Raw genomic sequence first — 117,063 nt, forward strand, 5'->3', positions numbered from 1 at the left:
ACAAAATATCATTGCGACATCCAGTAGAATCCTCTCACAAGATCATGATACAAGGGGTAAAGGGAGTTGACAGGACAAAGTGGTGGAAACACAATGTGTGACAGTATCCGTTTCAGATCTTCTGGATGAAGCGTGGTATGGTATGTAGTTATCTATGATGCAGGTTGGAAATGCCAGACTTCACCAACTAAAATGAACATGTCATTGCTCACAAGGATCCTACACAAGACATCCATACACTGCTTGTTCGTTAATTTTTAAATATTTTTAAATAGCAAATACAGTCATATAAATCAAATAAAATAAATAAATCACACAACACATTGCGCATTGTCCGAGAGTTGTCTTTAAGTATTGGGCAGAGAGGCTTTGGAAAGTCCATAGCATAGAGCCCCGCCCTCTTCCTTCTTCTGCCATCACATGACCACCGAAGAGCTTGGTGACTGACTGACTGAGGAGAGACGGACATGATCTTGTAGTTACAACCACATAAATCTGCCACACAGATTGATTTTGAAATGGGAACACCGACTTATTGGAGGACCTCCTGAACAAATCAGGTTCATGTTAAAGAGGTATAACTTTTTTTTGTTTTGTAGCTGTCCATGTATTATTTTATATATAAAAATAAACTGCTTATTGTATATAGTTATATATTTAGAAACACACTTATAACAAACACACGATTGTACTTACAATCATACTACAATCACATAGTATACTACAAAATCTTAATGTATATTATTCAATAAACACCATACACAGAAGGTTTTAATTCATTTTCCAAATGAGTGGATCTTTTTCCATCCAATTTAAAAAAAGCACCAAGGACCCTGGGAATGATGCATTGCACAGTGTAACATCATTACATCACAGTCTGCTCTTCAGTAAGTATCGGGACGTCAGCTTTCCATGTCTTATAATGTTTAGTTAACCTATAAGAAGCCACATAAATTTGGGTGCTTTATAGAGTCACTTGGCAAGACATCTATTTAACAAATACTTGGATTGGAACGTTTAAACTGCATTCTGAAAGTACAAGTCAAATACTATCATCTCCAAAATCATAAATGTAATCTCCATGTGAACATTGCCACCAAATCTTAACGATGTAGCTCGTGGAAGTCCAATCAGCAGGTTCTGCAAGAAATTAAAATTTAGAAGATAATAGGATGGATACAACCACTTAGAAGAAGCTACGTAAAACATACACAGAATAGCAAAAATGTAGGTACAAATTTCATACCATTTAGTGGGAAGATCTTCCATTGAACGGTAAAGGACTGGAAATTGTGTCCTTAATACATCTTCCATCGTAAAGATCAGCTCAGATTACCATAACTGCAGCTAATTGGTAGAGTAGCCGGCCAAAAAGTTCACTATAATAAGTCACATAAATGTAAAGTTATCTACATGTCAGAGTAAACGGAGGGCTCTTTGTGTACTCACATGCCAGGCTTGGTGACAGCACTCACTTGGTGCATTAGTGTCAGGTTATTTACATGTACACATTAAGGACACAATTTCCAGTCCTTTACCGTTCAATGGAAGATCTTCCCACTAAATGTTATGAAATTTGTACCTACATTTTTGCTATTCTGTGTATGTTCCACGTAGCTTCTTGTAAGTGGCTGTATCCATCCTGTTACCTTCTACATTTTAATTTCTTGCAGAACCTGCTGATTGGACTTCCACGAGCTACATCGTTAAGATTTGGTGGCAATGTTCACATTGAGATTACATTTATGATTTTGGAGATGAAAGTACTTGACTTGTAATTTCAAAATTCAGTTTAATGTTCCAATCCAAGTATTTGTTAAATAGATGTCTTGCCAAATGACCCTATAAAGCACCCAAATTTATGTGGCTTCTTATAGGTTATCTAAACATTATAAGACATGGAAAGCTGACGTCCTGATACTTACTGAAGAGCAGACTGTGATGTAATGATGTTACACTGTGCAATGTATCATTCCCAGGGCCCTTGGTGCTTTTTTTTAAATTGGATGGATAAAGATCCTTTCGTTTGGAAAATGAATTAAAACCTACTGTGTATGGTGTTTATTGAATAATATACATTAAGATTTTACAGTAGACTGTGATTGTAGTATGATTGTAAGTACAATCGTTTGTTTGTTATAAGTGTGTTTCTAAATATATAACTATATACAATAAGCAGTTTATTTTATATAAAAAAATACATGGATAGTTACAAAACAAAAAAAAGTTTGTACCTCTTTAACATGAACCTGATTTGTTCAGGGCGTTCTTCTATAAGTCGGTGTTCTCATTTCAAAATCAATCTGTGCGGCAGTTTCATGTGGTTGGAACTACAAGATCATTTTCGTCTCTCCTCAGTCAGTCACCAAGCTCTTTGGGGGTCATGTGATGGCAGAGGAAGGAAGAGGGCGGGGCTCTATGCTATGGACTTTCCAAAACCTCTCTGCCCATTTCATTTTTGCTTTGCTACTTTTGGATATACCCCATGCCCCTTCTGAAAGAAGAGTGACAATGAGCAATGTGTTGTGGGATTTATTTATTTTGTTTGATTTCTATGATTATTTAAAAAAAAATAACGAACAAGCAGTGTATGGATGATAACTGCATACCATGCCATGGCCAGGAATCGAACTCATGACCCCAGTGCTGTGAGGCAGAAGTGCTAACCATTAAGCCAACGTGCTGCTCATCTATAGAAAAACTAGCACATTTTAAATCATGCATAACTATAAATGATGAGTTAATTACATTACACGCAACAAGTTATTGCTTATCCAGGAAACAAGTAAAGGTAAATCAGTGTTTCATCCATTAAAAATAACAGAATAATAGTATCCAGTGTGTTATATTTAAACCCAAGATGTCATCATTGCTTCCTCTTTCACACACTAGATGGATCTTTTCTACAAAGCGTAGAGCAATTGGGCCTCCATTTGTCTGCAGTTTATTCCTGGCCAAACAAAAGATTGATATATACTAAAAACAAACATTAAATGGTCTATTAGTTTTCCCACAAAAATAAACCGTTCCCGCCTCGCTCTGTTTTCCCTGCTGCTTCTCACCCCACCATTGACATGACTTAGTTTGCTCCAAAGACCTAGGAATCACCCAGCTTGCTCTGAAATTTTTGTGAGGACTGTTCCCAGATCTCATAGCAGTAACCAAAATTCACTCGGCATGAACTACCTGCATTGCTTGCATTGGAGAAGTCCCTGCCCTTACTTATTTAGAGGTCTGCGTTTCTGTGCTGCTAAAGTGGGCCAAAGATGTGGAAATATACATCCGCAAATAATGTTTTTCATATCAACTTGCGTTTCCATAATGCCTGGAGAGGTGGAAGAGGGTCGGGTAAACGTAATCTAAGAATAGTAATGGTGTATTCACGTAATTGCGTCACAATCAGACAGATACATCAGCAGATACAGCTTGTGAGCTCTTGCGGGTGCTGGAGAGCTGGTAAAACGAAATGCAATGATGAGATGACCCTAGGAGTACAGATTGACTGTTGACCCCACCAGCTGATAGTACTTAAATAATTAACCTTATGCTTAAGTTATATCAAGTCACAGACGTCTATTCACATTACTTGATATTTCCATTTGGAATACTGGGGTTGGGAACTTCTTTCTGAAGCTTCTAACCCCTACAATAGTTACCGCCACATCTTCACTCCAAATCCTGAGGAGCCCGATATATTGTGTATTGATTTAATAGTGTCGGCGTACAACCCAATGTCATTCTGTGCTGCCGGGCTCTTAAAGGATCGCATTTAGTTCAAGTCATTGTTCTGAACAGTCCAGATGAAGAATATATCGGGCTTCTCAGGATTCTGAGTGAAGATGTTGCGGTAACTGTTGTCGGAGTTGGAAGCTTCGGGAAAAAGATTACCACCGGAATACTGCAGGAAAGAAGATTCCCATTTCATTTCTGAAGGGGTAAACACCAAAGGGTTATATTAAATTTGTGTTTAATTACATTTCATATTGAAAAATATGATTTTCACCTTTAACATTTAACTGACCAGAGAATTCTATCTGCTGTTTGTCACTTCATTACATTATTGTACTGTATAATGCGACTCCATTTTCCACTCACGCTGTCAACCCGCATTTCTACGCTATCGTGGGGAGTAAGAATACACAGTTGTCATTTCTGACGTTCGTCTGGTACAAAGGCAATTATTGTTTTAGAGCTAGGCACATCTTAAGATGAGTCTGAACACATATATGCCCGTAAAGATGCTTATCTTGCATGTAGCTTTTCCTATATATGTTCAGGACGCAAATGCCTCCTTCTCTATATGACAACCTAAATATTTAGGGAAACTGACTAATCCAAATGTCCAATGGCTGGATTAACCAATCACTGGGGTAGGGCTGAGCAAGAAACAGGTGTCCAGTGAGGTGTTACATTTCCAAACTGACTCCAGTAGAACTTGAAAAATGCTCAAATGCTCAAACACCTACAATGATTTCAGCAAAATCTGAAGTTGTAGCACCGGCCTCAGACTATAATTTAAATATTTTATGAGGTTGTAAAGTATCGTTGTTTCTATCTACCTTCTACCCCACTTGTGTGCAGGGATCAGACAACTTCTTAGTATGTGTCAAACTTTTGGAAAGTATGGCAGAAACATAAAAAAGTTGGAAAGTGATGTGTGTATGTTGGAGTTAACTCATTACAATATCTGTCTCCATTCCAAGTAAGAACAGTGCATCTCTGGGGCTCTTGTGATAAAGACTTTCTGGGATTGGGTGTTTCCCGGAGCCCTGTTTCTATATTTAAAGGATATAATAGTCCAATATAGAATCCATTATTCTTGTCCTGTTCCCCACAGCTCACCAAAGCGTGCCAGCAACTCAGGCTATAGCCAACCCAACTCAAGGCGTTTTACACACCATAAAGATCTGAAGACAACAGGGATAGGACAGATACCAATAATAAAATGAGGCAGAGACAGTTATAAACACCTGTGTAAACAAGAAACATTTTGAATGTTCAATTTGGGTTCTCAGCCTAAATGAAGCAATTGAATAACATTATATAAATATATAAAGTTCACAACCTGTACAAGATACAGTTTATTACATGTAGAATAATAAAGCTCACGTGGTCACTTTTGATAGAGGGTAATACAAAGAATTAGACCTCTTTATCACATCGTTAACAGAATGGATTTGATTGTCTCTTCTATCTAGCTTGGTGTTAGTAACAAAACCTAATGTCTGCAAAGAGGACGTTATATATTTTGTACCCTGTCATTGTTTTTTTGCTTTGGGGTATGACATCATTGGAGACATGGTGAAATAATACATGACAGATCAACAGCTAGCATGCTATTAGCTCTTTATTTGCTGTTCTACAGATTATGTGTACTTTAGTGGTAATTTAGATGACAAAGTGGCTTATATATCCATATGTCTGCATGGTTTTGTAGGGTTTTTTGTCTTCGTAGTGGCTTTGATGTGGAAGGCAGCCTATTTGACAGGGTAGTGACTATGGTTAATATTGTATAAAACTAAGCAATGCATTATACTTATTTGTTAGTGAGGTAAATAAGTGTGTCTAACTGGAAGGGTTGTAATAGAGGGTAATACAAAGAATTAGACCTCTTTATCACATCGTTAACAGAATGGATTTGATTGTCTCTTCTATCTAGCTTGGTGTTAGTAACAAAACCTAATGTCTGCAAAGAGGACGTTATATATTTTGTACCCTGTCATTGTTTTTTTGCTTTGGGGTATGACATCATTGGAGACATGGTGAAATAATACATGACAGATCAACAGCTAGCATGCTATTAGCTCTTTATTTGCTGTTCTACAGATTATGTGTACTTTAGTGGTAATTTAGATGACAAAGTGGCTTATATATCCATATGTCTGCATGGTTTTGTAGGGTTTTTTGTCTTCGTAGTGGCTTTGATGTGGAAGGCAGCCTATTTGACAGGGTAGTGACTATGGTTAATATTGTATAAAACTAAGCAATGCATTATACTTATTTGTTAGTGAGGTAAATAAGTGTGTCTAACTGGAAGGGTTGTATTTTTAGGGATAACTGGACAAATGTCTGTAAGTTTCTGTCTGTGAAACTTATGATGTCACCACATTTAAACCATAGTTGCCAACATTGGCAACTTGGGGTCCGGGAGGCAGGTGGGTGTGTGGGGGCAGAGCTCAAAGAATTGTGTTGTGAGCCCCGCCCCCAAAGCAGTCATCACGTTTTTTGGCCAATAAAAATAGGGGGCCGAGCCACAATAACGCGTACGCGGCACCACTAAGCCCCGCCTCCTCCGTTTAATTTGCAAAGTCGGCTGGGAATCTGGAGAATTGCCTGGTCTCCCGGGAGTCTGACCTGAATTTTGGCAGTCTCCCGGACATTCCGGGAGAGTTGGCAGGTATGATTTAAGCAATGTTAATGCATGTACTGTTTTTTTTTATTGTAAGATAGCCAATGAGCATTAGAAACCTGTTAATCATATAGGGCAGAGGTGCCTAAACTACGTCCTCAGGAGCTACCAATAATTCATGTTTTCAGCATTTCTTTAATCATGCACGGGTGAGGTAATCTATTTAGCTGGGTTAGCAATTATCCCACCTGTTTCTACATACAGAAATCATGACCTGTTTGTAGATATTCAGGACTCAGTTTGAACGCCTCTGATATAAATTAAAATGAACAGTAAAGGTCATTACACTGTGTAATATGTGTTTGGTAGAAGGTATATCAGCTTGTGCTTGTCTGTCCAAGAACACATTATTCGTGTGTATGAGAAACGTCCTCATCAGATGTGAACGAAACAAACAACTTCAGAAGACGTTCTGCCTTGTCATCCTATATACTGTTTATTACCACTGTACTGCAGCAAATATATTAGAAATATTAGATTTACTCAATGTTATTTCAGTAGCTCTGTTTCTAGCATGTTTACAGGTAAGGTAAGACGTTCTGCCACTCTTAAAAAACCCTCGAAGTTTAACTGGTAACCACTTTGTTTCTGAGGTTTATTCTTTTGTTAAATGTGGATTGTCTGGAAGGTAAGTTTTGAGAATGGTATTGTTTTAATATGCCATCATTTTTTATAATCATTGTCAGGAACAGCGTTCACCTGAGCCTGCGTGACGCATGTGTGGCACAGGGTTAACCATAAAACAACCACCTGGTCTGTCTAAAATGATTAAATCCTTCCCTATCTATGCCACACACTAACTTTGCGGTACCAATTATGCCACCACCACCAAGGTTGTTTCTATGAAGAGCTGACACTCTTATTTAGGAAGCCTTCAGTTCTCCCTAGAATTAATCTAGCACAATTTACTTTAATCAGAGTTAACATAAACCACAAATGTTCGTCTGGACCAAACTGTAGCGTGAATTCGTAAGAACACAGAGACTTGAACTTATTAAATGTAATTTAATATGGAAAATACATCCACAATGCTTAAGATAAAACAGCTAATAAAAGGCATACAAATATAACGCTATTGTTTCTTATAGAATAAAAAGGATAAAACACAGAATTGATAACTCACTTATAATCAAGTTTTTGGTGCTGGGAGAAGCAGGGGAAATGGGACACTCTTCAATCAAATTGACTCCCAAAAGTGATAAATTTCTAACAGTCACAGTGCAGTTTTAACACCAGGCTGCAGTGCCCACAGCCCCCCTTCCTGTGATGTTAGAACAAAAAGGTCTGTGAGAATGCAAATTAGGTTTTTATGACTCGGCTGGAGAAACACCTTCTATGTTAAATTTTTGTTACCCTGTCCTAACATTTCACCAGTATGACTTACAAACATGATTTTACCTCCACACAACAAGTCATAAGTTCCCCTTCATCTGCATACCACACATGCCTCTGGTAAGTATGATATTGGAGAAAATTATATGATATTTTCCTGTGACCCTATTCAGCTTGAATTTGTCATTAACATATAACCCTGTCTCTGCAGTCAGCATGTCTGGGGCTCCCCAAACATGTGTTAGATTTCATTGTCTTGAAAGAAATATTTTCAAAGGCTTTCACATTTGTGACCTGCCATAAATGATACAAGGTGCTACGTAAACAAAACACGTGGATTTAAACAGCTCCTCTGAGCCATTTCATGCTATTTCTAGGAAGTAATTCACAAATACATATTTCCAGAGTTATATACCTAAAAATTAGCTTGCACATGACAATCATCTTTTTGATAAAATGTGATGAATTATTGTATATAGAAATGAAAGCTTGATGTCCAAGTTACTATCCATTTCCTGTCTATCCAACTGTGTCTATACGACTCAACTCTTTGTAGGCCTTATCGAGGAGGATGTTCAATGGATAATCTCTGGCACTAAATTGTTCGATCATATCTACCGCTTGTTGATCAAAAGTCTCTCTAGAGGGGTTCTCTTGATGCACCTGAGCTGCCCCTTCAGGATATTTGTCTTCCAAAACCTATGGTGGGCACTGATAAAGTGTAGATTGGCATTCAGCCTTTCTTAGAAGTGACACATATCTTGCCGGGAGAACGGAGATTGCTTTTAGACATCCACATACTTGGAATTGCCTGTACCTATACATTGGGATAAAACTAAACTTACTGGTTTCTATGTTGTGGTCAGACCCGATTATGGAATAGATCCTCTTTACATTTAGGCTTGAACAATAGAGACCTGTGATTACCAACTACCAGGTGTGTAGTTATTTTTCTGTTTTGATATGTTGTGAATGCACTGCTAAACGATTATCTACATCCTGGTTTATTTCACGATACATCTGTATACATATTTACAAGAGTTCCCATTGATCCTTTTTAAACTATTTTCAATACATATTCTGGTGCCTAGGGTTCTCTAGACCATTATTGAGCTATTCACATTTCCCTATATGGCATCCTTTACCATAGCCCTAGAGGGAGCGATACCCACCCTTTTTCATTTGTTTTAAAAAAAATACCTGAATTGTCTGACATCGGGATTCTGCAGTTATCTTCTAGGCTGAAGGTCTAACAGTCCCAATGGTCTCACAAGACAGCCACTTATCTTAAATGACTGCTTTATATATAGATTTTTCAGAGTCAAATCACACCATCACAGATATAGAACATGCTTTTAACACAATGTAAGCAAGTTTGCATTAAACAGCGGAATATTTATATCATACACAAAGCAAGCACACTTGCAAAACACAAAGTTAAAAGTTATGACAAGAGAATATGACTTATGTTGTTAGTTCAGTACGTATGGTGGCGGTATTACAGCCACTAAAAGGGGGCAGCTACTACAGGGCCTGGGGCTCAGTAATGCTGGGTCACAAACCTTTGGAGCCCCCCACTTTGCTCTCATAAGAGCAGAACAAGGGCCTTTTCTAATCCATGTCACATCCATTTTGTGACATTTAACGTTTGATTTCTAAGTAAAACCTGAATCCACATTCAAGACTTGACCTTGGGTTTGTGTGTTTTTAGATGATTCGCAATACCTGTTTTCACAGCAAAGCGTTTCCCACACTCGGGGCACGAATGTGGCTTATCTTTTTTGTGACTCTTCTGATGCACTGCAAGTTGTGACCTATAAATAAAACTTTTCCCACATTCAGAGCAACTATACGGCTTCACTCCTTTGTGGATTCTCTGATGAGTAAAAAGACCACTTTTGACAGCAAAATATTTCCCACATTCAGGGCACGGATATGGTTTTTCTCCAGTGTGCCTTTTCAGATGTGCGACGAGTGAAGATTTGTCAGTAAAGCATTTACCACACTGAGAACAAGTATGTGGCCTTTCCCCTTTGTGACTTTTTTCATGTCGGGAATAATTTGATCTACTAAGAAAACATTTCCCACATTCGAGACAGGAAAATGGTTTTTCCCCTGTGTGAATTCTCTGATGTTTTCGACTCTCTGATTTAGTGATAAAACATTTCCCACATTCATTGCACGCATGTGGCTTTTCACCAGTGTGACTTTTCTGATGTGCAATAAGGTTTGATTTTCCCACAAAACACTTTCCACATTCAGCACAACAAAACGGCCGCTCCCCTGTGTGAAGTCTCTGATGGTCATATAAGCTTGACTTCTGTGAAAAACATTTCCCACACTCAGTACACGCATGTGGCTTTTCACCAGTGTGGCTTCTCTGATGTGCGATAAGGTTTGTTTTTCCGCCAAAACACTTTCCGCATTCGGGACAACAAAACGGGCGCTCCCCCGTGTGAAGTTTCTGATGTCCATATAAGCTCGACTTCAGTGTAAAACATTTCCCACACTCAGTGCATGAAAACGGTTTGGCTCCTGTGTGAGTGATTTGATGTATAATGTGACTAGTTTTCTCAGGTAAACTCTTACCACATACAGTACTTACAAACTGTTCCTCTCTTGTGTGCTTTACTTTATGTTGGACAAGTGTGGATTTAGCAGTGAAACTCTTCCCACATTCAGAGCAAGAGAATGGCTTCTCTCCTCTGTGAATTCGCTCATGAACTATTAGATTTCTTTTAGTAATAAAGCATTTACCACAATCAGAACAAGAAAACGGTTTTTCGCCTGTGTGAGTTCTCTCGTGTGCAGTAAGCACTGATTTGTAAGGGAAACATTTCTCACACTCAGAGCAAGTAAACTTACTGCTGGTATTCTCACATGAGCCGGATTGCTTTTTACTAGTATAAGTGTCAGTGTCTGCGAGGTTTCCTCCATCACATGGGACCAGTTCCTCCTTAATATCAGTAGATGTATATTGTGTATGATCTGTGGGTGTATAAATGTCAGTGTCTGTGAGGTTTCCTCCATCACATGAGACTGATTCCTCCTTAATATCAGTAGATGTATATTGTGTATAATCTGTGGGTGTATAAATGTCAGTGTCTGTGAGGTTTCCTCCATCACATGAGACTGATTCATTCTTAATATGAGTAGATGTATATTGGGTATGATCCGTGAGTGTATAAATGTCAGTGTCTGTGAGGTTTCCTCCTTCACATGAGGCTGATTCCTCCTTAATATGAGTAGATGTATATTGTGTATGATCTGTGGGTGTATAAATGTCACGGTCTGTGAGGTTTCCTCCTTCACATGAGGCCGATTCCTCCTTAATATGAGTAGATGTATATTGTGTATGATCTGTGGGTGTATAAATGTCACGGTCTGTGAGGTTTCCTCCTTCACATGAGGCCGATTCCTCCTTAATATGAGTAGATGTATATTGTGTATGATCTGTGGGTATATAAATGTCACTGTCTGTGAGGTTTCCTCCTTCACATGAGGCCGATTCCTCCTTAATATGAGTAGATGTATATTGTGTATGATCTGTGGGTGTATAAATGTCACTGTCTGTGAGGTTTCCTCCTTCACATGAGGCTGATTCCTCCTTAATATGAGTAGATGTATATTGTGTATGATCTGTGGGTGTATAAATGTCAGTGTCTGTGAGGTTTCTTCCATCACATGATACTGATTCCTCCTTAATGTCAGTAGATGTATATTGTGTATGATCTGTGGGTGTATAAATGTCAGTGTCTGTGAGGTTTCCTCCTTCACATGAGACTGATTCCTCCTTAATATGAGTAGATGTATATTGTGTATGATCTGTGGGTGTATAAATGTCAGTGTCTGTGAGGTTTCCTCCATCACAAGAGACTGATTCCTCCTTAATATCAGTAGATGTATATTGTGTATGATCGGTGGGTGTATAAATGTCAGTGTCCATAAGATTTCCTTTTTCACATGAGCCTGATTCTTCCTTAAAAGAAGTAGACTTGTGTTGTGTCTCTGTATGTTCAGGAGAGGCAGAGTCTGTGATGTTTCCTACGTCACATGACACAGATTCTGCCTTGATATGCACAGACGTGTATTTATCCTCCTGTTTAGTGGATAGGCAGGCCGTGAGATTCGCCCCTTTATATGAGACCAATTCCTCCTTGATAGTAGTGTCTGTAAGTTCAGTGCATGTACGATATCTGTGGTTTCCTTCATCAGACACATTTTTTCTACAGATGGATAAATCTGTTGAGGAGAAATTGAAGTTTAATCATGACATATTTCATATAGACACTCGAGCAGAATATCTGTACAGTGGCGTCTAATTTCACCACTAAAATCTCAAGTTTATACCTTTATATATGCTACTGGGACTGCAAACATGCAGTCTTTGATTAAATTGAATAAAATTGTTTTGGACTGTCTGAAGAGTCCCACAGCAAATGGTGCAGACCCACTGGGGACAATAGCCAGGCAATAGAGGTTTTGTGATTGTTTCAGAAATATGACCAAGATAAAGTTGAAATCCGGTCTCATTTCAAAAGCAGAGAAATGCACTGAGAGTCTGGGTCCAGGAAGATATCTTCTTCACTCAACAAGGGGAACAGGACACATCTCCATATGGGCCTTGGATACAGGCTCATTCTACTGCATCTAATATTCGATATGTTCAACATGACTCTGCTGACCACCCCATACACATCTTCACTATTTATGGTAACCTCCTAAAGTCTCTACCAAAGATTCTCACAAGGAAAAATGGAATTGAACTTCTCTCAGTTGTTGGCTAATGAGGAACGGGTGGAAATTTGGAATAATCTAGTAAGTAGTTGGAAAATGAAAGAAAATGGTGGACTAGAGTTCATAAAAAGTTTCCCTTCTTTCCTTTCTCTCTCCATTACCTCTGTTCCCTCACCCCTGGTATCCTATAGTACTACCTTCTTCCTACTATCACCTCTGCCACGCTCTCATCTGTCTCCTCCACACCATACCATACCTGCATTTGACATTTCCTCTGTCACTTTCCATGTCCTCCATACTCCCAAACTCCTTTGCCCCACCATTCCTTCCTACTCTCAGCCATATACTCTCTTCCCTGTATCCAGACTCCAAACTCCTTACACCCCCACCTATCACTACTGATTCCTCCAATACACCCTCCCAGTCACCGCTCTTACCCAATATCTCACCTTCCGCCCCGGCTGCCTACCCCATCACTGGGTCCTGCCCTATTCCCACCATCCACTCTCTGCCTCTACCCTACCCTCCTTCTATAGTCTTCCAACATCCCTCCTCTTAAGTTCCTCTCTTTTACCTAAGCACTCTGGAATGCCAGATCAGTCTATAACAAGCTTGCTCCCATCCATGACCTTTTCTTCTTAAGCTCCTTCAACCTACTTGCCCTCTATGAAACCTGGATTCCACCATCTGACAATGTCTCCCTTGCTGCCTTCTCTTGCGGGCTATCCTTTAAACACATTCCCCAACCTGACAACCGCCAGCATTGTCCACCCTTTGTCCTCCCTTCACTTCTCTTCCTTCGATACTCAAACCATACATCTCTTCTACCTTTTCCACCATGATGTTGCAGTTATCTATCTCCCCATGCACCAACTCTCACTTTCTCAACAATGTTGCCGCCTGGCTCTTCCACTTCCTTTGCTCCAATCTACACACCCTGATCCTTGGGGACTTCTCCAACACTCCAGTTGATAACACTAATGGTACTTCTACCTCCAAACACCTCTCCATTAGCTCTGGCCATTGTCTTAACCAGTAGACCTTTTTTCCCACATACCATTATGGTCATTACCATGTCTTTGTGTCACCTGTCACTGCACTTCGCCTCTGTCATTCTAAGCCCATATCTTGGCACTCCAAGCTCACTTGTTACCATCAGAGGTGCTGTCGTCTTACTGAGCACATCTATAGAAAGTCCCACTCAGACTTTATCCATTTAAAAATAATCCTATCCCCTTTTACACTGCCCTCTCTTGCAAAACAGTCCTACTTCAAAACACTCTTCTCCCAGTTCAACAACCCCAGTCACCTCTTTTTCCACCCCATCAACTCCCTTCTCTGCCCTCAACTCCCCTCCTTCACCACCCATGACTTTGCTTCTTACTTGAAGGGGAAAAAAAAATCAACTCCATCAACCATGAAATCTCATCTTTATGGCTCTCCATTCCCCACCCCAGCCCATTTCAGATCCCCTATGCCACTCTCACCAGTTACCGCTCCATATCCCTACTCTCACTCCTTTCCAAACTTACGAAAAGTTAATTTCTAGTTTAACTGTTGAACACACTTTCTTACTGTTCACTTCCTCCTTGACACCTTACAATCAGGCTTCCACTTTCCACTTCACCGAGACTGTCCTAACCAAGGTGACTAGTGATCTTCTCTTGGCTAAATCGAAAGGCCATTTCTCCCTGATCTTGCTCCTTGAGCTCTCTGCCACTTTTGACATAGATGACCACCCTCTCCTCCTTGACACCCCCTCACTTCCTTGGCCTACGCTGCACTGTCTTTTCCTGGTTTACCTCCTACCTTGGTCCTTCAGTGTCTCTTCATCTAGGGCATACTTCCCTACTCTCCCTCTATCTATCAGGGTCGCCCAAGGCTCTGTTCTTGGCCCATTACTTTTCCCTCTTTGCACCTCCTGTCTTTGTGAACTCAGCTGCTCCTTCAGTCTCCAATATCACCTATATTCCCATGTAACCTACCTTTCCTCTCCTGTGTGTCCGACTGAATCTCTGCCATCTCCACTTGATGGCTGAACTCAACCTCAAGTTCAACATATCCAGTGTCACATCCCCCTCATCCTCCTATTTCCCTTAAGGTTAATGATGTGGTCCTCTCCCTCATTCACCATATTCGCTCCCTGGGAGTCATCATCGACTCTGCTTCTCTCTGGCCCGCCTGTCACAGGTCTGTCACCATTGCAAACTGTCTGGACAGCTTTAAGACTTATCTTCCTCCTCCCATGTTTTAATGCCTCCCACTTCTACATCGCAACACTGTCAAGAGGTACGACCCTACTCACTCATTCCATTCTGTCAATGACCTTTGACTCTCCGCCTCTATCGCTACTTCCCATTCCCACCTTCAGGAATTCATATGCGCTGCTCCCCACTTTGGAAACTCCCTGCCCAGACTCGTCTCCAGGCGAGTCTTAGGAAATTTAGACTGCAAGCTCCAATGGGGCAGGGACTGATGTAAGTGACTTCTCTGTACAGCGCTGCAGAATTAGTGGTGCTATACAAATAAATGGTGATGGTGATGATAGGATGAGGGAACATAAGCAATCAAAATTTATGACCGGTTTTCCAAAAAGGAACTGAGACAGCAAATTTCAGAATCTTTGGCAAAGGGCTGCAGGAGCAGTAAACTACTTTTGAATATCCCGCTCACAACCTTGACCTGTATTATTAGCCTCAGAATATAACAATACATGGTTGTAGCTGTTATTTTATCCTTGTGCCCGTTTTAAAAAGACATCTACATGGTGATGACATCTGCATATACCCGTCACTTACCCACTAAGTCAGGAACCTGGTGATTCTCCATTGTCATGTCCTTATGTCACTCCATGTACTCTCCTTCCTGGGTAGAGAAATAAAGTGACAACCGGATTCAGAAACCACATATCCTTTTACTACCATCTACTCAGTGTATATTTTATTATATGCCAAATTAATGTGGTTGAAGGTTTCAGTTATAAGACAATCATGTAAAGTTAACACCCCACCTGTATAACACAATACCACATCCATTAAGTCTTGGAAACATGGTCCAGTGGTAGATGGTATGGTTTAATGTTAATATGATAAAGCCTGGGGTCTAATGTCACTTAGGGCCTAGTCACATCAGAAGAAACAGAGGGATAGAGAGTGGGCAATTACAGCTCTCTAAGTATCTCATACTGTATGTAGGGAGATAATAGAACATTCCTCAGTCATAATTACAGGAAAATGTCTGCGGCTAGAGGGCCTCTCAGATTTGGTGAACTGGTAACGTGTCAATTGGATAACGTTGGGCCTCACCCTACTGAATTATGGTTAGATTATGCAGACATTTAGATCAAGGTTCTGGTTCTGTGTCAACCCTTTACTAAGACATGTATTAATCTGACATCATGGAGACGCACATGGCCAATCAAGACGACCAGCGTAAATAGGCATGTGGGCTGATGATATATATATAATCATAGAAACCACCACTTAGTTGCTGATGGAAAACATAAAACAGACACTAAAAAGATATATACTTGCAATATATACAGCTATACGAGATCTATAATATAGAGGATAAATAGAATATTATATGGATATATAACATGAGATAATAAAATATAACATACAGGAGATAAATAATATTACTATTTAAAAGCCCATCAAAATGATAAGTAAGATCATGTTGGACCCTTTTGCGCCCAATGTGACTTTACCCCTGTGTCAGCATTGATTGAATAGTTTGTTAGATGGCTGCTCAGCCGCACAATGCTTAGTGGGGCAAAATCACAAATACTGTTCATGGGACCACAGTTATGAACATAAATATTAATTTCATCAAAGATACTGACATTAAGAATAACGTGGCATCTTGTTCGCTGACTTTGTAGGTGCTGACGTGATGTTACCTCTGTCCTTGTTGCTCTTTGATTGTTTTCTCTGTGACGGCAATTTGCTGATGTGTCAGATTTGCATGGTGATGACGTTCACGTTCTCTTTGGTCATCAGTCATAGTTTGTCATCGGGCTTTATCCTGCTCCGACCTTCATCTTTTAGCTGTGAAGTTACTCCCATAGCAGACATTTGCTTTTCAGGTGACATCGCAGTTACACTTTGTTACTTAAAGTAATTAGTATATACCTATAAATTTCTCAAAAATTGCAAATAAAACAAATGGATAGAAAATAGAGTCAATTTTGAATAGCAAAGGTATACATGGTCAGTGCCACACAAAAACCGAAATAAACCAAACAAAACAAGGCCAAGAAATGAGGAAAATCTAGTCAGTAGCAATAGTCAAGTGCACAAGAGCGTCATTTACAAACATTTTAACAAATTTGTATGTGTTTTGTGTGTGTATTTATAAAGGTGAGGAGCAGTGTTTAACCATATATATATATATATATATATATATATATATATATATAATATAAATGCTTAGTGGCGTCTGTCTGTCTATGTGTGTGTGAAAAAAAAAAAAACAAGTTGCAGCGCCACCTGCTGGGCGGAGTTATACACTGACCTACTAAATTCTTAGTGTGTGTGGGAAAAAAAATTCAAAAAGGGCTGAAATTTGGTAGGGCTCAAACTCATTTTCGTGAGGTAATTTTACCTCATGAACACACATGTGTAGAGGCGTGCGTTAGTGTGTGTGTGTGTGTGTGTAAAAAACTATTTTCTCAGAAAGGGCTCATCCAATTGACCTGAAATTTGGTATACTGACATTATTTGACAAAAAAATTAGAATAGTCAAGTCAGTTAACTTCCATCATCCCCCCTTCCCCCCGTGGGAGGGGTAGTAAAGGCTAAATTTACGAGTTGAGGGGTCAAACTCATTTTCGTGAGGTAATTTTACCTCATGAACACACATTAAAAAGGCTGCTTGCGTCGGGAAGTAACGCTCTTCCCCTGAGGAGGCCTGGGCTAGGCCCAAATGCATGACAAGAACCTTTTTAAGACCTTAAGTAGCTTGATTTGACTAGAATGCATGAGTATCATGCACGGGTTAACTTGTATATATATATATATATATATATATATATATATATATATATATATAGATAGTAAAATAAGTTACATCAAATACATTTCAGTTATCTGTTGAATTATAGCTCTTTACTGACACCTAGTGGTTCACCACACACATATAAAGGTGAGGAGCAGCGGGGGGGGGGGGGGGGAGGGGCGTGGGTTAGCCTTTTATGGCTCTATATATATATATATATATATATATATATAAATATATTATGGAATAATGATATATAATATACAGGAAAGATATAATAGTATAAGGAGCGATATATAGCATGGAATAATGACATATAATATACAGGAGAGATATAATAGTATATGGAGAGATATATAACATGGGATAATGATATATAATATACAGGAGAGAGATATATAACATGGGATAATGATATATAATATACAGGAGATATATAATAGTATATGGAGAGATATATAACATGGGATAATGATATATAATATACAGGAGAGATATATAACATGGGATAATGATATATAATATACAGGAGATATATAATAGTATATGGAGAGATATATAACATGGGATAATGATATATAATATACAGGAGAGATATATAACATGGGATAATGATATATAATATACAGGAGATATATAATAGTATATGGAGATATATATAACATGGGATAATGATATATAATGTACAGGAGATATATATAACATGGGATAATGATATATAATGTACAGGAGATATATATAACATGGGATAATGATATATAATGTACAGGAGATATATATAACATGGGATAATGATATATAATGTACAGGAGATATATATATAACAGTACATGAACCTACAGCTGAGTCTTCCCCACAATAATTCGGTAACAGCTAAATCCCCTTCATCGAAAGGACCTGCTGACATCACCGGGTCATGTGACTGCTGTGGTCACATGGTACACTGTGGAGAGGACGTTCTACTAGGTCATGTGACTGCTGTGGTCACATGGTACACTGTGGAGAGGACGTTCTACCAGGTCATGTGACTGCTGTGGTCACATGTTTACACTGTGGAGAGGACGTTCTACTAGGTCATGTGACTGCTGTGGTCACATGGTACACTGTGGAGAGGACGTTCTACCAGGTCATGTGACTGCTGTGGTCACATGGTACACTGTGGAGAGGACGTTCTACCAGGTCATGTGACTGCTGTGGTCACATGGTACACTGTGGAGAGGACGTTCTACCAGGTCATGTGACTGCTGTGGTCACATGGTACACTGTGGAGAGGACGTTCTACTAGGTCATGTGACTGCTGTGGTCACATGGTACACTGTGGAGAGGACGTTCTACCAGGTCATGTGACTGCTGTGGTCACATGGTACACAGAGGAGGCTGCTGGTAGTAATGGAGAATCAGACAGTGATATTTCTGCTGGATGCAGGTGACCCATTGTCTCCCTGTGAGGTCTGTGCAGCATTAATCCCACAGAGGGGTCTTACAATCAGGACACATGAAGTGTATTAGGTTACAGCAATGTGAATATTACAATATGTGAGTATTCCCCAAGCTGCACTGTATGTCCTGTGTGCCTTAGTGCTAACACTAAATGAGATATACTTAATAATAGACATTAATAGATCCTAATTGTGCTTTGGCTTTGCTGTCCTCCTCTTATGAATCCCATAATGAATGAATTCCACAGTGGGTCCTGTCCCAACAATGGAGGTTTGCAAATTTACTTAACGCATTTAGATCGCAGTACTTCAAAAGTAATACAATAAAGGCTGGGGGGGGGGGGGGGGTAAGACAAATGTAACAGGTGTATACATTGCATTAACATTAGATACCCACAGAAGGGATGTCTCCCATGCTTTGGAGAAATATAGATATTATTTTGATAACAGCCACGGTGGTTTGTAACAGGAAACTCATTAGAGAAAGGAAGTAAGGAAATTGTGTCCTGTTAGCACTTAATGGATAATGCATTATCCTCCATTGTAATTCATACATTGAAGGGGATGCAGACAGACATTGTATAACAAAGGTGTGACATCCACAGCCCTAATGAGCTTTTTGTGGTCCTGGCTTTCCTGTAGTTCACTGCATGACGTGTTTAAGAGACTGCAAACATAGATTTGACCTATCCATGAAATCCTTGACCATCCTGGTCAGAAGTAATTAGGTCCACACCACTTTCTTACAGTTTGGGGATAGACCCTATGCATTATTTTGCAAATGTAATTGCTCTCTGTAACTATGTTATATAAACACTCTGGTATAGTATACATAGCTCTAATGTGTCCTGCAACTCCTGTCATCTTCAAGAGGACGGCCGCTATGAGTCCTTGTATGACTGATCTCTCCACTATGTCATCTTGTCGACATAATAACGTCAAGAAAGTAACTTGTGTCACTCAGTTCAAACCTGATGATGTCAAGTTAGTGACAAGAGGGACCGTCATAGACGGAGTACTTACTACATCTGACAATGAGAGGAGAGGAAAGTGCTATATAATCTTTACTAGAGGGTCTATATAGCACGTCTAACCTCAAGTGAAAAAATAAAGCAAAACAGTTTAGTCTTCCATTGTATTTGGTTATATATATATATATATATATATTTGTTTATTGAAAGGACCCAGAGCACAACAAATAGCTGAAACAGTAACACGGATATAGCCACTATGGAAAAGAAAAGTTAACAGCAATGCTTAAGGTTACGAGTACAACAATAATAATAACGGGAGTGGGGGTTAAAGAATGGTTAGATAGCTTAGTAAAACATTACGGTGTACTTCTATGTATTCTACAGACACTCCAGAAACGTTGTCCTACATCAATAAATCCAACAGGCCTTGAGAATACATGGCTAGGACACAAGCGGGATTTGAATGCAGCAGGTTTCCAGCTAGTAAACAGTCATGTGCCCCTTTCTACGGCACATAAAAGCATTTTGCTACCAAAGCACTTAGAACGGAACACTGAAAATGCTTGTGTGTGATTGGACCAGCATTCTCCACTGTAATGTGCAATTGGTGTTTATTACATTTGTAACACCCATGTGCCAAGGTCACTACAGCTCAGGAACATGTGGGATAATTACTGGTTCAATCAAATGCATTAGTTCATCTTAATGCATAAACACAAAAGAAAAGGAAGAGAGCCTGCTCAAAGTATGGTCTGATATGGTGCTTGAGGGAGGGTGGATATTCGCTGGTAGAGCTGGATTAAGGCTTTGGGGGGCCAGGGCAACTTAAGACAGGGGGCCTTATGGTCTAAAATTAAGGGCATAGTGTTATCGTCCACAACAAAAAGAGAGATAAACTGTATTGTATAGGATGTAAATTTTTTTAACATTGCGAATAGTGTTCCTTAGCATCAGACCAAGATGAAGACATTATTTAGTTCATTTATATTTGTCTTTGTTGATGTTGGTTGTACCAATGCGATGTGAAAAGATTTTAAAGAGGGGCTTTGAAACCTCTTGAAAGAAACAGCTGGAGTAATCCGTTGCTTTAAGTGACATTAACCTATTCAGTCAGAATGTGGAAGTTAGCAGAGGGTAGGGGAACTTACAGTATAAGCCCAGTTGAGGTGAGGATGTCCAAAATACCTCATTAAAAAAGCTAATGAGGATGTAACCAGGGGAGGTTTGGGAAATAGAATTGTCAGTAGGCAGGGTCAAATGACAGGAAGCAGGCCATCACTGTACATGCTCCAATCAGATATGTGCCTGACTAACTCTAGACACTTCCCCTTCAAAAGCACTGGCAACTCTGCGGTCATTGCTGTTAGATGCATGTTGCTTCCCCTTTAAAGCGGGCCCTGCTTGAGGGACATAACTCCCTGCGTTTGGGGCAGAATACTGAGTTAGGGAGACACAAGAAGGTTGGCAGTCTATTCTCCTACCTGTTATTGTTCATTTCTGCTGGTGTTCTAAGCTCAGTTGCTGTTTGTCCAGATCCTGAAATCTTGGGCTCTGTATGATAAAGGGATATATGCTGCTCACTTTTTGGAAAGTCAAACTAATAAACATTATAAGCCCCCAACATTAAATCAAGTGTATTCCCATTTAACAAATAGGCCTATTTCCTCTAATGACCCCTACGTGATTAGCACTAATATTACATTAATAAAAAGCAAACAGCAATACCCTCCACAATACATAAATCAACAAGGACACCCAAATTACAGCAATACACTCCACATACAACAGTTCTCTTTCCCCACACTATACCAATTCCCATGTGAAAATGAGAGAATGTAGCAAGATCTGTGTAAAGAAGCATGAGTGTTTAAAACCTTTGGGGCGTAGTTTTCTGTAAAACGTGATTTTGTGCTATATAGATATGGACTTGTAACTAATAAATCAGAGCTAACTGCACACGCAGAACTTGCAGTGTATTTAATTCTCTCCGGGTGATGAGCTCATAAACTGACACTTACAGGTGAACAATCTGATTTAGATTCGACAAAGGGGTCTCAATATCAGAGAGTGAATTGTGAGGACTGACCCGCCTCCTACAGAGGTGGGTCAGACCCCAAGGGTTACACAGATAAAAAAAAAGGCCTATTGACCTAGAAAGAACCCTAACATTCCAGGTATCTGTTACACCCTACTCTTTAGGATTTCAAGGCAGCCTTGGTCCTTCCAGGCTAGCTCATATATACTTGCATGGAATCATTTTCCTACCTTGTGCAGGCTATGTCAAGGCCTTATTGGTAGACCTCTTCCATGCTGATAGACTGTCTCGGGATTGGCTTCTGACACCATGCCAAATTTGGGTGATGAAACATCCTACTCGGCACTGTGATGAAATGAGGGGTGAACTTTGCCCATTAGTAATGCACCTAATTTCGCATGGATAATGGATTATCATGGTCAGGGTACTTTTACCCCTTTATGTTCTCCAGATCCTCAGGTTCAAGGAGAGGTGGGTGTTGAAATAATGGTTAAGCCCACTGGGACCTGCTCTCCTTCACATCTATCGGTTGTGTTTTTCCCATAGGAATATGTTAAGTTTAATGTGTGTAAACTGTGCCTCCATGTGTGTACTGATACTTTGTCTTTAACACAGCTGTATTACAATCTGGGGAAAAATTATACTGCAAGTACTGCTCCGAGCACAGCCTGTCCCATAGATGCACTAAGGCAGGCCTGTCCAACCTGCGGCCCTCCAGATGTTGTGAAACTACAAGTCCCAGCATGCCCTTCCAGCTATCAACAGGTTGTCTACTGGCAAAGAATGCTGGGGCTTGTAGTTTCACAACACCTGGAGGGCCGCAGGTTGGACAGGCCTGCACTAAGGGCTGGTTTTTGCAACCGCCGGTAGCTGGACTATTTACGCAGATGGCCAGATAACACCTACAGACAGAGCTGTTAAGTCTGGAGCTCTGTAAGAAGACTGGAAGGAGTTAATTCAGGCAGGTTACCAGAGTTAATTTAATCATCAGTGATTAGGCTCATTTATTGAGACTATTGTGCAAGTCTACGATTTCCAGACTTTGTGGAGCCAGTGGTGGCAGGAATCCAGGAGTGAGAGGGGCAGCAGTCAGTAGCTGTCCATCCCCCTGGAAGATAAGGCCTGCCAATCAAATAGCCAGCATAGATGGCTCCTTCCCTGTACCCAGAAGACACTAGCATGGGAACCAGAGACAGGATAAAAAGCTGTTCTCAGAGACCAGAATGGAGGTTCAGATTTAGCGGTGGAAGCTGGAAGTCAGAACTGGCCAGAGTTTACAGTGCATGCTGGACTCCTCAAGATGCGGATGTAACAGCAAAGAACTACAAGAACCGCCAATCTCTTTTCTTCTTGTCTTGTCCATTTCTGTGCCTTCCAAAAGCGGGGTGACAGTGAAGCGGGACTGCCGCTTGCTGGCCTGATTGCAGAGAAGCCTCCCTGCAAAGGATCAAGCTCAAAGTAGATACCGCAGAGTTGTCTAGAAAAAGACCGGTATTCTAGTGTAATTGTGTTCCATTATGTTATGTTATGTTATACCTGCTGTAGTGTGATAGACTTAACCTTTTCACAATTGTGCTTCTGTTGGTGATTTTATGTAATTAAACTAATTTTTTATCTGGATATTTTCCTGTCTGTGAAAATATGTTCCCATTTTCATGGTACTGGAAGTGAGAGAGAGGCTGAAGGTAGCCTGGTAAACGCCGACTTGGTGCAGGAGTTTTTGCCAGTTTTCTTCTGGATGGTGCTGGCAAATTGCTTGCGGGTGCCCCGATATCGTGACACCAACAGTTATGCACTCTGTTGTTTGTGTTATTTGTATTATTTGTTAACATACTGTATCGATACATCCATTACCTGTTACACAAACTCAATCAATTATTGGATGTGAGGACCTTACTCACATCCAATACTGAAAATTATTAGTGGAGCTACTGAAGGATGATTCCTTTCCCAAATTCATTGTAAATACATGAGAAAGATCTGCATATGAACAATATATTGCACACCATCTCATTAGCTAAAAGCTTTTTCACCTTTTCTTATGTCGTTTGTGCTTTTCATTCTCTGTTGGACCCCACATTAGAAGGGTTAGCTACCTTAGAACATGTTCCTATACATAGGGGGAGGACACACCTGTTGCTCTCCCCCTCTTTTTTCTGTAGCCCTGTTCAAAATTTTCTTTCAATAAAAATTATTAAGGATAAATAAAAAAATACTGACGAGAAAATCTAATTCACAGACAGAGACTTAGTAAATGTGAAAGCAATCAGGTGGTCTAGGTAAACACAGTAGTCAAAACAATATTGTAGACGATCTAAACATTAATCATGATTTGGATCACAGAACATATAATAGCCAGAAGCCATCTCGGATATAAACAAACAGCAGTTTAATCTTTGATGTGAACTAGCAGGTGGTCAGATGACTTCCAACTTCCAATCCCCAATAGCCCATTGAAAGTAATACAATGTAGGTTAAACCTTAAAACAAATATTTGGTATATAAAACTACTAATAATAAACTCTACAAATTCATGTAGACATATAAATATATAAGCCACTTAGCTAAAACACCACTAAAATACACATCACCTGTATCAAATAAATAGCTAATAGCAATGCTAGCTGTTGATATGTATTGTTTCACCATATGTCTCCAATGATGGTCTGGCTGTATCACTTATAAATTATTGTATAAATATATTTAAATAGCGCAGTGCGCTAATTTATATTATTGCAAATGTACTGATTTGGATACTGTGTTATATTTTGTGTATTACAAATGTACTGAATTCTGATGCAATAGCCATTTGTTAGAGGAAGTCTGTTTTGCTGATGGCAGGAAATGCTAAGTAAGTCTTCATGTGAAGTGACAAACACCTGCTTTGGCCTGAAGGCCCAGCAAGGGGGCGTTACCTGTGTGCATGTCTTGTTAGAGAGACAGGAAGCCTCCTAACAGTATAGACAGCACATCTGAGAATATCAGGCTGGTGTGAAAGTTAAACTGTGTTAGATGCAAGATTATATTATATCCTGATGTTAAATTATTGAATGTGATTTATCAGTTTTTGCGGAGCCATCTGGGATCAGGGGGCGGTGTTACCCACTGCTAACAGTTGTGTCAGAATCTGTATAAAAGGAGCTCTGTTTGACCATGTATCATTATTGTTCCATCTGACCTTCTGATCATTAGTACCATACACTAGTGTGCACTGTCCATATAAAGACACTTGAGCTAATAAAGATCATTTGCTTCAAGAGCCTGCTTGACGACTACTTCCCCACTGTAATTCCTGTGACCTGCAGATTAGACCCAACTCTAATCAGTTATGCGGCTGTTCTGAGGTTTGGACCCAGCGCCTAGTACCACTGCACTGCCTGCTATCCAGAAGCTCTGGCCAGAGGGAACCATCCACAGCACCCTGATCTACAGGAAAAGGTCAGGAGTACCAACCCAGGTGCCCAGTGTGAAGGGGGGGATATACTAGCAGTGATAGTTCTCCAGAAGAAGCAGTTCTGGATGCCGCTAAGGAGTCCAGTGGTGGCAGCACCGTAATGCCCTCCTACTATGGTTAGAGGGTGCATTTCGGAGAAAGAAAGGGGATGGTGGCGAGGCAAACTCAGCCAGTCCTCAGCAACACAAGAGACAGGGTGGCATAGGAAGTGCATTCTCTCACATATGGTATACCCTAAAACAGAAAAAAGCAATGTCAGGGTAGTGTACAAAATATATAAGGCCCACTCTGAAAACATTAGGTTTAGTTAATACCAAGCTAGATAGAAGATACAATCAAATCCATTCTGTTAGCGATGTGATAAAGAGGTCTAATTCTTTGTATTACCCTGTATGAAAAGTGACCATGTAAGCATTATTATTCTACAAGTAATGAACTCTATCTTGTAAAGGATATGAACATTTTTTTTTACAATATTTATATAATGTTATTCAATTCCCTCATTCAGGCCGAGAACGAAAACTGAACATCCAAAATGCCTCTTGTTTATACAGGCATTTAAAACTGTCTCCACTTCATTTTGTAATCAGTATTTGTTCTCTCCATTATCTTTAGATCATTGGGTTCACTTTTATGGTGTATAAAAATGCCTTGATACACTATACTTACCTAATTTAAGAAATTCCGTCGATGTTCAGGAAAGCGATATTTAAGTGGCTTTGATGTGCAAGGCAGCCTGCTTACACGTTAGCGAATGTTTATGGTTAATATTGAATCAACTAAGCAGTATTATAGGCTTATTTAGTAGAAAGGTAAATAAGTGTGTCTAAAGCTGGGTACGCACTACAGTATTTTGCCACCAACTTTTTATGTCGATCGATTTTACATGCGATCGGACCATGGTCCGATCGCTCGGTCCATGGACTGCATACACACGAGCCTTGTTTTAGACGATAAAGGGAAGAGCGGCCGTCCCTTTAGCGACTTTTTACAGCCATGTTCTCGTGAGCAATGATTGCAATTTCGTACACACTGAAGCAACATCGGTTGGAAGTTTATACACACTACACAACGGAAACGAGATTGGAACAAAAATATTTAATGGTACGACCAACCAAATGAGGGGACAATCGTCCATTTGGGCAGACTTTCGACCATCGTGTCACTACACACACTGACCCGACTTTTGAACGAGCGGTCGTATGTCGGCTGGTTGAGCCGATTATTGGACGAAAACCCTGCAGTGTGTACCCAGCTTTACTCTTCTTTTCTTAAAGAGGTCAAAAGTTGACATGGTTTGGAAGGGTTGTATGTTTAGGGATAACTGGAGAGACTTCTGTCTGTTTTGATGGGTCAGCAAGAAAGGTCAAACAAATATTGTGTGTGAAACTGTTAAAGTCACATTTAAACGATGTTAATGCATGTACTGTTTTTTGTTTTAAACCTAAGATAACCAATGAGAATTAGAAGCACCTGGAGGAAACCCACGCAAACACGGAGAGAACATACAAACTCCACACAGATAAGGCCATGGTCGGGAATTGAACTCATGACCCCAGTGTTGTGAGTCTATTTGGCTTTGTTAGTAATTATCACACCTATTTCTACATAGAGAAATAATGACCTGTTGGTAGATATTGAGGACTGGGTTTGGGCACCTCTGATATAAGGAAATTAAAGTTAGAGTAAAGGTCATTATACTGTGTAATATGTGTTTGGTAGAAGGTATATAAGCTTGTGCTCGTCTGTCTAAGGACACATTGTTCTTGTGTATGAGAACTGTCCAGATACTTACATACTATTTACTTTAGATGTTCTGCCTTGTCATCCTACCTATATACTGTTTATTACCGCTGCACTCCAGCAAATACATTTCTAATTAGAATACGTTTATCAAACTTTTACTTTTAAATGTCATATTAGATTTACTCAATGTTATTTCTGTAGCTCTGTTTATAGCATGTTTTCAGGTAAGGAAAGATGTTCTGCCATTCTTAAAAAAACCCTGAAGCTTAACCAGTATTTAACCTTCTCGCATAACATACTTTTGTAGTCTTTTATCGTCAAATAACTGATAAGTTTCTGAGGTTTGTTACTTCTCAAAATTGGATTGTCCGGGAAGGTAAATCTTGAGAAAGTTATTCTGTTTTAATATGGAATACTTTTTTATAATCATCTTTTTGATAGAATGTGATTAGTGTATATTAAAATAAAAGCTTGATGTTATCCTTTTTTATTCTTCATAACCAACTTTGTCTACATCACTCACTTCTATGTAGGCCTTATTGTAGATGTCCAATGGATAATCTCTGGCATCAAATTGTTGGATCATATCTACCGCTTGTTGATGGAAGTTCGGTCTAGAGGGGTTCTCTTGAGGCACCCCTGCCTTCGGGATATTCGTCTTCCAAGGCCTATGGTGGTCACTGTTAAAGTGTAGATTGGCATTTGTTTCAAAAACCTTTCTAAAATTAGATAGTATTTATCTTTCAATAGGTTGCGTTGTATTACACAAATACATGCTGAATATTGGCTTCTAGTAGAGGGAAGTAGACGTAGTCCTTCCTCTGCACCGAGTGTCTGATTATCTGTGCAGACACACCCCGCGCTGCTCCAGATAATTACATATGGGGAAACTTAATTCCTGTTCCTTATGTGTTTGCACTTACTACACTGTAGATATACGATATGTCATAATGGTACCAAGGCACAAAGATATTGGATATATCTGGCCTTTTAATTAGCTAGTCAGGTATCGACACAGATCTGTTAAAGTTATTTCATCTGGGTTAATCAGTGTTGTCTATACACGGATGAGTAAGGAGTGATATATACCTGTTCACATGATATATTATAGTTTGACAGGATTTATTTAATATATCCCTTCTGTCCTTTCAACGAATCAGCTGGCCCCACATATTTTAAGTTTATTTTAAATTAAAATTCTAAATAAGTGTTTTCTTCATGTTTACATATTTGCACTAAGCACGATTTTATCTTTTTCTATGTTTCACCTTTTCTACCTAGAGGGGTATTCCTTTTATCTAATATCCTTTTACATAACGATATTAAAAGTTAAGTTTTAATACAGGACCGGAGTGCTTTATCATGTCCAATACTTTCTTTTTTCTGTCTATGCAATACAATTTATTAGAATAAGCACCCCCACAAAGGTAATGGATTGATAACTATATCCAAATTCCTGTTTGTATTGTGGAAGTTCCACTTCCTCGTGGGTGATATCTTTGGCATTATAATTAGAAGTGACAACATATCTTGCTCAATACTTCAATGGTCACATCCAGAAAATTGGTGGAAATTTTGCTGTTAGAGTGAAAGTGAGATTGAACATGTTGTGTTCAAATAAGAAACTACTTTATTGTGAGATTGTAGCAAGCTCATGATTGATTTTATATGTGATTATTTAATAAACACTTCAATATTTATTGTGATAGGGATCCACAATTCTTTTCTTTACTATTTTTGTTTATAATTCTATTATAAATCGGAAACAAGAGCTGTAGTTTATGTTATAGGTTTTATCTCTATAGAGGTTGGCTACCTCTATGAATACAGCTGCTGATTCTGATAATCTGTTATTTATTCACTAACGCAGTCTGGGGCCTTTTTGTTTTTTTCCAATCAGTACAGTGCACACAGGAAGTTGGTAACTCAACGATGATGTGGAAAACACTTATAAAACGAAAGTCAAAATAAATAAATACCCAAATTGTCTGACATTGGGATTCTGCAGTTATCTTCTAGGCCGGCGGCTCCCAGGGGTGCTGCGGCGCTGTCACTGGGGTGCCGCGGGCCAGCCATAGGAAAAACAAAGAACACAAAAACTTACCAATCCGCGCGGTGCCGGGACCCAGCATCCTCCTCTCTCACGCAGCTTGTCACTGAATTGACAAGCTGCGTGAGAGAGGAGGATGCTGGGTCCCAGCGCCGCACGAATTGGTAAGTTTTTGTGTTCTTTGTTTTTTCTATGGCTGGCCCACGGCAGAGGGGGCAGAGTGAGAGGGAGCGTGAGAGAGGGCAGAGGAGGGGGACAGCGTGAGAGAGGACAGAGGAGGGGGACAGCGTGAGAGAGGGCAGAGGAGGGGGACAGCGTGAGAGAGGGCAGAGGAGGGGGACAGCGTGACAGACGAGGGGGGCAGCGTGAGAAAGGGCAGAGGAGGGGGACAGCGTGAGAGGAGGGGGACAGTTTGAAATAGGGCAGAAGAGGGGGACAGTTTGAGAGAGGGCAGAAGAGGGGGACAGCGTGACAGGAGGGGGACAGCTTGAGAGCGGGCAGAGGAGGGGGACAGCTTGAGAGAGGGCAGAGAAGGGGGGCAGCATGAGAGGGGGCAGAGTGTCTGGATGCAGAGGGGGCATTTTTGCATACAACTAAATAAGTATTTCTGTCCTGACCTAAATACTTATTACAATTTTTTGACCCAACTAAAACAGGACTGCTCAGTAATTATTTTGGAGGGGTGCCTTGAAAAAAATATGGATACTCTAAGGGTGCCGCTAACTGCAAAAGTTTGGGAACCACTGTTCTAGGCTGAAGGTCTAATAGTCGCATTGGACTCACAAGACAGCCACCAGCTTAAATTACTGCTTTAAATATAGACTTCTAAAAGTCAAATCACACCAACACAGATATATATATATAACATGCTTTTAACACAATCTAAGCAAGCTTGCGTTCAGCAGATGAATACTTATATAATACATAAAGCAAGCACACTTGCAAAACATGAAGTTAAGATTTACACCACAAGACTATAACTTATGTTGTTAGTTAAGAAGTTTTAGTTTTTAGTTAGAACTGAAGTATGTTCAGTGGCAGTACCAGAGCCACTAAAAGGGGACGGCTACTACAGGGCCAGGGGTTCGGCAATGCTGAGTTACACCCACTTGGAGCCCCTCATTTTGTGTGGCTTACTGCACATGAGCTTGACCTGTGCATGCTTAGAAGAGGCCCCTATTCTGCACTTTTGAGTGCAAAGAGGGGGTCTCCACAGGAGTGTGAGTCAGCATTTCCAAGGCCCATGGCCCTGTAGTAGCAATGCAGTGCTCCATCCAAGTACATATCATAATACATTCTTTTGTGTAAAACATTCCAAACTTCAGAGTAAATGAAAAGGTCTCTTTCAAGTCCATTTTGTGAAATTTAATGTTCGATTTCTGCATAAAATCTGAACCCATGTTCAAGACTTCACCTTGGGTTTGTGTGTTTTTAGATGATTAGCAAGACCTGATTTCACAGCAAAGCATTTCCCACACTCTGGACACGAATGCGGCTTCTCTCCTGTGTGTCTCTTCTGATGCACCACAAGTTTTGACCTATAAATAAAACATTTCCCACATTCAGAGCAACTATACGGCTTTTCTCCTTTGTGGATTCTCTGATGATTAAAAAGACCAGTTTTGACAGCAAAACATTTCCCACATTCTGGGCACGGATATGGTTTTTCTCCAGTGTGCCTTTTCAGATGTGCAACGAGTGTCGATTTGTCTGTAAAGCATTTACCACACTGAGAACAAGTATGTGGCTTTTCCCCTTTGTGACTTTTCTCATGTCGAGAATAATTTGATCTACTAAGAAAACATTTCCCACATTCAGAGCAAGAAAATGGTTTCTCTCCAGTGTGGATTTTCTGGTGTAAAATAAGGTTTGATTTACATGTAAAAGATTTCCCACATTCGAGACAGGAAAATGGTTTTTCCCCTGTGTGAATTCTCTGATGTTTACGAATCTCTGATTTACTGATAAAACATTTCCCACATTCATTGCATGCGTATGGCTTTTCACCGGTGTGACTTTTCTGATGTGCGACAAGGTTTGATTTTCCAACAAAACACTTTCCACATTCAGCACAACAAAACGGCCGCTCCCCAGTGTGAAGTTTCTGATGTTCATATAAGCTCGACTTCTGTGTAAAACATTTCCCACACTCAGTGCATGAAAATGGTTTGGCTCCTGTGTGAGTGACTTGATGTTTAACGAGTCTAGTTTTCTCAGGAAAACTCTTACCACATACAGTACATACAAATTGTTCCTCTCCTGTGTGCATTTTGTTATGTTGGACAAGTTTGGATTTAGCAGTGAAACTCTTCCCACATTCAGGGCAAGAGAATGGCTTCTCTCCTGTGTGAATTCGCTCATGAACAATTAGATATCCCTTCGTAGTAAAGCATTTGCCACAGCCAGAACATGAAAACGGTTTTTCGCCTGTGTGTGTTCTCTCGTGTGCAGTAAGCATTGATTTGTAAGGGAAACATTTCCCACATTCAGAGCAAGTAAACTTACTGCTGGTATTCTCACATGAGCCCGATTGGTTGCGCCTAAGAGAAGATGTAAATTGTTTATGATTTTCACTTGTATAATTGTCATTGTCTGTGAGATTTCCTTCTTCACATGAATCTGATTCTTCCTTAATTTTAATACATAAACCCTGTAGAGGATCGGTGTCTGTGAGATTTTCTTCTTCACCTGAGACCGATTCCTCTTTAATATGAACGGACATATATTGCTTATCTGTTTGATCTGCGGGTAAATCAGTGTCCGTGAGATCTCCTTCCTCACATGAGATGGATTCCTCCTTAAAATGAGTGGATGGATATTGTGTAAGATCTGTGAGTGTAACAGTGTCAGTGTCTGTAATGTTTCCTTCTTCAGAAGACAACGATTCCTCCTTAATATGATTAGTAAAAGATTGTATCTGTGTATGATCTGTAGGTGTATACATGTCAGTATCTGTGACATTTCCTTCTTCACTTGAGACTGATTCTTCCTTAATATGATATGTACATTGTGTATGATCTGTGGGTGTATAAATGTCAGTGTCCATAAGATTTCCTTTTTCACATGAGCCTGATTCTTCTTTAAAAGAAGTAGACTTATGTTGTGTCTCTGTATGTTCAGGAGATGCAGAGTGTGTGATGTTTCCTACGTCACATGACACAGATTCTGCCTTGATATGCACAGACGTGTATTTTTCCTCCTGTTTAGTGGATGGGCAGGCCGTGAGATTTGCCCCATTATATAAGACCGATTCCTCCTTGATAGTTGTCTCTGTAAGTTCAGTGTGTGTACGATATCTGTGGTTTCCTTCATCAGACACATTTTTTCTACAAACGGTTAAATCTGTTGAGGAGAAATTGATGTTTAATCATGACATATTTCATATAGACACTCGAGTAGAATATCTGTACAGTGGTGTCTAATTTCACCACTACATTCTCCAGTTTATACCATTTATATATGCACCCAGTGATCTAAATCATACTTGCCAACATAGGCAACTTGTTTCCCGGGAGGTAGGTATGTGGCGGCAGTGGTTAGAGAATTGTGTCATCAGTCCCACCCCCTAAACTGTCATTGCTAACTTTGACCAATAAAACAAGGGGCGGGGCCACAATGATGCGTGCTTCTCGTCACTAAGCCCCATCCCCTCCATTTAATTTACAGAACTGTCTGGGAGAATTGTCTGCTCTCCCAGGAGTCCGGGAGGACTCCCAGAAATTCGTGAGTCTCACGGACATTCCGGGAGAGCAGGTAAGTATGATCTAAATATAAATAAATAAATATATATATATATATATAATACATAACAATATAATTTAAATTCCTGTAGGCATTTCATTATATAGTCCTTGGCTTGTTGAATGTAATTTAGTGGAGAGCATTAACACTCAATGGAATAATCAGAACATTCGGTCCCCGGCCTTACAAGAATGTTATGGAAATGAGAATACAGCTGCATCCTTAAACCAACTGAAGCTTGCTAAGGCTGAACCTGGAAGACAAATATCTCTTTACAAGGATGATGTAATTTTAAGATGTCATCAGTGACCTGGAGCCTAGGGTCTTTGAGGAAACCTGTTTATGGACACCAGGAAGGATCTGTTCTGGAGGCAAACATAGTCGTTTTAATGCAACAGATGAGCTGTAATTGTGTCTTTAACACTTTGGGGTAAATTTATCAAGCTGCTAATTTTCGGCGGGTATGAAAAGTGGAGATGTTGCCAATAGCAACCAATCAAATTCTTGCTATCATTTATTTAGTACATTATACAAAATGATAGCAAGAATTTGATTGGTTGCTATTGGCAACATCTCCACTTTTCAAACCCGCCGGAAACTTGTAGCTTGATAAATTTACCCCTTACTGCAGCAGTTCCCAAAGTGGGTGCCGCGGCCAGGACAAAAAAAAATACTTACCAATCCGACGGCACCCAGGACCCAGCATCCTCCTCCCTCTCCTCTCTGTTCCCTTCTCACTGAATGTTGGATGAGACGTCATCACGCCCGACATATCCAGTGAGGAGCAGCGCAGAGAGGAGCTAGAAGAAAAAAGATGAAAGAAGGCCAAGTAAGGTAAGTAAAGGAACGGAGGGAAAATGGTGATAGGAAACAGCGATGGAGGGGAAAAGAAAGTGTGAGCGTGAAGGGGCACAGTGTAATGGTGAAGGGGCACAGTGTGATTTTTGTACATATTGTTTTATCTTATTCCTCTTAATGATGGCTGTAATTTGTTCTTTGACAGAAATATAACTGAAAAAAAAAATATATATATTCTTTTCCGTTGAATTTATGTGTATTATTTTTGCAAACAAAAATATTTCTGTCCTGACCTAAATACGTTATTTTGACCCAACTACTTATAAAACAGGACTGCTAGGTCATTATTTTGGAGGGGTGCCTTGAAGGAATTATGGAGACCCTTAAGTTTGGGAACCACTGCCTTAGTGTAAGGCAGGAAAATGTCTGCGAGTCTACAGAGGATAAGCTTGTATGCCCTAGTGGGCTTTTTCAACATAATGTGCCCAAGCTATGAGTCTCTAGAAAATTTGGACCATTATTTCCTGATTTAGACCACAATTGTAGCATGCATAGTGGTCCATTGCTCAACAAACTAAATTCAGACTCTAACCTTCAGAATTGTCAGCCGTGAATGATTAAACACCAAGTTCTTTGTTTGATCCTGAGTCGATGGCAGTAACAGAACCCCCAATGTCTTCCACCATGTGGAGTGACTACCATTTGGTTAGATCTCTTAAATTTGTCCGTTTTGGCCACAGACCTATTCTATGGCCGAAGTAAGAGTTAAAAATGCCACTGGGTACAAGAGGGTCAAACATGCAGTCTTTGAATAGGTTGAATACATTTGTTTTGGAATGTCTGAAGAGTCCCACAGCACCTGGTACAGATCCACTGGGGACAATAGCCAGACAATAGAGGTTTTGTGATCATTTCAGAAATGTGACTGAGGTAAGGTTTAAATATGGTCTCATTTCAAGAGCAGAGTAATGCACTGAGAATTTGGGTCCAGGAAGATATCTTCTTCAACAAGGGAAACAGGACACATCTCCATATGGGCCTCGAACACAGGCTCATTCTCTTCTTCTCTCCCCATTGTTGTAGCATTCTTGATGACTTTTCCGTGTACTGGCTTAAATATTAGATATTGTATTTACTGCATCTAATATATTACTTAATAGTTGAGATGATGTTCGTTAGATGATTGGTGTCATGTTTTGCTGCATTATGTCCAATTGTTTACATGCCAGAGTGGAGCATATTTTTCTGTTACTTTTCTGATAAACACGTATGGGTCTCACGTCTCCCCTCCCCACGTCCCCTTCTAAATACATTTTCATAACTCCATGAGGTCCACAGTTCTTCCACACATTCAGTTTGAATCTGCTGACCACCCCTGTATACATCTTCACTATTTATTGTAACCTCTAAAGACTCCACCAAAGAACCTCACAAGGAAAAATGGACTTCTCTCAATTGTTGGATAAGGAGGACTGTGCGGAAAATTGGAATGTCTACAAGCTTTTTTTGGAGTAGAGTTTATAAAACGTTTCCCTTCTGAACTGGTATCTACCAACCAGTTCAGAAGGGAAATATTGAAGAGCTTGTTCATTAGCTATGTCCTTTTTCCATATTTCGTGGTTCTGCCCACAGTTATCAGCAACCCTCATTTTATCAGTCACTCATGTTGATGTTCAACATGCTCCAAAAATAATTTCTGCTCCATCTCCCTTTTCTTACAGCTACTTGTCATCGAAATAAGCTTAGAAGGCATATAATGTATGACGACGGGAAGTATAGTTTCCCCCTTTCTATCAAACTGTACTATATATACTTTGCGATGTTTTGTAGGATGGAATACATTATCTTTTTTTTCAGGAACTTGTCACAAGCAAAGTATGGTAGCCATGGACTGTCCGATTCATATGTTTTCCAATAGAAATGCTCTAATATGTAACTAGAGTCCACCAAGTAGACCTCTCTGGCCCAAACCACTTACCTTTTAGCTCCTAATTAATCTAGGACATATAGACCCCCCCCAATAACTATTTCTCATCCCTATTTTTCGCCCCTACCTGAAGTTCTTTTCCTTGTTGCTAAAAATTACTTTCCTTCCCCATCTTTAACTACTATATTTTAAAAAGAGGTTCTCTCACCTTCTTTACAGGGACATGGATGTAACGTTAGTACGTCTCAGCCTTGTTGTTAATCCATAAGAGACCTGTCTCTGTAACTCTATACGGACGATATAATCTTTTAACTTGACTCAAAGGATACCCTGATCCCTTTCTACAGCATACCAACAACATATACTTCATGGCACCCTCCTATTTCCCATTGGTTGACACATATAAGTTCACATTTCACTTATCTTCAACTATTTCTTCCATTTTTTACTTCACTCCACTCACTATTCATCCCACGACTGATGAGTCGAACTGGCATTTGGGCTTTTTGTATGTCATCATTACATGCCCATGGCCAGAGGTACAGGTTCCTCACACAATCATTTTCTCCACACTCCCCTGTAGACATTGTCTGGTTAGGTGAATTTACTACTCGGCGCTCTGTACATTATTGCTAATGTTAACGTCTCCTCTTACATTATCTCCCTATTTGTGTGTGTCTTCTGTTCTCACCTCCCTCCTTTTCTCGTGTCCTCACATTGATTATTTGAATGTATTATACCGCTCTACTATTATATTCCAAATCCAAACTATTAATGAACCTCAACTTACAAACTGATCGTGCATAAAATCCAGGATTTTCAACTTTCCCCGCAAGTGTGTAGAAGCCTTCTCATTTCATAGGTCTAGACAAGGGGAGTGTGTGCCTCCCGCAGACCAGATGTTCATAATCCTCTGTCCATACCTAACTAAGCTCTTATTACTCAGGTCACAGAGCCAATGTCAGGAGAAGAGCAGTGCAGGTAGTCTTCAGAGAAATATAACACACACAATGTTCACTGGAAATCAGAGACCCTGCTGATAGATATATTTTATTACAAAGGTAGCTGGATGACGGACGTCAAAATTACAAATTACTAACACCGACCATTCCCCATCTGCTCTTAGTAATCAAAGAAGGGGTACCACTATTGTGAGTAGGGTTTGCAACTTAGTCCCCAACACAGAGATAGACAGATCATGCCCCCTTGCCATGCCTTGCACCTTTCTGCCACCAAAGCACAAGCATTTAACTCTTAGGCAACCTTTCCGATGCATGGTGAGAGTTAAACCTTCCGAGCTCTGATTATACGCTGTTTTCCAACAACACTTTGTGGAATACGCCATATTTTCGCCATCTATCTCCTTTCCCTCTCTAGGTTGGACCTTTTTTTTTGCACAAGATTCCTTTTTACAAGTGAAGGTGCTCTATACACACAATATGGGATCAGCCACCCCGTGGGACTCACTGAAAACAGCCCACTTAAGATCTGTATCATGTAAACTCCTCATCATGAAATATTTTAAAAGAAGCCAATCAAAGTACAAGAAGCTAAGACCCCAAGACCCCGGACACAGATGGATTCAAAGCAGTCCGATGTCCTTCCCCCTCACTTGGCCAAATGATTCACTGCTTTAAAGAAGAGATGTTAATTCAATAGTTCATTCTTAACAAATCATTCTTAAAAATAGCAAGGTAAAACTATTAGCAAAGATCTTGACCACACAGCTAAACAACTATGTTGGAATGCTTATCCAAAACGACCAAGTAGCTTTTATTCCTAGAAGACAAGCCAAGAAGAACTGGTGGACCTCTCTTCTTGCCATAATAAAGTATCATTTTGTCTCCAAATTCAGAATATTCTGTCACAAAAATGAAATATTTCAATACCTCCAAATTAAAAAGTGGGACTGCATAATGTCTCTTCTAGTATATTTTTCACACATACTGTATTCCCTATTTACCATTATGCTTTCCACTCACTCCATTGCAGCTTCCTGCCTACCTAATAATTGTGTCTTTAATTTACTACCTTTCTGCTTCCTGCCTAACTAGCATGTAGCACTATACATCACAGTTACTCCCATAAGAGGTCTGTACTCTCAATTCCTCCACTTCCTTCAGACATTATCTATATATGCTTTCCACCTACCTCTTTTCCCTTTCCCTCCCAACATTTTCTACTCTCTCCATTACCTCTGATCCCTCACCCCTGGTATCCAATAGTACTAACCTTCTTCCTACCAACACCGTTTACTGACCTCTGGTACTCTTTCCTTGGTCTCTCCCACACCATCCTACCTTATCCCTTGTCCTCTCTGCTCCCCCCTTCCTGCCTTTGCCATTTCTCCTGTCACTTTCTGTGCGCTCCCTGCTCCCAAACGCCTAAGCCCCACCATTTCTTCCTCCCCTCACCTCAGTCATATACTTCCCTATACACAGACTCCAGACCCCTTACCCCCCACCTGCCACTATGGATTCCTCCAATTCACCCTCCCAGTCACTGCCCTTACCAATATCTCACCTTCCGCCCCGGCTGCAGGTACAGCCTACCCCATCTCTGGGTCCTGCCCTATTCCCACTATCCACCCCTACCTACATACTCCCCTCCTTCCACACTTCTTCAATCATCCCACCTCTTAAAACTTTCTTTTACCTGTGCAATCTGGAATGCCAGATCAGTCTGCAACAAGATTGCTCCTATCCATGACCTTTTCCTCTCTCACTCCGTTAAACCTACTTGTCCTCTCTGAAATTTGGATCCCACCATCTGACACTGTCTCCCTTGCTGCCCTCTCTTGCAGTCTATCCTTTAAACACATTCCCCGCCATGACGACTGGCAGAGTGGTGGCACAGGGATCTTTTAATCCCATAACTGCACCTTCAGCATTGCCCACCTCTTCCCTCCCTCTTGTTCTATTCCTTCGAGACTCACACTATATGTCTTTTCTCCCATTTCCACCTCCGTATTGCAGACATCTACCCCCACATGCACCACCTCCCACTTCCTCAACAATTTTGCCACCTGGCTCTTCCACTTCCTTTCCTCCAGTCTACTCACCCTCATCATTGGGTACTTCAACATTTCAGTTGATAACACTAATGGTTCTTCTACCTCCAAACTCTTCTCCTTCAGCTCAGGCCATTGTCTTAACCAGGAGACCTTTTCTCCCACACACCATGATGGTCATTACCTTGTCTTTGAGTTCTCTCACATCTGTGACATCTATGAGTTCTCTAAGTCATCCTTCCCGCTTTCTGACCACAACCTCTTCTCCTTCCACCTCTCCCAACCTCCCTCTTCAATTCCCTCACCCAAAAACCTGTGGACAACAATCAACCAGTATAATCTTCATCCATCCCGCTTCTCTACAACCCTTGAATCACTCCTTTCTCCTCCTTGTTCTGCTCCAATACAAATGTCTTCTATTACAACACCATCATCTCCACAGCCCTGAATGAAGACACCCCTGTGACCACACTTCACTTCTGTCATTCTAAGCCCCTATCTTGGAACTGCAAGCTCACACGCTACCACCACAGGTGCTCCTGTTCTGCCGAACGCTCTGTAGAAAGTACCACTCCAACTTTATCCATTTCAAATGAATTCTGTCCTCCTATTGCACTGCCCTCTCTTGTAAAACAGTCTTACTTCAAAACACTCATCTCCCAGTTCAACAACCCCCATTGCCTCTTTTACACCATCAGCTTCCTTCTCTGCCCCTCAACTCCTCTCCCTCCGCCCTCCCTCATCACCCACGACTTGGCTTCTTACTTGAAGGGGAAAATCGTCCCCACCAGTCACAACATCTTCTTATGGCTTGTGTCCAGCAAATCAACCTGAATTCAATGTGGGCTATCAAGCAACGGGGCTCTTCAGATCAAGACATTTCTCAACATTCAAATTGTATCCGCAGCTAAGTACTTATTAATTTTACCGTATATGTATCTTTTATAATAAACCTTATCCTTTTTACAATTGTTGTTTGCAAATCATTGTAATCTTACACCAGAACATAAGGGTTTATGTCTATCCTGTGACACTGAGACAGCAAATTTCGGAATGTTTGGCAAAGGGCTGCAGGAGCAGTAAACTACTTTTGAATTTCCAGTTCACACCCTTGACCTGTATTATTATTCTCAGAATATAACAATACATGGTTGTAGCTGTTATTTTATCCTCGCACCCATTCCACATGGTGATGACATCTGCATATACACGTCACTTACCCACTGTGTCGGGAACCTGGTAATTCTCCATCGTCATGTCCTTATGTCACTCCATGTACTCTCCTTCCTGCGTAGAGAAATAGAGTGACAACTGGATTCAGAAACCACATATCCTTTATATTACTACCATCTACTCAGTATATATTTTATTATTCAGTTATATGCCAATTCGAGTTGGGTATGAAATGTCGACTTTCAAAATGTGTACACCAAAATGTTGACAGTCATAACGCCTACATGTTAAAATGTAGACATGTAAAATGTGGACAGAGTTGTAAAGTCAACAGTCAAATTGTCAACATAAATCACCAGATTTAAAACGGCAATACTTGCAGAAAAAAAAGAAACAGCGTAGGCTGGTACTAGCAAAACTGGGGGGACAAAATGTGTGGTCTTTATTATCATCAGTCTGGGCTGGTGGTGGCACTATAGCAGGGAAACCTGTAGTGTGGGGTCCCTCTGCCATAATGCCAAACCGGCCCCAGGCGATCAGCACAGGGCTAGATTCCCTAAGGAGATTGGGTCCGCAAAAAACCAAAAGTGGACTCCCCTTTCCAGGTTTAACCAACTCCATGCTGATAGCACTTGGGCTCTTCACACACTACGGGGGCAGTGGGAGTGGGGTAATAATACTTGACAGTAAAAATCCATTTTGTCCCTGGTTCACTACAGGTCCCAGCATACCCAGGCTGTTATTGGGCATGCTGGAACTTGTTAGATCTCAATTTAAAAACACATGAATGTATGACCCAACATAGGGACTCATTGTTTAGAGTTAGAATCACCCTATTAGCAGAAGCACCTTGAAGAGACAGGTGGCTTATCATACATTTACAAATGTGTGTGAGAATTCTCCATCTTGCGTACAGTTAGAATAGCAGCTCTTTTACTGGTTCACAGCACTGTGCTGGGGGATTTTTTTCAATGTAGTTGGAGGTTTCGGTTATAACAAAATCATGTAAAGTACAGAAGAAACATAAAGCGATAGAGTGGACAATTACAGCTCTAAGTATCTCATATCATGGGTAGCGAGATAATATAACATTCCCCAGTCCTAGGTACATTAAAAATGTTTGAGGCTAGAGGGCCTCTCAGATTTGGTGAACTGGTAATGTGTGAATGGGATAACGTTGGGCCGCACCCTACTGAACTATGGTTAGATTATGCAGACAATTAGATCAAAGTTCTGGTTCTGTGTCAACCCTTTACCAAAGCATCTACAAGCACATGTATTAATCTGACCTCGCGGAGATGCACATGGCCAATCAACGACCACCATATAAAGGCATGTGGGCTGCTGATATAATCATATAAACCACCACTTAGTTGCTGACGGAAGACACCTGGAAAAAAAAACATCAGACAGTAAAAAGATATATACACTTGCAATATATACAGATATATAACTTAGAGGAGAGATAGAATATTATATGCAGAGATATATAACATGGGATAATGATATATAATGTACAGGAGAGATATAATAGTATATGAAGAGATATATAACATGGGATAATAATATATAATGTACAGGAGATATATAACATGGGATAATGATATATAATGTACAGGAGAGATATAATAGTATATGGAGAGATATATAACATGGGATAATGATATATAATGTACAGGAGATATATAACATGGGATAATGATATATAATGTACAGGAGAGATATAATAGTATATGGAGATATATATATAACATGGGATAATGATATATAATGTATAGGAGAGATATAATAGTATATGGAGAGATATATAACATGGGATAATGATATATAATGTACAGGAGATATATAACATGGGATAATGATATATAATGTACAGGAGAGGTATAATAGTATATGGAGATATATATAACATGGGATAATGATATATAATGTACAGGAGATATATAACATGGGATAATGATATATAATGTACAGGAGAGATATAATCGTATATGGAGATATATATAACATGGGATAATGATATATAATGTACAGGAGAGATATAACATGGGATAATGATATATAATGTACAGGAGAGATATAATAGTATATGGAGATATATATATAACATGGGATAATGATATATAATGTACAGGAGATATATAACATGGGATAATGATATATAATGTACAGGCGAGATATAATAGTATATGGAGATATATATAACATGGGATAATGATATATAATGTACAGGAGATATATAACATGGGATAATGATATATAATGTACAGGAGAGATATAATAGTATATGGAGAGATATATAACATGGGATAATGATATATAATGTACAGGAGATATATAACATGGGCTAATGATATATAATGTACAGGAGAGATATAATAGTATATGGAGATATATATAACATGGGATAATGATATATAATGTACAGGAGAGATATAATAGTATATGGAGAGATATATAACATGGGATAATGATATATAATATACAGGAGAGATATAATAGTATATGGAGAGATATATAACATGGGATAATGATATATAATGTACAGGAGATATATAACATGGGATAATGATATATAATGTACAGGAGAGATATAATAGTATATGGAGAGATATATAACATGGGATAATGATATATAGTATACAGGAGATATATAACATGGGATAATGATATATAATGTACAGGAGATATATAACATGGGATAATGATATATAATATACAGGAGATATATAACATGGGATAATGATATATAATATACAGGAGATATATAACATGGGATAATGATATATAATAGTATATGGAGAGATATATAACATGGGATAATGATATATAATGTACAGGAGATATATAATAGTATATGGAGAGATATATAACATGGGATAATGATATATAATGTACAGGAGATATATATAACATGGGATAATGATATATAATGTACAGGAGATATATAATAGTATATGGAGAGATATATAACATGGGATAATGATATATAATGTACAGGAGATATATATAACATGGGATAATGATATATAATGTACAGGAGATATATATAACATGGGATAATGATATATAATGTACAGGAGATATATAACATGGGATAATGATATATAATGTACAGGAGATATATAACATGGGATAATGATATATAATGTACAGGAGATATATAACATGGGATAATGATATATAATGTACAGGAGATATATATAACAGTACATGAACCTACAGCTGAGTCTTCCCCACAATAACTCGGTAACAGCTAAATCCCCTTCATCGAAAGGACCTGCTGACATCACCGGGTCATGTGACTGCTGTGGTCACATGGTACACTGTGGAGAGGACGTTCTACCAGGTCATGTGACTGCTGTGGTCACATGGTACACTGTGGAGAGGACGTTCTACCAGGTCATGTGACTGCTGTGGTCACATGGTACACTGTGGAGAGGACGTTCTACCAGGTCATGTGACTGCTGTGGTCACATGGTACACTGTGGAGAGGACGTTCTACCAGGTCATGTGACTGCTGTGGTCACATGGTACACTGTGGAGAGGACGTTCTACCAGGTCATGTGACTGCTGTGGTCACATGGTACACAGAGGAGGCTGCTGGTAGTAATGGAGAATCAGACAGTGATATTTGTGCTGAATGCAGGTGACCCATTGTCTCCCTGTGAGGTCTGTGCAGCATTAATCCCACAGAGGGGTCTTACAATCAGGACACATGAAGTGTATTAGTCACTTACATGTCAGCAGTGTTAATATTACACCAGTGTGAGTATTCCCAGAGTTGTACAGCACATTCTATGAATGGAGGGTTCCCATGTAAAGTGTGTTAGAGTGAATACATGCACTGCAGTTAGTGATATCCACAGAAGGAATGTCTCCCATGCTTTGGAGACATATAAATGACTTTGGTTACAGCCACTGTGGTTTATAGCAGGAAAACTATAGAAAGGAAGTAATAAAATTGTGTCCTGTTAGCACTTAATGGATAATGCATTATTCTCCATTGTATTTCATTCCATTCAAGGGGATGCAGTCAGACATTGTATAACAGGTTTTACATCCACAGCCCTAATGAGCTGTTTGGTTTCATCTTTCCTGTAGTTCTCTGCATGACCTGTTTAAGAGCCTGCAAACACTATGTGACCTTTCCATGAAACCCTAGACCAGTGGTTCCCAAACTGTGTACCTAGGCTCCCTGGGGTGCCTCTGTGATCTCACAGGGGTGCCTCGGCCAGGGGCAGTGGTAAGCAAGGCGGGGGACTACTTGGTAACTATTTTGGCTTCGGGGTGCCTTGAAAAAATTATGGAGACCCTAAGGGTGCCTGGAACTGAAAAAGTTTGGGATCCACTGCCCTAGACCATACTTGTCAGAAGTAGTGGGGCTCCTTGTATTCATTAAAAGAAGAACAAACCACTACTTACAGTTTGGGGATAGACCCTATGACTTATTTTACAAATGTAATTACTCTCTTTAACCATTTGCTATGTAAACACTCTGGTGTAGTACATACTTACCAACTTTCTGTTGGTGAAATCCGGGAGCCTGCAGAGGAGGTGGGCGTAACGGGGGGGCGGGGCTCCAAGTGACGTCATTTTGGACCTGCCCCCATGACGTGATGACGCAAAATGCGTCATTTGACAGCGGGGGGCGGGGCCAAATGCCGCGATTCACCGGGAATCGCGGCGTTTGGGACTTAATTCTGCCCACTTCACTAGGAAGTGGGCAGAATTATCCAGATGCGGGGGATTGCCACACTCGCCCGGGAGCCCGGGAGACTCTCGCAAAATGCGGGAGTCTCCCGGATATTTCGGGAGAGTTGGCAAGTCTGGTGTAGTATACATAGCACTAATGTGTCCTGCAGCTCCTGCCATCTACTAGATGAGGTTTGTACGGCTGGTCTCTCCAGTACGTCCACTATCTTGTCAACATAATACTGTCAGGAAAGTAACTTGTGCCACTCAGTTGAAACCTGATGAAGTCAAGTTAGTGACTGGGGGGGAGTTGGGGGAGGGGGAATTGTTTATTCATTTTTTTTTCATTACCTAGTGCCGGCAGTAGGGCTGCTTTATATGCCTTTTGTCAACATTTTTAACAGTGTTGAAATTCTTATTGTCGACAGTCTGAATGTCATCATCATCATCATCATCATTTATTTATATAGCGCCACTAATTCCGCAGCGCTGTACAGAGAACTCATTCACATCAGTCCCTGCCCCATTGGAGCTTACAGTCTAAATTCCCTACTATAGACACACACTCACACACAGACAGACAGACAGACAGGGAGAAACTAGGGTCAATTTTCGATTGCAGCCAATTAACCTACAAGTATGTTTTTGGAGTGTGGGAGGAAACCGGAGCACCCGGAGGAAACCCACGCAAACACAGGGAGAACATACAAACTCCACACAGAATCGAACTGGTTGGGAATCGAACTCATGACCCCAGTGCTGTGAGGCAGACGTGCTACCCACTAGGCCACTGTGCTGCCCAATGTCGACATGTTAATTGTCTACAGATTGACTTGCGTTCCTGGGGTTCAGTTATATAACTACATGTGAAAAGGGGTTTCCAGAAATAATTGTTATAGGAGGCCATCTAAACATTTATTCTAACAATTACCTCCATGACATTCTTTTATTATTTCGTTTGTTCCGTATAAAACTCAGACAGTTGATCGAAACTATCACAAACTCATTGTTAAAGTCTCTAAATTGCCCATCTACACCCATCCTGGTTATTTTGCTGGGACGGGGAGAAGAGGCAACATATTAACATGTTCCGGGACACTCTTGGACAGCTTGGGGTCTAATGAACGTACACGAAATAGTGGAATAACATGTCAAAACAGGACAGTCTTGCAGGATCAGAGACTCGCGGCAAGTGTGTGACATAACCAGTAAACACAATAATACAATTCTAGTGAATTTTGTATTTATTTTTTAACACCGTTTAACGAATACAACATTCAGGCTAAGAACAGATTTGGAGAATCGTACTGTTACCAAACAGAACCAGAGGTAACTGTCCAGGGTCAAACGATGGATCTTTACTTTCAGACACTAGAGAGTATCTGCCAGTTGGATGGTACAAGGGACCTTTGTCACTGAAAATGATTTGAACTGAAAGCTCAAATCTCATAGACTTTTTCTAAGGTACAAACATGCTTGGTAATTATTCTCTCCTAGCATTAGGTGAAATAGAAAAAGGTGACAGATTTGCCCGTAAAAAGTCCCTCTTCAGCGCTCATGCAGTTTTCTGAAATTGTGCATCTATTTTAGCATAAATGTTCCCATGTTTTTATGGGAGGGTCACGAATCTACATGTCAAGATGTGCAACACCTTGCATCTTTTGAGTGTCGGAGATGGACAGATTGAACGTTGGGCGTTCCTTGGTTAAAGGGTGACCACAGTGTGGGTGGGCGCTGTAGTCCAGGAATCCAGGAAGCGTCTTCTAGTCAGGTGCCGCCACTCTTCCAGGTTTACACTACCAGTTGCTAAGCACCTGCAGTCCACGTCTAAAGCGGCTGTTTATACTCTTCTCTTATTCACTTAAATGTACTAGAGTCTATTCACAGGTGCTGCTGATTCTTAGGATAAGAGGCAGTTTCCTTAGGTGGGTCATATGATCAGGAGGCTTGTCCTCCAGACCTCACCTCATTGGCTCTCCAGGCTTTTATTAAGCTTCTTCTCCTCTACACCTCTGCTGGTGATAGTTTGTTCTGACTGTGCTTAATATGTGTATCTCTGTTGTGACTTAGACTGTGAATTTGACCATGCTTCTCTCTTCTGCCCTTGATGTTGGATTGTTTACTGGACTCTAACCTCGGATAGCTTATTGGACTTCGCTGTCACCTCTAATAGATACCATTCTGTCAGATATGTTTTGGTTTTCCTGTTGCCTCCAACCATGTTCTGTCCATATTCAACCCCATAATACCCAGTAATAGTAAGCCACTACTACTACGAGTCAAGTCCTGGGCGCAATTGAGTATACACGAGCTCAACAAGAATGGGGACTGTTATAGGTGAAGACCTTCTCAGCAGGTATTGTCCTAGCACACTTCGAGAATAAATAAACCCGCGTTCGGTTAATCCCATATTACATATGGCAATATAAATGCCCTATATGTAAACAAAACAAAAAAGGCCATTGTCAGCGCATGTCCTTAACACACATGAGGAACTGGTTCTAACACAGAGACCGTCTCCCCTCCCTTATTTTTAGGGGTGCTCAGGAGGTGCTTGTAGTTAGGGATCATTCTATACTTTCAGTGGGGCAGATTTCAGGTCATCCTGGTGCATTTGTGGCTGGTTAACACAGTTATTTGCACACAAACACACATAAAAGTAACGTAATAGAAAGTTCTGATGTTCCCTCACGCTCACGCACTTTACACCATAAATTAGGGTCGAAGGAGTACAATTTTTTTGGAATGGATGGTTTTATCTTGGTTCAGTGCTGATCATGGGTTATAAAAATAAAATATGAAACTATAAATGTTCATTTTCTCATGAGAGAAGTACCTGTGGAGTATTTGAGTGTAGGGACATCAGGGGGTTAATCTGACTATGCTGAAATCTCCAATGGCAATTTGTACTCTCCTGGCATTCTGCTGTGCTTACAGCAGGGGGCGTTATGTTCAGAAGATTTGCTGGCTCCAGTCTCAGGACCAGCTCTCCAAGATAAGAATTTATTGTCCTGTTTTCAGAGTCCATTCTAGAGTCCTATAGTAGTTCTAGTAAGTAGATGTATACATCAAAGCAACTTATTTTATCCTTCATATTTGCGAAAGTCGCTATGTGAATGGGGTGAATGTACTGCCAGACATCACTCACTATGGTACCTGAACATCACTCATTTTTCTGCGCACCTCTATGTGGTGCAAGGAAAAATCTTCGAAGATGCATCGCAGCGGTGTGTCTTCATAACCGTTCCTGAAGCACATCAAAGGAAATTTAATTCCCCTCTATGATTAGTGCACCAAGACATATCTAATAGGTGAAACACAAAAACTAGGCTCCAAGGTAACCTAATATCTCCCTAGTAGATTTATATTTTATAGTGATGTTTCATGTCTACACGTAGGTAAATTTGTACTATGTGAGTGCATGTAATATTATTATTCTGTGATGTTCAAGAGGAAAATTATGGCTTGCATAAGAATTTCATGCAGAGCCAAAATGCATAGAAGCAATGTCTTAAGTAATCTATTATGTAACCTAACTGTATTAACCCTAAGCTTTATTGTGAGGACTACAGGAACCTGTGTGTGGCTCTCTACTTGTCATTAGTCCGCAGACTCGTGCTGCAAATTCAAATAAAACCAACTTAATCTGATCTTTGTGAAGAGAATATCATTTCCTTTATCAGTCCCAACACAGAAAAAAACATGCCCTCTTCTTGGAAACCTATATATCCATATCTATTCTAAATATCAATACTAATACTAAGCCTGGACCATGGCAGGTTATTTCCAAAAGACCACACTGGAATATTCAGGCTCATCAAGCTGGTGATAACATTAGGTGAATAGTCCACTAGAACCATCTCGCCAAACAATTACACAGGCATATACGCCTGGTAGGAGACGTTTATTATACATCTGCTATAGGGCAGGTGCAAGTACCCACTGATGATAATGACTTATCGTAAACTAGGTGAATGAGCTACTGAAGTAGAGGCAGATGGATCTCGACATGCATACGGCTCTGCAGACGAACGGGAATATACTTGTTTTATGTGCTTTTTTTTTTTTTTTTTAAGAGTAAGTTACTTCCATTTTGCATCCAATTCTGAAGTAGTTATGTATTTAATTACATGTGCTAGTAAAATATACAGGAGGACATGGTTCTGTCTCTAAGCCGCCTAGAATATAACATATAAAATATACATGTAAATATACCAAACTTTGCAATCTGGGAGTGCCAACATTAACCATATATCATTTCTTTTATTTACAAATTAAGAAGATTAATTATCAACTAAAGTAAACACACACCGGTCATTGTACTTTACTACCTCTTCTTCCTATTTAGAGGTTGTTTGTGGCTGCATTGGGGTCTCTGTTACAGCAGTCTTTGAATTCCTAGACTGTGTTGCTTGTTGACATTTGTTTGCTGGCTCGCCAATGGCGGTATATACATCGTCTGTCTTGGCTCGGAGCTGTCCTGTTTAGCTGTGATACCTCTGTGTTTGTTTCCAGCAACATATATACCTATCCAGACTGGTTACATTTTCCACATAGTAATATATATATATATATATTATACATATATAATATACACACAAGGTCAGCAAAGAATTACAACACTTGGGACATGAATGTGATTTTTCACGATAATGAAAAAAGGATCCAGCCTGATGGTGAAGTGGTGCCCATATTCAAATCGATGAAATGGTTTTAGTTCTTTGTGACTTAATACTTGATATACAAAATCCAATATGACATTCGGAATATGAATACGGTTTTAATCCCATGTGAGTTCTCTGATGGGTACGAACCACTGATTTACTAGTGAAGCATTTACCACAATCGGGGCAACAATACGGTTTTTCACCTGTGTGAACTTTATAATGGGCTACAAGATTTGATTTCCTGTTAAAACATCTCCCGCACTCGGCACAGCGAAACGGCTTCTCTCCCGTGTGAATTCTCTGATGTTCATTAAGAGCTGATTTCACGATAAAACATTTCCCACAATAGGCACAAACAAATCTTTCGTCACTGTGACATTTTGTTTTGTGTCTAACAAGTTGGGATTTAGCAAAGAAACTTTCGTTGCATTCTGAACAAGAAAATGGCTTCTCTCCTGTGTGACTTCTCTGGTGAATAGACAGATATCCACGACTAGAAAAACATTTCCCACATTCAGAGCATGAAAACGGTTTGAGTCTGGTGTGTGTTCGCAGGTGTGCAATAAGATTTGATTTAGAAGAGAAATGTTTTCCACATTCAAAACAAGCCAACCTATTTCCTCTGTTTTCACATGAGCCTGATTCCTCTTTAATATGAGATGTATATTGTGTATGATCTGGGTGTATATAAATGTCAGAGAATGTGAGATTTCCTCCCTCACATGAGCCTGGTTCCTCCTTAATATGAATAGATGTATATTGTGTATGATCTGTGGGTGTAATAAGGTCAGTGCCTGTGAGGTTTCCTCCTTCACATGAGACTGATTCCTCCTTAATATGAATAGATGTATATTGTGTATGCTCTGTGGGTGTATAAATGTCAGTGTCTGTGAGGTTTCCTCCATCACATGAGGCTGATTCCCCCTTAATATGAGATGTATATTGTGTATGATCTGTGGGTGTAATAATGTCAGTGTCTGTGAGGTTTCCTCCTTCACATGAGACCGATTCCTTGTTAATACAAGTAGAGATATCTTGTGTATGATCTGTGGGAGTATAAATGTCAGTGTCTGTGAGATTTCCTCTGTCACATGAGACTGATTCTTCCTTAATATCAGTAGATGTATGTTGTGTATGATCTGTGGGTGTATAAATGTCAGTGTCTGTGAGATTTCCTCTGTCACATGAGGCTGATTCCTCCTTAATATCAGTAGATGTATATTGTGTATGATCTGTTGGTGTATAAATGTCAGTGTCTGTGAGGTTTCCTCCTTCACCTAATGATTCTTTAGTCACACTTTTGCTGTTACAAACACCTGTTGGTAAAAGGACAAGCATAAGTTTGATGTTTTACATATTTTCAGTGTTTACATGTATTAAATTAGATAAACATTACGTACAATGTTACAAACAATCAATTACAATATAGAGCTCTTAAAAAAGAGGTGGTAACACAAATTAAATTAGCAATACCACATAGATTTTTTTTCTTTTAATAGAATTCCATTTAAATATGTTATCCTCCTACAAATCATTTTCTCCTTTTCAAAAGCTCTCTCAGTCAGTCTGCTACAGAGATACATGCTCACAGCACTCAGCATGTCATGTGGTGGCAGAAGGAGAAAGAACTCACAGTGCAGAGTCTATGTAATCTTCCCGCATATTCTGCCAGTAATCCAGACCTAGGTAATATAGTGTATGTATGAGAAGTGAGTGGTAGAAAGTGTTATATGCATCAGAGAGGTCAAGGAGAATAATAAGTGATTAATGGCCTTTAGATTTAACAGTGATCAAATCAATGACCACCTTAGTAAGTACAGTTTATGTGGAGTGTTTTGAACAAAAGCCTGACTGAAGAGGGTCCAATAGGTTGCGTGAGTAAACTAAGCGTGTGAGGGGAGTATATGCGAGCCTCTGAAAAATCCTGTAGGGGCATGGGAGATGACATATAGCACGGCAATATGAGAGTAAAGGCTTATCAGGATAACCGCGGTATAGGGTAAGGTAACAGACTGGAGGCGGAGTCCGGGGATGGATCTGGGTAGCGAAACCGTGGCCAGAAGAAGGGTCAGACAACAGGCCGAAGGTCAGGGATGGCAGTAATCAGGCAGGTCCAAAATTCCTGCAAAGGTCAGGGTCACAAGCAAAGAAGCGATATCCAAAATCTAGGCAAGTGGTCAGGGCAATCAGGCAAAATCCAAGAGTACAGGCAAGGTTACAACGAAAAATCGATCAGGATAGTCAGGAAAGAAGCAGGTCAGCAACAAACAGGCAGCGGACGCTATAACCGGCAGGGAGACTAAGCCCTCCCTGCCTTAAATACATGGAAAGGCCAATAAGAAACAGGGAGCACAGCAAAGATATATTTAATTAACTGACACAGTGCACGTGCCCGACTGCCTGGGTTGAAGTGGTGAAATGAATAGCGTCAGCTGCCTTGGTGACGGCCAGAACGAGAACTGAAAGTGACGTCCCAGTCATCATGACGACAGCCTGGACGCAGCCAGGGAGCCGGAGCGAGTCTCGGTGGTGCCGAGCCCCCGCGGCTCATGACGGTACTCCCCCCCCCCCCCCCCTTGAGGAGGGCTCAAGGAGCCCTGACATCCAGATTTCCCAGGGAACTGTTTAAAGAATTCCTTAAAGAATTCCTTGAGGGGGTTATCAGCGTGCAGGCGTCTCTGAGGAACCCAAGAACGTTCTTCTGAGCCATAGCCAATGTACAAGGATTTTTTCCACAATATATGTGTGAGATCCATGCACCTGGACTGGCCGAGGTTTTCGTGGCTCATGGAACCTGAACTTACTAGACAGGGCAATGGATTTCAAGAGAGAACAATGAAATGTATTGGGGATTCTCAATGAAGATGGAAGTTTCAGCCTAAAGGCAACTGAATTAACCTTTTTGATTATAGTAAAAAGTCCAATGAACCTAGGTCCGAGCTTTTTGCAGGGTTGTTTGGGCCTAATATTCTGGGAGAAAAGCCAGACCTTGTCACCGACTTTGAGAGAACAGTTCCTGCGATGTAGAACGTATACCAGGCAAGCCAGAGGGAGAAATCAAGGACAGAGAGTTAGCCCTGGTATGGAAGCCATAATTACAAAAGAATGCAGACAAGTGGATGGAAGAATGGCAAGAATCATTCTAAGCAAATTCAGCCCAGGGGAGTAAAGAAGCCCAATTGTCATGAAACTTAGAGATGTATAACCGGAGGAATTGTTCCAACGATTGGTTGACTCTTTCTGCCTGCCCATTAAACTGCGGATGATAGGCTGATGTTTATGCCACGGAGTGTTCAGTAAGGTCTCCAAAACTGGGCGACAAATTGCAAGCCCCGGTCGGAAACCTTGTCTTCAGGCAGACCATGGAGGCGAAATATATGCTGAACAAATAATAAAGCCGAGGTTTGAGCGCTGGGCAGCTTGGCTAAGGGAACAAAATGTGCCATTTTGCTGAACCTATCCACCACCACCCAAATGGTGGTGTGTCCGGATAACCAAGGTAAGTCTACGATATAGTCCATTGAGAGATGTGACCAAGGTTTAGTTGGACTAGGCAGAGGCATAAGTTGACCTGAAGAAAAACTTCTGAAAGATTTATTTCTGACACGACCCTCACAGGAGAGAACAAAATCTTTGACATCGGAGGACAGGGAAGGCCACAAGACAGTACGAGAGAGAATTTCAGTAGTTTTGAGAATTCCTAGATGTCATGGGCTTCAGATAGTACCACTTTCCTGAGATGGACAGGCACAAACATACGGTCTTTAGGGGTCTCCAGAGGTGCCAACTTCTGAAAACGTTCTGAAAAGATTTTTCCCCAAGGCTTTGAGTTAAACCGGCATGAATTAGACTAGGAGGAATAATAGAGAGAGGTTCTGCCAGTGGGGAATGACAGGAGTCGAAACTTCGGGAAAACGCATCGGCCATAACGTTTTTAGTACCTGGTCTACAGGAAATGATAAACCTGAAGTGAGTAAAAAACAAAGCTCAACGAGCCTGTCTGGGATTTAGACGTTTAGCAGATTCAATAAAAAACAAATTCTTATGGTCTGTAATGACAGAAACAGTGTGCGCTGCTTCTTCCAGCCACTGTCGCCATTCTTCAAATGCCCATTTTATGGCTAAGAGTTCACGGTTGCCCATGTCATAGTTAGCCTCGGCAGTAGAGAATTTCCTGGAGAAATAGGCACATGGATGCAGTTTATGGTCTCGAGGGTCTTTCTGAGACAATATGGCTCCTGCACCTACATTGGAGGCATCTACCTCCTCCACAAAAGGTAGATCCGGATTAGGGTGCCTCAGGATTGGAGCAGAAATGAATGCAGCTTTCATAGCCTCGAATGAGTTAATTGCGTTGGAAGTCCAATTAACGGTATCGACTTCCTTGCGGGTTAGGGCAGTTATTGGCGCTACCAAATCTGAGAAGTTGTGACTAAATCTCCGATAATAAGTTGTAAAGCCCAGAAACATTTGTATGGCCTTAAGATTGGCCGCACCATGGAGAACCTAGAGGAGGAAATCACATATCCAAGAAACTACACCTTTTGGACTTCAAATTCGCATTTTTCCATCTTGGCGAAAAGTTGATTTTCTCTGAGTTTTAAGAGAACTTGCTTGGCATGGAGATGATTCTGCTTGAGAGACTGGGAATAGATTAGGATATCATCCAGGAATACTACAACAAAATGACCCAGAAATTAATAGAGGACATCATTGATTAGATCTTGGAAAACCACGGGAGTATACATAAGCCAAATGGTATTAGCAAATACTCATAATGACCTGAGTGGGTGTTTAAAGGCAGTCTTCCATTCGTCACCCTCCTGGATGCGTACAAGGTTACATGCCCCGCGCAGATCAATTTTACTAAACACTGTAGCACCCCAAAGCTGATCAAAGAGAACAGATATGAGCGGAAGCAGATAGGTGTCCTTTATGTTGAACTTATTTAGGCCGCAAAAGTCTATGCAAGGCCGAAGTGTTCCATTATTTATGGAAACAAAGAAAAATCTGGCTGCTAGAGGAGGGCCTGATGAAACCCTTCTGAAGGTTCTTCACGTAATATTCCATAGCCTGAATTTCAGGTATAGAGAGTGAGTACAACCTTCCCTTGGGTAATTTGGAGCCAGGTACTAAATCTATGGCACAATTGTAATCGCGATGAGGAGGCAATGTATCAGCAGATCCTTTGGAGAATACATCCCGGAAGTCATGATATGGCAGAGGTAGCTGGTCCGACAAGGGTTGGATCAACCGAATGGGCAGAGACAAACAGGATGATGAAAAAGTATAAGCCCACTGGACAATCTCTCCTTTGCTCCAATTAATGACTGGGTTATGAAGCTGGAGCCAGGGGTGCCCCAGAATCAAAGGAACGGAAGGACACTTGATTAAATAGAAAGACAAATACTCAGAATGCAGAACCCCTACAGTGAGTTGCAAAGGAGGTGTTTGAAAGCAAATCTTGCCTCCAGGTAATAGACAACCATCAAGCCCGGATACAGTAATGACTGGATCAATCTTCACGGGACTAATTCCCACGGAGCTGGCAAATTCAATGTCCAAAAAGTTCCCAACGGCACCACTGTCTAGGAAGGCAGAGATGGAGATAGAGTGCACACCCACAGAAATAGAAGCTGGAACCAAAAGAGCATTTTTTGAAAATGTGATCTGCAGACCTAGACAAACCTCTTCCTCGTTCTCTAGGTCTGCCCTTTTCCCGACTTGTTAGGACAGGAGCGGAGAAGGTGACCCTTGTTGCCACAATATGAACAAAGGATCAAGGTACGTGTCCTTGTTCTTTCTTCCTGAGATAGACTATAAGCCCTTAATTGTATAGGCTTCATAGGTTCCATTGTCGGAGAAGATGACAAAAGAGCTGCATAGGATGAAGGAGTTTCTCTCTCCGCTCTTGTCTCCTTGATACATCTATCAATCTTGATAGCCAGCTGCATCAGTCCTTCCAGGGAAGTAGATGAAGGATATTTAACCAAGGAGTCATTAATTTGGTTGGACAAGCCTAGGGTGAGCTGGCTACTTAAAGCTGGGTCATTCCACTTGCTGTCAGTGGACCACCGCCGGAACTCAGCTGAGTATTCTTCGGTGGAGCACTGGCCTTGCTTCAAAGATCTCAGGTAGGACTCTGCAACAGCCACCATGGCAACGGCCGGGACGAGAACTGGAAGTGACGTCCCAGTCGTCATGACGATGGCCGGGATTCAGCCAGCGAACTGGAACGAGTCTTGGGGCCAAGCCGCCAAGGTTCGTGACGGTTATAGCTGTTGTGGTTCCTCCTTATTGTTTTTTTGTTCCATTTATCTATTTCTGCTCTGCTACGGTGTAAGCTAGGGCTACCTAATCAGGAGGGGTGTTCAGTAAGTGGAGGCAGGAGCCTTTCTATCTAGAAGTGCCCTGACTGGGGGTTAAACTTAATTTTGTTTTAAAATGTGATCAAATATAATTAATTATTAGTATTGATGTAATTGTATGTGCACAATATTCAGCAACATTTGGTAAATTAAAATAGTATGGTATCTTATTTATTGTAATTGCACGTGCCTCAATATTTTCAGCAAAACAAACACAAACCCTACCAATCAACTATACAAGATAGGAACTGTCCAGCATATTGTATAGCTCCTAATTTGTCAATCATGCCTTATTATTAGCATACCTGCTCCACAAATGCCCATTATATAATACACCCCAATTGAACGGCATATTATACAGTTCCACAAAAGCCCATTAATAATAATCACGATTGAACTGACCAGCATATAACGCGACTGCATTTAAAAGCGTGTAATGTAGTCCAAGTTAACAGCAAATAACATAGCATATTACACAGTGCCATTAAATCTTACGTAATAAAGCCACCAGCTTGTCCAGCATATAACACACAACCATTAAAAATATATAAAACAGTGTTATGTCCAGCACATAATACGGCCTCATCTGTCTAATATATTATTTAACCCTAGTGACTAGGATTACAATTTTTTTTTGAATGACAAGCAGAAAAATGACAGGTTGCTCACTAGAGGCAATGAGCCGCAGTGCAAACGTGCAGTGACAAATGGTGTATCCTCCAAAAGGGAGAGTGATATGAATATGACCAAGTGCATTTCAGCTCCTCACCATAGTGATGCCCACTGTCGGCAAGGGGGCAGGGTTTTAGGAAGTAGGTGTTCAGACCAGTAGAATAGGCAAAAACCCTAGGGCACATGTACTCTCCCATCATCTAAAGCCGAAACACTAGACACGTAACACACTCAACACCTACCACAACCCCAACCATGTCCTCTCCCAGTGTGGTGGCAAAATGTAACCTGTGCATTATGTCTTCTAACTGCCCACTTTGTTTAATGTCCTTCCCCCTCACCTCTTGTCTCACAAAGATCTCATATGTCCTTTTGCCTGTAAATCGTGCCACCTGTTTTACACATGGGCTCTGTGTGATAACATCATACATAAAAATGTATGGCTCCCCTAGGTGAGCTTGACGTACACACCCGCCTTATCAGATCTGGACCTGATATTACATTACTTCACTTGTGTGAGTATAAAACTAACCTCATCTCCTGGTAACCAAACCATCTCTCGGATCTCCCCCGGCTTCTATTTCATCCTAATCAATGTATATATACTACACAGATTTCGCTGTACAAATACAAAAAGATGTTTACACACGTGATAATGCCAAACTATACATATACAATAGTGATTAACTCTCTTACTCGGTGATGTGAGGGTCCGGTGATTCTCCATCATCGCGTCCTTGTACAGATCCTTGTGTCCTTCTAAATACTCCCATTCCTCCAAGGAGAAATAGACAGTGACATCCTCACACCTTATAGGAACCTGATACACACAATAATACATCATCATATGTCATCACCCAGACACATCCCCTGGTGTTACTGTATAATGCCCCATTCCCAGCAGTCACCTCTCCAGTCAGCAGCTGAATGATCTTGTTGGTGAGTTCTAGAATCCTCTGGTCATTGTCTGTCTCATGTATCAGTGAGTGAGGTGGAGGGACCGTGATGGGGCTCTGGGTCCTGCTCAATCCTCCTGACACACAGGGATGGCTGCTGGGTGTCTCATGCTCACCAGATGTCTTCTTCACAACTGTATAATCCTACATATAGAGACACTAATAAATATCACTGAGCAGAGACAAAGACATCCTCTGTACAAGCCTGTGTCTTCCTGAACACCATTAAACCACCCACTTCACCATTCTCCTTCACTAATGCATATGTCATCCCTGAGATTTTTCTATAAACCAAAACATCTTGCATTTTCCAATTTAATAACCCTTGTGTCCTCCGAACGCCACTGTGACACTCCCAGAGCCCTCACCTCTCCAGTCAGCAGGTAGATGATCTCCAAGGTGATATTTAATATCTTGTAAGCTACCTGGGTCCTTTCCTCCATTATTGTTGATCATATTCTTTCCACAGATCTCATTACGTTTTCACGTTTGATCCTTCACAAAATCTATTCAACAAAAAAAAGAGAAATAATTTTTTTGACAGTGATCAAGTTCTCAATTAAACTTACAACAGTGGATTAACTACAAAACTAAAAAAACACCCTCAAATGGTAGGGTTGACGTTGTGTAGTGAATTGAGGTACCCCCGATACTGAGAGATGCCACATGTAGTGGCCATGCAAAACGGGAACAAATCTCTACATTAAATGGTGAGCACAGAATGTTCTACTTGTACAGCAAGGAGATCTGCAAACTACTGCAACCAATCAGACACTTGCTTGCACTAGACATATAAAAGTGGTTGTTGTGCTTCAGTGCAGTATTATTAACAGGTCCCTACGTGATTCTCACTGACCTCGTCGGCCAATCTTCTCTGCCTCATAATTTGATTGATGCAGCAGAGCTCAAAGTGCCAGTGCGACTAGAGATCCACACTGACACATCAGTTTTCCTGGCACCAGACATAGCAATGCGATAAATTCTGTGGGCCAATCACTAATTATAGCTACAGATACTGTTTCCTGTAAGAAGGGCTCCAATATATTTTTACATCCTGTTTGTGAATTTGCCATCAGCGCCTCATTATTCTGAACAGTTAGTTAGACAACAATATTTGCATTGACCTTGAATATATTAATTGGGTCACCTCTAAGAGGTCGCCCCCTTTTTTCCCGCAGTAAACAAACCTAGTTGTTCTGACCACTTTATAATTTAATCCTTCCTTTCCTTATATTAATGAGGTTTCCCGCCTCTGGATCCCCTCAAGTTCCCCTATACCCTTCTTACAGCAACGTGTCCAAAACTTCTACCCTATATGCAAGTTGTTTCATAACTAGTGACTTATACAATGGTAATACTATAAATATAATTTATATATATATTGTGTCTGTATCACATATTGGGCATCACAGTGACACAGTGGTTAGCAGTGCTGCCACTCAGCACTTGGACCATGGATTTGATTTGGCCCTATATGTGTGGAGTTTGTATGTTCTCCCTGTGTTTGCATGTATTTCCTCCAGGTGCTCCGGTTTCCTCCCACAGTCCACGTTATCATTTATTGACCCAATATTGTAAACTTCATTTTGCTATAGCTGCTTATTTACTTAGATTGTTGGGGAGTAGACTTCCTATCTTTAGCAATCCCTAATTCAGCTTCAATCTTTGCTAACCAGATTTCCTTTTTACATCCTTTACTATGTTCTTTGTATTTCCATAATAACTTTTCAGTGCCTTCTTCTAGATTAAAAATAATTGAAATATTCTCTCGTGTTCCTCTTATCTCCAATACTTACTCATTTAACCACATTGGTCGCCTTTTATTCCTAGAAATTTTGGTGTAAAGTTTACGTTAACTGCAGTTGTTATGCCATTTTTGTTGCGGTTTTCAAACCGCTGACAATCCACCGGAAAATTATTATTATCGTAGATTTGTAAGGCGCCACAGAGCTTCACAGCACCATACAGTAGGGAAAATAATATATACATAAAACAGGGACATACAAGGTAGACAAAATAAATGTTGATGTGAAAACAAAGGGTATCTCTGGACTCTGCTCAGCAGAAAGCTTACATTCTAAGTGAGAGAGGGCACAGCTGAAACAAGAGGAGGGAGTGTGGCTTAGAGTGGAGATCGGGACAGCTGTGATGGTGTATTATTGTGAATAGTGTTATTGGTGATAAGAATGCCAATATTATTAATAAAGTACACTATTATTTATTAATATTTATATCTTATTTTGGAGACATTTTAACGCTACTTACTAATTCCCTGGTACACACTGATCAGGGTTACCAGGAGGAGCTCAGTACAACTTGGCTTTACACCGGCATAGCGGTGAATTAAGACACAACATCTAGGCTGTTCTCAAGATAATACCACTATCGGTTTAGAGCCACTGAAAGAGGTGCAAAGATTATGTAAGAGTGGAGTCAGAGAGCCCAAGGAGGAGGTGAAGCTGGAGAGCAAACGTTATAGGTAATGAAAACAGGAGCGAAGAGGGCCCTGCTCACTAGAGCTTACGACCTAAAAGGAAGGGCAAACAAATGATTGACACATGGGGTGAGCCAGTGAAAAGGGGATCTGAGGGCAAGAAGTACAAGTGGGAGAGATGGTGGATGAGAAAGGGTGAGGTAAACTACATGGTGAAGTGGTTAAGCAGATGACTGGTAGGCTTTTAAGAATAGGTGGGTTTTCAATGCCCATTTGAAGCTACACAGACTAGCAGATAGTCTGATAGAACGAGACAGCTCGCTCCAGTGGACGGGGGCATCTTGGATTCAGGAGTGAGACATGGTAATCAGAGGGGAGGAAATGCATTGGCCGTCGCAGAGGACGGGAGGGGATATGTATGGAGGTGAGGTTGGAGATGGGGGGAGCAGTGGAGATGGAGAGGGCTTTGTACTTGAGGATGAGGAGTTTGAAGAGGATTTTGTAGGGGGAGGTGTGGCATTGTAAGGTTTGGCAGAGAGGGGAGGGAGATGTGGAGTGGCGAGTGAGGAAGATAAGTCTAGCAGCAGCAATAAATATAGATAGAAGCGAGATGGGAGCAGGGAAGGCCAGTAAGGAGAAGGTTGAAGTAGTCAAGACGAGTAATGATCAGTGAGTGGATAAGAGTTTTGGTGGCATCCTGGAAGAGGAAGGGTCGGATACAAGTGATGTTGTGAAGCTGAAAGTGACAGGATTGAGCAAGAGATTGATTGTGGGGAGCGAATGAGAGGGAGGAGTAAAAAATGACACCTAGGCAGAAAATATGCTGTTTCATTGCTATTTTAGTAAGTGACTCCCTTGTGTGGCCAACTCTGCATCAGCTCCATTGTTTTTTTTTTTAATTATCCCAGACTACAACCTGGGCACTACTGGGAGTGTCTGAGGAGCTGGGGGATGTGCATAACTGGAAAGGAATAACACAGAACATCCTCATATGTTCAAACCTTCAGATAACTTTAATTTATTGACTTGTATGTGCGCTCCTACAACTCTAACGACACAGTTTTTCTTGGTTGCCCTGGGATATGGCACAAAGCTCCTCCCTGGATACACAGATCACAGCATGACTGGCATGTAATCAGGAGTGAGAGAGATAATGCAGCCGGGTGATATAAAGACAGGGATAACAACCGCAGAAGGAATCCAAAAAGATAAAGCAATGTATTTAGTAAAGGTTGCAAGAGGGCATGTATGAGCCAATGAAAGTCAAATGAAGGTAGAGGCATCTTTCTAGTGTACACGGACATGAGCGTCGGTGTCAGCAGATGCAGCAGCATAATTCCAGCTATATATAATATTACACTGGATTATTACACATTACATGCCACATACACACATGTATACATTACATGCTACATGCATACATTACACATTATATACTTGTGACATATAGAAGCCGCCAGTGGGGTGGTTTTCCTATGCATCCCACTTACAGCGGGGACTCCTCTCACATTGTGACAACTCTCCACTTCTTCTCCACCTGCCATATCCTGTGCTGTAGTCATTACACATTTCCTCACCTTTTAATAACGAATATGATTATTAGAGGTGAAGAATAGGTAGGAAAAGCTGGAGCAGGGAAGCCCCCCCATGTAGAGGGAAGTAAAGGTGACAGGTTTGGAGACAATGAGAGGGGAACAAGTATGAAGAGACACCTCAGTGTCACCTTCTGTCTATAGCAACCATTGGGTAACTGGGGCAATGGGGTAAAATCATTTCCTGTCTACTGAATGAGAGGAATAAACCAGCACTAACCTGCAGCACAGCCTGTCACTGGGCTTATTGTGCTTCCGGGTTGTGAGGACACCGCACTTCCGCATTCTGCGTTCCACTTGACATCCTGGCTCTGAGTTCCACCTGCCGTCCTGGCTCTGAGTTCCACCAGGAGTCCCATCTCTGCGTTCCACCTGTCGTCCTGGCTCTGCGTTCCACTTGGTGTCCTGGCTCTGCGTTCCACCTGGATTCCACGTGGACTAACATGTTTGCTACAACTGGACCACAACTCCCAGAATGCACTGCTCTCTAAGAGCCAGCTATAAAAACCTCAGGATTATGCTTATATCTAAAAATCTGATTTTGTTTATCACGAATCATTATGTATGTAACATGCACTTGTTTATCTTCCAATCATTTGCTGGGTTTATTCTAAATATTAGAAGTAGGCAACAAATTAGAAATCCTCAGTATGATCTCACAATTATACCTTTAACTATAGAAATGTCATTAATGGTAATATAAAATTATTATAATATATATCTATACATTATATATATTTTATACACTTGCCAGAAAAGATATAGCATAACGCTTACATAGGTACATATGATATTATACCTCTGGCGCAGGATGTATTTTTCTGTAACACAATTTCCCTAAAATTGAGATTTGTAATTTGTTTAAAGGTAATGATAATGTAATAAAAGATTAGCAGATTGAACATAATTAAATGTTTTCTGCTTTCAAGCATAGGTATCAAAAAGTATCACAGTAATTGTCTAATTTCTTATATAGACCTCAAAACTTATGTACAGTTTGCATTAAGAACATTCTGATTTATGTATTTAATGTAAAAAAAAAACAAAACACAATTTTATTAATGTTTATAGTATTATGAGTTAATTTATTTTACAGAATGTGATGCGAGGACTTGGCGCCTGTATAATGTGTTTTAATAAGGCTTAGACATTGCATAGGGGACAGGTCCTCGCATTGCCCCCTTAATAGAAGCAATTGAACTCTCGGCATTGTAAGTGACGTCCATCACAGCGACGGCTTCTTCTGTCGGCTTTTATACCAAGCTTGCCGGATGTGTTCTCTGTGTTTCAGTAAGTCTCTATTTCCTACATGTCTACATTAAAAGAATCTGCATTTTCATGTCGCTTTAAGTGTTGTCGCTATTTTTCCTTGTCGCAATAACGTACCCCGCCGATGGGACTCGCCCTCAAATGTTGAGGTTGTAACAAAACATACTAATAACTTCCCACTCAGAGACCAGTGGGTTCTTTAATAACTCTGGAACAGAGGAGCCGCTCTAGCATTATATTGACTTCAGTGTGCATGTATTCAAATAAGGGATAACGCCAGGGATAGGGGGGGGCACATTTGGAGTCCGTATCTCCATATTAATGACGCTTGGGAACATGGGGGTACCATCATGTGAAAGAGGGAAGTCCCCTTTTGCCTCATGATCGTTTTCGATCAGCAAGCAATTAATAACATTGCTGTAGATAGGAAAAGATGGTCTGCAAGAGTTCACATCTAACCCACCCCTGCTCCAAAGCAAATGGGGGATACCCTTATTTGAGGGTCCCCTCTTTCAAAATAGGGTGGTCTTTTTTAAATAAGAGATAATAGTACAATTAATTTAAACTGAAGGGAAAGGGGAATCCACACACTCTGTGCCTTCCTTCATCCACACACTCTGTGCTCTCCTTCGTCCACACACTCTGTGCCCTCCTACATCCACACACTCTGTGCTCTCCTTCGTCCACACACTCTGCGCCCTCCTTCGTCCACACACTCTGCGCCCTCCTTCGTCCACACACTCTGCGCCCTCCTTCGTCCACACACTCTGCGCCCTCCTTGGTCCACACACTCTGCGCCCTCCTTGGTCCACACACTCTGCGCCCTCCTTCGTCCACACACTCTGCGCCCTCCTTCGTCCACACACTCTGCGCCCTCCTTCGTCCACACACTCTGCGCCCTCCTTCGTCCACACACTCTGCGCCCTCCTTCGTCCACACACTCTGCGCCCTCCTTCGTCCACACACTCTGCGCCTTCCTTCGTCCACACACTCTGTGCCCCTCTTCATCCACACACTCTGTGCCCCTCTTCGTCCACACACTCTGTGCCCCTCTTCGTCCACACACTCTGTGCCCTCCTTCGTCCACACACTCTGTGCCCTCCTTCGTCCACACACTCTGTGCCCTCCTTCGTCCACACACTCTGTGCCCTCCTTCGTCCACACACTCTGTGCCTTCCTTCGTCCACACACTCTGTGCCTTCCTTCGTCCACACACTCTGTGCCCCTCTTCGTCCACACACTCTGTGCCCCTCTTCATCCACACACTCTGTGCCCTCCTTCATCCACACACTCTGTGCCCTCCTTCATCCACACACTCTGTGCCTTCCTTCGTCCACACACTCTGTGCCTTCCTTCGTCCACACACTCTGTGCCTTCCTTCGTCCACACACTCTGTGCCCCCTTCATCCACACACTCTGTGCCCTCCTTCATCCACACACTCTGTGCCCTCCTTCGTCCACACACTCTGTGCCTTCCTTCGTCCACACACTCTGTGCCTTCCTTCGTCCACACACTCTGTGCCTTCCTTCGTCCACACACTCTGTGCCCCTCTTCATCCACACACTCTGTGCCCCTCTTCATCCACACACTCTGTGCCCTCCTTCATCCACACACTCTGTGCCCTCCTTCATCCACACACTCTGTGCCCCTTCATCCACACACTCTGTGCCCCTCTTCATCCACACACTCTGTGCCCCTCTTCATCCACACACTCTGTGCCCTCCTTCATCCACACACTCTGTGCCCTCCTTCATCCACACACTCTGTGCCTTCCTTCGTCCACACACTCTGTGCCTTCCTTCGTCCACACACTCTGTGCCCCTCTTCATCCACACACTCTGTGCCTTCCTTCATCCACACACTCTGTGCCCTCCTTCATCCACACACTCTGTGCCCTCCTTCATCCACACACTCTGTGCCCCTTCATCCACACACTCTGTGCCCCTCTTCATCCACACACTCTGTGCCCTCCTTCATCCACACACTCTGTGCCTTCCTTCGTCCACACACTCTGTGCCCTCCTTCATCCACACACTCTGTGCCCTCCTTCATCCACACACTCTGTGCCCTCCTTCATCCACACACTCTGTGCCTTCCTTCGTCCACACACTCTGTGCTCTCCTTCATCCACACACTCTGTGCCCTCCTTCATCCACACACTCTGTGTCCTCCTTCGTCCACACACTCTGTGTCCTCCTTCGTCCACACAATCTGTGCCCCTCTTCATCCACACACTCTGTGCCCCTCTTCATCCACACACTCTGTGCCCTCCTTCATCCACACACTCTGTGCTCTCCTTCATCCACACACTCTGTGCCCCCTTCATCCACACACTCTGTGCTCTCCTTCATCCACACACTCTGTGCCCTCCTTCATCCACACACTCTGTGCCCTCCTTCATCCACACACTCTGTGCCTTCCTTCATCCACACACTCTGTGCCCTCCTTCATCCACACACTCTGTGCCTTCCTTCATCCACACACTCTGTGCTCTCCTTCGTCCACACACTCTGCGCCCTCCTTCATCCACACACTCTGTGCCTTCCTTCATCCACACACTCTGTGCCCTCCTTCATCAACACACTCTGTGCCTTCCTTCATCCACACACTCTGTGCCCGCCTTCATCCACACACTCTGTGCCCTCCTTCATCCACACACTCTGTGCCCTCCTTCATCCACACACTCTGTGCCTTCCTTCGTCCACACACTCTGTGCCCCTCTTCATCCACACACTCTGTGCTCTCCTTCATCCACACACTCTGTGCCCTCCTTCATCCACACACTCTGTGCCCTCCTTCATCCACACACTCTGTGCCTTCCTTCGTCCACACACTCTGTGCTCTCCTTCGTCCACACACTCTGTGCCCTCCTTCATCCACACACTCTGTGCTCTCCTTCGTCCACACACTCTGTGCCCTCCTTCGTCCACACACTCTGTGCCTTCCTTCATCCACACACTCTGTGCTCTCCTTCATCCACACACTCTGTGCCCCCTTCATCCACACACTCTGTGCTCTCCTTCATCCACACACTCTGTGCCCTCCTTCATCCACACACTCTGTGCCCTCCTTCATCTCCACACACTCTGTGCCCTCCTTCATCCACACACTCTGTGCTCTCCTTCATCCACACACTCTGTGCCCTCCTTCATCCACACACTCTGTGCCCTCCTTCATCCACACACTCTGTGCCTTCCTTCATCCACACACTCTGTGCCCTCCTTCGTCCACACACTCTGTGTCCTCCTTCGTCCACACACTCTGTGCCCCTCTTCATCCACACACTCTGTGCCTTCCTTCATCCACACACTCTGTGCTCTCCTTCATCCACACACTCTGTGCCCCCTTCATCCACACACTCTGTGCTCTCCTTCGTCCACACACTCTGTGCCCTCCTTCATCCACACACTCTGTGCCTTCCTTCATCCACACACTCTGTGCTCTCCTTCATCCACACACTCTGTGCCCCCTTCATCCACACACTCTGTGCTCTCCTTCGTCCACACACTCTGCGCCCTCCTTCGTCCACACACTCTGTGCTCTCCTTCGTCCACACACTCTGTGCCCTCCTTCATCCACACACTCTGTGCCCCCCTCATCCACACACTCTGTGCCCCCTTCATCCACACACTCTGTGCCCCTCTTCATCCACACACTCTGTGCCTTCCTTCATCCACACACTCTGTGCCCGCCTTCATCCACACACTCTGTGCCCTCCTTCATCCACACACTCTGTGCCCTCCTTTATCCACACACTCTGTGCCCCTCTTCATCCACACACTCTGTGCCTTCCTTCATCCACACACTCTGTGCCCTCCTTCATCCACACACTCTGTGCCCTCCTTCATCCACACACTCTGTGCCCCTCTTCATCCACACACTCTGTGCCTTCCTTCATCCACACACTCTGTGCCCCCTTCATCCACACACTCTGTGCCCTCCTTCATCCACACACTCTGTGCCCCTCTTCATCCACACACTCTGTGCCCCCTTCATCCACACACTCTGTGCCCTCCTTCATCCACACTCTGTGCCCCTCTTCATCCACACACTCTGTGCCCTCCTTCATCCACACTCTGTGCCCCTCTTCATCCACACACTCTGTGCCTTCCTTCATCCACACACTCTGTGCCCTCCTTCATCCACACACTCTGTGCCCTCCTTCATCCACACACTCTGTGCCTTCCTTCGTCCACACACTCTGTGCCCCTCTTCATCCACACACTCTGTGCTCTCCTTCATCCACACACTCTGCGCCCTCCTTCATCCACACACTCTGTGCTCTCCTTCGTCCACACACTCTGTGCCCTCCTTCATCCACACACTCTGTGCCCCCCTCATCCACACACTCTGTGCCCCCTTCATCCACACACTCTGTGCCCCTCTTCATCCACACACTCTGTGCCTTCCTTCATCCACACACTCTGTGCCCGCCTTCATCCACACACTCTGTGCCCTCCTTCATCCACACACTCTGTGCCCTCCTTTATCCACACACTCTGTGCCCCTCTTCATCCACACACTCTGTGCCTTCCTTCATCCACACACTCTGTGCCCTCCTTCATCCACACACTCTGTGCCCTCCTTCATCCACACACTCTGTGCCCCTCTTCATCCACACACTCTGTGCCCTCCTTCATCCACACACTCTGTGCCCCTCTTCATCCACACACTCTGTGCTCTCCTTCGTCCACACACTCTGTGCCCTCCTTCATCCACACAGTCTGTGCCCTCCTTCATCCACACACGCTGTGCCTTCCTTCATCCACACTCTGTGCCCTCCTTCATCCACACTCTGTGCCCCTCTTCATCCACACTCTGTGCCCCTCTTCATCCACACACTCTGTGCCCCTCTTCATCCACACACTCTGTGCCCCCTTCATCCTCACATTCTGTGCCCTCATTCATCCACACACTCTGTGCCCCTCTTCATCCACACACTCTGTGCCCGCCTTCATCCACACACTATGTGTCCCCCTTCATTCTGACGCTGTGCCCTCCTTCATCCACACACTATGTGTCCCCCTTCATTCTGACGCTGTGCCCTCCTTCATCCACACACTATGTGTCCCCCTTCATTCTGACGCTGTGCCCTCCTTCATTCTGACTCTGCCTCTCTACATCTTCACTCTGCCCCCTCCTTCATTCTTTCACACCTTCATTGCTCTATCCTATCACCATTCCCCCCCTTTCTTTACGTACCATACTTGGCCTTCTTTCTTCAATTTCTTTTGTCTTCTTACCAATCCAGTGGCGCCTGGGACCCAGCATCCTCCTCTCTCCTGTCGCTTCTCACTGAATATGTCGGACGTCATGCCTGACATTCAGTGAGAAGCGAGGAGGGAGGAAGATGCTGGGTCCCAGGCGCCACTGGATTGGTAAAATTCTTTTTTTCCCCTGGCCATGGCACCCCTATGACAGCGCCGAGGCACCTCTGGGAGCCACGTCGCACACTTTGGTAACTGCTGGCCTACAGTATATACACAAAGGTCTGTTCAAAAAAAGGTCACATCAGAACACATTAAAAAAAGGATTATAAAACAAATGAACCACTCTTAACAGTATAATCATTAATAAAGATATGAACTTGAAATCGTGTTTTTTACATTAAATACATAAAGATGCTTTTAATGCATACTGTACATACAAATAATTTTTAACATAACTATCAATCGGCACTTACACCTGCCCATTAGCTGGTGCAAATGATATGGCTGAAACTGAAGTGTACTTATGAGAAACCCAGGACTTGGATCCCCCTGTTCTGCAAGTGGCACGGAGGTGTCGAGTAGGGAGATATTTTGAGACAAGCGAGGAAACGTATGTTGGTGCAATTTTGTTGATGGCCATGTATGTTAGTAGAAGAATTTTATATTGGATTCGTTGAAATACAGGCAACCAATGTAGAGACTGACAGAGTGGCTCAGTAGAGGAAGAACTGTTTGCAAGGAAAATCAATCTAGCCGCTGCGTGCATAATAGATTGTAGGGGTTCAAGTCTGACTTTGGGAAGACCAGTAAGGAGGCGAATTGCAATAGTCGATGCGGGAGATGATGAGTGCATGAATTAAGGTTTTTGCGGTGTCTTGTGTGAGATATGTGCATATTCTGGAAATGTTTTTTAGATGTATGCAACATGATTTAGATATGGAGTTGATGTGGGGAATAAATGATAGTTGTGAGTCAAGGATTACACCTAGGCAACGAGCTTGCGAGGTGGGATTTATTTTCATGTTATCAAAAGAAATAGAAATGTCAGGCAGGAAGCTTCTGTTTTTGGGTGGGAATATTATTAATTCAGTTTTTGAAAGATTGAGTTTGAGTTGGCGAGAAGACATCCAAGATGAAATGGCAGAAAGACAGTCAGTCATGCGAGACAACACAGATGGTGAAGGATCAGGAGAGGATAGATAAATTTGTGTATCATCCGCATAGAGATGATACTAAAATCCAAAGGAGCTTATTAGTTTTCCAAGAGAAGTGGTGTAGATAGAGAATAGCAGAGGACCTAGGACTGAGCCTTGCGGTACTCCAACTGATGAAGGAAGCAGAGCAGAGGTGGATCCAGAGAAATTAACACTCAAAGAGCGATTAGATAGGTAGGATGAGAACCAGGATAGGACAGTGCCTTCAAGACCTAAGGATTGTAGCGTTTGTATGTGGACAGTGTGGTCAACAGTGTCAAATGCAGCAGAGAGAACCAGAATTAGAAGAGAGTAATGGTTTTTACTTTTTGCTGTGATCAAATCATTGACAACCTTGGTCAGCGCAGTCTCTGTGGAGTGTTGAGAGCGAAAGCCTGACTGAAGAGGATCCAATAGGTTGTTTGCTGTAAGAAAGTGTGTGAGGCGAGTGTAGGCAATTCTCTCAAGAAGCTTGGGGGGGCATGGGAGCTGGGAGATGGGGCGGTAATTTGTGAGAGAGTTTGGGTCAGAATTTTTTTATTTTTTTTTTAAATGGGAGTAATCACTGCATGCTTGAATAGTGATGTAAAAAATACCAGTAAAAAGAGATAGATTACAGATTTTAGTTAGAGGGGAATGAGCACAGGAGACAGGGACCTACTAATTTGTGAAGGAATGGGATCAAGAGGACAGGAGGTAGAGTAGGAAGATGAGAACAGAGTAGAAACTTCCACTTCATTTGTGGGATCGAATGAAGAGAGAGTGTCAGAGGGTGCTACAAAGGAATTGAGCTGATTGCTTGTCGAGGGAGATTATACCATTTCAAGTCTGATCTTATCTATTTTGTCTTTGAGATAGGAAGCAAGATCCTGGGCACAGATGGTAGTTGGAGGATTTGGGGCGTGAGGATTCAGAAGAGATTTAAATGTGTTAAAAATGCGTTTGGGGTTAGAAGCCTGAGCATAGATGAGAGATTGGAAGTATGTTTGTTTTGCAGTGTCCAGGGCATTTCTATAGGAGTGGTAGATACCAGTATATGTGATGAAATCATTAGTGGTGCAAGAATTACGAGAAAGTTTTTGTAGGGTTTGTGTTACTTTAGTGTGCCACGGTTGGCAACGAAGTCTACGCAGAGTATGTAGTGTCGCTGGAGCCACATGATCAAGGGCAGTTGCTAGGGTTTGGTGAAAATGGGGGTACTGCCCAATCAGCGGAGGAGAATGTAGAAATTGGGGAGAGAGGGTGTTGGAGAGAGGTGGAAAACTGTTAAAGATCAATAGAGTTGATATTCCTGCGGTTGTGAGGAGGCTTGGAAGAGTTTGACACTAGGGAGGGTAAAGAACTGGGGGTGAGCGATTATCTAATAAGGTGATGATCCGAGAGGGGGAAAGGATTGTAAAGGAAATCAGAAACTGAGCATAGTCTAGAGAAAACAAGATCAAGACAGTGGCCATCTTGATGAGTAGCGGATTCAATCCACTGGGAGAGGTCAAGTTTGGAGGTTATAGAGAGTAGTTTGGAAGCAGCATTGGAACATGGATTAGAAATAGGGATGTTGAAATCACCCATGATGGTGGTGGGGAAAACAGTAGATAAGAAGTGAGGGAGCCATGCAGAGAGGTGTTCAAGAAATTGTTGGTGTGGACCAGGGGGGCGATAGATGACAGCAACACACATAGAGAACGTGTTAATATCCTAACAGCATGTACTTCAAAAGATGTGAACGTGAGTGACGGGACATTTGGTAGAACTGTGAATGTGCACTGTGGGGAGAGAAGTAGTCCAACCCAACCTCTTTGTCTGCCTCCTGGTCTGGGTGTGTGGGTGAAATGGAGACCACCATGTGAAAGGGCTGCAGGTGAGTCAGTGTCTGATTGCGTGAGCCATGTTTCTGTTATTGCCAGAAAGTTGAGGTTGTTTGAGAGGAAGAGATCGTCTACAGAGTTAAGTTTGCTACAAACAGAGCGTGCATTCCAAAGGGCATATTTAAAGGACTTTGGAAGGGAGGGGAGACAGGTTATGTGTTTGAGGTTTGCTGGATTTCTGTAGTGTTCAGATATATGAGTGTGGGAGAATTGAGGGGGACCTGGATTAGGTGATATATCACCAGCTAATAGAAGCAGGGAGGAAGAAAGGTAGGAAATATGATTGTAAGATGTGTGTCTTTTTAGTTATTGGCGACAGGGTGAGGCTGTTAAAGTTATTGAATTTAAATAGGAAAAGAGGTCATGAGTGTTCACTAGAGGTGAGTGAATTAATGATGGGGCAATGTGGACAGAGGTGTGTGTTGCAGGATTGGTGAGGGATGATATAGTCCTAAAGATAATGCCATGAAAAGTGAGAAAGAAAATTATTTTGGCAAGCATTGGGATTTATGAGTAAAATTGCAAAAATTAGGGAATTAAAAGAATTATCTAATTGCAATGTCCTGTGTAATCAGATAACTAGTGCAGAGTGAGGCTGCAGCAAATGTAGTTTATTCATGGATGTCTGGATAGTATAGAGTAATGATGTGGGAGCCACGTGGGGGGGGGGGGGGGGTGGAAGTGTTGAATGTAGAGAAATAAAGAGCAGGTGATTGAGTAGCTGAGTTCTGGAGAGTCATGAGAGAGGAGAGTGGTTCAAATTCAGTATCATTTCTTCCTAATTGTGATGGCAGACAAAGCATTAAGTAGAATTGAAAGCACAGTGATGAGATAGGGGACTGAAATAGCTCTAGCATGGGTAGGGAGTGGCTGAGCAAGTAGTACAACAGGCTGATTAAACAGAGGCAATGTTGCATGTAAAATAAACTGCCAAATAAATCAAACATTCATGAGCTGAGTATACAATAAGATCAGAGTCCATAATAGTCTTCATGTTGTGAAGCTTGAAGCCAGAGAGAGATGGAAATATATAACGCACAGTGGTCATTTGTGAGTTTTCTGATGTTTACGAACATCTGACTGAACAGCAAAGCATTTTCCACACTCGGGACACGGACATTGCTTATCCCCCATGTGTCTCTTCTGATGTACAACGAGTTTTGATTTGAAAATAAAACCTTTGCCACATACAGGACAACAAAACGGCTTCTCCCCTGTGTGAATTTTCTGATGGATCACAAGATCCCACTTTACTGCAAAACATTTCCCACAGCTGATACATGAATGTGGTTTCTCTCCTGTGTGTCTTATCTGATGCTCCAACATCTTCGTCCTATCAACAAAACCCTTCCCACAATCAGGACAACAATGTGGCTTCTTTAGACTGTGGCTCTTCTGATGCCGTACAAGATAAGATCTACTGAGAAAACATTTCCCACATTCAGAACAAGAAAATGGCTTCTCTCCTGTGTGACCCATTTGATGTGCTATGAGTGACGATTTTACTTTAAAACTTTTTCCACATTCAGAACAAGAAAACGGCTTCAATTCTACATGAACTTTCAGGTGTATACCAAGATTTGATTTTGTGCTGAAACACTTCCCACATTCAGTGCATGAGTAAGGTTTCTCTCCTGTGTGAACTCTCTGATGTATACGCATATCAGAATTCCTGATAAAGCATTTCCCACATTCACAGCACACAAATGGTCTTTTACCAGTGTGGTATTTTTGATGTTTTACAAGGTCTGCTTTAATCGTAAAACATTTCCCACATTCAGTGCAACAAAATGGCTTCTCACCTGAGTGGAATTTCTGATGTTGCTCAAGACTTGATTTCCGGGTAAAACATTTTTCACATTGACTACATAGATAAGGTTTCTCCTCGCTGTGAATTTTTTCATGCCGAGACAAGCTTGATTTAATAGCAAAGCATATGCCACATTCATTACAGCAATATGGCTTATCTCCAGTGTGAGTTCTCTGGTGTTTTTTCAGGTTTGCCTTAAAAGTAAATAACTTTCCACATTCACTACAAAAAAATGGCTTCTCTCCTAAGTGAGTCTTTGTATGTTGGTCAAGTATGTGTGGAGTTTTGAAGCATTTGCCACATTCAGGACACTTAAAAGGTTTCTCTATTGCATGATGGTTTTGGAATAAAACAAGATTTGAGAAAGTTGATAAATAATTCCCATATTCAGAGCTAGTAGATTTATTCCTTGTATTGTGACAATAGTTTGGTTCCTCTTTAATATGAGTAGATGTATATTGTGTATGATCTGTGGGTGTATAAATGTCAGTGTCTGTGAGGTTTCCTCCATCACATGAGACTGATTCCTCCTTAATATGAGTAGATGTATATTGTGTATGATCTGTGGGTGTATAAATGTCACTGTCTGTGAGGTTTCCTCCATCACATGAGACTGATTCCTCCTTAATATGAGTAGATGTATATTGTGTATGATCTGTGGGTGTATAAATGTCAGTGTCTGTGAGGTTTCCTCCATCACATGAGACTGATTCCTCCTTAATATCAGTAGATGTATATTGTGTATGATCTGTGGGTGTATAAATGTCAGTGTCTGTGAGGTTTCCTCCATCACATGAGACTGATTCCTCCTTAATATGAGTAGATGTATATTGTGTATGATCTGTGGGTGTATAAATGTCACTGTCTGTGAGGTTTCCTCTATCACATGAGACTGATTCCTCCTTTATATCAGTAGATGTATATTGTGTATGATCTGTGGGTGTATAAATGTCAGTGTCTGTGAGGTTTCCTCCATCACATGAGACCGATTCCTCCTTAATATGAGTAGATGTATATTGTGTATGATCTGTGGGTGTATAAATGTCAGTGTCTGTGAGGTTTCCTCCATCACATGAGACTGGTTCCTCCTTAATATGAGTAGATGTATATTGTGTATGATCTGTGGGTGTATAAATGTCAGTGTCTGTGAGGTTTCCTCCATCACATGAGACTGATTCCTCCTTAATATCAGTAGATGTATATTGTGTATGATCTGTGGGTGTATAAATGTCAGTGTCTGTGAGGTTTCTTCCATCACATGAGACTGATTCCTCCTTAATATCAGTAGATGTATATTGTGTATGATCTGTGAGTGTATAAATGTCAGTGACTGTGAGGTTTCCTCCATCACATGAGACTGATTCCTCCTTAATATGAGTAGATGTATATTGTGTATGATCTGTGGGTGTATAAATGTCAGTGTCTGTGAGGTTTCTTCCATCACATGAGACTGATTCCTCCTTCATATTAGTAGATGTATATTGTCTATGAGGTACAGATGTATAAAAATTGCAGTCTGTGAGACTTTCTTCTTCACAGGATACCTCATTCACGTATTTGCTGGTGTCAGAGAAAACTGTTGAGAACAAAAGGACAATTATATTTAGAGCGAAAAAATGGCTGTTAAAATAATACACCTACCCCATGAATTTTACAATTGCAATATCTGTCGCCTGCTGGTCCTTAATCGAAACACCGAAACCTTACCAAGATTCCACCTATTAGTCATTAGGAGGATAAGCCTATTTAAAATGGTCCTATTCAATAAAATCTTGTAGATTATTTTACATTCTTCACTACACCTCCCTTTAAATATATTGTTAGTCTTCCATCATAATTTGGAACTCTATCAGCTTGTTGGAGTGGGAAAATATAACATGTCGCAGTTTACTTCCTATAGAGTAGGCTTAGGTGACACGAAGGTGGAAATATACAACACTAGGATAGAGAAGCAATCCAGAAGACAATCCCTTGGTCTGCATTTATTTGGGGCACCAAGGACCACTTTGTCAGCCAAATACCCTCAAAAGCATCAAAGCCTACATGGTTCTGGAAAGGCTCGACTCAGCGATGCCAACACTCCAAAACTCTATCATCAATACAACAATTCTTCTTCTACTTTTACCTTCCTGGTTGTAGGGGCTGCTGGTAATTTCAATGAGCAACCCATGGCTCAAGATTATACAATTCCTATTACTCAAGTAGAGAAACATTTATACCTTATGGTCATCGTCGGAAGTGCGACTCCTTTGAACTACTTTGCTTGAGCTGTAAAATTATATCTCCATAAGAAAAATCAATATCTTTATTATTTCTAAAGCCTTAGATCCAGTCCTATTTGAATTATCATGGCTTCAGCAACACCTTTCAGTCATCAGTTGAAGGTGTAAACAAGTTTCCTCTTGGGATGTTCCATGAGTCAGTACTTGTCTCGTTGCCTTGTTTAATCTGCTCCTCTGACAACCTCCTATATATTTAGAACATTCTGATTTCTTCTATAAATGTAAAGCAGAGATCTTATCTCTACATCGCCATTGACTTTATACCTGTTATCCAGTCCTAAGGGAAATGTGGTTTATCTAGAAGGCATACCATTCCTAAAAACTTTGTACCAGCTACAGGGATTGAGAAAAATAGCCATAAAAAAAATCAATATGCACTTCCTCTGATCTTGGATCTTTTTCACCACATCCAATGAGCCTCTGCCATTTCTAAATTAGACTTAACTGTATTTGAATAAAGGAGGTCAATGAAGAAGGGTTTCAACACTCATGACTGTTATTATAAATACCTTGTCCTGCCATTTGGCCTCTATAATACCAATATGTAGTTACGGTCAGGCTAGCATTTTTCTGCTACCGTTCTTCATCTCTTCTTTCCCATACTTATTACACCTCTACATCATCTGACCCTACCTGACATCATCAGGAGGTCTCTTAATGCTTCCTTATCTGCCTGCTGTCTGTTACCGGAGTATAGATTCTCCAGACAGAAGCTGCAAACAAACATCTGCGTGGTCTGCTGATGGTTGACTCTGGTCTCCTGGGGATGAAGTTTGTAGCTGCATTCTCATAAACATCTTCATTAGAACCCAAATTTTACCAATATGAGACACTACATCGCATAATAAAGGGAAAAAAAAATTAAAAGATGCTGAGCTCAAGATTCTGTGAATGCAGCATGTAGAGAAGTCCATGAGCTACCTCCAATAGCAAAACTTTACAAAGTGTTGACTGTAACCATATTCTTTTGGAAACAACAAAAATTGATGAGTCAGAAGCCTTCTTTTAAGCTTGCACCCGGTTATAAACTTGGAAGCAAATAATGCTCCTTGCATGAAAAAAAGACCTATAATAAGTGAATTCAGATGCATTACCCAAAGGTTTAGCCTATCTGGTGGCAAGTGCTGTGAATCAGCAGGTCTCCATCTTAGGTCAGATACAGCTGTAGATTTAGCTGTTGAAGTTGAGGGGTAAATCCAAGACCACTACATTCAACCTAAGGATCTTTAGGAAGCTCATGAGGACTTTGTAAAATGAAGCAAAAGAAATATAACTGAGAGGAATTGGGGACAACATTAATGCCAATTGGTCCTCCCGAAAACCAAGGACACAGATTTTCTGATGGATCAGATGAACAGGTCGATCAAAACCTATTCTCAGATCTAGCACCCGTGATTGATAACAAGTGACACGATCTGAAATCCCTCACTGAAAAGCTCTGTGATAAAGATATTCAGTCCAAATGATGGTTCCCTTTCAAATTACTAATAAATCACAAAGGTGCACAATGACCTCTCATCGATCTCGCAGATGCCGACTAAATAGCACAACGTGACCTAAATCAATGGATCAGATCAGAAAACGGAACCAGCCTCTACTGCACCAACTTCAACTTGAAGCCACCACAGTGACTTGGAGAGACTGGACATTGTGAAGATAACTGTCCACCTTAGACACCTCTCCTTTCTTGCTTGGGCTGCTAACAATTTTAGTGTTTCAGAGGCACTTTCATTATGTTTCTGTGACAATGCCACACTCATGTTTGAGTTCTTTATCTTAAAGGCCCAGTTTTCTGTCTTTCTATAGAGATATACAATGCAACAAACTGATTAATATGTTCTAGTCACATAGGGTTGAGTTATTGAGTTTGTGTTGCTTATGGTTTGCTGAGAAGGGATATTATTGTTCGCATTGGGACATAATTCCATTATATTTAATCAATGTTGGTTGTATCATGTCTGATAATCTATACTGTGTCAAGTTAGCCAACCTTACCGTAGTGAGCTTATGCATAGATGGGGACATAGGATAGGGTCTACACTAGAGGAGAAACCTTGGAGTAATGCCCAAATGTCCACGACTATAGAATAAAACCCCTGACGTCATATCAAAATAAATTGGCGAGTCATATTTGTTCGACACCGAGATTCACTACAATTTCCTCCTGTAAGCAGCACACTGCAAACAAGGTTACCATAATCCTAATCAATAACATCTGGTGGGTTTAGGAGACCAAGAAATTCATGAAGTGACCTTCAGACGTTTTACTCTATCTGGATGCCCTGGAACAGAGAACATGGTCTTGTCATAATATCACTTCTGATTGTCTCCTGCATCCTGGCATTATTTCCATCCAGCTTTATCTTTTAATCAGGTTTTCATTTCTCTTTAGCCCTCAGGTTTCCTCTATATTTGTTTGCTATGGTTTGACCCCATTCTCTAAAATCAGGTACATTAATGGTCGTTATATGTCAGTCTTCAAAATGAGGATCACGTGTCTTCTATATTTACAAACAATGGGTTTGGCAGTAGGGACCTGTCGCTCCCACATGTATAGGTTATGTCTTCATCCTTCTTTAGGTGGTGGGGTAAATGAGTTGTATAACGTCTCCTTTGTAAATGACAATAACATGAAGTTCACATATTTTTTGAGGCAAATAATTGAGTTTATATACAGAATTTGAGAGATGCCAGACTACAGAAATCAATTCCCGCTAGGCTCCGTCACATTATCATATTAAAACATTTCATTCGTATCTCCTTAAGGAAAGGTTACACCATGACCAATCCCTACTGTTAACAAGAAATAATAGTAGAGAATATGGAGGCAAGGCCAGGGAACAGCATTTAAAAATTAGTGAATATACAATGGATGGTTCAACGCAGAGGGCAATTTATAAGTGAAATCATTGCTTACAGGCTAAAATCACCCAAAACTCAAGGTAAAAGAATTGAAACATCATTTCAAAGTCCAACTTACAAACACATAACAATCTAGTAAAATAAGTAAAACAGTATATTAAAGGCTAATAAAGTTTATTCTGAACAGCAGAACTTGGCACATCCATATAATGTTGAAATAAACCCTTTTAAAAGAATGAAATACAGTTTGTTAATTTTGAATGAAAATACCGAATATTTGAATTAGAAAACAAAGCAAAAGAACATTTGGCAGTAGTTTAGCCACGGACACTTTATAGGCTACACTGCTAGACTGGCTTCCTTGACGGTTTGTGAGTTCACAGGAAAAACAATTCCTACACACAATAAAACACATGTAATAATTCTGTCCAAGCTGGGTCAGGGGTTATTCAAACATTTCAATAAACATAGAATAGGAAATCCATTTTATTGGAAATCACCACAAGGACCCATGGGGTGAAAACTGGAACCCTCTTATATGTCAGAAAAGGGGTTAAATGTGAATTATACTTACCGATAATACCTCTTCCTCAAAATACTCCATGGCAGCCATTACAATGGGCTAATCCCTTTTAGCTTTAGGTAGAGACAGTAATTTAGAAATGCCCCCAGGTACTACACAGTGCAGCTCCTCCTCTTCCCCTGTGTCTTTGAGCTATTCCTAAAATATATAAGCATAACATATCGAACAACATGGGTGGGAAATTTGGGCTGCCATGGATTATCTCCATGAAAAGGAATGTAAAGGTAAGTATAATTTGCATTTTCCTTCTCTATCCTTCATGGTAGGCATTACAAGTAATAATAGTAAGGAGGACAAACATCAGCTCAGCTCATAGATACTGCCTCATGTGTGTCCCCCAAACTGTGTGACAACAGATGACATCACCTCCAGTAGATAATGTCTGGTGAAAGTATCGATAGATGACCATCCGGCTGCTTTGCAGAGATCCACTGGTGAGACCTAAGCCCTACATGCCCAAGAAGTTGCTACTGCTCTCGTTGAGCGAGTCTTCAAGACTTCTGGCACCTTGCATCCCTTTCTCTGGTATGCCTGTACAATGATTTCTCTGATCCATCTCAAGATGGTCTGCTTGCATGAGGCACATCCTTTCCTAGGTACAGTCAAACACAAAGGACTCCTAAATCCCTTTGACTATATCCAATGTGTGTGGCTTTCTTTCTCTATCATCAGCTGGTTGCAGACACAAAGATGGCAATATGATTTCTTGGTTGATATGAAAAGTGGACATCACTTAAGGTAAGAAATCTGGATTAGCCCTTAATGCCATATCTGTAAACATTCAGAAAAGGACTCTGCACGACAAAGCTTGTAGTTCTCCGATTCTCCGGGCAGAAATAATTGCCACTAGAGATACCATTTTCGGTGTAAGCCACCTTAGGGAAACCTCTTCCAAAGGTTCAAAGGGATCAGACATGAAGGACTTACTGCAGAGACAAATTATCTTTACGGCTTGAAAAAAACTGATATTATGGTCTTCCGAAGCTAAATTGGTTTCTAGTAAAACACTTGTACCTTCACATTTGAGAGGGCGAGACCTTTGCTAAGGTCAACCTGCAGAAGATTAAGAATCAGTACAAGAGTAGCCAAAGCCGGATCCACTTTAGGATCCCACCACATGACGAACTTCTTGCAAACTTTATAGTAGACCACCAAATAATTATTTTCCTTGTCTGTAGAAGTGTGTCAATTAACTTCTCTGAGATTAATTGCCACACTCAATCCCTATGCCATCAAAGATAGACTTTTTTAGGATTTGAATGAAGAATTGGCCCTTGGTGTAGAAGGTCTGATTGAAGAGGTAGAGGTCACGGTTGAAGATAGAATGGAAGGACTGCCATGAGTTTTGCAGGATGCATGTTCCAAGGGATTGCCACAGCATATATAACTTCTGTTCCTGAATATTTGTGATGGTAGAAGAACTTGTTCTGATGTGTTGCCATTATGTCTGCTGAACTTAAGGTAGCAAAATTTCTTTTTAATATTTGCAATATTTCCTGATGCACTCTCCTGGATGAACTTGCGTTCTGCTCAGATAATCGACTATTACATTCCGTCTACCTGCAACTTGGGAGTGCTCAGAACGACTTCAGGTTTCTGCTCCTGTGACCTTCTTAGTGATTTATAAAGGTGATTAAAGTCTTGTTGTCTGAGAATACTTTCCCAGTAAAAGAGGATGAAATCTTTGATTCTTTGATACAGCATCTGCTGCTGATAGATGCTTCCAGAGAGCACATCGACCATTCCCATGGTTCACTACTGGAGGGTTCATCCAGATCCTCTGCAGAGTCCATGGACTGGGAACCTCTGTCCTCTTGTCTGGACCTTGTTCTCTTCACTCCCTGAATAGTATAGAAATTCTCTTTAGCCACAAAAGATTTAGTCATCCATTCCTTAAATTGTTCAAGGTACTGTTACTTCTTCCTTGCACAAAAGCTCCACATACTCTATGCTGCTGGGCTTTAAATTTATCTTCCTCTCTAGAGGTTCTACAAGAGTATGATATTGGAGAGTATTACTAAACTACTAACTATAATCTAGAATGTAAAGCACCCCTAATTTAGGGCTTACTTAGAGCAGGCGCCCATCAGCTGTTGGTGGTTGATCTCAGGCTTCATTCCTCAGCAGTTATCCGTCTGCTTTGCAATCACCAAGAAGGTGGTAGTCCTCTTTCCTCAGGACAGGTAATGTTAGAGTGGTTCCGAGTCCTCTCTCTGAGTGGTCCTCTGTTTTGGCCCCACGTGACCTATGATACTACACACACGCATGCGCATATGACCGAGATCCGTGAACTGGAGTGATATTTGAAGTGTTACACCAGTTCATCTCCCGGAGATAGAAGACTGGTAGACAGCCCAGTCCGCAGCTTACACCACTGGACTTCAGAAAATAAGCATTGCTACCTGACCTACCCAAGTAGAGACAAGAAAAGACACAGGGGGAAAAGAGGAGCTTCACTATATACTGTACTATCTAGAGAGGTTTATAATTTCCTATATCTACCTAAAGCTAGAAGGGACTAACCCATTATGATGGTAGAGGAAAAATGGCTTATTAATTGTAATACCATGTGCCTTTAGTCCAGATTTATACAAATGTTCTAGCTATATTCTTTTACTTTAATCGTCTGTGCTCTCTTCTATCTATGACTGAGTTTTGAACATACTAATTGGTTTTAGTAAAATACATTATTAACTGGATTGGTGTGGATTTAAGGGGGCTATAAAGGAGTTATTACCCACCAGATATTGAAGAACATTTTATGGACTTTCTATAAGTAGCTAGAGGAGACCTAGAGGTCCGGGCTAACCTTTGATAACCCAAAGCCTTGATGGGTCATCTATTTTGCCGTATTTTTATTGCCGAGAGGCAAACTGCATAATGATGTTGACTGGTTGACCTAATTTCATTTTGTAAGTCTCCTATTCTGGAAAATGTAAATTTCTAAGGTGTACTGGTGGCATATATACTCATTATGGAGATTAACCTTCCTCTTACCGGATGATGTGAGGGGCTGGTGATTCTCCGACATCAAGTCTTTGTACAGACCCTTGTGTCCTTTTAAATCCCCCTCCTGCATGGAGAAATAGACAGTGACATCATCCACCTTATAGGAACCTGACACCCACAATGATACAGTCATCACCCAGACACATCCCCTGGTGTTACTGTATAATGTCCCATTCCCAGCAGTCACCTCTCCAGTCAGCAGCTGAATGATCTTGTTGGTCAGTTCCAGGATCTTCTGGTCATTGTCTCTCTCATGTATCAGTGAGTGAGGTGGAGGCTCCGTGATGGGGCTCTGGGTCCTGCTCAATCCTCCCAGGATATGGGGGCTGGTGCTGGGCGCCTCACGCTTATCAGACTTCTTCACAACAGTATAATCCTATATATAGAGAGACACTTATAATAGTCACTGTGCAGAGAGACAGACACCCTCTGTACAAACATGTTATATCTAGGACACAACTACATACATTCACTTTATCCTTCAGGTTCATAATAACCCAAAACATTCTTGTATGTCCAGATCTAATGATCTAATGTCCGTTTCTCCAGTATCTCCCATATTAATTCTCTACATGTCAATGTTTTATTAATAGTCATCAGAGTATAGTATATTATAGATATATCACTGTGACATTCCCAGAATCCCTCACCTCTCCAGTCAGCAGGTAGATGATCTCCAGGGTGAGATTCAATATCTTCTCAAATTTTCTGTCCATCATCGTTATCAGTGTCAGTGGTGGTCAGGAGACCTGTCCGGCCTCGCCCTTCACGGATCCATCAAAAGAAGTGGAAAGACAATTAAATCCATTTAAGTAAATGCCCACTGTTGAGGATTTGGAAATACAGTACTATTATCACATACATTAATTCTTCTCAATAAAACAATCCAAGAGCCAGCGAAATGGGCATTAAGGGGCATCCAACTGTCCCTTGCTGTGTTGCTGCACACACAACAAGCGATAGACTTCGGACCTGAATAGGCCATACTGAAATCTAGATCCCCAGCTTAGCCAAAAAATCCCCACAGTCCTTCCCACATATGGTGTTTTATCAAGTCCTAGAGCTGGACAACTTCGATGGAGTAGGTGGGTGATGGCCTGTCTTTTGCTAAAGTAATTGGAGATGATCTGGCAGAGGCCTGGTGAAGGGATCCATCCCTGGAGCACCACACTAAGATGGCTCTGATGTGGTTGGGATAGTGACCTTGGGACAGTGAGACAGAGCATGAGTCAAAGAGCCTGGATAAGATAATGGACTGTGTGCTTTAGTCTCACTGTCCTGTGGAAATCCCATGGAGGGGATGAATGAACAGGTGGCACACATAGAAAGACTGGTGTCCGGGTGTACCAGTGCGAGTAATATAGGTGGTAGTAGGGCAGATGTGTGGGTGTATTAGTGTAAATAGTATACGGTAGTTGGGTAGACTTTACTATAGAGGTGGGTTTTCAGGTATAATTATATAATTAAGCACAGGGACACACAGAATCCTCAGAATTGCCACCCTACTAGGCTCTATTAGTTCTTATTCCAACTCTGGACAACATTCTCCACCCAACAGCACTCTGTGTAGGGGATGGTGAGTTCATTTCTGTTATATTGGTCAGCGATACACATGCTTCCTGCACAGCTTTGTCAATGATAAACAGTGCAGGTAATTTTTCTCTGATGGGGTTTAACAAGGAAAAGAAAAAGATTGGAATCACTTCCAAGCTCAATATTACATTTTGATGTTCCTCCCTATGTCTGCCACCAATCTACACTACATCCCGTATCTAGCACCATGAAACCACTCATGTGACCCTATTGCATTTTGTTGGATTTTGCACACTCATTCCCACATACATGAGTGTCATACAGAAAGAGAGTTGCCCAAACCCATAAAAAGGGAGCCTGCTCCTCCTAAAATTTGTCCCCCCTCTCCCACCATAAAGACCAGCACACAGGTGCATTGATGGCGTATATATCACTTTGCTGGTCCTGCCACTTCATCTGAGCTGGGGTACTGCCACGCCCGCACTCACCAAGCTTGTGACTTAGCTTTTACTGTAAGGGGCTAAACAGGGTTCCAGCACTAAGTCCTGCACTCACCGATCACACAAGTTACAGATCTAACACAATCCCATCCCTCAGTGGTACTTTCACATCCATACACAACTTAAACGCTGCCACCACCTATTATATCAGGTCATTAGACACCTGAAACGCTGCTACACAAATCATCCAGATGAACTCTTTCTACACCTGCCCTCATGAGCTTACGTGTTTGAAACCAATTTATCGTTGAGGGGAAAAAAAATCAAACATTTATTTACATTCATATTTTTATTTTAAATCTTGACTGGGTCTCAGGACAGGTACATTTCTGGTGTTGCTCTATGTATGTGCCAGTAACTATAGAGAGTCATGGAAATTGCTGGGGAAGGTGCATTTTTCCTATATAATGTCCATTTCAAAATATATATATATTGCACAATTATGTAACTAGAAAATCACTCTCAGCCCACAAAACACAGTATCACCATTAAATACATATATTAAATATATATTAGTCCTGAAGACCCAGCAGAGGGGCAATGTGCATGGCAATAGGTGAAGGAGTGCAGGGGGGCAGCTTATTATTTCTATACAGTTACACAATATCAAACAATCCATCACTAACCTGAAACCCTGTCTCCTAGACACACAACACACAAAGGAAGGGAATCCAGGCTGCAGTTACACTTCCGGGTGCTACTTATAACACGAAAATGCGGTGAAACGCACGTGGAACACATGTGGACCGCATGTGGAACGCGGAAGTGCGGTGGAACCATTTGGAACGCGGAAGTGCGGAGATCTCAGCCTGATACAGCTCGGAGTCCTGCTCAGGGACTACAAAACGCCCTCTGCTGCCACCTACTGGTGACTGGAAACATTTCAGCTGATACTTAATCTACCTAGAGAGCTGTATATTCTGTGAGATGTTGTTACAGCTGGATTAAGTAACCTTTAAATGTCTGTTTATAGCTGCACCCTTCTTATTATGCCTGTATGCCAAACTTTAAACTATCTTAACACAATGTTCAGTGCAGACACCAAGGGTAGGAGGTGTTGGAGTAATTTAGGACTCTAAACTTGATGGTGAATGTATTCTGGGGTGTCCTTAATGGGTTTGTACACTTTTGAAAATCTAAACATCATGCATTTATTTCCAACAGATTTCTGAACATAAATATCCATCTACTCATATGACGAATTAATCATCTTATGTGAAATAAGAAATCTCACAGACACTGACATTTATTTACTAACCAAGCCACACACAGGACAGAACCAGAAACAAACACTAAAGAGAGAGAAACAACTTCATCCCTGAAAAAGAAAACATTTAACTTTGGAAAACTTCTTCCCAGGAGAACTAGAGCGTAAGTGGGTGAATGCTCAGTGTCCCCCATGGACTAAGAGAAAAGGATTTAACGTGAGTATAAAAATCTTGTTTTCTCTGTCATCCACTGGAGGACACTGGACCATGGGGACGTAACAAAGTTACACCTTTCGGGTGGGTACACTCACAAAGATGTAAAGCGCAGCACCCTACACCCAAACCCGATGTCCTTAGACTTGTAAAGGAATGCACAGACCCCCACAAGGCTACCCGACCTAACTGCTCGTCCCCATGCCGAGCCGTCCACAAGGCTCACCGACTACACCATTAAAGCCAGCTGTGCTAATCTCTGCCATGACATGATTCGTCAGTCTGGTACCACAACTGCACCTGGACTCCGTCCTGTTTTACCCTTTTAGGAAGCATCGCCATTAGCGGGAACCATTAATAATTCTAGAAGTCTATTGCAATAGATTTATTTGTACATCCCTGATGTTGATGTATGTACCCCTGCTGTGACATTGTCTAATTGAATCTGATTGGGATATCCCTCTGACAGACGGGGACCCTGAGCTAGAGCATTTAGCATCGCTCTTAATTCTAGAACACTTATCGGAAGCTTTGCAAGAACGGACAACCGAGGGCAGCGTCCATCTGAGAGCCAACAGACACCCTATTAATCTGAGTATGTCCACCTGAACATGAGTGATGCAGGGCAATTCAGGCTGGTCCACAGGGAGACGGGTAGTGAGAAGGTAGGAATCAATGTATCCTCTCACCCAGTAATCTGAAGAGGAACTGGACCGCCGACCTCTATAAGTCAGCAGAAAGACTCACACCACTGCCTCTGAGAGAGGACAGAATATCCATTATGCAGCCTGTAATTCTGAGGACCTTGCTGATGGTAACTTAGTGGAACACATCTTCTTAATTCTGCTGTCCTCCACGAGGAGCCGGAGACTGCCGAAGCGATTTCTGACCCCTGTACCTTTACTACTATGTGAAAAGGCCTGAAACAATGAGTCCTGTACTCTTGGCAGATATACCAGTAGGAAACTCATTCACCTGACTAATAATCTTATCCTAGTTAAACCAGAATAGACATTGCCGTAAAAGACAAGGGGCCTGATTCATTAAGGATCTTAAATGAAGAGGATTCTTATTTCAGTCTCCTGGACAAAACCATGTCACAATGCAAGGGGTGCAAATAAGTGTTCTGTTTTGCACATAAGTTAAATACTGACTGTTTTTTCATTTAGCACACACATATCAACTTTAAATTTCAGTGTACAAATAAGCTATCAATTATTTGTGTGCTACATGAAAAAACAGTCAGTATTTAACTTATGTGCAAAACAGAACACTAATTTGCACCCCTTGCAGGGCCGGATTAACCATAGGGCTAACTGGGCTACAGCCCAGGGGCCTATGGCATCCAGGGGGCCCTTGAAAGTGCTCAGCAGCAGTATTGATCGGTGGGGGCGGGGGCGCCCCCGGCACGATCAGTGCTGCTGAGCACTTTCACTGCGGTCCTTCCCCGGCGCGCTGTAGTCTCCTTACTGAGGAGATCTCGTGAGTCTCACTCTCACGAGATCTCCTCAGTAAAGAGCGTACAGCGCGCCGGAGAAGGAGGTAAGTGCTGGGGGGGCAGCTCGGATCACGGGGGGGGGGCCTCCATTCCCTTAATCCGGCCCTGACCCCTTGCAATGTAACATGGTTTTGTCCAGGAGACTGAAATAAGAATCCTCTTCATTTAAGATCCTTAATGAATCAGGCCCAAGGACTCCAGAGTCCAGCGTCTGCCTCCCAAGCATTGCGCCAGTTGGCTCGTCAAACTGAGGCCATCAAAAATGAGATTCTGGCCCCCGGTTTTACCAGCATCCAGAGCTGTGTTCCCAGATATTGATATTCCTCTCGGACGTGTACCACCAAGGTCGTCATTACAGACCTATTGCCACTCAGACTGCAAGCTGCAAAAAGTTGCTCTGGCTACTTTCCTGTGGCCTTGCTGATCCAATCTGAGGCCAAAGTGGGTCTCGTAAAGCACCAGTCACTACCTAACTAGTTTTAAGAAGGAAGATTTGAGACCATTCTTCAGGGCTGTGGTATTCGTGGATAAGAATAGCCATGGCATTAGACAATTGCGCTATAGAGGCAACACAATCGATTTTACACCGCACCAGGCTTTGAACCCCTTAGAGGTCAATTACATAAATAATGTTTAATCATATAGGGGAGGTGCTCCAATACTATGTATCAACTATTTGTTATTAGAAAAAGAGAGAAAGAAAGAGAGGAATAGTATTTTGTGGGCACTCTTTTATACAAATGGTTTGATATATTGTTATTATAAAAACAAATAAACTTTATTGATAATTATGATTAAAAGTTGTCACAGCGAAATATTAAAAATGATGAGTGTAATATTGAAACCTGTAATAAATCAGTTAAAAGGTAAATTAATACCGAGCTGGCTTGCTGCTTTTGATCTATGTAATTAACGGCTAATGAGTGTATTGAAGTACACTCAATTGGAGTAAATCTAGAACTAGGAGTTCCTATAGTGGGTCTCTGCTGTTAATATATCAGCAGGGATCCCTGTTTGAGGTAAATAGACAATGAGATAGATCTATGGTTGAGATAAACTATTTGGCATGAATAAACCATTCAATCCCTTAATTGGTGTCTATAAACCAAATTACTAGTTATCACTTTGATAGGTTTAGCTTAATAATATATGAGAGCTAAAAACTTATAAATGTCTCTCCATTGTTTGATTGTAATAGGCTGGTTCCTAAATACTCCTGATAGAATCAACCTAATATCTGGCTGCTAACGGAACCCAATCCTAATCTCCTAGCTAGAGGTGTACTAACTCTCAGCCTATATTGAAGTCAAGTTTTTAGCTCTCATATATTATTAAGCTAAACCTATCAAAGTGATAACTAGTAATTTGGTTTATAGACACCAATTAAGGGATTGAATGGTTTATTCATGCCAAATAGTTTATCTCAACCATAGATCTATCTCATTGTCTATTTACCTCAAACAGGGATCCCTGCTGATATATTAACAGCAGAGACCCACTATAGGAACTCCTAGTTCTAGATTTACTCCAATTGAGTGTACTTCAATACACTCATTAGCCGTTAATTACATAGATCAAAAGCAGCAAGCCAGCTCGGTATTAATTTACCTTTTAACTGATTTATTACAGGTTTCAATATTACACTCATCATTTTTAATATTTCGCTGTGACAACTTTTAATCATAATTATCAATAAAGTTTATTTGTTTTTATAATAACAATATATCAAACCATTTGTATAAAAGAGTGCCCACAAAATACTATTCCTCTCTTTCTTTCTCTCTTTTTCTAATAAGCTATAGAGGCAACCCCTGGGTGGAATTTCCCTTGCAACCTACTCTGGTAAGGAATAAAGGGTCCGAAATCTACATATAACCTAATCCTGTCAGACGCCGTCCCCGTGCCTCCTCGCTGGCCGGGGACGGACGTCTTCTCTTTCCTGAGAGCCTCGTTGCTAAGCAATGGGGATGCTCCTTCCCCCTATATATATTCTGCTCTGACACCATTAGGGTGCCAGAACAACTAGTATTCTAGCCTCCAACCCCTTCTATGTTCCTATACACTGTCTGCTAACCTGTGTACCGACCCGGCTCTCCCTGACACTGATTTGGATACTCCCTTGGTTCTGTGCTACATTCTCCAGATTGACCCGTTGCTTGCTGACTACTCTCTGCTTTCTGATTTGGTACTTCATCTGCCCGCACGGTTCCTGACCTCAGCCTGTATGACCATGATTTCTACCGTCATCTCACGGATAACTTCCTGGGATGGCCGCGACCTGCACGTCGTTTGCCGTGAAATCCAAAACTTCCTTGCGGGGGTCCCTGGTGAAGACCAGCGTCATGTTAGACTCCGCGCCTCCTAGTGTAGCAGTGCCAATACCCGCAGGTGCCGCATTCCTACTTCGTGATAAATCCTATGTACAGGTTTGATCCGCAACTCGCACAGCAATTTTTTTAATTTCGGAGGATAAGAAAGAAAAGCAACTGCTTTTCTTTCTTATAAACAGCATCCTGCCAGACTCTTCTGACTACCTAATAGTATAGTACCTGGTGAACTGTTTCGCACCAAATCATGCACACCATGCCGTCTTGCAGAGTCTTTGTCAACACAAGGAATCTTCTTTGTCAGATTGCCGGGCTACCTCACCCTCTTCTTGGGATGAGCACTCAGAATCCAACACTCTCCAGGACCGGTCAAAGACAGGACTGATTTTCACGTAACTAAAGTCAGTAGAGAGTTATTCTCGAAGGAGACGGAAACTCTTACAAAATCCTGCACCAATTTAACCAGGCATATCGCCCAAACCGGCTCATCTTGTGGCATTGCGAAGAGAAGAGTGGAGTAATTGTCTGAAGATTCCATGAAATCAATGGAAGGACAGGTCCCTTCTCCTACAACCAGTGGACGTTGTCACTCACCGGACTGTGAGTGCTTCTTCCCGGACATTTAGGAACCGTGGCCGTCCGCCATCCTGAGGGTCTGCGCATGCGCAGCCCTTTCTAACCCTTCAGTGTATGTTCCTTTAACTTAATTGGCAGATCAGGCAACACTCCCTATATTAAGCACCTGTGGTCAATACCACGGTGCCTGATCTTGGAGTCTCATTCCCCATGAGCCTCTGAAGGTGTTCCTGTGTTTCCTCGTGTATTCAGCGCTGCTGATTCCTGTGGTTTCCAAACCACTTCTACTACTGTGGTTCCCATACCACTTCTACCTTCCTGTGTATCATCGTGACTGTTAGCTGATTCCTATCCGCTGCCTCCGTGCACTACAGTCTTCAAGCCACTTCAACTCTATCATATATCATTGTGACTGTTAGCTGATTCCTATCCGCTGCCTCCGTGCACTACAGTCTTCAATCTACATCTACTCACCTGTGCATCATCGTGACTGTTAGCTGATTCCTATCCGCTGCCTCCGTGCACTACAGTCTTCAACCTGCAACTCGTCTGTGTTTCATCGTGACTGTTGGCTGATTCCTATCCGCTGCCTCTGTGCGCTTCAGTCTTCAGCTCATCTCAACTCTCCCGTGTTTCCTCGAGACTGCCACTACTATTGCTATCCGCTACTCTCCGTGATCATCAGTACCAGCTCAACTCTGCTCTCCCGTGTGCCATCGTTACTGCACCTGCTGGTTGCTATTGGCTACCTCCGTGTGTCCGCAGAGTCCTGCTGCCGCTTCTCCTCATCTCTACTCGTCCTTCAACTGCTGATCCACTCTCCATGCTTTCCTGTGTTCCCGCTGGTCTCTACCCGTCTGTCAGCATTGGATTCGTGTCTCACTACTTACCTTCCAGCTAGACCATCGCTATTCTTCAGGGTCCTCCAGGAGTCCAGTTCCACACTCTACTGATTCCTGTGTATTCGTTTCCCTGCTGGTCTACCTACCTGTGCGCTGCACCTACTTGACTACCGCTTCACCCATCCAGGGACTTCGCTTCCTGCCGGCCTCCTGCCGTTCAGGTATCTCTGCACTCCTGTCTGACAGCCTGCTTCTGAACCACGGTATGCATACTTCTCATTGACTGTGCTGGTGTATTGCATATCTTGCTGGACTGTGTTGGTTCTTCTCTGGAGTTTGCTATCCGCTGAGTCTACTGCCATCATTGACTGTGTTATCTTGTGCCGGATTACCTCAAGAGACTTTCTATTATTACAGTGCTGTTCAGTCATTTATATATATTGTGCATATTATTGTGGATCAAGTTTAAGGTGCCCGTGTATCTCCTGTGTTGCAGTCTCTCCCCGTGCTCCTCCTCACATATATATTCAGTGGTACAACTTGCTAGAGGCAGACCACTGATCCCTGTTCCCTGTGTCACTTGTTCCAGTATCCTTTCACATAGCAGTGGTACAACTTGCTAACGCAGACCACTGACTCCCCGGATACCTCCACTTGGATTCCATTCCTTCACTCAAGACAGCGGTACAACTTGCTATCCGCAGACCGCTGACTCTCATCACCTCCTCGTTTCTGTTGGACATTCCTCCTCACTATAGCAGTGGTACAACTTGCTACCGCAGACCACTGACTACCTTCACGTGTCCTTTGTCCATACAGTTCCTCGTGTATTATTACCTCCATATTACCAGTGCTGCTAGTCATAGACTTTCCTGAGCATCTCATCATCTGCTATTTCCTGTTCCGTGATCACCCTGCTACCAGAGTACCATAATACCACCTATATTGCTCTGGTAAGCCTATCACCTGGTGATCCCTGGGTAAAGACTCCTAGTGCCCGTGACAGACGTGAAGTGAGCTGCTGGGTAAACACAGAATTGGACTGTGCTAGTGCCTTAGCCCAGGCTGGGTCTCCCCAACCAGAGGTGATCCCAGCCAGCGAGTACGTCAGCTGGCCTCCTGACATCCCTATCTGACTGTCCACTTAGTCATAGCCTGATATTTTAGTGTGAAAAAGTCACAGATGAAGCCCCGCCATCGAAGACCTCCCTTTATTTGGCATAACAGATCTTTATATCAAACCCCGCAAGTGTTTAAACACTTAACCAAACATTGCCGCTTTATATTAAAAGGGGCAGAAGTCGCACTGACGTTAAAGTTTCCTGACGGACACCTCAGTAGTCGGAGTCACTTGCGGTCAGAATGCTGCGCCCATCGGACATCTCCAACATCGAAATGCAGGTAAGTCTGCTTCTCTTTAAATCATTTTTATGGTAGTGAAACAGGAAAAGATTGTTAGAGGTGAACCCCGGGGTTGATGAATTGGTCCATGCACGATGATCCAAATATTGCAGTTCAGATTCCAAATGTGCTGACGCGTTTCTCGGCGTTCAACCGCCGTTTCATCAGAGGTAATGGTGGTCAATCCTCAGAGAGTTGTTAAATGCTCGATTGTCCCGATCACATGGTAGGAATAAGCCAATCCACAAGGTGAACGTCATAAGGAGAGTTTGTTCAATCAGAAGCTACAATCATTCATATAAATGTTTACTCTCAGGCATGCCCAATCATGTGCCTAGCTTAAACACTATTGGTAACATATATGATTTAAACAGCGATCTTATACTTCTGTGATCGTATAATATAAAATAAGCAATCAGCATAGTCACAGTTAACATATGGGATCCCATTTTAGACTGCAAATAGGATACTGCTGGAAGTTAATTATGCATCTTAGTGCCTGCTTACATGACAGAAATCTGCCAAATGAAGGCGTCTGTATAGAACCACACAGTTTACTCGCTTTCAATCATTAATTACGAGGCACTAATTGTAAAATACAAAGCCTATGCAAAAATTCTCAGTGATATCTCTTATGACTGTGATGAAACTCGAAATCTCTCCAAGCAAAGCTCGTCAACTGTCACTCGTTATTTATAAGACACTGATAGCAAAATAGACAGTCTGTGTAGAAATTCTTAATAGCATCTCTTGAGACTATATTAAGGCTCAGAACTTCTCAAGGCACAGACGTTCATCAGACAATATCAATTCATGATTTGTATTTTGAAATTTGGGCTGTAAAATTCTCCTTGTTTAGCGTATATATCTCCAAATAGAGACCTTTAAGGAATATGGAACAATTTTCCCAATTTCTATAGCATTGGTGTATATACTTCAATCTGCATGAAGGCTTAAATAGACCTTGATAGCACAACTCCCCTCAAAAATAAACCACCTATTATAAAATATTATATAAAATAGATCTATACGAAATATAAGACACATTGATTAGAAAGGTTGCCATTCTATAGAAAACTACTTCAACCTGGATATTCGCATAGAATGTTTCACATCTTAATGTTGAAGATCTAACACTAAGGGATAGATTTACTAAGCTGCGGGTTTGAAAAAGTGGGGATGTTGCCTATAGCAACCAATCAGATTCTAGCTTTCATTTATTTAGTGCATTCTACAAAATGACAGCTAGAATCTGATTGGTTGCTATTGACAACATCCCCACTTTTTCAAACCCGCAGCTTAGTAAATCTAGCCCAATGTCTATAAAGACATAGAAAGTGTACCCAGACAGATATATGAAAATACATATTATTTACCTCATGGCTTAACCAGTAGAAGGTTAGAGATTGTTAAGTTCAATACTTTTATTGAGGCCAAAGGGAGACAAGGTTTTAAGTTTGTAAATCCAAAAAGCCTCACGTTTGCACAATAGATTATATCGGTTACCTCCTCTTTTAGTCTTAAGTACTTTTTCGATAGCTCTGATTTTAAGGCCAGAAAGAGACCCACCTTGACAGGTGTTAACATGCATTGACAAACTGTGGATCTCAACTTTATTCAGGATGTTATGTCTATGTTCAAGAAAGCGCACATTTAATGACCTTATAGTACGTCCAACGTACTGAATACCACAGGCACAATTGACCATATAGATCACAAAATCTGATTGACAGTCAAGGACTTTCTTAATGGGAAATATATCCCCCGATGTAAAAGAAAGAAACTCACTGGTCTGATGATCTGCAAAGCCGCAGGTAATACATTTAAGTTTGCCACATTTGTAGAAGCCATTTGTTCTGCTTAACCATCTATCTGCAAATTGCACAGATTTAGATGGAAGATCCCGCACAGTCGGATTTTTAAAAAAGCTGGGAGCAAGCTTCTCTTTAAGATTTGTGGCTCTCCTAAATACCACATTCGTAGTGGTCCTAATGTCATGACCTATGTATTCATCCAATTCTAATAAAGAAAGATTTCTATTAATAACTTGCTTGATAGCACCGGCTACTGAATTATACTGAGTGACAAAAGATAAAGACCTGTCTTTCTCGCTATATCTGGAGGACTGAGTGAATAGTTGGGACCTGTCAATCTTACTGACTCTCGCAAGAGCCTTATCCAGAATGGAATTTGGGTAACCTTGTTCTTGAAAGGCCTTATACAACTTTTTCGAGTGGAGGTCATAATCCTCCAGTTCCGAACAGTTTCTTTTGATCCGTAAAAACTGACCTCTCGGGATATTGTCCCGCCAAGGTTTGTGATGACTACTTTTGTAGTGCAGGAAATTAAGCGTGTCGACTTCCTTTGAATAATTTTCAGATACTATCCTATTGTCAGACAATTTTAATGTTACATCCAGAAAATTAATAGTAGATGGATGATAATTAGTGGTAAACTTTAAACCAAAGTCATTTGAATTGAGATGTGACAAAAATAGTGACATAGTGGGCAGATCCCCATCCCAGATGAAAAAAAGGTCATCTATGTAGCGGACATAGAGGACCAGGTTCGCCCCGAATGCAGAATCCCATATGAAATGGTCTTCAAATAGACCCATATAAAGATTTGCATAACTCGGGGCGAACCTGGTCCCCATAGCCGTCCCACAGACCTGTAAATAATAATCGGAATCAAACAAAAAATTATTATGTTCCAAAATAAATTGTATGGAGGAGAGTATAAAGTCAGACAATCCCAGATCCTTATCTTCCTGTTTATTCAAAAAATAATTTATAGCATCCAAGCCCTTATCATGAGGTATATTAGAGTAAAGGGCTTCGACATCACAAGTCAAAAAATAGTACGTGGGCTTCCATACTATATTGTGAATCAATTTCAAAAAGCTTTTTGTGTCTTGAATATGTGACCTCAGAGACACAACAAATGGTTGAAGGTATGTGTCTACAAAAAACGAAAGATTGCTAGTTAGAGATCCCACTCCAGAGATAATGGGTCTCCCTGGAGGGGACACAAGAGTTTTATGGATTTTTGGTAGATGATAATAAGTTGGTACTATAGGATACTTCAAAAATAAAAACCAAAAGGTCTCTTTGGAGATAATGTCTGATATAAGAGCATTATCTAAAAGGTCACGGAGCTTAGATTGATAAATTAATGTAGGGTCAAATGTTAACTTGGAATAAAAAACTTGGTTGTTTAATTGTCTTCTCGCCTCATCTAAATAGTCCAGAGTATTCTGGATCACAGTACCCCCCCCCCCCCCCCTTATCGGAGGGCTTGATGATGATAGATGTATTTTTTTTGAGATTGTTTAGTGCCACTCTTTCTATATGGGTAAGATTGTCTCCACCTGACTTATGGGACCTTGATTCACATAGTTTCTGGAGATCCTCCATGGTGCTCTTATAAAAACTCTCAATATACGGACCTCTATATTGAAGTGGATAGAACTCTGGCTGGTTCTTAAATCTCCGTACAGACGTATCGGTCTGAACATCATATAGAGCAATTTCCGACGGAGGATCACAACCTCGGCTCTCTAATTCTAAGGATTCCAAATGGGACAAAGCTACTTGATCCTGAACATCTAAAATAATAGGACATAAATCTTGTTTACTCTTCTTAATGGCTTTGATTGCAAAATATCTCTTCCTACTCAGGGTTCTAACATATCTATTGAGATCTACAAATAAATCGAACAGATTGGGTTGAGCTGTCAGCGCAAATTTTAAACCCTTCTGAAGTACTGATAAATCTGCTTGAGTTAGTACTTTAGAGGAAAGATTAAATACGCCCTTCCCATTTAATACCGACGTGTGTTCTTTTGCCGATTTGAGGGCTCTTCCCCTGGATCCTCGAATCCTTCTTCTCTTGACCTTTTGGGAGTGGACACATTTTGACCTTGGGATTTTAAAGTTTGTGACATGTGAGGTGGGCCTCTCTCTAAAAAAGGGGATGAACGTCGATTGGCAACAATTCCCGACACCTCCCTAGTATTGTTTCCTCCTGAGCTGTCCCTATACTCTTTAGGGTTGATGGTACCATTGGTTGTGTCATTAGAGTGTTGATTGACTTTATCAAGTGGGGATACATTATGTCTTGCTGTTCAAGCAGAAATCTCTGAAGTATTATTCCTAAAATGAGTATTGGAACTATATGAGTCTGACTTAGCCTGTAATCTGTCAGTCCGTGGACGATCGTGATAATAATGTCTTGGTGACCTCCCTCTGAATTTAGCATCATGCTCCCTAGGGGGTATAGAACCATTGTCTGACTGAATAGGGCGAGATTGTTTATAATAAGGCTTATTTCTACTCCTAGAGATGTTTCCTGATTTGTTATAGGTTCTAATTCTAACATTTACATAATCGTCTCTGTCTCTAGTAAGTTAAGATGTTTCCCTATTCCCTGCAGTGATCATCACTCAGTATAATCAGTGATTATCCCTATGTTTCCCTATTCCCTGCAGTGATCATCACTCAGTATGATCAGTGATTATTCCTATGTTTCCCTATTCCCTACATTGTACATCACTCAGTATGATCAGTGATTATCCCTGTGTTTCCCTATTCCCTACATTGTACATCACTCAGTATGATCAGTGATTATCCCTATGTTTCCCTATTCCCTGCATTGTACATCATTCAGTATGATCAGTGATTATCCCTATGTTTCCCTATTCCCTGCATTGTACATCACTCAGTATGATCAGTGATTATCCCTATGTTTCCCTATTCCCTGCATTGTACATCACTCAGTATGATCAGTGATTATCCCTATGTTTCCCTGTTCCCTGCATTGTACATCACTCAGTATGATCAGTGATTATCCCTATGTTTCCCTATTCCCTGCATTGTACATCTCTCAGTATGATCAGTGATTATCCCTATGTTTCCCTATTCCCTGCATTGTACATCACTCAGTATGATCAGTGATTATCCCTATGTTTCCCTATTCCCTGCATTGTACATCACTCAGTATGATCAGTGATTATCCCTATGTTTCCCTGTTCCCTGCATTGTACATCACTCAGTATGATCAGTGATTATCCCTATGTTTCCCTATTCCCTGCATTGTACATCTCTCAGTATGATCAGTGATTATCCCTATGTTTCCCTATTCCCTGCATTGTACATCACTCAGTGTGATCAGTGATTATCCCTATGTTTCCCTATTTCCTGCATTGTACATCACTCAGTATGATCAGTGATTATCCCTATGTTTCCCTATTCCCTGCATTGTACATCACTCAGTGTGATCAGTGATTATCCCTATGTTTCCCTATTCCCTGCATTGTACATCATTCAGTATGATCAGTGATTATCCCTATGTTTCCCTATTCCCTGCATTGTACATCACTCAGTATGATCAGTGATTATCCCTATGTTTCCCTATTCCCTGCATTGTACATCACAAAGTATGATCAGTGATTATCCCCATGTTTCCCTATTCCCTGCATTGTACATCACTCAGTATGATCAGTGATTATCCCTATGTTTCCCTATTCCCTGCATTGTACATCACTCAGTATGATCAGTGATTATCCCTATGTTTCCCTATTCCCTGCATTGTACATCACTCAGTATGATCAGTGATTATCCCTATGTTTCCCTATTCCCTGCATTGTACATCACTCAGTATGATCAGTGATTATCCCTATGTTTCCCTATTCCCTACATTGTACATCACTCAGTATGATCAGTGATTATCCCTATGTTTCCCTATTCCCTGCATTGTACATCACTCAGTATGATCAGTGATTATCCCTGTTTCCCATTCCCTGCATTGTACATCACTCAGTATGATCAGTGATTATCCCTATGTTTCCCTATTCCCATGCATTGTAGATCACTCAGTATGATCAGTGATTATCCCTATGTTTCCCTATTCCCTGCATTGTACATCACTCAGTATGATCAGTGATTATCCCTATGTTTCCCTATTCCCTACATTGTACATCATTCAGTATGATCAGTGATTATCCCTATGTTTCCCTATTCCCTGCATTGTACATCACTCAGTATGATCAGTGATTATTCCTATGTTTCCCTATTCCCTGCATTGTACATCATTCAGTATGATCAGTGATTATCCCTATGTTTCCCTATTCCCTGCATTGTACATCACTCAGTACGATCAGTAACAAAACTCTCTCTATGATATTACACTTGTGTATTATACAGGTATTATACATTATACATGTGATATTATACATGTGTACTGTATTATACATGTGTATTGTATATGTGATATTATACATGTGTACTGTATTATACATGTGTATTGTATATGTGATATTATACATGTGTACTGTATTATACATGTGTATTGTATATGTGATATCATACATGTGTACTGTATTATACATGTGTATTGTATATGTGATATCATACATGTGTACTGTATTATACATGTGTATTGTATATGTGATATCATACATGTGTACTGTATTATACATGTGTATTGTATATGTGATATCATACATGTGTACTGTATTATACATGTGTATTTTATATGTGATATCATACATGTGTACTGTATTATACATGTGTATTATATATGTGATATTATACATGTGTACTGTATTATACATGTGTATTATATATGTGATATTATACATGTGTACTGTATTATATATGTGATATTATACATGTGTACTGTATTATACATGTGTATTATATATGTGATATTATACATGTGTACTGTATTATACATGTGTATTATATATGTGATATTATACATGTGTACTGTATTATATATGTGATATTATATATGTGATATTATACATGCATTTAAGCATCACCTTTGTTTCTGAGAAACTCTATCAGTCACTGTACAGAGATCAGTGCTGTAACCCACAGCAACCAGTCTGACATGTGTGTTCATTCAGCAAGTTGTGCTGTACAATGTCAGACTCTGGTTGCTGTGGGGGACATCACCTTGTGACAGGGGCACCATGGTAAACAGAGGTCCCCATGGTGTATGGAAGACACATCTTACACTATACCAGAGAGATTGGGAACTACAGGTCCTTACTAGCAGGTAATGGTGGGACTTGTAGTTCCACAGCAACAACAAGCGTTGATGATATGGGCAGTCTCCAGGGAACTCACAACCCGGAAGCCAGGTGGAACGCATATCAACACGATGAAACGCAGATCCCGGAAGTGCGCTGGAACGCATGGAGCACTAGCAGGAAGTCTGGTGGAACGCACAACCCGGAAGTGTTTTTAAAATATGTCGCCTGCAAGGGAGCAACTATTTCCTTGGGATATTTTGCCTGGGAAGCCGCTATAAGCAGCTGGTAAGTGCTTGTTTATTAGCTCACATGGATATAACTGGTCAGGTCACAGTTATATAGTTATTCCTAGTTAGGTGATGGGGGTGTCACATGACTTGTGCTCTCATGAGGTATGATCATGGCCTCACTCCCTGGCACAGATATCATAGCTAAGATAGACTGTAAGCTCTTGTGATCAGAGCCCACTCTCCTGTGCTGTACAGGACTGTGAGTTACATTGGTGTAAAAATAAACATATGATTTCCAAGGGGTACACAGAGCAGTGCAGCTTACCTGGCTGTAATGTCTTGTTATCTTTATGTCACTTCCTGTGTCTTTATGTTGCTTCATTTAGCATTCAGGGAAAATATAAACCCTTGTTCATCAGTAATCAGTGCAGGGCGAGACACTGAAACTTCCACTTTACTGCTCCATCCCTCTCTTCCTGTAGGTTACTTAGGCTGGGTACACACTATAGAAAACTTCTCCCGATGCGATATCATTAATGATTTTACCAATGACTGAAAGTCCCAATCAGCATGTAGGTTCATGGGTACATACACACACACGATTTTACTTGATTTACCTTGAGATCCCCATAGATTGTAAGCTTGTGAGCAGGGCCTTCTCACCTCTTTGTCTGTTTTACCCAGTTTGTTTATTAGTTTATTATGCTTGTCCCCAATTGTAAAGCACTACGGAATATGTTGGCGCTATATAAATAAATGATGATGATGATCTGTGCTCTCCATCTCACATAACCATCAGCTGAAAAGATGGTGACTCTGCACACTCTATAGAGTTCTATGGACACTGCCGGTCCTGAGTGCGTACACACTGCAGAATTTTCCCGACACTGTTCCATCGTTTATAGAGATTTTTAGTCCAGTTGTAAAATCAAATGAAACAATACGATGTACTTTTGAACGAAAAAACGTGATGAACATCATCATCACTATTTATTTATATAGCGCCACTAATTCCGCAGCGCTGTACAGAGAACTCACATCAGTCCCTTCCCCATTGGGGCTTACAGTCTAAATTCCTTACTACAGACAGAGAGAGACTAGGGTCAATTTGTTAGCAGCCAATTAATCTACTAGTATGTTTTTAGAGTGTGGGAGGAAACCGGAGCACCCGGAGGAAACCCACGCAAACACGGGGAGAACATACAAACTCCACACAGATAAGGCCATGGTCGGGAATTGATCTCATGACCCCAGTGTTGTAAGGCAAAAGTGCTACCACTGAACCACTGAGCCACCGTGATCGTGGCTTTGTACACACTAATGCGATATCGGACCTAACAATCATTTGTCGTGTGATTGACCTGATAGTGTAGTGTGTACCCGGCCTTACCTCAGATAGAGCCACACCTGCATATACAGTGGGCAATGTAATCTCTAAGAAGACTAATCCCTGCTCTCATACACAATCCTGTCACAGATAGGTACCAGGGGGTACTTAGCAAAGTATGTGCCCCTGCAGTGTAAATGCTGTTTTATATGTGAAGAAACGTGTTTTAGTGGGACCAATACATAGCAAATGTGGAGTTTAACATGTTTTTGAGGGTGAGGCACTCAAACGGAGGACAGGATGTTGAAATGAGATTTGCAAGGGGTCACATAGGCTCTACCCCGCTCCCTTCACCCAGAGAATAGCACTGGATTATTACAGGTGCTCAGGAGGTACAAGGAAGTCTTGGTATGATTTAAATGGGATCCATATTGTGCCATCCAGGTGCATCTAATACAGGAAAGAACATTTATATGTCCACAAATACCCATGTAATAAACTGATTAATATATAATTAAGTCCTGTTTCCCTTCACAGATCATAACCAATTTAACACTTAGATGCTAGGATAAAGGACTGTGGTGTATTTCTGGATAGAATCTCTGTTACCATATACTGAATGGAGAACATTCCTGTTTAGATATCGCCTAGCTCAGAAAACCCATTACCTAAATCTTTCTGAAATCCAGCATATCTTTACTAAGGACCCTTGTCCTTCATGTAGGGATTGACCTTGGGCGTACGTGTGACATGTCTTCTGACTCTACCTCATGTGGGTCTCCTCAGGAACTCAGGTGATCCAGATCTGTATCATCTATAACTCCTGGACCAGCTAAAGTCTACTGAGAAGAGACCAGTTATTATAAGTTACACAAGCAGTTCTCTATCAGCCAAGCTCCATACTGACCTGGGTGAAGTCTATTATCCGAGTTTCTGGTATGTGTTTAACCATCCCTCTCACCTCCTCCTTGGTCTGTAGAGATTACAGAGTAGGTGCGTTGAATTCAAGAGGATCTGTCTCCAAATGTTTGCAAAAAAAACCCGCTGGTACAGGCTTAATAAGAAAAGAACAAATGTCAACTAACTAAATATTATTACTTTACTGTCTATTGACTGCTGCCATTTCTCATGGACAAATGGGCCACAGCTACTGGTGGCCATCATATCGGTACGCTGCATTACACCTTCTGCTCGGTGGTTCGTCTTAAACCTGACAGGTCCGCGTAATGAGCTTAGAGTGTCATATAATATTGTCTTTATTTTTATTTTACTGTTTGTACTGAGACCAGGGAAAATTATGTGATGACAGGAATTCCCTCCGCTGGGTGTAGTTTGTTTGAGGCTCCAGCAGGCCCATTGAGTGAATTAAGGCAGAGATATCCCCAAGCAAGATCTGACTGCTGTAGAAGACTCTTGTAAAGACATCAGTGAAGTCAAAACTTATACATCAGAATGAACCGCTCGTGACCAAACTAGAACCCTTAAAGGGGAGGTCCACTTCTGAAGAATCCCTACTGTTAAGCCAGCGCCTGCTCTACCCTTGAGCCAGCGCCTGCTCTACCCTCGAGCCAGCGCAGACCTTGGCTTGGGATGCCACACCATTATGTGCATTCAGCACTCCTCTTAGTATGTACTTATATGGCAAGGTGATTGGACTGGCCTTTTCTCCTGTCCAATCAGCTGGCGCATACACCACAGCCACCATCCTAGTGGCATGTATACCTGAGACAGGTTCTGTCTGCTGTGCATGATAACCCTTTCCTCTTGAGGCACCAGACCAGGAATCTAATGCAGATAACGGTGGGGGCTTCCACCAACTGTCAGTATGGGAGATATATACAAGGAAATTTGGCTGTCATAATAATGTATAATTATTGTAGGGAATGGTTTTATGTAAACTTCACAGTACCGTCTTTCTGTCTCTGCAGATCATCGCACTGAAGATGGACAAGGACAGGAACGAGATGACTGAGAGGATATTAAATCTCACCCTGGAGATCATCTACCTGCTGACTGGAGAGGTGAGGGATTCTGGGAATGTCACAGTGACATCACTCTTATCTCTAATAATAAAATTGACATGTCTGGAGAACTGAGGGATTCTGGGAATGACACAGTAACGTCAAAGAATTTTCACACCGCACTGGAGAAAACAAATTATCCCTTCTAATTCTTCTGATTAGTATAATGTTATATATACTTATTTAACCATACTAGGGGGGGTGCACCTACGCAAATTAGTAATTCACAATAAACAAAGGAAGACAAGAAATGTGTATAAAGGGCACTCAATGGCTTATGTTTGTTATCTCAATTAATATAAAATATGATTTAAAGCCTTATTGATATACAATAAAAAGGAGAATTGTCGACAATTTTATTCCCCATTTATTTCCTAAACTAGCGAAATATTAAAATAGGTAAACATGAAATTGCTATAAATGAATAAAATATTAACTGTTAAAATGGCAGCATATCTCTGCCCAGCCACTTCACTACTCACTTAGATATATACTATATATTATTCAAACTTTATTTCACAATCAAATAGTTTTATTGCCATTACAACATTCTGAGTACAAATGAATGCAAGTATAGTTGCTATTATAATGCAATAAAGTATTTTTAAGTCATTTGTTGGTGTGTTTCTTTTATGAGTTCATACCCATTGACTTTTCTAAATAGATGTAAATGGAAGGAATATCTTAACCTCCACTTAATTCAAGGCATTCCAAAAAGACTTGGTATTGCTATAATTAATGCAGTACTTAATTTGATGTATTATCGTTAGTGCAAAAATTCCATATATTATTAAAATACTGGGATCCCAATGTCTCAGTGGACAATAATTAATCTACATTGTCCCTTTTATTGGGACTTATAGCCTTGTGATTAGCTTACTGATCTATCTATAAGGTATTAGTACGCCTTCAATTCCCTTTAGTGCCCAGAAGTTCATAATTCACTTTTAAGCCATGTGATTTATATGTCTCACTTCACTAAAAAAACCCTGCAGTTAACTCATTAGATAATTGTCCACTATGAGGTTAATTACCTGGGACAGATAGTTAATTCAAGCTGTTGGTGTAACTTAGAAAAGCACATACGCTGGAGTCTATGCCTCAATTAGCAGTGATTCCCACACATAGTCCCCTATGCTAGACACTGCAGTCCTATATGTAACTGGCTTATTCTGTTTTGAAGGATTCATTAATTCCCTCAATTCATATCTCTGTTGTTCAGAGGTTGATTTGTCTTTTCAAAGTAACGGATTCGAATTGATCTAACTTACCAGTAAACTGCAGTTATCTCATTGTTGGGTATTCACTAAAGGGTTATTGTCTCAAGCTAATCCTCTTACTAGAAACACACACGCTGCCATAACACATTCATTCAGTTGTCCATATTCATATATTATCCCCCTAGATAATCGGTATAGCAGCCAGCATTGAGGATCAATTAACAAGATTAAGGTAAATCTAGTGAATAAGCAAACGTGGCGTCCGCCGACACGCTTTATCAAGACCAAATCTGCAGTTTACTGGCTGGGTGGGGGCAGACGCCCCCTTGTGCCGCAGCCCAGCCTGTCCCTGGGAAGGAATGGTATTTACGGACTAACATGACCATGACTAATTCTGTGAGGAAGGAATGGTATCTGGGCTCCATCCACAGTGAAGGACTAACATGACCATGGCTAATTCTGTGAGGAAGTAATGGTATCTGGGCTCCATCCACAGTGAAGGACTAACATGACCATGGCTAATTCTGTGAGGAAGAAATGGTATCTGGGCTCCATCCACAGTGAAGGACTAACATGACCATGGCTAATTCTGTGAGGAAGTAATGGTATCTGGGCTCCATCCACAGTGAAGGACTAACATGACCATGGCTAATTCTGTGAGGAAGGAATGGTATATGGGCTTCATCTACAGTGAGGGACTAACATGACCATGACTACTTCTGTGAGGAAGGAATAGTATCTGGGCTTCATCCACAGTGAAGGACTAACATGACCATGACTATTTCTGTGAAGAAGGAATGGTGTCTGTGCTTCATCCACAGTGAGGGACTGACATGACCATGACTAATTCTGTGAAGAAGGAATAGTATCTGGGCTTCATCCACAGTGAAGGACTAACATGACCATGACTAATTCTGTGAGGAAAGAATGGTGTCTGGCCTACATCCAAAGAGAAGCGGCTCCTAGCACGGTAGGGATACATGGAATCCGTAGAGGCATGGTACCCACAATGATGAGGGTAAATTTAATCAACAGAGTAAAAATTGCACCTGGTAGTGATAAATTTAACCCACAAGGCAGGGGAAGATGGGACCCCCAGATGACTGGATAGATAGAGTTTACAGAGACAGAGGAAAATGGATGCCGAAGACTTAGGGGTAGATTGAGAGGTAGAGGGAACCAACAGAGGCAGGGGAAATATGGAACCTACAGAAGAAGGAAGAGATGCAACCTACAGGGGAAAGGTGGTGCACACAGGGGCAAGGAAAATGGAACCTGTAGAGGTTGTTTGAAGGAGATGTGGGCAGCCACTGAGCAAAGGTAGGTAGAACTTATAGGGCAGGAAAATATGGACCCGAATGAGCCATAAAGACCGATGGTTTAGTGCAATATTTAATATCTGCTAATAAAGGTCTACATTCTCTTTATTTGCACAGTTGTAGTCATTCGTTTCTCCCTCAATCCATAGGATTGTAAAGTTGTGAAGCAGTCGGGGGAACTCATCACACACACCAGCAACGCACACACGTCAGAAAGACCCTCCGGTGACCAAAGCCACGTCGTGGAGAGAAATCGCGACCAACAGATTTTAGAACTAGCCAAGATCCTCCACCCACTGAACGGAGAGGTGAGCACTGCTGGGAACGGGCCATTAGACAATTAAATATTCTGATTAAACCAAACATAGAGTCCTGATAATAACTGTGATTGCTCTGTTTGTCAGGTTTCTAAAGGGCAGGATGATATTGTAGTCTCTTTATCTGTGGAGAAACTGGATTCCAAGGAACCACTCAAGGATCCGCAAAACAACAAAATGGTGGAGAATCACCAGCCTCTCAGGCTGCTGGGTAAGATGTGTATAAATTGTTAAAAAGAACCTATAAGCTCCTATTTTTTTGCAGTGTATTAGTAGACTTATAGAGATCTATGGACGTTATCAAAGTACTGTCTGACAAGGAAACTGAAATATGTAAATTGATCTGAAGACTGTAGAAATACCATTAAATACTTAGAATAGTATAAACTGGCTGGTTGTGGATGTGAGCAGATGTGTTACGCCTGAGCTCGCTGTGTGATATCCTGGACTCGTTAAGACGATCTCCAGCCCTTACAAAGTTCTGCTGTTGACCCACCTGAACTCGATATAGTGAAGACAGGGCCTAAGTGTTAGCTGGGCACGGCAGAGAAGCTGGTTCTATCACACCAACTGTGGGAGATCAATAACCCAGTTAATATAAATATTTAGGATTATAGTCCTCTTTCTTAACTAGTATCTGGGGTGCAACCCTAAACACCAATATAGCATTGCACATAAAGAAAACAGGAGTTTATTAGCAAGGTGCACTGGATGTCCCTTTAAATATTGGTTATAGATGTCACAGAACGTCCATTTAAAACATAACTTTTATTCATATTAATTCTTAAAAAAAACTGAGCTGCGAAATATTAAAATAGTATAGTGCAAGTGCAAAAACAAAAAAAAAATGATTAAAATAACTGGGTGCACTTCATCTATTCTCTTGTATTAAATGGGGTTGAAGGTATATAGCAGGTTCTATGCTATCCAGGATAACACATCCTTGGGTATGTTCCAATAAATTTCTAATCAGTGTTCCTTTGTTATACACTGGATCAATACTGGGGTACTTGCCGCTTATAATTCCAGAAACAAAATTAATCACTGACAAATATAGGACGAACATGACATGAATTCACTGGTATAGAGAGGTTGGCTTCTCCCCAATTGTATAGACGGTATTAAGGTGCCTATATATATATATGAGAATGCTAACTCTTCCACAGGTCTCCTTTGTTTATTTATTTTTTAAGTATTTGCAGTGGAGGCCCAATGCTCAGACTCGGCTTGGTTCCTCTGCTCAGGTGCTTGAATTCTAACCCCTGGAGGAATTTCTTATAGACACAAAGCTGAATGCATGCACCTCCTCTTTATAAGGTCTTTTGAAATTTCAGCCATCGCCTACCTCTGGATGCTATGCTAAGTAGCTCTTGTTGTACAGGGTAGGATTGTGGTGCAGGGTTCTGCGTCTGGATCACCGGCTCCGATGTGTGACAGCATGTGTGTGGATCGGAAGTTAGAGTACTTTTTTTTTTAGCGGTTTCTTAATTGTTTTTTTTCTTTCTACAAAAGTCAGTAAAAATGTTTTTCTTTGACCCCCGTTAAATCAATCTGTGCCTAGCTTTGCTGGTTGATGGATGACCCAGAAAATGCACAGGGTGGAAACATCACACGAAAGCTTTAAATTGAAAGTAAAGGTAGCACGGTGGCTCAGTGTTTAGCACTTCTGCCTCTCAGCACTGGGGTCATGAGTTCAATTCCCGACCATGGCCTTATCTGTGTGGAGTTTGTATGTTCTCCCCGTATTTGCGTGGGTTTCCTCCGGGTGCTTCGGTTTCCTCCAACACTCCAAAAACATACTGGTAGGATAATTGGCTGCCATCAAATTGACTTTAATCTCTCTGTCTGTGTGTATTAGGGAATTAAGACTAAGCTCCACAGGGGCAGGGACTGATGTGAGTGCGTTCTCTGTACTGCGCTACAGAATTAGTGGCGCTATATAAATAGCTGATGATGATGAAAGGTAGAAGTACACTAAGAAAAGAGACGTTTCAGCTCTTTACTCGACCTCTAAATCTTGAACCTTATTTCAATGGACTTCTTCAAATCTAACTTTTCTTCGCTGGTTTGAAAAAAAAAATCATTATTTGTATCGAAAGAAATTGAGATAAGTCTGGTTCACTGAAGATTTTATTGTTTAATGTATGTAAGGAGTTTTCAAAACATGCCTGTGTCTAATTCATTAATTATGTTTAATTTCATAGTTTTTAGATATCTTGTAAAGTGACTTCTGTTGTTAGTACATAAAAAAGATGGATCTACTTGATTTTGTATTGACAGAATTTATACATAATGATAGTATATGTTGTGTCATCCGCATTGACCATTAGATTGATGAGCTTTCAGAGGAGAACATTGCAATGAATTTTTAGGTGGTGGTATTCAGAAATACCTCTGCAGCTCAATAAAACACCATCTTCCAGTTGTGTTTAGGTAGTTCAGTGGTTCACCAGCACAGAAACATTTAAGTAGTTAGTTAATGTGGTTTGCATCACCTTCTTGACTGAGAGATGGTGATGTTGTACAACACCCACAATTGACTATTTTTATTTGATAGTTATTTTAGTTCTAAATGCACATTGATACAGCTGGATTTAGGTCAGATTCTTTGAAATTTCGGAACATATGAAGAATATCTGCTGTATAATGTGCTCAAAATTGAAAAATATCTCCCTTTTGAACAATGAGAAACCATTGTCAAATTTGAAAATTGCCTTGTATCCATATTAATTTAATCCTGAATAACTGAATGGATCTGCAGCACATGTGAAAAGGTCTTTATCAAAGAAGTGGAGGACACAGATCCAAGAATACTTCCACAGTTGATTGTAGGACACAGGACATAGTGGAAGTTGACAAAGGAGTAAGGTACAGGACTAAGAGATCTTCATGATAGATTGCGTTTAAAGGCATGGAGGTTTCAGGTCCAATAGTAATTTCATGATGGAGTGGAGGACACAAATCCGATAGAACAGCAACAGTAACGGCATTGAAGCAACCACATAGGACTTAATTTGTTATGTCCAAGAGACCAAAGCAATGAAATAAAGGATAATACAAAACAAAATGTACAGTAAAGTGGAGGACACAGGTTTGAGTGGGCATACAGGATAGGTGAAGAATACCTGGGTAGGTAGAGGGCACCTTTGTCAGCCATGGATTTTGGTGAGCATAGGTCAATTAACCAGCCTCAAAGGGTAAAGGGCAGAGCTCCAGAAGATTATTATATATAATAGTAAGTAAAAAGGTAAAATATAAGAGATCAGCCATTTCATGTACATGCATTTTTCTGTATGTGTATGTTGGTTATATATGCTAAGTCACATGAAGATGTACAAATTTGCAATTTCCTAATGATCGTAGGTACAAACTAGTTAAGTTGCTTTATAAGGTCATAGATTAAACAACCCCAGTCTACTTAAAGTCAGGTAACAGTGGTTCAAGTTTAATCCTACCTTTCTTTCCAACAGATATATCGGAGTCCAGCAACACAAATGGAGGGTTTCAAACCGAAGTGTCATCACAAGATTGTGTAACTGAAGATGGCATTAATTGCAAAACACAATCAGCATTCCCAGAACCATACAGCATAGATACGACCATTTCTGTAAAAAATACACCTAGGGACTCAATCTCCTGTCATGAAGGAAAGACACAAAATCCATCTACTCATATTAAGGAGGAATCAGTCTCATGTGATGGAGGAAACCTCACAGACACTGACATTTATACACCCACAGATCATACACAATATACATCTCATATTAAGGAGGAATCAGCCTCCTGTGAAGGAGGAAACCTCACAGACACTGACATTTATACACCCACAGATCATACACAATATACATCTACTCATATTAAGGAGGAATCAGCCTCATGTGATGGAGGAAACCTCACAGACACTGACATTTATACACCCATGGGTCATACACAAGATACATCTATTTATAGCCAAGATGAATCGGTCTACTTTGAAGAAGGAAATGTAACCGATACAGTCATTTATACACCCACAGGTCATACACAGACAGAATATAAATCTCCTCATATTATGGAGAAATCAGTCTTGTGTAAAGAAGGAATAGTCATGTCCCCTAACTTTTATACACCAATAGATCATGCACAACATTTATCTAGTACTGTTAAAAAGGTATCAGCCTCATGCGGGGGGGTAAAACTGTATTCTCACACAGAACATGTGCAGACACAATATACACCTCATTTTGAGAAACACATTATAGGTACCACTAATACATTCGTGAAAAACACAAACTCGTCTTTAACGTGTACTGAATTTGCAAATAATTTGAATAACGTATGGGACTCCGTAGATCATCAAACAAATTATATGAATCTCAATATGCAGAATAGAATTCATGAAGGAAACAAGTCAACCTGTTTGGATTGTGGAAAATGTTTTAAACGGAAAGCACAGCTCAAAATACACCAGAGAATTCACACAGGAGAGAAGCCATATTCCTGCTCTGAATGTGGGAAGTGTTTTACTCGGAGGACACAACTTGTCGTACATCAAAAAATTCATAGAGGAGAGAAGCCGTTTGCATGCTCCGAATGTGACAAATTCTTTACCAGTAATTCCAATCTCGTTATACATCTAAGGACGCACACGGGGGAGAAACCATATTCCTGCTCCTATTGTGGGAAAGGTTTTACCCGAAAATCGCAGCTCAATATTCATCAGCGAATTCACACCGGTGAAAAACCCTATTCCTGCTTGGAATGCGGAAAATGCTTTACCCAGTACGCCCAACTCGCAACCCACCAAATAATCCACACCGGAGAAAAATCCTTTGCGTGTTCTCAATGCGGAAAACGCTTTACCACAAATTCAAATCGTGTTCGACATCAGTTGACCCACTCGCGAGGAAAATCGTTTTCTTGTTCTGAGTGTGGAAAGTGTTTTGAACAAAAGACGAGTCTGGATATCCATTTGAGGCTTCACTCAGCAGAAAAACATGATGGTGTTTCATTAATGTAGTAAAAAAAAAATTTCAGCTTTCAGCTGGTTATCATATAAATGGCCAGAGACATGCAGAAGATCAGTGACCCTCAAAACTATGGGGTTGAGTAGAAGTTGTAGTTCTAAGGTGCAAATAAAGTGGGCTGTTGCTGACCAGCATAAGTGTGGTACGTTTTCATAGAAAAGAGGTGGAGTTTGCAGTAATTGGGTATAGTTGCTGATGCACTAGTTTGGGCCATAATGTCTAGCACAAATCAATTCTAGTTGACTACCAACTTTTATTTAAAATTTGGGCCCAGGAATCGGTCTCTTGGCGTAACAGAGAAATACCGGGTGGGCTTGACTAGTATCCAGTGTGTCATTACTGGCTAATATCAAGTCCTGCATGGTGCGTGGTCCGCAGAGTTAATCTCCCTGCCCAGTAAGTGAGATATGCATCACATCACAATAGTTCTGACAACACTATCCTTATCCTCAATCTTGCCACCTCTTAGTGGTGCACAATACGTTCTGTATGACTCTTTGCAAGCCAGCTCCACATTAGAATCAGCTAGTGATTACAATTCCATCCATGTATGAGATTCATATGATATATCCCCGTGCATTAGCCATTTCCTTATGCCTCAAACTAACAAATCCTTATGTTCAACGATACCTCCAACATATGCCAACCAGGTATTGGTTTCAAGATAATAAAATTAATATTTATTTTTATTTTATCTTATTTTATTTGTATTTCCACTTGTATTTGTATTTCTATATAATTTTCGATTATATCTCATATTTCCCATTCACTACTGTACCCATGTGCAACCTATATAAAGCATGGACATTTCATCACAATGGTATGAATCAACTACCGATTATATCCAGACTAACAAGTTACAATAAATCAGTATAAATGGTTTGATATAATCCCGGCTAAGACTACTCAATGAGCACATCGTGCTAGAACCAATCACCAGTAAGCGTGCAGTATTTAAACAAGTCAGCCCATCGGAAGCGCTCTCACACGAGCATTGAGAAAGTCACCTAGGTGACGAAACGTGTTGGACAATAGGACCCACTTCCGGTACCGAACTTCTGGTCTACATGCGTGCTTTCCAGGCTGGAACGCACGCCGTTTACACTCCTCCAGATTGCTTCTTGTACTCGCAATCACCCAGACCGTCTGCATTGGACAAACGGACACCCTATTTTCTTCATTCCAGGAGCCCCTACAGATCCTGCTAGATCTGGGCACGCTTTCATCCCTTCCTCCCAGACGTGACCCATATTTGGAGTTAACAACCGCAAGTATAGACTTTGGTCTACAGTATCTAATAAGACTTTACCTTTACTCATTGATGCCGCTTTATGTGATATAAGTACTGGACTGGCGAATCCCACTCCAGCGATATCTGTGTGATGACAATTGTTTATATTTGCCTATATTAAACTTGATGTTTTTACCTACCTATGATCTATCAATCACTGACATATATCGATATAAGCGCTGATTTCTTTCCTTTGTGATGAACTGTGTAAGGTCCGGCACTATTTTCTCCTCGGTAACGCAGCTACAATATGTTCTGGGTTAAAGCTGTAGCTAGTACACCAACGTTCATGTGCTCCAGTTATGACAATCAGGCTCTGGGTTCAGGAATTAATAGTGCCATGGACTCAAGGTGCTTCTCTGGATCAAAAAACATGCTTTATCTAAAAAAAATTGATGAATGTCCACAAAAATAATAATATAAAATTGAAAATGCGCCAATTGAGGTTATAGTGATAGGAGTTAGAACAGAGGGTATTCTTATAGCTAGTTTATAACAACCTTCGTCCCCACAACCAAACAGAAAAGGATTCGGCCGCATCCTAGGAATTTTGGCTACTGATATGTAGATTGATCCCCACTGGCTCCTTTCAGCCAGCCGTGCATCCATAAGTGCTGGCTTGCCACCCAGTCAGGCAGAGCTGTGACTCCAACTTGCAGACAACTGTGTGATGCTTATTAGAGCTCATTAGTGCAAGGTGTAGACTAAACGCATTATACAACTAAATTTGAGAGAAAGCAGTGTGACCATAATTGGTGAACCAGAATGATTAGTTCTGGTAATGAAGGATGAAAAACCGGGACACACGTGAGCCCTAGACCTTCAGTGGCTTTTGCCCTATTCGCGGCATTTTTTATGTCTAAATTCTTACTATAGGTAATTTCCTGAGCCTAAAATAGGGGAAGACAGAGGACAATAATTTGTATTCCTCTATGTAGACAATATACATACTGTTGTGATACTGGAGTTTTCTGGATGCATTTATGAATGTTACAAAATAACATTGCTTAGTATATCATGGAATTGTGCTACTGATCTTGTAATGAGCGACACCAACACTTTCCATTCCTGCATTTATATATATATATAAATTGTATTGTTAGCTACAAGCTGAACGCAGCATCTTCCAAAAGACAGGTCCTGCATAGCATTTTTAGGATAGACTGCAATGATATCTTTCTTTGACCTTGATACTTCTGCCAGGTGGACACTCTCTGTTCTCCTTCTCTCACTCTTGTACCCAAAACAGGGAGTGACTTGTAAACAAGTTTTTATTAACTGCATCAAATACATACAGTAATATATAAATACACACAGTCAAAATAAACATCCTACGCAGAAGATAATTGCAAACAAAATGAGATTTGTTACAGTGCAATCTTTATAGTTCAATGCAAGTGTACAGTAAACAAGAAGGAATAAAAAACATTTTGATGCCCAATTTTTATTTTAATATTTAAATTTGGAGGGAAAGGAAGGTGGGAGGTTCCTCCCGGGACAATGCTGTGAGAATAAAAGAATTGGTGGCTTTAGATGGGTTCCCTCACTGAGTGGTCTAACATTAGGTGGTGTTAGGAAGTCCACTACTAAATAACAGGCGTGACTCCACCAGATCTCAACCTTCTAAATGAGAATACAACGGAATCTAGACAAAGCTTTCAATGCAACCAGTGAATGATATGTAAAGTCCCCCCTTGTTCAGGACAGTATATCAGCTGTTTGATTACAATGGTCAAACAGAATGAGTTTTTACCTATCCAATATCTAGAAAGATTAGAATATCAGTCAAAATCTGAACTTGACGGACAACGTTTTGAGCCTCATATTTCATATTCCTTCCAACATTTGAGCACATTAAACTATTAACACTCAATCTTTCAAATCATATCTCTTTATATACTTATGTACCTTTGTCACCAAATAACATGCTCAATGCTGTTTAGACACTTTTATTGCATTTTTAATAGTCTCTTGAAACTGTAGGTGTAATTTGCTGTTTGTCTATTACATTGTGTAATTTTAATGGATTCCGCTTTGACATTTGTGTTTTACCTCCTGTCGGAAATGTTACAGAAAATAAAATGATCAGGATTATACATTCATGTGTCAGTGTCTTTAAAAATCTAGTTTGATGGGGGGGGGGGGGGGGGGGAAATTGTGGTGTAATTGCAGTCTGTTATATTTACCGGTATGAATTATGATAACGCCTAGACTACCTCTGAATTAGGTAAGAACATACAATACCTTATAGGATGGTGTAACGAAGCTGCTATCCTCAGCGCTTTCCTCCAGTATTTCCTCCTTTGATGGTGCTCAACTGACAGCAATCCATTTTAGGGATGCTGTCAAGTGAGCACCCAAATAGGCATTTACATTATAGATGTTCCCTTTAACTCCCTGTGACCTCTTTTTCAGGCTCATTACTTATTCATCATGTCTGCCGCTAGTCTATTTAAACTCACTCAGGCTGTATTGTCAGGCCTGAGCAACAGGTTGTGTTACTGTAGGTTGTAAACAGCATTACTCTGTCTCGGCTAACACTCGAGCAGCTTGTTCTTGAGACTGTTTGCTAGTGACCTGTTATACATTTCAGAACCATTTCTGTTATCCCCGACCGTGACTTGGAGATTATCCGTGATTGCTGTCTTGTCCTTTTTGTAAAGTCAGCTGTTCCTTAGTGAGACTGTGACTTGGGGCAGTGACATGTGGGATCACTGCGGTAAAGCATCATAAACGCCGGGACTTGCCAGCCTCAATCACTAGCAGCTCGGAGGGTTCACTTCCGACATGTTTGCTACAGATGGATAAAGATATCCGGTTGTTAATTGTAATTTAAAGGACAATAAAAACCTAAATTACACAGTGATATTTCAATAAAATACTGTTATGTATGAATACAAATTAAAGTGTTTATCAATCGTTTAGTTTCAAATTGCCATATTGTCTTTGAGAAAGTCTGAGAATCAGACGAAACGCGTCAGTCAGGCTTGTATTATCCATTCCAGCATCCTATTTCACGCTTGTGAGGATTATTCTACAACAACAAGACGGCTGGTTATTAAATTGTTGATAAGACGGTACAACTTGTTGAGAATTGATCTACTGGACGACGGTACAGACTACTTTATCCAGCTCTGATGCGCAGACTCCCTGCGAGACAGAGTTTCATGACGCACACAGCCGGCTGATTACAGTTCACTTCTGTCAGCATTTGTGAGATGTGTTTATATACAAGAAAACTTTGATAGGCTCACGGCGCCTCGAACTCCATGAAGTATATTATTTGATTTTTCAGCCTCGCTAATGTTCAAGAGAGTCATCCTAATTGGCGATCAGAGGTGGTATTTATCTGAGGTCTGATATCCATTTTATTCATACACAGCCAAAAAGACTTCTCAAGGTATAACTATAACCAGTAGCTACTTGGCCATACAATACTAATGATCTGGATCTGGAGGTGCCATAGGTTTGCAATTAATGAATCTCATGATATCATATTAAGTGTACACTGTAGCATATGCCAATAACTAAACACTCTGAACATTGTGGTCATTGTTTTTAGAACTACTCTGTCCCCATAGACTATTACTTTCTTGGTATACCGTCAGTATATTAATATATATTTTATATTTGCTTTCGATATACAACCAAATTGAGCCCGCTCTTTTTTTTTTTACTTTTCACGTATCAATCGTTTAGCTAGCCTAGTTGATCTAATTAGTCTTTTATTAATGAAGATATGAGATATAACATGCAGATGGGACTAATGTATCAATTAAAACAAGTTAATGCACTTACACCCTGTGCTGACGTCAGTTGACAAAGGTAGTTATTTGATTTAACTTACATGTTTTGAATTGGCTTATCATGTTACCAAGTACTGTAGGGAGTACAATTCTTTGGACTAGTCTCTCCCTCTGTACAGGTCCATATTGTGTCTGAAGTTCATTGTCCTAGAAGTTGATGCGTCTGCCTGATCTTCCCTGGGTTTTCTTTCTACCAATCAGTTACTGGCTTGGAGGGGAAATTAAGGTTTGGTCAAAGCTGCTATGTGGCTGCGGGTCAGCAGTACGGTATAGGGGCTGAGGCTTCGGTGACGATACTGAGGTCTACGGATGAGCCAGGAAGGGATAGTCCCAAAAGAGCTGTGAGTCCCAGGTCAAGACCAGCGAACATTTCCAAGTGGTAGCAAACAAAACATTCAAGCAAAGATTTGGGTCAGGTAATTCCTATTTATAGTCCCAAATAAGATCCAAAGTGGATTCTTCAGAGGCAGTACTGGTCGCCGGGCAAGTGTAAAGCCATTTCCACTATTTCTAACATGTCACTGTAGAGAGAAGAGGAGGATTCTTATATCTGAAGCTGGAGAATGAAGGAACAAAGAGGTGAATTTACTAAACTGCAATCAGGCATCCACCCCAACATTCTACTGAAAGTGCACTAACAAAAGTGATCAATGATCTACTTACTGCAAAGTCTAAGGGATATATTTACTAAACTGCGGGTTTAAAAAGTGGAGATGTTGCCTATAGCAACCAGATTCTAGTTATTTATTTAGTGCATTCTACAAAATGACAGCTAGAATCTGATTGGTTGCTATAGGCAACATCTCTACTTTTTCAAACTCACAGTTTAGTAAATATACCCCAAAGGGTATTGGGTGGGGATATGAGGGCACAAGTTTCCTATCCATGGGTTTTGGAATGTGGGTGAAGGAGAGACCACCATAACTGTGTAGAATGGATACAGTATCAGGTCAGAGGGGTTCCTGACTAACACCAAATACAGGAGGTAGTAATAGAGCAATATTTTAAATAATACAAAACATGTTACAATGAAAGGTAAGCAGAATAAAAACAAAGGGAGCAGTATGAATGATGGACAATGTAAGATCACAGGTTCTCCACATAACTAAAACGTGTCCTCCAATGCTTAACCTGACCACTAGACCACTAGCAAGGGTAATAGGGATGATCTGACAGGGACCAGGGTGATTGAGTTGCTACCCTGGCACACATCATTAGATGACAGCTCTAGTCACTCAGTAACAGAATAAAACGTTCACCTGCGATATTTACACAAAGCTCCAATAGGCAGAGCTTGAAATAAAAGTTGGTATAATATATATATATATAATGTAATGACCGAACAGGCCACTAGATGGGAGCAGAGAGCAGAACCCGGAAGTGCACGGCTGCGCCCGGCCAGGAACTGCGCTGACTGCATTGGTCGAGCAGCTGAGTCCCAGAACGCGGAAGTGACGTGGAACGCACAGCAGATGGAACGCAAACACGGAAGTGACTTGCTGCACACCGGAAGTGATAGTAAGAGAGGCTGTGTTTCCACTAAATGGCTTCCCTATGAGGTGAGTGTTGTAAATAGGAGGAGACTTTGTTCCTGGGCCGGTCTGTCAGCCATTATTTCTATGTCTGGTGTATTACATGCTCATTATACAGACTTGGGAGCTGGGTAATATGTGATACATACAGTTCTGTATGTGAATAGTCTTTTGATTTTACATATGTAGTCCATGGAATAGAGTAATATAGTTATAACTTGATGCAAGGTAATACTGTTATCTACTAGTTCTAGTTCACTTTATGTGTCCTGCTTTGTTCCCTGAAAACAATGTATATAGGTATTCTTCAAGATGCAATAAAACGTCCACACAGGTGGCTCACGGACCATCACATTTCTGTAGCTCTCTTCACGTCATTTCAAAGGTTTTGGACCACCCAGAAATCCTAAAGGCCAACTTTCAGTTTTTGGTGGAAAGAGCATTCAGGTGGTCCAGAAAGTTTGGGTGGAGTTGGATAGTTAATGTATGGGTGTGTGTTCCTTATGTTGCTTATATACATTAAAGTAGTCAGTAGTGTAATATACCGCTACCCTTCTGGAGGATTT

At 41.2% G+C, this 117,063-nt stretch overlaps 4 protein-coding genes and 1 long non-coding RNA gene across 8 annotated transcripts; 2 read left to right on the forward strand and 3 right to left on the reverse strand.

The window, feature by feature from the left end:
* Nucleotides 1–7,904: 7,904 nt before the first annotated feature.
* Nucleotides 7,905–43,110, reverse strand: LOC142159790 (uncharacterized). Of its 3 annotated transcripts, none has more exons than XM_075214523.1 (4): nt 43,047–43,110; nt 16,380–16,611; nt 15,277–15,343; nt 7,905–11,983 (listed from the first exon to the last, which is right to left on the reverse strand). In XM_075214523.1, exons 3-4 carry the CDS (start codon nt 15,311–15,313, stop codon nt 9,420–9,422), a joined length of 2,601 nt encoding a protein of 866 aa, XP_075070624.1. In that variant the 5' UTR covers nt 15,314–15,343; nt 16,380–16,611; nt 43,047–43,110; the 3' UTR covers nt 7,905–9,419. The 3 variants fall into 3 exon arrangements, with proteins under 3 accessions (XP_075070624.1, XP_075070625.1, XP_075070623.1); XM_075214524.1 differs by lacking the exon at nt 43,047–43,110 and adding an exon at nt 18,317–18,382; XM_075214522.1 differs by lacking the exon at nt 43,047–43,110 and having other exon boundaries at nt 16,380–16,755.
* Nucleotides 18,844–23,544, forward strand: LOC142160043 (uncharacterized). Its single transcript, XR_012693023.1, has 3 exons — nt 18,844–19,012; nt 22,540–22,613; nt 22,770–23,544. It is a non-coding gene; the product is annotated as an uncharacterized LOC142160043 (long non-coding RNA).
* On the reverse strand, nt 30,029–63,118 carry LOC142159806 (uncharacterized). Of its 2 annotated transcripts, XM_075214554.1 has the most exons (6): nt 61,428–63,118; nt 57,550–57,687; nt 57,134–57,325; nt 56,922–57,045; nt 49,289–50,501; nt 30,029–31,669 (listed from the first exon to the last, which is right to left on the reverse strand). In XM_075214554.1, exons 2-6 carry the CDS (start codon nt 57,622–57,624, stop codon nt 30,577–30,579), a joined length of 2,697 nt encoding a protein of 898 aa, XP_075070655.1. In that variant the 5' UTR covers nt 57,625–57,687; nt 61,428–63,118; the 3' UTR covers nt 30,029–30,576. The 2 variants fall into 2 exon arrangements, with proteins under 2 accessions (XP_075070655.1, XP_075070654.1); XM_075214553.1 differs by lacking the exons at nt 49,289–50,501; nt 56,922–57,045; nt 57,134–57,325; nt 57,550–57,687; nt 61,428–63,118 and adding an exon at nt 33,594–34,282 and having other exon boundaries at nt 30,029–32,516.
* A 6,976-nt stretch (nt 63,119–70,094) lies between these two features.
* On the reverse strand, nt 70,095–84,018 carry LOC142159788 (uncharacterized). The gene is made up of 5 exons (XM_075214518.1): nt 83,951–84,018; nt 81,942–82,055; nt 81,479–81,667; nt 81,280–81,355; nt 70,095–74,131 (listed from the first exon to the last, which is right to left on the reverse strand). Exons 2-5 carry the CDS (start codon nt 82,008–82,010, stop codon nt 71,790–71,792), a joined length of 2,676 nt encoding a protein of 891 aa, XP_075070619.1. The 5' UTR covers nt 82,011–82,055; nt 83,951–84,018; the 3' UTR covers nt 70,095–71,789.
* Nucleotides 84,019–98,648: 14,630 nt separating this feature from the next.
* Nucleotides 98,649–110,430, forward strand: LOC142159832 (uncharacterized). Its single transcript, XM_075214614.1, has 5 exons — nt 98,649–98,713; nt 101,914–102,006; nt 104,695–104,853; nt 104,950–105,073; nt 108,333–110,430. The coding sequence occupies exons 2-5, from the start codon at nt 101,929–101,931 to the stop codon at nt 109,859–109,861; spliced, it is 1,890 nt and encodes a 629-aa protein (XP_075070715.1). The 5' UTR covers nt 98,649–98,713; nt 101,914–101,928; the 3' UTR covers nt 109,862–110,430.
* The last annotated feature ends 6,633 nt before the right edge of the window (nt 110,431–117,063 follow it).

The sequence above is a fragment of the Mixophyes fleayi genome, chromosome 6 (assembly GCF_038048845.1).
Source record: "Mixophyes fleayi isolate aMixFle1 chromosome 6, aMixFle1.hap1, whole genome shotgun sequence".
In the NCBI taxonomy this organism is placed as follows: domain Eukaryota; kingdom Metazoa; phylum Chordata; class Amphibia; order Anura; family Limnodynastidae; genus Mixophyes; species Mixophyes fleayi.

Excerpts from the sequence above, each read along its gene's own strand:
- LOC142159790 (XM_075214523.1), bottom strand. The coding sequence starts at position 15,313 with ATGACAATGGAGAATCACCAGGTTCCTGACTTAGTGG. Across the intron at positions 11,984-15,276 it reads CCAGGTTCCTGACTTAGTGG|ATTTATCCATCTGTAGAAAA; the intron begins GTAAGTGACGGG and ends TCTCCTCAACAG.
- LOC142159806 (XM_075214554.1), bottom strand. The coding sequence starts at position 57,624 with ATGGAGGAAAGGACCCAGGTAGCTTACAAGATATTAAATATCACCTTG. Across the intron at positions 57,326-57,549 it reads TCTACCTGCTGACTGGAGAG|GATTATACAGTTGTGAAGAA; the intron begins GTGAGGGCTCTG and ends CTCTATATGTAG. Across the intron at positions 31,670-49,288 it reads ATGGGATTAAAACCGTATTC|TTGCTCTGAATGTGGGAAAT; the intron begins ATATTCCGAATG and ends CAGTAAGTTTAC.
- LOC142159788 (XM_075214518.1), bottom strand. The coding sequence starts at position 82,010 with ATGATGGACAGAAAATTTGAGAAGATATTGAATCTCACCCTGGAGATC. Across the intron at positions 81,356-81,478 it reads TTCAGCTGCTGACTGGAGAG|GAGGGGGATTTAAAAGGACA; the intron begins GTGACTGCTGGG and ends TTCTCCATGCAG. Across the intron at positions 74,132-81,279 it reads CCAGCCCCTCACATCATCCG|TTTTCTCTGACACCAGCAAA; the intron begins GTAAGAGGAAGG and ends TGTTCTCAACAG.
- LOC142159832 (XM_075214614.1), top strand. The coding sequence starts at position 101,929 with ATGGACAAGGACAGGAACGAGATGACTGAGAGGATATTAAATCTCACC. Across the intron at positions 102,007-104,694 it reads TCTACCTGCTGACTGGAGAG|GATTGTAAAGTTGTGAAGCA; the intron begins GTGAGGGATTCT and ends CTCAATCCATAG. Across the intron at positions 105,074-108,332 it reads CCAGCCTCTCAGGCTGCTGG|ATATATCGGAGTCCAGCAAC; the intron begins GTAAGATGTGTA and ends TCTTTCCAACAG.